This window comes from Pagrus pagrus (assembly GCF_965226575.1).
Source record: "Pagrus pagrus genome assembly, chromosome: 17".
NCBI lineage: Eukaryota > Metazoa > Chordata > Actinopteri > Spariformes > Sparidae > Pagrus > Pagrus pagrus.
In genome coordinates this window covers 22,409,030-22,553,208 of record NC_140201.1, presented here as the reverse complement: position 1 = coordinate 22,553,208, position 144,179 = coordinate 22,409,030, and the positions used below count along the sequence as shown (strand labels likewise).

The following is a 144,179-nucleotide window of genomic DNA, read 5'->3' as shown; positions in this document are numbered from 1 at the left end:
GTCTTATCCAGCACACAGAGCCTTGATGTGCGACCAGCCTGCTTATCTTTAAACAGCTCTCTGGTTTATAATAAAGCTGTCCCTGTATGGGATGAAGAGAGAGATGCTGCTCCTTCCACCTCGCAGGTGGGACTGCTGTGGACATTCAGACCCGCAGGCAATACAGATTGCACAAACTGTGGCTGTGCGGGGACTCAGGGGTCAATGCCATCTGCTGTCACAGTTGTCAGGTAGCAGTCAATGTCTGAATTGGAAAACATTGTTTCAAATGGAGTCCAACCGACACAGAAGTCGCTCCCAATTTACCTTTGAATACACACAATCACCAACCGAAATAAATACAATATTATAAGGTCCCATAGTGTAGAAAGTGATATTACCATATCTCTGTTTATTATAAAGCAGGTCTACAGTATATAAAGGCTGTGAAACGCTCACTCCGTAGAGAAATGCACACAGCCCGTATTCAAAATCTGTACTCTTGAAAGAGCTATGAGAACTTCCATAAAGTTGTAATGTCACAACTACATGGTCACCGCCCTCAGCAATGCTGTGGTTTCAACACTGGGATAGCCGATGTTAAAACATGATGGTAGTGTCTGCTCAGGCTTATGAAAGCTGACCAATCAGAGCACACTGGGCTTAGGAGGGCCAGTGTCCACCTACCGTTTTTTTCTGAGTGCCAGGATCTTGTTTTCAATTGTTCTCAATGAGGAGAGCGTCTGCAGCAGCAGGCGGCCGCCCAGAGATAAGGCGCAGCACCCAGCGTCTCTTTCCAAGCGCCCCGTCTTCAAAATCACTTTGTAGTGCTCTGTAGGTTTTTCACTAAAGGTGACACCTTTCACATTAGACTATATTGATAGGAACAGTTTTAAAAAAAAATCAAACACATCACAGTACACTGAAAATACTGAAAGGGAAGAACAAATATAGAAACTCTTCCCCACTCTGACTCTCCTCTCTTCCCCACAACTGACCCGCAACTAACAGCTATTTCCCCCTCTCTCTTATCACCCATCCCCCCGATGAATATTTTAGGAGCACACAGCCAGCACAAGGTATAAAACCACCTCGATGCTCGGGGCGCTCGAGGGAGGCCCCAAACGCAAAACTTACAAATGTCAAGACCTCTGTTCAATTTTGTCAGAGTGTCATGATTTATTCCTGTGATCATGTTACATTTTGAAATCTCAAGTTTAGAATTTACTTTAGGAGCACCATATTGATATTGTTTTAACAACTTAATTAACAAGTTAATTATTTTCTTTCTCTCAGAAAAATGTTTAAAATGGTTGTTGTGCATATTTATACATTGAAAAGATAATTGTATAACCTATCACTTGTTTTTAGCTCACCCTCATCAGAAAAATGGACATTTTGGTTGTCTGTGCAAGCAGCCATTATGATGTTTACTGTTAGACGGCGACCTCTAGTGGCTGACATAATTAAATAAGGAGCAAAGGAGGAGGTCAGGTGACGTAGAATGAAGAGTGACAAAGTCTGCATGGGGAGGAGGTTGGGATGGATAAATGGGTGAAACACAACCAGACTTAGTTTTGGTGCCTAAACAAAGAACCAAACAGTGACAAACAGTCCAAAAGTCATAACGTCATTATATGTGAACTGTTTTTGGGAAGTCTACATGGACGTTGCATGTGTATCATTGCTAACTTGACTGTGGATCACAATACCGATGTTACAGGGTCAGGTGGAGCGTCATAGTTTGAAGCTCAAAGCCACTGACAAAACTGTCGTATTTGACAAGTGAGAAAGTGTCTAGTAGTTTACCCCCTGAATTGTGGTTCTGATCTCCTGACTACCACTGGGTACTTCAATTATTCCTTAAATCAAATGAGACCAACATATGGCAACATCTCCTAATATCACCGATCTGTGCCACCTCATGGTGTCACCAACACCTTTTCACCTGCCAGTGATAAGCGCAGGACTCTTTTATAATCTATGTGTATTTGTGATGTCACGACTCCTGTCCATCACCAAGGTAGATTTCAGGGAACGTGTGGAGAAGCCTTCAATCTTTAGTAGAGGGACGTACAAAAAAAACAAGCTAAATTAACAATTAAAACAGTTTGCAGACATAAACTAAACCACACAAAGAGACTATTGATTTTGTCTGTGAGTAAACTCTACACCAGACATCTGGACAGCAGCGAGAATGTGGTGCGGAAAGCTTAAGCAGTGTTTTCGTTGGGCCTCAGCCTGTAAAGAAACATCTTACAAACCCTCGCAGACTCATAATGTAGCTGATGGGGTCCGGAGGGATGTGTTGTTTGTCAGAGATGATAAGAAACAGGTTGTGTTTCATCCTTAAATTGAATCTAAATAGAGTTTGATACAACACTTGGCATGTCTCGGTGCAGCAGTGGAGGTGCAAATGGATGTATTCACAGTAGCCAGCGTCGGTGCATTTGCACAACTTACTGCAAGTCATTTTACAGTCAGCCAATTACTGATGTGAAGCAGCTATCCTGTTGCTTTTATGTCATCTTGTTTCGGAGGGAGAAGTCGAAAATCTGTGCAGAATACACAGACTGCACACAGAACTCCAGCTACATTAATAGGCAATGGGTTTTTTTCTTTGCTGTCAGAGCTACATATGCAAATGTGACAGCAATGTACCAACTGGTCATGAAGAGCAGTGGGAGAGCTCTACGCATTAGTCATCCCCGCAGAATGAACCGCACTGACAGAACCACTAATTAATGGTTAAAAAAAGATTCAAGAGTGATTTCCATCCAGCTCTCCTCCACCTAATCAGTTTATAATAGCATTTTCGTCCTCCGGGATGATAATGTCTCCTCTCAGATGTCTGCTTGCTCTGTCATTAAGCCCTTGCAGGAGTTGAAGTGGATTTGTCTGGAGGTGTTTTGTAGAAATTTGTGCTTTTGCTGCGAGGGCCATAGTAAATAAGACAGAAAATAGAGGGTGTGATCAGGAAAAAGTTGAGATTAAATACTTAGTCAGCACACAAGGGTAACTTCTGTCTGACACTTATTTGGATACTGACTTTATGCCAAAACATTTGTTCACACTGGAATTAGACATGGATTTAATGTCTCCAGCTTTTGAGGCCACTTTCAGTAATTCAAGCTGTTATCCTGAGGAAACAAATTCACCTTATTTACACACAAGGCCAACAGTCAGTGGCAGTGCAGGAAGGAGGGTGCCCTACAGTATATGCAGCTGGAGAGTAGGGATGGGAATCAGGGAAGTAGATTGCAGTATAGGATGTCTGATTTTATGCAGAAGATCAGAGAGTGCAATTAAATGTTAACCAAGTATTGAATTGCTAATTTAGAGGTGTTCAGTGCATGTGTGAGCAAATCTTTAAACCCAGTCTTCAACATAAACCTACCATGCTGAACCTGGATAGTCGTAGACAAGTCTGAACATCATGCTGTATGAATTATGATGCATTCACTTACTGTGATGTACCGAGGTGCATTTGAACAGAAATGTGACCGCTTTGCTCAGAAAAAAAAAAAAAAAAAAACGTGCACAGAGATTTTGAGATGCTGTTGCTCTAACCTGAAAATCAATTACCCTAACCCTAGCTATGCTGCCAAAAGGCCAGCCAGCGAGATAGTTTGCTAAGTGCATGCAAAAGTGACTAGCTGCACACTGTTCAGAAGCTGTGAAGATTATTATTCATATGGTATCGCATAGCATATCAAAATCAGAGTATGCATGCACATCCAAACCAAAAAAGGGCAGGTGTTGAGTCAAAGGAGTGGCTCGCACACTGCAGGGGTCAGATACTCGCTTGTTTAATGCACCAAAGTAACACTGCTGTTCAACAGACATCAGTCTGATGCAGGACACATTTAGCTTGAAACATCAGTAGATATTGGAGCCCTGCAGTTTGGTCTCTTTGCTTATACCACAACTTCAAAAAGGCCCATACAGTACATGCTACAGTGACGCATGTCAGGGGGCCATTCCACACCTATAAAGATCGGATGATATGGCAATTTAATTTGGTCAAACCTGAGCAATTATGTACTACTCGTATTTATGCAGCTACAGCAGCAAAAACAAATCCTTGTTCTCCTCTTCCTCAGGAGCAGCGAAGGCAAAAAGGACAACTTCAGCCACACCTTGTTCATGTTGTTGCCAGTGACTTTGAATCTTTGAGCTGAACTGAATAATTTGATTCAGTAAAATGATTTGTAGTTTCAACACATTCTCACCTCCAGCTCGTCAAATACGGCAGCTTGGTCAGTAGCCTGGAGCTTCAAACTATGATGCTCTACTTACCCTTCCAGTGTCAGTTTTGCAGGTTTAGGGCTAGTAAAAATACGTAAATATATATAACATCTGGTTAGACTTTTTAAAATACAGCTTGCTGACAAGCTGTTCATATATTATGATGACTTCTAGACTGTTAATAACGTTGTCAAAAGGTTGCAGTTTGGTAAGGAGACCCAAATAGTGCTTGGTTAGGTTTAGGAAAATATCCTGCTTTGTGTCAATGTAACAGTCAGTCACATCACTCATATTACATAATGTAGGTAAGTTAACTTTAGAAACGTATCTAAAAAAAAAAAATCAATGCAGACACTTGGTCACACACTAGACACAAGCTTGGTCCCAGCCGATAGAGGGGAGCTTGTAACGGTTGCAGTATAGAACAGGGGGACCCAAAAGTTGACGCCAAACCAGTAGTGACTTTGAAAGGGGAATTTATTGATCACAAGAAGGTTTTGCTGGTAGGAAGAGATGGTGAGCTCGAGCGCAGGCTGGTGGCTCCCAGGGTGGTGCAGGTGGAGACTCACGGCTGCGCAGTAGGCAGGCTCAGGCAGTCAGGGTTGTGAGGGGTGGCAGAGGTGCAGGAGGCTGGGGGGCGAGTGGTAAGAGGGCTGGTCCACAGGAAACAAACAGGGAGTGATCTAGTACCACTGGAGATGGCGACAATAATCTGGCACTGTGCAGAGGGAAGAGCAGGCGCTGATTATACTCAATGTGCTGCAGGTGTGTGGACCGGCACCGCTCAGACCAGCAGCAAAGCCACGCCCGGCCTCACCAAGCACCTCTGAAACAAAAAGCACAGAAACAGACCACAAACAGGCCAACACAAAGTCTAATCATAACAGAGCTTTCACAAATCATGCTAGAGGGGTACCTATTGTGTCAAACTTAGAGGTGTAGCGCCACTGACCAAGCTGCTGTATGAATGGGCTGGAGATTAACACCACTATTGCCTAGCATTAACCTCCATCCTTATTTTCCCAGTCAAACAGGAGTCAGTTTCTTTAGCTTCTGTAATATGATGTATTTCTGTGAAATGCAATCAAATCAGATCCTTTATATTCATTCAGACCACTTAAAAGTTGATGTGTTTTATACATACAGAGGTCTGAGAGGTCTCTGTTGACCTCCACCCACACTCACCCTACCCTCACTGTTAAATCAGAAGGTGGAGGAAAAAAAAGTTGGCTTCAAGCTTACACACACTGCACAGACTAGAGAGCGCGAGTCATACAATATAGACGTTATCTGGCAACAGGTTCAATATTTCCTCTGTCTAGTCAGTACTTCAGAACATGGTTTTCATTTTGGGAATTCACAAAAGAAATGTAATAAAATAAGACTTTGTAAATGTATGCGACACAATCCCCAGAAATTGCATAAGTCAGTGATGCAATACATCTCTTCTGAAATCCAATAGTTGCTTTTCTCACAATCTTGAAATTGTATTATTACAGAATATGAATTAATAATGTTTGTGCAAAACGTGTCTATAAATTGTTAACACACTCTCAGTTTCTGACTGAGGCGGAATGAAAGAGCTGTTTTCGCTCCGTGTCTTCTCTTACAGGGGGAAAACGAGTCATGTCTCGCAGCTGATGAATGAAATGGAGAGTTGATAACGTCCCACAGCAAAATCTCTGTTTCCTGCTTTTTAGTTTTAATCCCTGATTTACTCTGGCCGAGCGTTAGTTTACCTAAAAAAAATAGCAAAGATTAAAGGCGTGTGCGTGACTTTTTTTCAAAGTTTAAAGAGTTTGCCCATAGGTCAGGAGAAGTGTTCGCCATAATTGGCAAATAAATGGGAAATATGTAAATTAGACGGGATTCAGAGCAGAGTGGATACCTTCTGAGGGCACAGTTTATTTTCTTTTTTATAGGATATCGGTGCACCAAGACTAATATAAGTGTCACGTTGAGATATTTATAATAGACTTACCAGATGAGAAATGCATATACAGTATAAGTAATTACAGTATACAGAACATACACCATCGGCTCTATAATTCCAGTGTTTAAGCTGATGTATTCTGTGCTCATGAAAAGAATGGATTGAGAAAGCAGCTGTCGTCGGGGTGATGCTGAGTTCATTCATACCTTTGCTATGGTAATGAAGTCACCGCAGCACTTGATATTTGTTTCCCCAGCCTCATTTTAAAAAAAGGTGTCTGAGCAGTAACTTGTTTATCACAATAGCAATTCAATTGAGAGTTTGTCATAGCCCGCTGCACTGACACTGTTTATTTGAATAAACAAAAATAAATCATCCCCCCTCTCTTGCAAGGCGTGAATGCAATAATCATGCACTGTAAGTGAAAGGCTTAGCTGACTCCACGGCGAAGCGTCGACTGTTAAGCATGACGATGAGCTAATTTGAGTCTGGCTGTGACGTCTTTTTCAGCCTTATGTCTTATTGATTGTTGGTTTTGGTGGATCCATGAGGTTCACAAAGACAAATGTTTCCCAGTGGCTGTCTGATCGTCCTCAACGGCAACAGATTTGTCTTTTTGAGAGGTGAACAGGATTATGATGTATGTCATCAATGGTCTATATTGATCCAGCGCACACATAATCTGTAAACCCAATAATCAATACAGCCACGGCCATTGGTCAAAACTGTCAGCGAGTCATGTTTGTACCTGGTATAAATAACTTTTAAATATTTAGTAATCAAAAACCCTCTATAAAGCTTTTATATAAATTAAATAAACAATAGATTAAATGATTCATAAAACACCATAATGTAGCTTTAAACAAGATGTAAGGACATTTCAAGTGTATCCTCTCATAGGAAGTATCCCTAACTGGTGTTCATGAATAACACAGTGTAACAGCTGTAAATATGTGTATTGACCTGCTGTATAATTACCGGCATGAACCAATCAATACAGTGTATTAAAAACCACGTACTGATTGTGTATACACATGTAAATCACTCATAGACTGGTTTAACACTGTTAATTAATATGTTCGAAACGAGTGAAGACGTGTTGAGCCCTAAGGTTTCAGTCTTGACCTTGGAATTAGAAGTTTTGTCCGTTGTTTCAGTTGTTTCAGTTGTTTCAGTTCATTCAGTTCAGTTCAGCCGTGTCTTTTGGTTTCGATGGAGTTTGTTCTGTCTTGCAGAGTGAAGAAAAATAATTCATGAATAATAAATACCTCATTCATAAATATACTTTGTATGTGTCATATTGAAATTGTGTTATATTGTAAATACTGTTATTAATTGAAAACTGACTTACTTACATATTATTTACAAGAAAACACTAAAGAATGCTCTTGTATGAGCTTCTTACTACAGTATAGTGTGTTACAAAGCTATGGGAGTTAAAATTAAGTTTTCCAGCCCGTTCAAGGTCATTTTGCAGCTCAAACTGTGTCAATATCACAGCTTATACGCCCGTAACCTCTAATTTGACACGACACAGCCTTGTAGTTTGTTGCTTTTGGCTTTACAGGGCCGGTCTCTGCTTTTGGTCATGTCACAGAGGTTTTCAGGGACTAAATCTTTGCCAGTTGGCTGTCCAAGACAAGTTCCGCCAAGTCTTGTCTTGTTGTTGCCACCATTTAACAAGATCAGCGGGAACAGGGGCGTAGCAGAAAATTCTGGATCCTGTACACAGGCATTCACCGTGGCCCCCCCTCTGTGAATCCACAGCTATTCAACCTAAATCAAATCAAATTAAATCAATTTTATTGATATATATTGATATAGAATCACATAGCCTCAGTGGGCTTCTACAGAGGATGTTGTTCACTGTACAGTCTGTACAGTGAATGACATCCTCTGTCCTTAGACTCTTTGGGCCCTCCTCACATGAGGGCTACATGGCCTCAGGCCCCCTTTTCCTCCCAGTCTCACACCCCTGAGTCGGAGTAAATGAGCCTGTCCTGTCAAGACATGTTACGCATCCTGTTGGATTTAAACAATGCAAAAGATGGGAAGTAAAACATGAAAAAAGTTGTGTTGAGGAACTACATCTTCAAAATAAAAACATACAGGAACAGGATGCTGACAAGTGTGTTCAAATAACAAATGTATCTGTGATGGGAGGCAGTGCAAGAAATGTTTGGCAGTCGAAATGGTAAATTAATACACACAATTCAATTTCATCCAGGGACAGCAGATGCAAATTAGCTGCTAGCTAGCTCCGGTGAAATTACTTTTAATGTGTGCTGTCCCTGTAAAAATGGACGATAATAAAAAACAAATACATTTAAAATACAGAAGGGGTTGTCATATTTTCATGTTGTCTCTAGCAGTCCAGCTTAGCCCCTATACTTTATGAAGGAAACAGAGTAGATAAAAGTATGTTTAAAGTGCAAAATGACCAAAGAAACCAGTGAGCATGACTGGGGTTTTAACAAATGTTGAAATGCTGTAGAGAGGAACCGAGCCCTGGCACATGAAGGTAGCAGCACAGTTTAATGCTGTGGCAGTTATCGGGTAATAGAATTAGCAGTTTGAACGGAGGTCTGGCTTCTACACTCCACAGTACAGTTGGCAAGTTAATTTCTGCTTTATGTGTTTTAATAGTGTTTTGCAGCCGCAGACTATGAGTCCTGTACGATAAGATAAAGCCAAGAGGAGCAGAGAGACAGTTATAATGTTTTTTCAGTGTCAGACCTTTGTTGGTTTAAAGCTCTGTCTAATTAGTGGTTATCGTGCCCTCTCAATCAAAAGAAATGGGACATGAAAAAAATTATTCAAATCTTCTGTGTATGTGACTAAAGTGCAGCGTATATTTTAGACGTGTTAGTTCAACAAGGACTGCATGAAAATCAAACAGTGTCTTTACCGAGATTTTCTGGCACGCAAACAAGAAGAATCTGTTTTGTTTTATATCAGGTAGAAACAATATTGGAGCAGTTATGGAGACGCACTGAGTCAACAATCATTACGGTGTGTATATATCAGAGAGGAAATTCCAATTTCATCATCTTTGCATTTTGCTTTAAGAGGCAGAGACTGACTGAGCAGCTGAGGGCATCAGTCAGAGTTCATGCAGACTGCAGGACAGCACTGCCTGATCCATCACAGCGGACTCTCCTCTGGCCCTGCATGCTGAGCAGCCACCAGGCAACCTCTGACCCCTGGCTAGTCACGGGGTTTTGATCCTACCGTCAGCCAGCGGCAGCACAGCTGTAGCGGCAGAGGGAGGCGTCCTCGGGCCCCAATTAGGCTCTCGAGTCCCAGCCGGCCCGCCGAGGCAGCCCTCCTCCAGGGAGCCGGGGCCTGACACTGATGTGGCTGTACAGCAGCTGAAGGGGAGGGCAGCGGGAGGTGCTACCTTTGAGGCAATGCCAATAAGTGGTTTAAAAATGTATGGCACCCCTGTCAAACTTTCTTCATTTCATGCTGCCATGGCAACCGACTTGCGCTTGTGGCGTGGTTGGCGGGAAGAAAAAGGAGGGTCACATTTGTTCTCCCTGTCTTGCTTTTACTCACACACACAGTTCACATTTCAGTGATTATTGGCAAGGGTGTTTCAGTGTGACGTTGTCTTAAACCTGGATCTGGAGCGAGGTGCGGTCCAAAAATTAAACAATGCTGTTGTGGAGGATCAAGTAAAAATATGTCAACATGTTTGCCTTTCATTTAGAGAAATTAAAGGCGGCTGATTGTTCTCATTCCCACTCAAACAGCGCAATACAATCACTAGAAGAGAACTCTAATGTCAATAACACTGTAATTATTAGAACAGACAAACCTACATACAGTGACTAAAAGTAAAGTGCAAAAATGTGTTCGTACTGACAAGGGGCAGCCTTTCACATTTGATTTAACAGTTCATGCTCATACTAAGTTGTGCTCACTCGACAGTATTTTAGGGTTTACACAGTTAAGTGGAGTGGACCGGCTGGGTGGTGGGTCACTTCTGGGTGACTGCAGCTTGTGCTCACTCACACAGGGCAGGCACAGCGGACAGAACATGACAGCGGCAGCTCAAGACCTGTCACGGACGCATTCAGGTAATGCTGTTGGTTCATAGCCACAATGTCGCTCTTTGTCTAGTGTAGCTTTAAGTTAGAGCGAAAGAGCAGAGGTTTCTCCTTTGTTCGCCATACGGCAAAACTAGCTAAATGAGCGTTAGCTACATCCAGAGCAGTGTCCGATTGATTTGAAGCATTTTTCAGAGAAGTTTGATGCTCAGGCTGCATTCAGGTCTGGTCCAATGTTCAAAATACACAGCGATCCAGTCATCAGAATAAATGTTGGCAGCTAATGGTTCTGTTAACCACAAATATGTTGAAACGTCACGTCTTTATGTTGCACCTTGACATGCTTTGGTTTCAATTTTCAATTTTATCTTGTGACAATGCATTGCTAATGGTCTGGTTAGGTTTACACAAAAAACATCATGTTTTGGCTTAAAATGGCTGTTTTTTTTCAACCACCATCACGGCCGGGGATGCCCCGAGGTCTACTTAAAAATATCACGTGATGTCACACGTACAAATGTTCAAACGCTCTCCTTGGAAAGCTACAACTACAGGACGCAGCAACTACATTGCACACTTTTAGAGATCTCCCAGCGACGATTAATAACCAACCTGTTAACTTGTTTTACTTTTCAAGATAGATGAACTGAGGACATGATGCATATACATGTAGCACTAAACGGAAAGTTGACAGAGGTTCCTCCAGGCACTAAGCTTGCCCAACTGTTATTGGACCACAGGATGATAATGGGTCAATTAGTAAATTATCAGGTGCTGGTGGATTGAATTGTGAACTTTGGACAGAGCTAAACCAGCAGTTTCACCATGCTTCTTGTGATGCTAAGCTAGGCTTATTACTTTATACTGTAGCTCTAGATCTGTACTTAGACTGGTGATAGTCTGGGAGTGGACAATGGACAGACATGAGGGTGGTATCAACCTTCTCACCTAACCCTCACCAGAGAAAAAGAACAAATGTACTAAAGTTTACAAAAATGCAAATTTAAATTTTTAATTTTATCTATACTATATTTATGTAAGATGTTACTTTGCAGGTAAATCTATCTATCTATCTATCTATCTATCTATCTATCTATCTATCTATCTAATGCGCACCGAATGTACGTCGATATCTTCATCTTATATAATGTGAAAGTGTTCACAGCAGAACACTTGGCTGGCAGCACCTTCCCAACTTATGTTAATGAGCATCTCCCATGTTGAATTGTGGCCAGCAGCCTGGCAGTGCGAGGGCGTGAGAATCTGTGCTGTCAATTATCCAATGTGAAAGTAGCCTGGTAGGGACAGCTTGTAGCCTCGCCGCTCATCGACCAAATATAGTCACCCTAATGCATGCTGCCTTTCCATCAGCCGCTTTCAAATTCTTGTTTAATGCGCATGAAATCCTTTAAACGACGCCTGAGCCGGGCATTATGAAAAAGCATTTGGTTCAAAGCAAAATTCGGCAACATGTAATGGTGTCCTGCTAACTCAAAAAATGGTCATAATGTGTCCACACGAGGTTTCTGATCAATACAAAATGACTCTGTAATTGTTTGGCCTGGAGCTAAGGTTTCTGGCTTCCCTTCTAACCCGAGTCCCCCGCTGCTCACACACAAACACACACCTCTTCCGCACCTACTGGCATTTTCAGCCACTCTGTGATGCAGCGCAGCGTTAAAAGCAGCCAAAATCACATATTTCAGCTCGGAAGGTTAAAAAGTGAAGCTGACGTGCTGACAAAGCCGCATTGTTATTCCAGCATTTATCACCGCAACTCCTTCCTCTTCAGCAGACGTTTCTGTTGGAGCCCTGCTCTAATTATCCAGCACGCTGTCCTACATTGTGGAAATGGGACTTGTTAAGGGGTGGGGAGGCCTGCGCCAAACACCTGGTGATGTTGTAAGAATCTTTCCCGCTGACAAACCTCAAAATAGATGACTTAATGTCCCTTTACTGGAAACATTTGCTTACCTTTGGCTCATTCCCTGGGTTTGACAGTAGGCGGAAATTAAATGTGATCTGCTCTACAGCCATTTTCCATACATGTGAAGAAGACAAAGCTTTCATTAAGGACTGAGAGTACGGTCATGGTAGCCATATCAAATTCCAGCAGACCAGCTGAAGCTATTCAGCGTGGATGCAAACCTCTCTGGAGGGGCTCTCCGAGGGTTCAACCCTTGCCAATCATTCCAGGGCTTTGTTCATGTGCAATTTTGCTCTTTTTGTCATATTAAATTACATTTGAGAGAAGTCAATTGTTTCTCTGGCATTAAAATAATTGCATTTTTCAGAGAATCCAAGTTTCGTGTTTGGAGCGGGTCACAAGACACAGGAGATCCTCCTCAGCTGGGCAAAACATGGGAGGAAAGATTGATGAATGGAAGCTGTGAGCCTCGTGCTAACAGGAGCTGTTTCTAGAGCTGAAGGTCATGTTTTCACATTTTCCCACTGAATTAACAGAGACAAAAGCCTTCCCATTTAATATACATCGGATGTGACCGAAAGACAGCCAGTCATTATCTTGTGAGATTGTTTCCTTTATCTTCGCTGTATGTATTTAATAACAAATGAGTCTAAATTCTGAATCTTAATTAGAAATGTATATAAACTTCATTATTTTATTCTTTTAACTGGCTTTGACGGCTTAAATTACTTTCAAGCATGTCTTTTCTCGTAAAAATTAATAAATAATAATCCTTTCATGACGGAAAGCCGTAAAAACATTCTGGTTCCATCCCTGATATCTCCACCTTAGTCATGTGTTGCAACAAATATCACTGGCAATCTTCATGAATTTAAAAAAATACTTGAAAATGTAATTAAAAACCAATGTGAGCACAAGGGACCAAACCAGTGTCACAGCAGCCGGACATCCTCCCCCAGCTCCGTCGCAGCACAGTTAATAAATGTAGTGTTTTCTTTCACTCAAAGAAACAGGGCACAGCCACAAAAGATTCATTTATCCACTCTCATGGTGAGGGTTTGATGACTCACTTGTCTTCCCATTAAGTATGAAGCTACGGAGTACAGTTAGCTTAACACGATCTCATGAAGTTGCTGTACCTGGTCAAGTCTGAGTGGAGTCTTGCACACAACCCCCTGTCACACCACCAATTGATTTGGGGTATTTTTCGTCACTTTTTTGGTGTGGATTAAACAAACAATATATAAGATGTTAAATAATGAGTTAAAGAGGTGGTGGTAGCCATTTTTTGTTACCTTTCTAGAGAGCCAGCTAGCTGTTTCCATCTATTTCCAGTCTTTATGCTAAGCTAGCTGTGTCCTAGCTTAATATTAATCATACAGACCAGAGAGTTGTACTAATCGTCATATCTAACTTTCGTCGAAGAACCAATAAGGAGATGCTAGTGTGCACACTCTATGGGCCGACCAACGTGGAAGCTATGCAGAAGAGAACCGGCCTGTATTCGAGTGTTTTCAGCTTCATGCACCACTGAGCAGCTTTCATAGGAATGAATGGGGCTCCGCCTCCAAAGCTGTGTCCAGTAGTAATAGGTCCATGATGCAGACTTGTAGTTCTTTAAACTACTTTGCGCAACTTCCTCCTTTCCTGCTGTAGTGATTACAACAGCCACTGGCAGTCGCCACCTTACAAGAATACAATGTAAACACAAATTGTATTAAGTTGCTTTCACAGTCGACCTACAGTATATGGTGATTTTTCTGATGAGGACGGGCTGCGGAAAATGTGGAGGGAGTGTTGGTTTGGCTGTCATTATCATTTATTTACTTCTCCCTTTGTTTGCCCCGACCCAAGTCAGGTCGAGTCAAATAATGTTTATTTATAAAGCATATTTCAAATGACATGCATAGACACAACGTGCTTCCAAACAAAAAGCAAATAAAAAAGCAAAGATTGTACACGATGAAAACATAAAGTGTAGGATAAGAATTCATAAGATAAAAAAAGGTCACGTGTAAGATAAACATTGAAGGAATGGTATTACAATCAAAAAGGAATGTGATAAAAAGGTGTTATTATTATAATTATTATTATTAATAAAAGTTTTACCTGTTACTCACTCTACTAACCCTAAAAGATAATCTGCTTTTTAAAGAAGACACTGTTGTAGCAGACCTGGTGCACAGTTGAGAGTAGGACCATAATGAGTTGAAACAATGGACAAGCCGAACATCTTATTTATAAAGAAAGAAGTGACCGGAACAGGATCGCCTTCAACACAACATGTTGAGGTGTTTGCTGCCTTTGTTTTCTTTGAGCATTGTGCTAATTGGCATTATTTTTATGTCTTGTCTTGTTGTATGAGATGTTATAGAGATTCCCATCATGACTTTTATGTAAGCATGACTCTGGGCTTATTCAGACACGAGGCCATCGTATAAATTTAGGTAACAGTGTGAATGTCTGGAAGCGGCTTGCTGTCTACTGATTTGACTGGATGGTTATTGACAGGACGAGGGTGGCCTACTAAAATAACCAGAGAATATGAGGTATTGTGTGAAAGGGTTTTTGGACAAAAAGAAAAAAAAAAACACCAGAAATCGGAGGAGCAGGAAGGAACAGTAAGATGATCTTCTCCATCTCATCTCCTGTGGTGTTCTTGAATCACAACATGAGATTCTTTGAAAGTGTGAAATTGTAGAACCTCCTACTCACGATGTGATGCCAGAATTCAAAATGTGGCTGTTGTTCTCCTCATTCACAGTGATGGATTACCTGCACTCATTGCATTTGAAGTCTCCAGTTGTTTCGCATGCTGTTAGAAACTGAATAGGAGCGACTAAACCCGAGACATTCAGTGAAAGTTAAGGTGTCTTTATTCCAAGAGCACGTAAAGGCTGTCACAGGGTCCAGCAAATGGCTGGGGAAGAAAAAAAAACAAGAAAAACTAAAATGAGGATCGAGCTGTCCCTTAACAAAGACAGTAAAAGCACAGCTTACCCTCGAGTATCATTAGGGGAAGTCATCTGAAGAAGCCCAGTTTGGTTCCCTGTAAAGAATTGCTTGGATAAAGACAAAAAAATGCTAATTCCACCGGCTCCTGTTCGAACGTGACCCTGCTGGAACTCCAGGGGAGGATTTCTTGTCTAAAGGCACCCCAGAGATGTGATATTTTTTCCCAAGTGATTTATTAAATGGGGCTGGTTGTAGAACAGTGGAGGGCCGTGATTGGGGAGGAGGCCCGTTATCATTTTCCCCAGGGATGTGTGTGCACACAGCTATGTGACAAATTAACATCAAAAAGTGCCGCTTGTTTCTGGAAGCGAGGAAGGAAACTTCCTCTTCGCTGATTTATGTCTTCGCACCACTCCCACAGACGGCAGCCGACCCGACCATTTAGGACGGCTCTCGCATTAAACGGAGCCATTTCATTAAATCTAAAACCAAATTGCCTCATTGTATTTGCCCTAAATATGACCCACCATAACATGCAATGATCTCTCAGGATGAGCGGCCACATGAGATTTCCTCATCCGCGGGGGTTTTTACAACTGTGAAGGTAAAGGAAACATAAAGCATAAAGCGGTAGAGTGATTATTTTAAATCCACACACTCTTCTTTTAATTGACAGATAATAAAGACATCAGTCTCCAAGGTTCATTTTTAATTAAAACATGAGTTAAATGTTTGCGCTCCACAAATCACATCCCTCACGAGATAAAACATGCAAACATGTATTTGTCTCCTACATATTCTGTGAAATCAATGTGTAAATTTCAGCTCCTTCTGCGACACTTCTTTTCCCAGCTATCATCTCTGCACGCAGGAGAAACATTTTTGCCTTTCATACAAAATCTTGTCTCGTCGGAGGCGACTGAAATAATCTTCAGAAATGTATGTTTGGCACAGGTAATAAAAAAAAAACACTTTCCTCCCAACACGGTTCAATCCTGCTTTTTATTCCAAATTGCCAGTGACCCACAATCAACGCTGTGCCTGAATGCATCTTTTCCCCTTTGACAGTGAAGCTGCTGCCACTCTGCTAACATGCTGCTTTGACTACACTAAAATAATTGGCTGTGTGTGTGGGTGGGAAGCCAGTGGGGGATCATATATTGAATTTCATACAACTTGAAGTAGACTTTTCAGAGTTTCCTGTACCTTGAGAAAACAAACTTCAATGACCTAAACCTAACCAAGTATTTGTTGTACGTCGACCTTACCGAGCTGCCGTTTCATGCTGACCACATGTTACATGTTACTCGGCTGTCCACTTACATCCGAAGGAGAAAAATCATTCCTGATTTTGCTTAATCCCTCGTCTTTTCATTACAACCCATTTGCCTTCGCAAAAGAATGTAACATTTCTAATATGTGATTTAAACCCATAGAAATGAACTGTGAGTGCACACACACTGTCAGTCTGTGAGAACCAGGTGCTACAGTTCCACTCCCATGAGGTCTAATCAACATAGTCAGGCTGACCTAGAGTAACAAAGAGAGAGAAAAATAAAAACGGAAGGGAGAAATTTGGACGAAAGAAGATGCCAGTCAGAAACAGAGGATGAAAGTGCATGAAATGATCCACAGCACTGTGGGAAGAAAGAGACACACAGACAGACAATCCCAGAGGTCAGGAGGTCCATCTCTGCACCTTTATTCTGAGGGCTGGGAGAGAAAGGAGCGCTGACAGTTTCATCATCTCATCCAGCGCTGATGTAACGCTAAAGCTGAGTTGTGTTCCCCCTGACTGCCGTGGGATCGCCCCAAAGCCTGGGACAAAATCACACCATCAGAAGGGACTGGCCACAGACAGACTGACAGCATGTCTTCAGTTCTGCTGGTGCCACTTCCTAATAAAGCAGCCTTTATAAAGGGTTTATCAATAGTAACGAATGGTTTTAATAATGGCTAATAAAAAATGTACTGACACTATATATTTATTTATAAGCCACAAAGAAGTAGAACTTTTAACTAAGTCATTAGTGAAGTTTTTCGGTTAAGTCCTTTAAGTCTGCAGATATAAATGTTAAGAAGCCCAGTATAAGCATGAACACCTCTCGGCTGAGCTACCACAGCATCAGCTCCAAAGGCTCTTCCCTGGACCCTGGTGGTGACAGATTACTGCCTGTCCTCTACAGGACATCTGGCTAATACAGTTCATCCAGTTTAGTCCTTCTTGATGCCCCCTAGATGCTCTTAACTTTACAGCTTGATTCAGTGACCATTCGGCTGCCATCGCATCCGACCCCTCAGCCCCTTCTTCACCTCTTCACTCTCCTACCGTCCGTCTTGTTACACTTTACTACATATTCTATATTTTCAATCTATTTGCACGCTCCAACATTCACACCCAGGGCAAAAGTCACTGATGTTTGAAGAGAGCTGGATACAGTGTCACCACTCAGCCTTGCTGACTATTTGTCCCAGTGGACAGTGTACTGCAATAACAAAATCCCCTGCGGCCTGAAAAGCACCTTCCCACATAGAACTCCACTCTAAAAGACCACTCTGTAGAAATGTTAACAGTACACGTCCAGCTGCAATCATGGGCAATTGTTTTTGATCTATGAAGGTTTAACATATGGAAACTTCCCAGAGACTAGAAAATGTAAAGTCCCAGTGTAATTGTGGACGCAAACACGGAAGCTAGAAAACCATTGGAGCGTATGAGCAAAAAGGGCAGTTTTCAGAGAAATGAACAGGCACCATCCTCGAGCATCAAGCTGGGAAGAGCCAGACACTCCCATTCTGTTTTTATTCGAAGCAGCAAATCCCTTGTGAGGTGCACAAGGGGATGCTTGGCTGTCCCCCAGAAGGGGTTGTAAATTGTGCCATGGTAACTACAGTAATCCCACCTGACATCCAACTTCTATTTATTGTTAATAAATGTATTTTTAAAGTTAACCGAGATCAATTACATATTTTTCTGCTATAGCTCTGACCCCATGATGTCTTGCACGGGTATGGGTGGAACCAGAACCAGCTTTTGGCACGAGTATCTAGGTTTGAGACTTTATCAAGTGAATACTACTATCATTATTATTGCTTAGCTCACTTAGCTAACGCTTCTAAATTCCTGAAAGTCCTCCGGGATGTCTGTTATCACGATACTTTGTTACTCATGATAGTTCTGCCATGCATCTGAAGTATCACCCATCATTTCTCTAATAACCTCCCCGGGAAACTCATGAATGTGCTTTGTAAATCATTTGTCCTTTCTTCTCCCTCATGAAAAACTCTGAAACCAAAGGGTAGACGGTTTCATGGAGGCTTTTCCTAGTTTTACATCAGTTCGACAGAATTTCAGAGAACTTTCAGCCCGCTGTACAATATAAGAGCCACAGACTTTGAACAACATCCAACATTAGCTCTCCTGCTGCAGTCTCCTTCAGATCTAACTTACACCTCAGCTTGCTGGCAGTTCCTGGAGGCCTTGCACTCTTCTGTGTATTTCTATCACTCACACTAACACTCACCTATATGTTCTGTATGGTGTCTGTTCTTTGCACCATCTTTTCGTGGAACATATAGAGACAAACCAAATATCCAAGGGGAATAAAATAAATAAATAATAATAAATTGTTTTTTTTCCCCAGAAGATCAGTTGTCATACACTTCATGGGAAACAGCAGGACAGCCCAGCATGGCCCGCTCTGTTGATGCCTGGCCTGTCCGCTCAGCCTGTCCCAGAGACACTCTGGCAGTGAAGAGCTTCTTTGAAAGGATGAGTGACCCCGAGAGGAGCAGCAGCAGCCTAGGAAAGAGGTCGAATAGGTTGGTGTGTTTACTGGGAAACTAAAAACGAAAAGTCTTGGTAAAAAAATAAAGCTAGCTGATAAACATTTCACATATTATGAGATATGACTAGTTGTTATTAACAATCAAAAACATCCTGCTTTGTGTTAAAATAATGTTCAGTCAGGTCACTTGTGGAACTTAAGTAGCTAATAGCAGGTTAACTTATGGAACATAACTCAAGGACAAATGAGCATTGACTCATGGTCACACACTGCTCATGAATCCTGGTCTACTTGAGCTAAGTCCTGTGTTTGACCTAGCCAACCACCTGACTTTTCTTTATACCACTACACTAGAGGGACGCCTCCTGAAATAAAGCCAGAGGGGTAGCTACTGTACTAGGGCTGTGCAATTAATCGAATTTTGATTGTGATTTCGATTTTTGGGTCAAACGATCTCCAAACTATTATAATGGAATTGAAACGATTTATTTGGCATTTTTCGTTGTACAGTAAGCTAGAGATTTTCTGAAAGAGACGCACATGCGCAATTCAGTCCCTCCCCGAAAGCATTCAACGCGGCCCTGCTGACTGGCACTCACTCAAGTTACGTTTTTCTCTAAATTACATAATTACATAATCGCCATCAGTCAACAGGATGCTGTCTGACTCTGTCACTCGCGGGGAGGGAGGCTGTTTTCTGGGGGAAAGTTCACTAAGTCTCGGTCGGAGGGCTGAACCACCAACACTTGGTGAGTTTAAGTTTTTTGCCGGGGACAGACGCTGTTTTTCGGGCAGAAATGTGACGAAGAGTCGGTCGGACAGACACTTCACGTATAACTGCGGTATCTTTTTCCTCATATAAGCCAAAGACACGACCAGTTACTACGTTACTGTTGTCTGGTCCTGTAACGTTGCTTTGTGGGACATTTCTCTATTTTGTTGAGATGGACCTGTTCAGTTATCAGACAGTGAACACCATCAGATCGACACACCCCCGCTCCGCGCTGCCGGCTTATCCGTTCTAACCGGTTCGGTTCGCCAATACTGCCCGTCAGACATCGATCTCAGACACACTGTATAATGTGACTCCTTATCCGTCAAATTCGGACAGGCACAAGAAAATAACAGCTGCCGTTGGATACTTTTTAGCTAAAGATATGCACCCTATCGTTTGTCTTATTTGATTTTCTAAGTATATTTATTGTATTCATTAAATGTTTTATAGAAATTGCAGAACAGTTGGATACATATTCGTACATTATCTTCGATTTGAACATTTTGTATTTTTCGATTTGAACATTTCATGTATTTTTTTGAGAGAAATGCTGAATAAATGCATCATGTTTCCAAACTCAAAAATAATTGTTTAAATAATCGTGATTTCAATATTGACCAAAATAATCGTGATTATGATTTTTTCCATAATCAAGCAGCCCTAGTAGCTACAGTGTTAAACTTGTAGTGTAGGGCCACTGACCAGGATGCTGTTTTTATAAGGAAGAGCTATTGTTCCATACCTTTGCTCTTAATGTCCCTCTGAGTCAACCCTTCCAAACACTGCCATGCAAGACGCTGGCCTGGCCAACAGGAGAAATATGAGGATCAAGGGCACTTCAACATTTGGACAGGAGGCGCTGCGGGTCGAACCACCAACTGATGAATGGATGACCTGCTCCAGCTCCTGGAGCCAAAAGCTCTAGTAATCCATCCTGCCATTAAAGTACTTCCTCTAATTATTTATCACCTTCATGATGAGGAACATAATCGTATGACTTTGCCAGTAACAGTGGGAGTTGCACTCAAATGGATTTTTACTGTACATTGACCTGTACAGTAAGTAGCCATTTAGCACATTTGTACTCCGCCATTACACTGATGTTGGTGCACCTCTTTAAGTGCAGGATGCCAATGCAGGAACACACAGTCTATTATTTCCTGATCATGATATTTCACCAAGGCTAATACACAGCTTTAATACAGACAGAGTTAATATACTACAATTAAAGCATCGTGACGTGTAATCAGACTTTTGATAGGCACTTTGATTCTTTCCTCCAGTATTTACTCTGTTCCTGGGCAGGGTTAAAGTGTAGGTAAGGACATTCGAAATGCCAAACACGCTCAGCTTAACAGGAGGCAAATGTCATTTAGAAGGTCAATGTTCCATAAGTAGAGATGGTGTGTTAAGGTAAACACTATAGGTGATGGGCTTTTAACTTTACTCATGATGGTGTCTCTGCAATATCCTCTTACCCTACCAGTCTATTCATATTGAGCCTGCAATGTGATAGCATAATTTCTGTGTTATTTCATTCGGAGAACTCTGTCTGCTTATATTGCTTATATCTCCACGTATGCACTCAAAGCATAAACAATTGTTTTAATCTCCGGGCTCTGCTGGCGCTGGTGGTTTACAGAGGGTGTTTTCGCAGAGGGCTCTCCCCTTGCTGCTGCTGCTGCTGCAGCTGGAATGAAAAGCGAACAATACAGTGGAGGAGGGACTGGATATCATCAGAATGCATCAGTTTATTAACCGGGCTGACCGGTGGAAAAGCCAACAAAACTGCTGCTGCCTCGGCCTCACACTGGGTTTTATTGGGGGGAATATAGTATGTTGCTTTTCTCACCTGAAAGGAAAATAAAAAAGGGAAGGAAACTTGTTTGCGATGCACAACAACACACAAGCCCAGACACACCTTTATGAGCCCCGGAGGACTGCACAGTCCCTGAAAAGATTCTGGCTTCAACAGGCCATTTTTCTGCGCTGATGAATAAATAAAAAATTAGATGAGAAATTCATTGTCTGCAATGGCCTGTGTCAGGTGTAATTGATCCAGTGAGGCTGAAAGCGCTCGCTCAACCGGCCCGTCACCGTTTCTGGCTCAGTCATACTACGGCTGCCTTTGACCCGTTAAAAACAACAACCACTTTTTGCCCGGTTTTTGTTTTTGTTTGTGTGTTTATGTGTATTTATTGATGGTGGCGGGGGGTGTTCGCATGAACAGATGGACTTTAATCTCAAATTTCACACAGCTGAGAAGCAGCATCAAAGTGGAACGGCCTGAAGGATGGAAGCAAGGGGGGAAAAAAACGGCTGAAAGAATAAAGAACAGCAGCGTTTACATGAGGAGAGAGATGTATCCAAGGCAGCGGCGGAGGGGAACATACAATATTTAAAAGGTTGGAGACTGAGACAGCCTTCGCAACACAAACTTATTTGATCTGCAACTATTATTTCAAGGACGTATCAAGGTAAATAATATCCCTGCAGTGTTGCGGTTTGAAGTTAGGAAAACATGCCAACTGCCAAAACTCATCACGAGCTCCCCACTCGGCGTTAATAGAACTATATTTAGTTCAGATTTCATTATAGAGTGTCAATCCTCAACAGTCGGGACAGTGGAAATGCCTTTATGATTTGTTTCCCAATGCGACACAGTGTGGTGAACATATACTGGCTTTGAAGTGAGCCATCAAAGGGAGCTGTGCAATCACAACACATTTGACAAAAGGAAGACTTATCAAGCTTTATTATCAACAAGAGGAAACCTTTATTGCCGGTAAGCGTATCTACAACTCCAACATGTATTTACTTATTGACAGCGAGTTTAATGCATAACAGCACGTGAGAATATATACAGAAACAGCATGTACAATATGCACAATTTATAGATAGCATATGGCCGACGAGTACAAACGTTGACTTTGCTTACGGGTCGACTAAAAAAGTTGTTCTTCAGTCTTGTTCCTGTTTGATATCTGCTTCTCCCTACGAAGCATTTGTACCTATTCATTGTTAATATTTACGCACCTGCTCTCACCCTGTGTTTTCCCTTTCTCTTTTTGTCTCCATCTTTTGTCTCCACCCGTGACTTGTTTTTCTTGTTTTAAAGCACCTCTGTTATTTTTTTTAGCATCTGCTCTTTTGCCCTGTAAGTGACTAAAATACTAATCACAAAAATAAAAGCGCAAACATAATTATATCCCCCCAGATAAAGAAAAAGTTTGATGGCTTTACTGTTGTTGAAAAGCTTTCCATTGGCGATCATAATGGCGGTAAATTCTCTGTATTATTGCTATTGTTCCGCCCCCGTTCACTCAAGGCCCCGTAATGATCGATCCTTCTCAATCTGAGTTTCCATTTAGCAGGCGACACACGCTGACCCATGGTCGCATTAGTGCTCCGTTCTAAAGGAGACAGAGGGACACTTCAACATTGATCAGGGTGTTTTAATCTTAGTAAGATAAAGAGCCCTCCAGTTAATTATGGAACAAAAGGCAGGAGGCGGCCACTCTAGATCCTCAACATGATTAAGAGGAAAACAAGTGGGAAAGCGTACTTCATAGAATCAAAAAATCCATTGCCTTTTAAATGTTCTTTCAAAGCCAAAAAAGGGAGGGATCTAATTTACCTTTACTTAGTTATAAGTAGGGCATGTGAAATTAATATATATATATATATTAATAAAACTTTCATGCCTTTTAAGAGGGGTAAAATTAAAGCCACTATTAATGGATTTTTTAAATGTCTGACTCTGGCGCCTCCAAGTGGCAACTAAAAAACACACTGCGAGCCACTGCTAACTGCTATGCTTAACACCATACATCTGATCCCGGGTCACTGAGAAATGAACGGGCTTCACCAGTTTTCTCATCTTTCAACGAATAAAACTGAAGCCATTATAATATTTTGAAGGTTACTATAATCACATTCTTATAATTAAGTTATAAAGCCACTGTGTAGCTGGACCAGCTTTGTTAGCTTATCTAAGCCTAGCTTAGCATGACGCTGGAAAACATTGGGAAACAGTTAGCCTGACTTGTTCTGTAGGTGAGGAAATCTGCCCAGCACCTCTAACCACAACAGTATAAAAACCATGGTTGGGTGATGGATGATGATATCATTGTCCGATGAGGGCTTAGGGCTTACTATGTGCATCTGAAATTCGAGGTAGTGAGTCCCGTCAGAGAGAGCTGTAGTCACCGCTGTCTTCCACTGTCGCTGTGACCCACTGAATTCAACCAGCCGTGAAAACTGTCTCCTGTCGCCAGCGAAGCGAGTGAGATCATCTCTCAAATCCCTGCCTGGTGAGTGTCCGACATGCATCCCCATGCTGGGTTTTAAAAATGTCTCCGTCTTTGCACAACATACTATCTGTAGCCTAGCTGTGTTCAGCCTCAGATGCTTGAAGCAATGCTGGCTTCCTAAAACATAGCTGGCTACTGTAATGAGGAGCTAAACTAGCTAAACTAAGAAAATGCAAATAAAAAGCACAAATAACGCTGGGATTGAGCAAAACACATACAAAGAAAAGAGACAGAGCTCCCACCAATGTAACTGGGCATGAGAAAATAAAAACGGGACATGGAGACGTAACTGTGCCCAACTATCAGTACTCTAGTGCTGAAATGAACTCGTCTCCCAGTGACAGATCACTACATCCTCCTTTGTATGCATTCTTAATCAAATAAGCTGCTCTTACTTTATTAACTTGGACAAGCTCACTTCAGATAAGCCTGTCGTTTTAAGCCACCTCGGAGGAGGAATCAGCCCCCCGGAGGTGATGAGAGTTGACTCCGGGAGCCGCAGATGCAAGCTTTAGGTCGCGGTGTTATTGTGTGAGGCTTGGCCCGCGGCTCCGCAGAGAATCACTTCCTCTAATGGAAAACTATTGTCTGCCACTGAGGACATACAACTGTGTGGAATACGGATCAGCCTATCTGGACTTATGCACAAGACAGAATGAAGCCCTCTATCCGACAGAAAGCTATTTTGGAATTGTAATATCCACTCAAGTCGATTCTGATTAAGCAATACATCTGGAATAGACTGAACTCTCGTGTGTGTGGCGGGGGAGGTGTGTGTCGCACTACAGTAATGATACAGAAAAAACAAAAAGCAGCATAAAAGAAGAAGAAATTGCTACCTTTTCTAGTTTACCGCCTCATATTTTAACTCTGGCACTGGAGCTAAACATCAAGAACTGTCAAAACAACGCAACAGTAAGGCACTTGGTGAATTATTTATTCACTGGAGTGGATTGGATATAGGTTAATGAGCACAACAATATGAGATTAGAGGTGTCTGCTAGAGATATGATGTCATTCCCCCAGCATATTGCATTATTTATTTACTCACCCTCCCTGGTAGGCGACAGTTGAAGTCTAATGTAAGTGGTAGACAACAGTCTAAATGAAGAAAGACGCAGCGCAGGTTCACAGTCAGTTCAGAGCACTCCTGTGTTTATGTAAAATGTATACAGAGCCGCTGACGCTCTGAAGGAAATACACTTCGACACATCGTCCCAGAGGATGAGGAACTCCATTTGCCTCACGGATTTCCTCTCTTCCTCCCTTTCTCCAGAGAATGACGATGTGTGATACATGTATTATCCCCCCCCCCCCCCCTTTTTTTTTCTGCATCTCAACAGGTCAGTCCATCTCGTCCTACGCCCCCCCCCCCAAGGATTCACCTCAGTCCAGACTGTGAAAATGTGAAAATCCAGCGTTCGGCCAAGGGCAGATTCTTTGTGAAGTTGGACGGCCTTTTCGGGATTTGGTTTGACTTTGGGCGGGGCTGAACGTCTGGAGGGAAGCTCATGTGTGGTTTGTCAAGTCTAACAAGAGAGGAGAGAAGAGAAAGACAAACAATATGAGCTCAAAAACTGAGAAAGCAGAGCAAAGAAGGGCATTTTCAGGACTGTCCTTTTATCACATTCTGGTTTCTGCACTTCGAGGCTTTTTTTTGGGCATTCAGGCATATCGTTTCTCTGCTGCAGCAACAGGGACCCCGTAGTGGTTCAGATGACAGAGTGCTCTTATACACTAATTGCATAGGTACAAAGTGAGGCAGAGTGTCCAGCAGGACAGGAATCCCCTTGAGGGGGATTGTGAAAGGGTATAACAGGAGAGCTGAGGGTCAAGCCTTCCAAACTAGGGGCAATTCTGAAGGATTTCACAAGCTCCGGAAATATATTTTCAACATTAAACATCCGTCAGGGGAACATCAAGTTGCCTCAAAGTCACATTAATATTTGATATGTCATGATAACACTGTGTCCTCTGTAGAATATTTCATTTTGTACCTCCTAAGTGTTTTTCAAATTGTCGCCAAAACAGGTAAGATTCAAGTATTTTACCTGGGAGGATTTCTGTGGTTGGACTGTTCCTAAACCTGACCACTCACCCTAACCTTAAAAAACTGCTGATACTGCAGGATTTAGATCAATACACATGATCACACATATTTTAAGAATCGAAAGAACCGTTAAATCACCCAGTCTCCGTTTTTTTCCAAAAGCTTTTCAAGATTTCAAGAGGGTCGCCTCATCCAGCCTTGAAGCTTAGATATCATATTTGAACCCATGGATTCAGAACATTATCGTGTTAACATGCACAAAACCATCGCAGACTCCAGGGACGTAACGTGCATCTTTTAATAGCTGAAATAACTGTGAAATGAAACTGTTTCCTATTTTTCAGAAGATTTCTTGGAACTCTTTTTCAAGAATCCTCATGGGTCACCGGATCCAACCTTTACACATTTAATATTTCTTTTTACATTCATCACTTTCAGTTTTATCATATTTGCTTGCACAAAAATCATCAGAGACATCCGTGTTTCACTACTTGTATATTTCATTGATTAGATTAATACAAATAAACAGTACATTAAGCTATTGCCCATCACATGCAGACTTCTTGGAACCTTTTCTGAATTCCCAAAGGTTGCCAGATCCAATCTTTAAGAACTGAATATTTAGACCTTTAAGCCATATTTTCAGGATATCATTTTATCACTTTATTTACTTGCACACTTTTTCAAGAATCCCCAAGGGGTCCCCTGATCCAACCTTTAAGAATTTAGTATTCTTGGCCTGTTACTTCAGTATATTATATTTACTTGCACAAAAATCATCATACAGCGTTATTTTAGTGACACACCCCAAAGTTTCTCTATAATACGCTATAATCATCACAGACGTCAGACACATAACACAAATCTTTTAACTGTAAATTTAAGTTATTGGCCATTTTTCTGCAGATTTCCTTGAACTTTTTCAAGAATTGCCATGTGTCAACAGATCCAGCCCTGAAGGATTTCATATTTTTGACTTTTATTTGATACCATAATTTCAGTATTTTATCATGTTTACTTGCATGAAAAAAATCTTCACAGAGAGACTATTTAAAAGCTTGTACTTCACTTAACCTTCACTGAACCTTCCAGTAATCCCAAGCCTTGAAGCTTTTTGACCATTATACGACCCCATTATATTACCATGCAAGAAATCCTTACTGACATAAACAACATCAACCATCTTTTAATAATTAAAAAAACATGAATTTGAGCTATTGACCACTTTTTCTGCAGAATTCTTGGAAGCTTCAAGAATCCCAGAGGTTCACCAGGTCCAACCTTGAAGCTTTCAATATGTTTCACCCTTATTTGACCCTGTACTTTCATATGGTTTCATATTTAAAACATCAAATCATAAACTTTTGATACATAATGCAACATACCTTTAGCACCAATGAGATAGTTGGACGGATGGCCTGGTGTAGCCGGGACGTGGACCTAGAAAGGAATATAAACAACACTATGACCAGGCGAGTTGATAACATATCTTACAACTATTATTGTGAAAACAAATGCCAAGACACATAATATTTTATGGTCCAATTATCGTAACAGAGGATATATTTTATCAAAGTCTTAGGATAAAGTTATTTCACTACACAGTTCGCTGAAATATTACTGCTATTTATCATACTTATTACAGTTTTTTGTTACATATATCTAATTATTCCCAGCTTTGGTTCTAGATTACGGACTTAACAGAGACAGGAAAACATATTACATTTAAGTTTAGAGAGGTTTTATGTTCAACTACGTTAGGGGAGAGGTTAAACTGGGTCAGGTTGTTTACCTTGTGGGACGGAGGTCTTTTTAAACAGCTACTGCCATCCTCTCTCTGCGGAGGTCAGCTGGGGGTCATTTAGAGTCTCTTTAATGGACGGGGCAAAGGCAGGCTCTTTAAATGACTGGGAGAGGGTCACATGACCGGAGGAGAACAGAAAGAGCAAAACAAGAAGAGAGAGCAATCCCACCCACCCCCACCCCCCCACCGGTACTGAACCGAACATGGCCTAGAGGTCAAGGTGGCTTTGATGCAGCGCTAAGAGCCGTTTCTGTCAGGGTAAACACTCAGAGAGTTAATGTGTGTTTACTGATGATGCTTGACGCGATCAGCGTTCGCCTCACATCGAATTATATGAACAAACAGAGAGGAGAGAGTTTCAAGAGCGGCGATGTCGTTATCGCTAAATCCTCCAAATCTCAGTCGGGAGAGATTTCCTACAAAATGCATCACATGGCGTCCAAATACAAATAGGAAACCATTCTTATCAGATTACTGAGGTCATTTACAAGATCACAAACAGCAATTTGCTGTTTGCACTCTTTCTAACTATTTTTGGAAATGCAACTGTTACCACTTTGGATTCTACTCTGAAACATATGTTGTTTAATGTTGTTTTTTTACTTAGTTATGACAAAATACATTGTGTTTTTTCTCTTTACAGGCTTCCATCAAGCAGATGGTCCAAACTTGTCAAGCTTTTTTTCATGTTGGTTTGTTAGTTTAAATTATGAGGCTTTTTATGAGTCCATAATTAGTCTCTCCAACACAAGTGTTTTCTTTCAAAACGTTTATTCAGCATCAACAAAGAAGAAAATATTAAAGGGCTTACATAAGCTCAAAATCAATAGAGTTGAACAAATCTCTAGATGGACATGATTACGAATTCAACAGCATGTGATTTAGCATCTTAAAAATGATTATTATGCCTACAAAGTCAGAAAAGTATCTCGTATTAAATCAAAGAATGACATCAAAATTACTTATTTAGAGCATCTAGAAAAAAAAATCACAGAAAATTAAAAAGCTCCTGGACTGTTTTGCAGCTCCAGTTGTTCGCTGTACAGGAAGTATGAGCGACTATTTATAGATGTATTAAAGTGGATGTTTTGGGGCCTGAATCATGAACACAACTACATAGGCTTTTCTTTTTTAGAATAAAACAGCTGACAATATCCACAGTTGCACACCATGCTTTTATAAGCCCTTTAACACTAAAGAACTATTATCTTACAAAAAGGAGGAAACAACAAAACAATGTGTATACAGTATGACTTTTCGCTTTTTTTTTCAGATTGTAAATGTTTCATTTACAAGGGACACAATTTCACCAATTACCCCTCAGAAAAAATATCTACAGTACTGCACTTTCCTAGGACTAAGCTACAACATTTTTAAGTGATCAACCACGCAGTTCAAGGTTTGAAGAATAGAGGGTGATAAATTAAGTTGCACTGGCAGCTGTGTAGGTACATTGTATCGACGGCTTATAGTGAGTCACTAATCGTTACCAAGTAAAATAGCTCGATACAATGTCGTTCTTCACAATCACATAGCTGAGAGAGAAACTTAATGTACTATGGAGTCTGTCTTAATCTTAACGTCCAGTCGATTTGTCCTGGGGGGAAAAATTTACCTCAATTGCTTTACACATTTTACCCAGCGGCAGTATGTTTTTATAATCAGGGGGGATGCCATTTTTGAAAACCAGTTTTTACTCGTACAGCTTCTCACTATCACCGTTTCATTTCTGTTATTTTGCGGTTTAGTTTTCAATTCTAAAAAGGTGGGAGCGTCCATAAAAAATCCATTACTTGGGTTGAAACAGCCATGAGGACTCAGGTGTGGGTTGTATAAACAGTTCAATATCTGGAGTATGGCTGATCTCTGTACACTCCCTTGGTTGTTCGTACTGACGGTGCCTTGCCGCGATTGTTTGCCCACTCTTCCAGACCTGAAGAAGAGAGGAGAAGAAGCAGATGAGGAGTGATTACAGAGGCGTTTTGCTACTCATTCATTTATAACAACCCGTGTAAAGTCTCTCCAGCTCTATGCAAGTGTTGTGAAAACATCCCTTCAATGAAAATAAAGCAGCACATACGTATGTCTGCTATCGATGCCGCTCATTTCATAACAAAAGCGCTGTTTCGAGCCGAGCATAGAAACAGAGACTCACACCAAGAAGCTTGACTTTCACCTGGAAGGATGCATCTCAGATAATTGAATGAGAGGATCAAATAGCTACTTGAAAAGGACCCGTTTAGTGGCTCCCAGCAAAAAGGTCACAATTACCATTAGCCCAAATCAGCCCCTGTTCACCCCCTGGTACTGTCAATGTGAAAGTGCCAGTATCGATGGCACCCTTTGTCTGATCTTCAGCCAGCGCTGAGACTTCCCTAGAGCTGAGGCTCACAAAGGGTTGTTTTTTTTCTGTGTACAGGCTCTCTGTTGGCAGCACATAGCCAATACCCCTTAATTAAACCTGTCACCCTTTCACTGACAGTCACTTTGAAGAAATAGACCAAGGTAACCTTGTGTTTTCGAGAACAAGGATGCACATCAACCCTGTTTATCTGTTTTGCTTTGAACTGTCGCCCTTTTGCTGTGTGACCCGTACGGCAGCGGTTCTTATTTTATGTGGAGGCACGAAGCACTCTAATGAGTTGAAGGTGCTTAGTTCTTCTACTTGTGTGGTCAGAAAAGTTGGGGAAGTTTTTTTATTAGCTTTGACTTTTTAAAAAACACACTCAAATCTCTAAAGCATGAAATGAACGAACATAGGTCTTCAGTATATTAAATCCTCCCGATTCAGAAGAAATAATATGCTTCATTTCGTCCTTGTTTTGCCAAACAAGTACCAAACAACTTCTCAAAACAAAATCTGTCACTGTCATTGTATTTGAAGTAGGCGCGTCATGATTTCGTTTCTGAATAAAAAACGATCCAAATGAGCTTCAAATGTTGATCACTGAAATCAAAAGTAAGATTGTTCATTAAGTTAAGATTTTTTCGAATGAGAAGCCGCCTTCAATAGGGAGCGGCCGCAAGCCTGCAACCAATCACATTCCACAAACAAAGAAATATCTACTGTCAATATGAAAGTAAACACAGCATTAAACTAGAGAAGCAAAAATGCTAAACACCCTAACAAACATGAAGGTGCACCAGATTCATACTAAATGGATGCTTAAAGATCTGGAGGCTACACAGCAAAACAGACAAGAACAATGAAAAACAGCAACAATAAATAAATACAAAACGTATTAATAAGTACAAGGACTCAGAAAAACATGCAGCATCAATGTTTACATTTAATAGACACAGTCAGCAGGTTGCATAGTAAAAAAAAACAACTGATAAACTATATGATCTACTTATTAAATATACTTACTATTAAAATATATTATTTTATAGTATAGTATAGTATAGTATAGTACGGAAGACCTAAAGGGCCATGCATTCATACAGTACATTTTATTTCCTCCGTTTTCCCATGATAACGAGTTAATTTCATTTGTTTTCTCGCGATCTCGAGTTATTATCTCGAAATAACCACTGCTGTTTTCCCGAGATAACGGGATAATTTTCTCGAGATCTCGAGATAACGAAACTTTGTTTTCCCGAGATAGTGATCTAATTATTTCGAGAGCTTGAGAAAACAAAACGATAGTGTAGTATATTAAATCATTGCAGGAAACATCATTCAGTGTAGCAATGTCAGAGGAGCAGGAGCATATCGATCACCGTGTCACATATCTTTTCAATCAAGGCCTGACACAGGCTGAAATAGCATTATGCCTTGCTATTACAGATAATATACACATTAGTGTGCGTAATCTGAAACGATGGTTAGCAAGGCTTCAGCTATATCGGTGGCGCAATCTAAGTGAGCCTGATGTCGTTGTTAACTACATAGCTGACCAGCTACCAGGTCCCGGGCGTCTCCATAATCTCAGGCCTATCATATCACAGTCATTATCTCGAGATCTCGAATTAATTATATCGTTATCTCGGGAAAACAAAGTTTCGTTATCTCGAGATCTCGAATTAATCATCCCGCTATCTCGGGAAAACGGCAGTTGTTATTTCGAGATAATAACTCGAGATCTCGAGAAAACACATGAAATTACCTCGTTATCACGGGAAACGTATGAAATGTATGAATGCATGGCCCTTTAGGGCTTCCGTAGTATAGTATAGTATTTAGGAGTAATTCAGTTCAGTTCAGTCTTCAGTGTTTATAGTTATGTGCTTGTATTTATTATGAAGTTTCATATTTATCTTTCATTGTTCTTGTCTGTAATTGCAGTTTAACCTTCAGGGACTTTTGTAATATATGGGATGTTTACTTTCACTGAGAGAATTAATGTTTGTTATTTATCTTTGTATATTTCATGTGCAGAATGTGATTGGTTGCAGGCTTTCGGCCACTCCCTGTTGTATTTTTTGCAAGTTAGACAGTGCGCGAGACTTTGCTTGAAGCTTTTGGTGTACTCGACCCTCTAAAGCACCTGGCTCATGAAACAGAAAAAAAAAAACACTGACAGAATTACCGATCGCAATGTTGAAATTCAAAGCTCATTTTCATATTTTTAAAATTCAAAATGGAAATTATGACACACCTACTTTAAGTTCTATGACAGTAACAGACTTTGTTAGGAGAAGTTGTTTAGTACTTTTTTGGCAAAACATGGAAAAAATTAATCATATTATTTTGTCTGCATCAGGTCGTATCTTTTAGATGAAGCTAATAAAAACCTTATCAACTTTTCTCACCACACAACTTGGAGAACTAAGCACCTTCAACTCATTAGGGTGCTTCGTGACTCCACATGATGCAAAGTGGATCCCATTTTTTGTTGCGCTCTAGAATCTTTATTTTTTGTGTATAAAATTTAACTTGCCCAACACTAACCTGCAAAAATCACCGGGAGAAAGTCAAACTGTTTTTAAAAGATTAATTTACAAATGTTAATGACAGTTGTCAGGGCATCTATTGATCGTTTCAAATCCAGATGTGATAGTCTAACAATGGCATACTGTGGCTATCAATGCTGAAAACAACCGAATCGTGACTTTAAAATCGAAAGTCAAAACAAATTGCTCAGATGACAATCATGACACTCCTACTTTGAACACATTGAAACATGCAACATAGACCTCTGTAGTAACTAATTATGTTGTCAGTTTGCAGTCAGTCTCTAACTTTAAAAAAAGATATGTTGACATACATAACACAACACATTTAAGCAATCTTGTCTGAGAGCTGGGTTCTATTTGGAGCTTGTAGCTGAGCTCAGCAGGCAAATACACAAACTAATCCATCTCACATCAAATCAGCACTGAGTTCTTACATTTGCACTTACATCAGAAGAACATATTTGGTTTTAAATAACGAAAGGGTAAAACACTACTTGTACTCAGTTCACACACATACAGTACAGGATTAGAGCTGGATCCACCTTCAGCTGCACAAGAGCACACTCAACTCTACCCTTCTGTATATCAGCTCCACTATCATATCAAGTGCACTCTGCAGCAAGTACTGTATGACCTTGGCCCACTTTTACTGTATCTTGTCAAAAGCCAGTGACACAGTATTGTTGAAGAGAATCTCAGTGGTGTTTTGTCTGAATGTTGTGGTAACTGGAGCAATCCAAGGCTGCTTTCAAACCAGAGACCAGTCACTGAAAGTGGCCGTAAACATCTTCTAGCTGTTAGCAGAGCCACTCGTCGCTGTGTGGCTGTGGCACAAACACACTCAGCAACATTAGCTTGAATTGAGAGTATCTGTTCAACTAAATATGTGAAATGGTGAGTTGTAAGTTTTGATGAAATAAGCCATCATACGTACAACAGCTTAGAGGTTTTGTGAACACATGTATTTGAGTGATAGACTCGATGAAGACTTTTCAGCAACACATACATTTACAGGTCCGTGGAAAGCAGGCGGTAATTACCAAGCAACGCATTTGAAATGTCTTTGTAGTTACTCCAAATTACCACATAATTACCTCAAAATGATATAATAATATGCTGTAATTTTCCAACAAGCAGTTAATAAAGAGCCAGTATTATCTTTAATATATTTCCAGGAGACTTCCAACTGGTTTCTGCTTAACTTCTGCTGCCATTTGTAACTTTCATCTAGTTTCTGTCTAACTTCTGCAGGTCAGTAAATTATAGGACACTTTATGTCTTGCTAATGTATTTTTGTCTCAAAATATAAAAATAGTTGAACTTATTTAACTTGAGAAGTGTGAATATATTATTATTAGGCATCAATAGGCAATTAAGGAATGCTGCTCATCTTTTTGGATTATGAAGTCATATTCACAAGTAATTAGTATTAATGGTGGCTAACTATGAAAAAAATAATAATTTAGGAAAATTGTTTGAAAGTTGGACTGATCTGCTGACATTATAACAGAACAACAAAAAATTCACTTCAATGTATTGACCTGCAGAAGTTAGACAGAAACTACAGTAGTTGGTAGTTTCCTGGAAATGTATTGAAGAAATGACCAGCTATTTATTACCTGCTCAGAAAAGGAGGATATAATTAATAAATCAAGTAAGGGGGTAATTTTACATTTTTAATTTTTACATTTAGTGGTAATTATTGTGATAATTGGTAACAAAAATTGTTACTTTGTAATTACCACCTTCTTACCATGGAATTTGTGGACCACTAAAATGAAGTTTTACCAAACAGAAACTAGCTGAAATTACTTAATTACTTCAATTAAGTGGCCTGCTGCGCGGAAGTTAGACGGAAACTAGTTGTTAACTAGTAGTTAAAATGGCATGATCAGCAACAGTTAAACAGTTGGATGTTTACTGGAAATGTATTAAATCAATGATCAGCTATTTATTAACTGCTTATTTGAGGTAATTGTTGTGGTAATTATGTCACATGGTAATTACCATCTACTTACCATCAAATGTGTCGACCTGTAAAATGAAGTGTTACTGACTTATCTTCATATAAACATCCTGGCATGTGTCATTATATTCTGCTGAGAAGAGTCAGGATTTTACCTATTATGTTACAATAATCTGTATTCACTCATATTTCACCAAGATTTTTATCAATTTGTTAAAAGACAGCACATGTGATCTCTGTATTCAGGGATGAACTTGTGCTGCAGGTAAGATCTGAGCGTCCTAACTAGCTGCTTAGGGTTGATTGAAGTGCGGTTTCTTTTTCATGTTCAGCACTTTTAGTGAAGTAAAAGAAAAGCAAAGTAGATCTTTAAGTGATTCTGCAGCTGCGTGATCAGCTTGTTAAAGTCTACGTGCTTTTGACACTCTCCTCTGAAGTGAGGGAATCATCAGTGCTTGGGGGCATCACTTTGGTTTTGCAGTCAAGAACCTAAATTCAAAGATCAGTGAAGACAAGGCTTCTTCAAACTCTTTAATACTTATACAACTTTCTTGTTTTTAGGGCATTTTTTTAAGGGCATGTTCTAGTATTTTATTGAACACAGTAACTCCACAAAAAAGACTTGTTTTTCAGTCGTTCTCGGCCTTTGGTGATGTTGTTTTCTTCAAATGAGCCAAATGATTGAAGGAATAAAAGCTCAGAATTGTGAATAAATCACTTTAGACATGGTTATTTTGAATGCGACATCATACAATTACCCAGATGCTATGGCAACTGAGATGAAGCCGGCGTTGCAGCGTCAGGAGCTAGAAATTGAGATTCTGATAATTGGCACAAGATATATTGAAGGAAAGAGAGGTTGACAACTCACCATAGGATTCATATGATTCCCCGCTGTGTCCGTATTCATAGTACTCATCTGAGCTGTAAACACAGAGAACAGCGAGAGGAATATTAGAAAGTATAAATAAATATGAGAAAATGAGAAATTGAGATTGCAGTTATCAGCAAATAAATAGACTTAATTTCTGTATTATTGAATAACATCAAAGTAATATTGATGACCACACAATCACATATAATGTATGCAGGGGAAATAAAGAATAACACACAGGAAGTGTTTTTCAGATATACTCTGCTGGATATAAAAGTGAAAAACAAACAAGAGGAGCTTTCAATTGCTCTGAAGTTCAGCCACATTTGTGCTTCTACAAGGCAATTTCCTCCACTGCATTTCTGCGCAAACTTCCAGTTCCATATCACTGCATATGGAGATCTATGAGAGGTGGCAACTTTAATGAAAAATAAAAAGATGGGGAAGCAAGTTGCATAGTGCTTCATTTCTCGGTTGTTTATTTATTTCTTTATTTGCGGTCGCCGGTGAGATGCTGACAGAACAATCCTGCGTCAGTATCATTCAGTAACAGCGCTATCATTCAAGAGAGGCAATTCATCATAAGGCTGCCACTGAGCCGACACCAGCCATCACAGCTGGGTCCTCTCCGCCTGCCTGTCAGTCAGTCTGTCAGCGACAGCAGCACCTCTCTGCTCTCCGGATTAGAGAGCTGAAGGCACCAACCCAAACCCCAACACGCCACATCAACACCGCCCGACGGCTGAGGGCAAAGAGGTGACAGCAATGACACGCCGCGGTGGAAGTAACAGATTACAATTTGACTCCAGTTACTGTAATGGAGTAGCTTTTTGCGGTGTGATCTTAAAAAGCCAAAGTGAGGTCTGAGAGGTTGAGACACTCCACTCATCTATCAAATTACACCACAGTTTGCAGCACTCCAGGAAATCAATTTCTACAAATTCTGTCTGCTATTAGGTCTGCTCTTCACTCAGCAGTGTCATCTCATAAAAAGAAACTGCACAATGATGAACATTTTCAGGTTGCTATTAATCTTCATTTTATTTTTTGTCCATTCTTCCTCTTTGTAAATTCCAATATATTCTACCCTGAGAAGTACTGGCATTAGTAGTAGTAATAGTACCACGATACAGGTTTATATGGAAAACCAGAATGTTGTCATAGATTTTTTATACAACACATATGTTTGCTGTGCTTATGAAAGGTGTCAGTTGTAAGAGTCTGCTACCATCATGCTGAAGGACTTGTACTGTAACTCCACGCTAAAGGCTACAGCTTAGCTATATAATAAAGCTAATTTGGTTAGATTACGTTAGCATATCTGTTGTCAAGCTAGTTTGCTGTCTTAGCTAGCATACCGGACAACTTGTAGCAAAATAATTAAAAATGTCGTGTAGTATATTTCTAAACTTTTGAGTGCACAGAAGAATAACTTCATTCAGTGTTTTTCATACATTCATTTATTTCTTGCTGCCCACCACAATGTCAATATTGTTCGCCACATATTGAATGAATTTTATTATTATTATTTTTTAATAGGGTAAAATCTTATTTCATTGATTTGTCCTCGATTTAATGGATTTGTTTAACCCGGACCCGGACCTGGTTCGGAATTGTTTTTGTGTCCATATTTGGGTCCGGTTTGGTCTCCTTAGTTGTCACTGAACTTTTCGTTTAGTTGAAAACAATGTAATGGGGCCAATTTGTCTTAAGTGCTGCAGATATAAACAGATATTGTGATTTTGGTATGAGTCACGATCAGTGGGAATGCTCATTTTTGCATCTGTATTTAATTTCCACTGAAAAAAATACTAAAATCATAATGATGTGACACTTGTCACAGTCTGTTCCACACAAACATGTTTTCTTACATCTGGAGAACGAGATTTGTAGGTCAGGACATCTCTGCAGCACTACTGTACTTCATTATAATGCTGTTTCTTCCACACATTTTACCTTCATCAAAAACTTTTCATCCTCTGCAATTGGAATATTGCACTTAGCTGAGATTGAAATTTCCATTATATTTTGATTCATTGTGCAGAATTTATTTTTTTAAAATCTAAGCTCTACTGGGTGATGACGATAAACAAAACTGTATTCACCTCGGTTGTATCGGGTTGGAGGCAGAAATCTCAAAAACACAAACATTAAAACCTGTGTAAACACAACGATTACATGTTCTGCACAGCTAAATACTAATACAGGAATGTAAAATAAAGCTGTCGTATATTTTGTGTGAAGTGATCCTTACTTTGGCAGCCTCCCCACAACTGCTCCTCAACAGCTACAACATGACAAACTGATTGGCTGTTATATTGTTTTCTGCAACAATTTCTCAGTGAGGATGAACAAGACGACATGACCAATTGAGGACAGTGGGAGGATTCGTTTTAAGAGCACTATAGAGGCTCAATGAGACATGAGACAGCTCCCTGAAGAGGCTTGTGCCTTAAGTCAGGCTTAGCATAAATTTTACACAGCTCATAATTCAACTACAAACAATGCCAAGCCGGCAGAAGCAAACAAGGCTTTTCCCGTGCTCTAATGTAGTCTCCCTCCAAGAAGCGAGGCCAGCTGCTGTTGCTCTGAGCGTGAGGTTTCCAGTCAGCCCTCGCGGCAGAGGTGCCACCATGCATCTGCCACAGATGTCAAGTCACTGCAATATCCTTGACACCACTCATTGGCCGGCAGAGACAGAGGGAGGGAGAGGAGAGGGAGTCAGAGAGACACGTAACAACTGAATGCATGTTTTGGCTCGTCATGTTGTGCACACCGAGACAGGACCTGACAGGTTACTAAATAATTAGATTTCACATTATGCTAAAATAGACAGGTGCATTCCACAGAGATTGCCTTTAAAATACACATACATTTTTTTATGAATGTCAGAAAATCAATTTTCCACAATTCACAGGTGCTTACAGGCATACAGTACAGGGACGTATGTGACATATTGGGTAATCATGGGCTTTCCTATGCAGCTCTGTGTCATATCCAACAATAAAAAATCATCCAAATAACACAAACCAGAATGCTGCACCGCAACGCTAACACTATTTAGGCTTGCTTACATGCTGTAGGCTGTCAGCATTTTTTCCCTTCATTTATTTTTCCCTGTTTATCTCACAAAAAAAAATCTGTTAAAAAACAAAAAGTCTGTAGCTGAAGGCAGAAGGGACCAATAATAGTAGTCTGGCGGGCTGAAAGCTGCTCTTTGCACAAAGGAGAAGAGTGCAACAAAAGCTGTTAGGCGCCTCTAATTCCTGAGGTGACATTTTATCAATATTGCTACACAACTTCTCTCCGTAGTTACTTTCTCTTCTCAATTACAGAGACCGGTGAGTCTGGAGATGCCTCCTGAAGGTCAAAGATTCCGGTAAAATTCTGCTTTGTGTCGTCGAAAGTTCCACAGCATCTGCTGCAGCACATTAACACCTATCAGCACTCTGCAGTGTAGAGGTCTGTAATTTAACCGTTGTAGCAGAAAATGACCTTTCTTTATTAATGCTACAGAGTAAAGATTTTCAGAGGAAAGTACAATACTAATACACATAAAAGACTGTCTTATTTGGCCATTTAAGAAGTGGATTTCAGATTTTAGTAGTTAGTAGCAATTTATGATATGATACAGAATCTATGATGCAATAAAAAATGTTTAACACAGGTCAAATATATTACATTATACTTTTTCATTTGTGTTGCCACAAGCTATCCTGTAACAAACTTGGCAGACAACAAATATGCTAACATAAAGTGGCCAATTAAATTTTAATCATTCAGGCGTTCAAACTCTAGAGTAGTTAAAAAGGTGACACGATACAAAAAGAGACCATTTTTGTTACGTTAATATGTAAACGAAGCCTTTTGAAGCACTTTCAGATTACAATACAACAAGAAAACAGCATCTTGTTTTGATGAATAAAATATGTTTTAAAAGAGGGAGGACACGTACAGTAATTCCCACTTGGAATTTCCTTTTACTGCGGACAGCATACAGTATATGCTGATACCAGTATATCCGTGAGAGGTCAATATCAGCCAATAAAAAAAAAACAACCCATATATCGGTCAGGCTCTAATCAAAATAGACTTAAAAGTACCAAAAGCAAGAAGTACTCATTATGCATAAAGGCCCATTTCAGAATAAATATTGTGTATTACATAATTGGATTATAATTACTGATGCATTGGTGTGTTCTTGGCTTTAATGTTGCAGCTGCTTATATCTGATATATTACTTTACAAACTGCTGGGTAGCTTGTGAATTTCCCAATACATTTCCCAGTTTATCAATACACAAGTAGCTAATATTGTCACATAAAGGTATGATCTATGTACATTTGACTCTGCGGTGCAGTGGAGTAGAAGTAGAAATGAACTGTGATTGTCGCCCAGAAACAAGACGACTGCAGGTATTTAGCTCAATGTTGGCATCAAACACTTCTTCAAATCTTTAATGGAGCTTGTGTTGTAATTCTTAATCACAATAACATTTAGCTTGATATCAGATGTATCTCCATAGAAAGCAGTATCGTCATGCAGATGAAACATTAAGTTCCGTCTCATTAGAAAATTTCAGGTTCCTTCGTGATGAAAAAAGAAATGCTGCCGAGTGGAATGAGATGAAAGAACTAAAACCTGAAGACCCTCTCCACTGCCTCGTTCAGTCTACATTTATCACCATTGATCCCATATCACAGCGCTGCCTTGTCGGAAGTACACAGCTGGCAGCATGAACACATAAGATGAGGTGCCTGGGGTGGTTAGCTCTCACTCGAGATATTGCCCTGTCATAGGTGTGAAAGTGTTTCGACTTTCTAAATAGGTCAGCTTTTGATTTGACATTCATTAGCAGAAGGCGTCCACTGGTTTGTGTCTCCCCAAACTTCCCTGGCCAAGAAAAAAAACACCCCCACATCTTTCAAAGGCGCAGGCGTGCACCACGAGAGGCAAACACAACACCTATTAGATAAGTGTGTCTCTTTCATCAGGCATCTGATTCCAGGCCTACTTTTCCACAGGTAAAGACCCTGCCTCTCGAGAGCATCTGTCATCTCCGTAAATGCTTTGTCTTAAGCACTGATGTTGCCGTTCCCGAGCACCCCGAAACAGATGGCGGTGTTAAATCTGAATGATGTAGTACACGTCCCTAGTGGACTTTGTTTTCTTACATCGTCATTACTCTTCCAACCCTCTGTGATAAATTTGAAGAAATCTAGTAGGACATTATGAGGGGCTGGAGAGGTAATGCAGCGCCCGTCTGATGAGGAGAGCGGCTGCTTTTCTTCTCTTAGCCTATTTTTTCATATTGCACACTTTAACTGATCAAGACTGTGAATCCTCCAAATACTTCCTTGATTCTTCTTGTGTAATAATGTTTTTCAGTCATTCTTGGAACATGGTTGAAAAGGTAAAACGCTGCAGAAAATGCCCCTCACTGAATTCTCTGATTACGCCGGCCCAGTGGTGACTTTCACAGTCGACAATACAAAGAAAATGGATGAAAAAAAAAATAGCACTACTTTTTTTTTTTTATACCATTTTAGTTTGAAATGAAGCTCAGATAATTTCAAATGGAAACCCTCCTTATGGATACACTGGTGATTGCTCAGTGTGGTGGCTGATTGCATAGCTATCTCCAATGCTGAACCCCTGCCGAAGAGCCACAAAGAGGGACAAAATGGCCTACGGCAAAGATTTGACTTTACAAATGAGTCTTCTTTCTGCTCGTGAACAGACCATTTATGTTACTCTCTTCCTTTTTTTTGGAAAGTACATGAAATCCTCCTTCAGAGAAAATACTGCCTCTACAAGTCAAGACGGTCTACAGTACTCCTTAAAAGCTGATCATTTGGAAACATTTTTGGGTCGTTACGTTGTGACTGTCTGGAATCTGACTTTGTTATGTCTTGTTGAAGGGACAATATGCAACTTTTTGTCTTGAGACAGAGTGAGTGGTGTAAATCCCGCCTTCCTTCCCCTCAGATGGTCTAATTCCCGACACAGCGGCTGTCATTCATCTTGACAAGCTGTCTACCTTGAAAACAGCATCTAGGTACACAGCATCTGCGAAGCACCGCAGGCATTTCAGAAGCAGACAGCTAACAAAGCCAATCTGTACTCAGAGTCAAAAAACACAATGCTGATATTCCCATTGTACTAAATGGGTATTGTCTGCCCCAGGGCCCTGATACAACTAGCAGACCTCAAAGAAGTAGCATCATCACTAATTTTACATGTCAATCTAGCTGATCTCACAACACTGCTGGTGATTGCTGTCCAACATATCATGAGTGGCGATCAAAGTCGGACTCGTTCCATTGTCTGACAACACAAAACAAAATAAAAACAAATAAATCTGATGCTGAATCACAGAGATTCAGATTCACACGGGACTGACATTATCACATGACCTCTGTGTTTGATGGACTATAGTGGGTATATTGCATTTTTAATACTTTAAATTATGGACATGGCAGATTTGAACAGGATTAAGATCACAGAAACCTCTTCAATTATTAAAAATCACTAGAGGTCCCGAGGTAACACCAGTCCAGTTTTGTTAAAATAATTCACAGTAATTTTAACGCAAAACCCAGTACACCTATTGTCTGCACCACACTACTCACTATTTGCAACACCATATACTGAAGATATGAAACAGAATGGTTTAATCATAAGTTTCCTCCTCCTATGTCTGCATTTACAGCCTTCTACTTTGCTAAGGGAACCCAGTCATTCACTGCATGACCAGCACATTTTACAGCAGATAGCTGGATGCTGTATGTTACGAGAATAAACAGGCTGCTAGAAGCATACTTGGTGAATGTAGTTTGGTATTAGCTAGTGTTTTCCGCCCTTAAATCCTCGCTTTGTGTTTTTTATTGAGTGCCCTTATCTGAATGTGCATGCAGAAAGACTCTACATTGATGAGACCATCAGGGACATTTCAACGGTTTGATAACTTACTCTTCAATGTTTGATACAGAGCTACCATCCCAATGAAATATTCATACATTCCACCCTTCTGGATATTACAGTCTTTTTGTGGTATCTGATAGTGTAGAAATGACTAAATTCAATGCCCATTGAATGCTTTCACTAGAGGATTGTGCGTGTGTTGGTGGTGAAACTTGTTTTTAGTAGTTTTGGGGCTCTTTCAAGCAATCGATTCTAACAGCTACACCATGAAACTTAGAAATCCAGCCCCTCTCCTTCTCTGTCCCTATTCATGCCCATCTCTTCTACTAAGATTTACAGTTGTTCCTCAGGGAGGCGTCTGCCCTTTAAAACACTGTCACATAGCTATCCTTGTGCCCCCTGGGCCTCCGGGATCTGGCCTACAATGAAGCGTACCAAAGCAAGATGCAAGGGAAGGTGCGAGGTGTCAGCAGCCCGCAGTCTCTGAGGTGTCAAGTATGAAATAATGCTTTGATCACACCAGGGCTGCTCGAGACGACCTCGCCGTGCCCCTCTCCAAGTGTCCAGCCAGGGCTGTGCCACAGCTGTCAACCCTCTCATTTCCCTACAGAGACGTCACCTTTTCTCTGCTAATAAAATTAAAAGACGCTCTCCACACAAGCAGCCCTCTCCAGCCTCCTTGACCTTAGCAGTAGATTGGTACCTAAGCGCCACAGCATCCGATAACTCTCCGGAGATGAAGCCCTCTGCTGCCTCTCCAAAAAAAGATGATAGCTCAGTGCTCTGTGTTGTATAAACACGGTAAGAGGAGGCTGTGATCTAGAAGCTGGCGGACCGACTGCCACGGCTGTCATGCTGAGGTAGCGTTCCACGAGGCCCCCCCAGGCGTCAGCTCTCTTCTGAAACATGTAAATGTCGCAAAATGTCTTCAGGGCATCTAAAAACAGCTTTTTAGCTTAAGCCTCATGTCTTAAGGTTGTGAGCGCTTTATTTGCCTTTCAAATTTAATTATGTCTAAATTACTCAATTTTGCTCTGTCCTGTGTGACAGAATGTGTATAGTATAGTCACACAGGTTGTCGTGTCTCATTTAGCAGTGGTTAGTATAACAAGTGAGTAGTATAGCATTTAGTGCCACTTAAACCCAGCAGAGAACATTAAGATTTTATGATCGCTATCACTGCCCGATAGTGGTAGTGACTGGGCAATTGTACTCCAGTGCTGCAAGAATGTAAAATGTTAATGCCAGTATGTATTGTAGTTACAGCAATTTCAAATGATATGTTTTTGTTTATTTAAAAGGGAGTTTTGTCTGTAAGTTGCATTTCTCGGTTTTTCAAAATGTTCTCATAAAGTAGTGGGAGCTCACTTGAGTACTGGTAGTCTGTGAAACCATTTTTCTTGGCTGTAATTGAGACGGATTAATTTTGTCTTTTGTACAAACAAAGACAAGTCTTCCACAATGTGTTACAGCGTGAAATTAATGATTTATTTAAATATATACTTTTTCTTTTTCATAGTTAAGTGGGTTTTGCTGGCAACAAAATGAAAACCTTTTTAACATTTTATTTGTATTGATGATTTTACTGATTTACTGATGACTGTATTGAGTTTTTGATTTAGTCACAATTTAAAAGTACCCTGTCGACTTTCTGACCACTAGCAGCGCTATGGTGCAAGATTTTTAAGAGTCTGTGTCTGTTTTGTTTGTATGTTGTGTATGTGCACGAGGGCGATACAGTACACTGAAAAAAATAAATGAAATAAAGAGTGCCTGTCATTGCTAATGTAACTGGCCAGACCTTACAAAAGCTGGTTTGTACAGTTGATTATTCCTATTTAATGTTTTCAATTTAGTAAACAGGACAACATTTAATACATAAAATTGCAGAAAAAAGTGAAACATTCTAGCAGTGCAGACTTCAATAACTTGTGTGTCAAACACCCAAAGATATTTAAGTTAGATTGATATTTAAAGTTCAGATTTGCTCTATAAGACACTTAAACAACTAATCAACCAGGATGGCACTCAGCAGAGTGCATACCTCTACCAAGGCCCGTTAGTACTCACTCATAGATACCAGCCACCTAAACACCCCTTATATTTTTCATCAAGATTCATGCATTATTCTCTGGAAATCAATGCAGTAGTTTTTCCAGCTGACCAACCAACCAACAAACACATGGACACAGGTGAATACATAACCTTCTTGGCGGAGGTAATTATCAAAATCATTTATCGTACCTTTCTGATGGCCGATTAACACATTCTGCACAAATATAGCATCCTTTTAATGTGTGATTCTGACTCTGGTCAGCTCTGTTTTTTTAGTTAAAATGGAAACACACCTATAATCATATTATCTAGGATAGTAAGAAAATATATTAATCATACAACTGAGAAGCTACTGACCACCTATACCTAAATGCATTCCATGCTAAATGCATGTATGAAATGCATTTCATATTTCCAGATAATGAAGGTAACAGTATCCACTGATGCAGCATTACAATCTTTTTAAAAGCAGGAGCCTTTTAAAACTCTCCTCTTTCTTTCCCTTCGTGTTCACAAATGGCAGGGCTGTTTCGAGCGTAAGCCATCGGGGTAATGCCATGACAGAGAGAGACTGTAAATTGTTCTGCTTGTTATCCTCCGGCAACTGAAATCCTGCCACGCAGTCAGAGCTCAGATTGGTGACTGGGAGCTCCTTAGGCTTCGAGAAACATTGTTAGGAGACTTCTCGTCCACATGCGCAAACACACACACTGGCACACACACACATGCACACAGTCTCCTCCAGGCCCTGCTGCAGCTGGGACCCGCTATGACTTTCCTCAGGCTTGGGGTGAAAATAATGCACCTTTGTCCATCACAGAGCTAAATAGGATTGTGACTGTGATGGGGAGTTATTGAAGGACAGCATTATGTTGCAGTATAAACTGCAATACAATAATTAAAAGTACTAAATGGACTACTGTGGGCCTGTAATGTAATATGTTTTACGGACCAGTGGCTTTATGATAGCATTACAATGTCTTATATTAGTAATTATGAATTTAATTCTTTATATACTGCCCGCAGGATCAGACGAAGGACAAATAACTAGAAAAAGACACATAAGATATCTTATACTTAAGGACAAATTGTCAAAATTCAATCAAACCATATCACAGAAACAGTTCATAAAGCCTAAATGTATACATGCACAATGTCAGCCTGCAGTAGCAGTCACTTTTTAGCCAAATCCAGGACACAGGACACACAAATAAGAGAAGAAGTAAGTGAATCAGCTGTCTCTGGAGGCTCCAGCTTCGATGTCTGTGCCCTATTAGTTGCTTTGTCTCCCGCCAGATAACAGACATGAAAATCTCTTTGAGTCGACCGAGCCTCCAGCCCCAACATGATGGACTCCATTTTTCATCTGCGCAAAGCCACCGACCCCACCCCCCACCCACCTTCACCAAAACACCCCCACCATTATTCACGAGGTTGCTTTTAAAACAAATAGCCGCAGATTCCCGAGGCGGACCTGTGCTTCCCCCATGGCCAGCATCTCTACACCTAACCAGCAACACTTCAAGATACATCCTCAGTGTGTGTGTGCTTGTGTGTGGATGTGTGATCTGGGGAAAAAAAAAAAAAGATAGCACAAAGATGGATGAAGTCTGGGTGACATACATTCTGACACTTCCACAAAAGAAAACATCGACCACCCCGCTCACAAAAGCCAAGGGACAGAATAATGTTCCTTTTTCTTCTCTGTCTGGTTTTCCCTTTTCTCTTTTTTCTTACCAGCAGCTGCCAATACAATCCAATTTTTGAAATGTGGCAACAATCATTCTGTCTTTGAAGTGGCACAGGCAGGCATACATAAACGTAGCACATTGTGCGCTGATGAAATACAGTGGGACACCAACAAACCAAAGCGAAAGCCTTTGACCTTGTGTGGCTTGGAGAGTCTGATAGCTCCCTGGATATAAGAAAATCGATATTCTGCATTTAGCCGTGCAGGACCCTCTGTTAAATGGAGCAATGTACCACTAAGACTGTTTATTTTGCATTGAGATGAGGATCACATTGAGCACCATTGGCCGGATATTTAAAATGGTGATAAAACAAAGATAATACATTTAAGGTAATGAGCTTCAATGAATTCCTTGGAGGAAAATGTGACATGTCACTGAGTCAGCTGAGACTGGTTTGTTTTAAAACCCTGGATTCAAAAACAGAACGCTGGGACTAGAGATGCTGCTGTTACCTGTGATCTTTTTCAAATCTACTAACTGTTTTTATAAGGTGGAATCCAATCCAATGTTATATCTAACTTTTATGAGTTAATCTTAAAGGACAACTTAAAGGTCAGTCCAAACATTTTACACTTCACAAAATACTTAATTAACAGCGAGTGTTCTTTGGAGTTTCAAACAGGGCAGAAAATGACTCCTAACAGCTCATGCACCATAATCCAGCTGTTCTGAGCCCAAAAGACTTCAAATAGTCACATTTACCTCATATTCTTACATTTACTCAGGACCAAATGGCCACACTGCAGCAGGCTTGCTGCCCTCAGATGCTGCTCATAAAGCTGAGACTTGGAGAGAGACATAAATACAACTCATCACATATTCAAGTGCTTTTTAATTCAGCATGCTTACTCAAGCTGTTTGGGGGGCTGTCATTGTCATGGTTTTGCCTGGTTTGAACTCTGAAGAGTATTAAAACACAATTATGCAGTTTATATTTTGGAGTTATTTATTCCTCATCAGTTTAGCCAGTTGCCAGTTTATTAGGTACACTTAGCTAAATGCATTTAAGTCTAGTAGAAGAGTCCTGTAATAAGCCCTTTATGAGAGATTTTGATTGAGCTTTATGATAATTTTGTATTTTAATATGTGGCCCTTGCATCATGCAGAGAGGGATCTCTGTTAATAAGCCTACCTTTACTGATAATAAGGAGGTGGCCGCAATAATAGAAACACCTGTAAACTGCATGGAAATGCCAATTCTATCATCACAAAGAATAATATTGGACATTTTTTTAATATTAGATTTCAGGATCACATTTTAATCTATCAATGCCAACATGCTTAATATGATTTATTTCTACAATACACAGTATTTGGCAGCTATAATAATAAGAAGGGCATTGTTAAAGTTAGGAGAACATTGTGGTGATTCTGGTTTCAAAATGCACATTGCAAACATTAAAACAGCATTATTTTATGTTTTGGTTTGCTTTTGGCCACCTGGGAGCAGCAACAACAAAATGTGTTTTGGTCTCTACCAACACCTGAGAAAGGTATCTGGTTCCTCAGCTGCTTTATGCTCCTCTATCTTCACCTGCTAGCCTTTGTTACTTTGTCTGTGTAGTGTTTTGTCCAGTGTTCTGTGTTGTATCAGAGCTGTGTTGCATTGGTTCAGAGAGCAGTGAGCCAAACAATAAAGTATAACCAAAACATTGAGCTGAAAGACACTAAAATACTCAGTGTAGCTGAGGTTAACTGCAAACTTGGGTGATTGTGCGCTTTACACCTCTCTACATACGGGACTGGAAGTGAATCCAACATAATTTCTAGGAATACTGAGCTGGTAAATGCCCATCAGTAGGGGCTTATTTGGAAAAATAGCAAAACTTACTTTTGTCCTTGATTACTGTAGTTGTTGTCGTATGATTCATATCCTTGGTCATCATAAGCTGTTCCGTAGCCGTCGTCATATTCCTGAGGAAATAGAGTGAAAATGCAACCAGTTAGATGAGGTGCAAATAAGAAAAACTTAAAGCAAACATTTTGACATTGATGAGATGTTGATATGACAACCTGTGCAGCATTATAAACCTGTTGAACTGTAGAGCGAAGAGGCTGAGAAGACAGATGTAGGATAAAAGCTCCTGTGTGCTGCATTGTTTGGTTTAATAGTGACTTAAACCACTTTCCAAAATTGGTTCATGACCGTTTCAGCATCCTTTTATGGTATCCACGGTATCCTACTGTGAAGAGATTTTACTTTTCATCAAATGCTTACAGAGTTGTTTTTCTAATAATACATTGCAATCCACAGAAGCCTTCAACTTCGCACAGATGTAGGTCAATTGTTCGATCTGCTCCTCTTGGTATAGCAGCCCATATGCAGCACCATTAGAGTGGCAAGTGAAGCCCTGCCCTTGTCTCTGTGTCAACTGACTGACAGTGGGATGTAAAGACTCTTGCTGTGGCGACGTTTCATCACCACCTCAAAGGATGAGCCTTGAACATCTGTTTGTGCTCCAGCAATCTGCCCCGTCCCCCACTCTGCACTCCACCCAGGCCCCCGCCAAGACGAACATCAAAGCGAACCAGTGCCGCACCCGTCCTAATTTGGGATAAATGGGACTTATGTTCCACAAAAGGCGTCGACCCCTAGCGACACATCTCTCATCCCCCACACACTTCTTGGCTAATTCCATCTGCCCCTGATTTGCATGCTTGAAATGAATGTCTGTAAGATTTAGCACCAGAAGAAAATGCTCATCACATCCATTTTATTATTAAGGCCCTAATTCCTGATTAGAAACATGCATTTGCCAAATGACAGCATTTGAATTGACTCTTTTATCTTTAATCCTCCAGAATTGAAGCACGTGTAAAGCAACTACTATGACTCTCCAGAAAGCTGAGAGACTCGGATGTAGGGATACTTCTCGTTTCTGGGTAAAACACCTCGCAGGTGCATTCAAGAAATCCTTTTTGTATGCACAAACCTCTCCTTGGTCATCCCACTGGGTGGCTTTCAAGACTTGTTTGTTATTCCTTTGTTGTTTTTATTTGAGTGGGAGGTGTGTTGGTTTTTGTGAAGGTCTTTATCAGTTCACTTTTATTTGTCTAGAGGGAGCTTGAAGGGAATTTAAGTCCCTCCTGGCATTTGTAATTCTGCAGCTACAAGAGCTTTTGCAAAGTCATCAATTCCCCAAGCTAATGCAAGGACTAAGTTTAGTTAACAACTGTACTTTTGACAACATATAACCCCTTGAACGCCTTCAAAAACAATCGGCGCAGCAGTTCTCAAAAAGCAGTGTGATTTGGTCAAAGAGGATATAATTAAAAGCAGTTTTCAACAGGCGGATGAAACTGTTGGCTTTGATTTGCAATTTCCCATCATAACCTTTATCTGCCAAATGAAACACAAAAGAGAAAAATAATTAGCCTTTAATTTCGGAATATTTTTTGCCAAAGATGATTATCACAACACTGACAATACTAAAAACTATTTTAATATTTATAAGTGAAGAAGACTGTGGACATGATTTCTACAGAAAACAGGGTGAAGAAGGCAATCCAAGAAACAACAAGTTTTGCAAAAAGGGAAAGGGAAAGTCAACATGAATGTTGAACCTGAGAAATATTTGTAGTTCTACTTTGATTCCAGGAAAACAAAGTCAGAAAAATATAGCATTTTAGTGCACAATTTGAAGTTAGCATGCTGACTAGCTATCCCTGGCCCCTCCTGTCCTAAAGCTACTCTGCTAGCAGTGTAAACACTAACTAACTCCCCCTGGTCCCCGAATTCCCAGTCTGAACCGCTAGCTGCACAGCTAACTGAGCTAACTAGCTAAGGGCAGCTAAAGTTGGCAGCAGTTAGAGGTAACGCTGGTGATATAACCCTCTATTTTGTTTTGAGTATGAATTTGACAGGTGGCCAATTCTTACATATTGCACCATTAATGGCACCAATTTTACGCACTGAGGTGCGTTTACAGGTCTTTGGAGGTACTACTGCACACAGAGAAGAATGCATGGAATAAGACGGTGATATCTCTGGTCCTGCTGTATCGAGTCCAACAGTGTTATAGGAGTGCAATGCTAGATCAGTGGGCTTATTTTCAAAACTGTGCCCACATTACCCAAATTGCAATTTAGCCACTGAGTGACATCACTGGAAGGCACTTATCAGATTACATGCAGCTTCCTCCCGAGCCACAAAAGTTTTCTCCCTAAAACTTGTAAACACACTTTAATGTGTAATGTGTAAATTGGTGTAGTTACCCTTTAATGGGGATTTTTAGCCTGTAATTCCTATAATATCGTGTTGCTTTATACTGGATTATACAGGTGCTGTAGTTGTTTTTCCCATCTAAAAAAACAGATACTGAAGGGATGGGTACCGAGGGCCAGTCCGGCAGGGGTTCCTGATTGGACAGAACCTTAACATCGATGAGATCCTGCAGCAGCTTTATTTGTTTAATATTCTTTATTTTCTGTACATAATACAAAATGTACTCTTTTACGTCCACCTTCCATTCATGATGATACATTCCTTAGTGATGCGTGACTACCCTGTTGGTGTGTTTACATCCTGTGGACTGTATTGCAGTCAGGTTGAAATGCTCTGAAGAGTGGGTTAACTGCAGCAAAGCCAAACAAAACACAGCTAGTGGCATGTGTGTGTGTATAGCAGTTGTTGTGGGTACCAGCTGTAACACTGGCCACCTATAGGGACAGCATTTCATATATTTGCAGTGATTTAGAAATAAATATTTAGAATCTGCTTGATGGATAATCAACAGCTTTATTTTGAGGACTGTTGTGACAGAAAAACCAGGCCACAATGATGAATATGTATGAGATTATGTGACTGAACTTTTTTGACTGAGACAACCAACCCTGTGTTCTCATCTTCTGTCTGAATATCTTGAAATTATGTTATGCAATATGGTTTAATCATGAAAGTAGCTCTTTGCAAGTAGTTTATTATGTTAAAGGTGAAATATTAAAAAGGTTTACATTACATTAAAATGCTGAGCTCTTTCCTTTAAAGCATGCAACATTTTCCCTCCCATATATGGGCATCAGATATTCTATTTATGAATTGTTAATACTTTATCTTTTAGTGGTAAAAACAACAACAACAAAACATCTGCAATGTACACTATTTGCTTAAAGCCACAACTAGAAGTCTTTGAAGCTGAAATAGCTTTAACCAACAGACACCTTCTGAAGTAAGTTTGTGCATCGTTCGTGTCATCGCATTGGAAATTGAAATAATGTGTCTGTTTTTGTCAGAAACACGTCTGGTGCTTGTCACAAAACTAAGTTCAATCTATTAAAAGTTGTCTCTATTATGCAGTGCAGGCTGGAATAAACAAGCGTGGTAATGAATATTGAATTATAGGAGTCTGCAGGAGGAGAAAAGGGGAAATCATGCAGCTGTGATTGCGAAGGCAGCCTCAGTTGTCAAATACTTAGACAAACTTGTTTTCTTCCACTTACATCATACTGACCACAGATTTATCTATATATACCTATACTTATACCTATACCTACCTATATATATATATATATATATATATATATGCTTACCATTTGCAAATAAATAAGGTAACAAAAGCAAAAGCGCATTCTGTTACCTTTATTAATTGAAGGTAATCCCAGAAAATTATGTAATAACACAATACTTCTATGAACCTTACAAGCATATGCTTATGATCCATGACTTCTAATACAGGAAATGCTTAATACTAACTCAAAAACTAAGCTTTTTAAATAATGTATACATCATGTTTTGCAATACAAATTTAAACTCTCTGTTCACTGTCTGAACATAAATCAGCACCCAGACACGAAGCTTCTGCCCTAGCAGGACAATAAATGGAAGGGGAAATTGTGAACATCCAAAATTAACTAGTCTGGGCTGCAGTTACATAATTTGATGTGGAAAACAGTCAGACATCAGATTGCCTTCAGGCCTCAGTATTCAGTAGTTAAAGACACTGAGCAGCAATGTCATGAAATGCTGCCAGGAACATACTGAAAAGGTGGGGCTAATTAAAAATAATGAGCTGCGTGGGCTGTACCAGTCATATTATCCACTGATATCATTAACTTTTATCACAGTTTAACACAACGTTATTTCAGATCAGTGGTAAACACTTTAGTTCAATACTGAGACCCAGCACATTAAAACAAGTCTCTCTTACACTTACAGAATGTTCACTTTTATTTGTTTCTAAATTAACTTAATGAATTCCAGTATTTCCTGCAACAGAATTAACAATTAAATGTGTTGTTCTTGAACATACATTACCATATGTCTACGTTCTGATGGCAGCAGCACATGTGTTCTGAATAGGTCTGAATTTGAAATGTAGTTTTCCTCAACATCAGTTACCTATAGTGTTGGTACTCTTCTGTATATTATGTAGTAAGTAGTAACCGTAAGTAGTAAGTAGTAACCATTCACTACTCATACAGTGATGCAAAGAAAAGTTCTTGTAACAAAATAAATAGATTTCACTTGATAACCTGGTCTGAGGCAAGTATCATACTGGGTGGAAATGTGATTAATACAAAGTACTGTCTTAGTTAAGCTTATCCTGTCAAACTCTTATTGTCATTATAAGGTCTATATAATCTCTGACTTTATAACATGTTATGCCTAATTTAATATCACCTACTTAACAGTAATACTATGCTGTTTGAGAGAGAGGGTTTGAGTTGGAAAAATGTTGGTAAGTGGACAGCATTTATTTCAGGATTTTATCCAAAGAACTTGAAAGATCCTTTATTATGCTCAATTTCAGGTTCACACATTTTTGTCTGGGTGTACTAAAAAACTTGACATGCTTGAATCTTCAAGATTTTATTTTATTTTTTACTGTAATGTCCATTGCCACAGCACCTCTATTTATCCTCTCTCTGAACGTTCAGGTTTAGTGCCTGTCTCATTAGCCGAAAAGCCCAATCTGCACTGATTTGTCAGCTCTCACAGGCCTGAGGAGTTCGCTTCATACAAACTTCATACAATATTATACATCTTTAACCATCAGGACCATCTGGTGCAACTGGGGTTCATTAGATTATATCACAGCAAAAAAACATGTGAAATAACGTTATTTTTGCCATTGCCTGCTCTGTATTCAAAAGGGAGCCCTCGAGGTGGCACTTAAGCCTCATTACATGTCACAGTACTATAGTGTTGGACAAAATAACCAACAACATGATGGTGTTGCCAGGAGGACCCCCATGGTGTCATTAAAGATTTCCATCCTCTCAATCGGCCACAGAAATTACAGTAAATCCTGCATGAAAACTTGAAAGTTTGGCCTGAGGGAGGTGCTACTGTACGACACAGATCATCGGGTGAACAAAATGCAAAAGATTCATCCTCTGGGGAACATGAATGTGCACTGTAATTTTTATGATGTTCTGATATTTCTGGTGTTTGTGGTTTGTGTGGTTGGTAAAATATTGAAGTTTATCCTCTGGGGACCATAAATATCCACCTTTAAATTTGACATAAATCCTTCCATTAGATTTCTAGGTAGCAAGCAAATGTGAAGAGATGCACCAAAGAAAAAACACGCTCTTGGTACACGTATAACCAATCTCATTTTCAGTAACTGTTGAAATATCTGGACTGAAGTGTCGGCTGACATCACCATTGTTTTAGGCCCACGAGCAAGGCAAAAATAAAACAATGCACAAATCATTCAAGACATAACAAATATGTGTTAAACACACTGGAAGCCATGTCTGAACTAAACCATTCTGCTTCAACTCTTCACTAAACTATAACCACAACCTATTGTTTCTTGTCGCACACAGCGCCAGACCATCCTCCCTGGTAGCAGAACAGGTACTAGGCCTCCTGATTAGTTTTCAGCACAAGCCGTGTGCCATAATTGTGAACTCCACTCCACTCGTCTCGATGGCAACTCTATCTAGGCGCTGTCCACTCACATTGGACAACATTGCCTGGTATTAAGGACCACATTAAACTTTAACAATGGCATGTTATTGCCATTTATTAGAGCAGCTACTCCGTAATTGAGTTACAAGCGAGCTGAGAGGAGAAACATGCTTGGCTTATAAATCACAGTGGCACATTTAAAATTATTCTTTTCTTTGGTGTCTGACACATTGAAAAACAACTTTAAAACTGAAAGCTGACTGTGATGATGGTGCGATTGAAGACAATATATTACAGTTTCTGATGTGTCTGTATTGATATACCATTTGGTCAAAATATCTTGGAGAGCACAATAGCGCGACGATACTGCAACAGCACTGTGTTTCCAACACTAAACAGGATTAGTGTGACAGTGAGAGGATGGAGGGGGGAGTAGAGACAGACAGAGGAGAGAGAGAGCAGCCCCTAAGTGAGTCTTTCATTTGTATGCCAGTGGATGGCTGAGAGGCGTGTTGTTAAAAGATAAGGACTGGCCTCTGAGGCCACTGAAGACTAACAGAGGGCCTGGCACTGCATGTTACAACAGCAGTATCACAGCCGCTCCACTGTGCTCTACAATACCACTGTAACAGATAGGATGCTACTGACACCCAGAGCAGGCTTCTCAGGCGCTGGATTTGTCCCCTGCACACAGTGCTAAATCCAAATGAGCTCAACAACACACCGTCTTCACATTCTGAACTTTGTTGAGAACTGCACATGCTGCATGGCCTGTGCTAAAACTGGAAAGGTGTCACAAATACAAACATCAAAGGGAGAAAATTAAGCAAATCAGAAGAAGAAGAAAAGCTTGTTCCTCCCAGACGACTTTAGTACGAGACCATCTGCTCAAAGATAAATGTCGCGCCTCCACACAGCTGTGTCACACACTGCTCTTAACTCCTTAACAATAAGAGAAAAATAACACCTCATGATATTGCTAAAAGAAAACAAATAATCCAGTATTTGTACCCCTTGGTCATCTGTCTTGGTCTCGAAATTTGTCGAAGCTGTGTGTCATTTATTCGGCTCTTCCTGCCAGCATATTTCAGAAAGCTGAACAGGCTGGAATTTGCTGAAAGTTTTTCCGCTGCAGGGGTAGAAATGCTACTCAAGCTATCAGATTGAGGATGCCAAAAAGTTGGCTCATGTATCAAGTTGAAACATCACTACCCTGTGCTGCGCTTGACAAATGTCTTAGCTTTCCATACTGTTATTTTACTACCTTTTGGTTTTGATCCAACTTTCAAATAAAGCTACACATCTGCCAAGTTTTATCAGGGGAATTCATGTCATTAATAAATTAGCCCTGCAGAAACACATCTGCACTGGAAAATTAAATTCTGCATCACTACTGCAACTAGCTGTACTCGACTGTACTTGCTCATCCTGTGCAGAGTCATAGGGGGGCTGGAACCCATCCAAGTTGTACTTGATCAAGAGGCAGGGTACATCCTGGACAGATTGTCTATCACATAACACACAGTATATAACAATATTATATCGTTATCATGATGTGGGACTACATATTGTCTAGACAATCTTGGATATTGTTATAATGTGATCTGGCATTTTGTTTTTTCTTGGTTTTAAAGGATGCATTATGGTAAAGTGATGTCATTTTCTGAACTTACCAGACTGTTTTTAATACTTGCCTTTACCCATTTAGTCATTATAGCCACATTACTGATGATTATTATAAGAAAATCTAACTTTTTGTTAAAGTATCAATAGTCAGCCCTACAAAATCGAAATCATGGTATTTGGTCAAAAATGTTGTGATATTGCTTCCGGCTATATTGCCTAATCAGTATGCCCAACCTGTAGGTCTTTGGACCACGGGTTATGTTGTGAGGCAGCTGTAAAAGGAATTACCATATATGGGATTTCAAAATCTTGTTACTACTAATATTCATCGTTCAATGATGTCTACCATGTTTAAGACCCTTGTAAGATAAAATGAAACAAACAAACTGGTAGTCTACAGCCATGCTAGTGGCTCTGTGAGCTAAATGCTAACGTCACTAAAGTGATCTGGATTCATCCTCTGGACACCATGACACAAACAGACGCTTCTCTCGATTACTCACACCTAAACCGAGCTGCCAGTAGTTCCTCATATGACACTGATCAATCTGAACCACAGTGGGTTCGGTCACAAGAGCAAAGCTTGAAGCCTGGCAAGATGGATTTGAGAGATCACATGACCATGAGCACCAACAATGCCGTCTCTAAAGCCACGCCGCAAGAAAATAGAAGAAGAAAAAAAAATTGTGCTACAAAAGGCAAATTACAGCATTGATATATTAATAGGGACTGACTGATATGTCTAACTCGTAGTGTAAATTACAGATGATGCGCATTTGCAAGACATAAAAATAAATTAATTTTCTCTGCAATTATTACAAATCACAGGTTTTGTCTCATATGAATAGTTTTCAATCTTGTCTTCATGACTGGTCTCGCCTGCCACACCAGTTGGATGCAGCTTCTTTATTACTGAATTTGAAATATTTTCCTAACCATTACACCCAATTTAGATAAAAACGGCTACAAGGACAGCGCAGCAGAGAACACGATTCAATTAACAATGCTTGGCTCTCAACAGGGCTGGACAGGCAGAGAAGAGCCTGAGGGGGATGAGTATTTTTAATGCCACAACAGTCAGCGAGGACCCACAGTGCTCCGAATGGATTACTGTATCTGGAGCATTTAACATAAACAATACCAGCCCACGTGCATTGCACATTTGTCTTCTCACCCAAAAGACTAAAGTTTGTGTGTAAACAGAAACAAAGACAGCTATACTTGCATATAGCTCTTGATTTAGTGTGCAAGTGAAGGTCTGTTACTTTGATTAGCACCCTGGGATTTCATATTGGCAATGGTGAAGCTACGCAAAAAAGATCACATGCAGCCTCTTTTCTGAGACGAGAATTACATCACGTTTAATTCTTCTCCAATTGGATTAGCAGCAGGTAAGACAGAGATATCAAAGCACCTAATGAATTACATGAAATGAGATTTGGCTGCAATCCTAGTAACCATTCAAGACTGATGGTGCTGCCAAGACTGGATCACGGGATAATAACATTTATGTGATTTTGTTTTCTAACAATTGGATTCAGAATAATTTAATACTGATACAAATAGAAGCTTTAACAGGCACAGATTATGTAAACCAAAACCATGCAAACAAAGATGCTATATAGCCATGTGTCATCATGACAAAATCACCACGAGATAACCAAGGTCTGGTGCTGTTTATCTAAACAAGAGAGGGGAAGAAAACGCCTCCAGCTGAACAAATGTTTTGGCCCGTGGCAATGCGGCACAGCAAAAAGGGAATGAATGCTAAGCAGTGATAAATGAAGGCAACAAACGTGAACAAGAAGCATCTCTTTGTCATTTCATTGATGAATACAAGAGCCTATTTGTCAGCGCCTCGATGGAGAACACTTGTCCTGGGATGGTGATCTATTCAGATAATACAGAGTCAAACTCATTCAGCCTCTAATTTGCAGCGATGTGGTTAGATTTATCATCTGGCAGATGTTGGGGGTCTTTTTTTCTCCACCCAGAAACACAGGTGCAGGTGTTGGGGGATGCAGTTTACAACTGTGACAATGATGGGAAACAGCTGGTCCAAGAGTCATTCTCTACGACCTCCACACATTTGAATCGCAACCTCTGAATAAACCTGTCAGATGTGGTTAGGTATGGGCTGCTGGGGCAATTTTCCAACGTGGGCCACCTCCTCTCTCCTTCTATCTGCTAAATATGCAATGTTGATGCCCGAGTCTCTGGGGAACTTGCCTTGACAGTGTAGCAGGAGACTCTCTTGGCAAACGCACAAAGGCTCTGACTCTAAGCCTAATATATTCATCTCTGCTAGCTGTTGATATTACAGCCAGGTTCCCATAAGACTAGAGCGCAGGTAAGCTACAAGACCAAATCACAATAATGGCTACAATAATAAATTCCCTTGCTTTATGCTGACACTTCATGTAGCAAGACAAAAAATGGAACATGGTGGACTGGTCAGGGCTGCCCGCCTGTTCGAATTCAAGTCATTACTCACTGTAAGCAGCTACACATACTTTGTGCTGAAACCTTTAAAGGGCCAGTTCAGTGAAGTTATAAAACAACATATTTACTCATACACAATGGTGCATAGTCATTTAAAAAGTTATGTCTGTTATTTTACAAGACTTTCTTCCAAGTAGATAGTTTTAATTCTCCAGTGCAAGAAGACTTTTCGGTCAGACACCATGAAACATGGGAACATTTTTTTTAATATTAATTAATATTACTTTAATTTGGGGGATCATCATGCTCAAAGTTACCAATATTTGATAACAATTTATCAAATTGGTGCTATTCAAAGTGTGCCAATTTATCTATGTGTTGTTCCTGTTTGCAATATACCGATTTATAAACAGAACACTGTTACTGGATTACTTTGATACAGAGGAAACTTAAAAAGGTGGTGATTCTCAAGCAAGGTATACAGTTATAAGAAGCATCTTTTTACTATGATTTCTAAGGAAGTTGATTCACAATGGGCATCCAATTAATAACAACATCGTCCAAAAATGTAAGTCGCATATGTGTTTGATGTCTGCGTTTTCAAACTGTATTAAAGGAACTTGGGGCAGGATCAAGAAAAAAGACTCAATAGTGACACGACAGACGTTGCGGCCGTTAGGGTAACTGCAGCCATCAGCCGGGCTGGTGCGGGGGCGCGCATGAACTCTTCACAGCAGTGCAGCTGACGTCTTATCCCCTACACACACAAGAAGCTGGGAAGCCGGCTCGCTGTGTGTAGCGACACACAAGCGCAGCGATTTACCGTTACGATTGATGCAGTCTGAAAGGCACAGGCGAAAGCAAAGACGGCATATTGGGGGACAAAAATATTGTCTCTGATACGGGATTGCTGTGTGTAAGCGGCTAATGTTACTACACAGACACAAACAAACCGTTAGCCTGTGGCTACATCCAGCTGCTAACGTCACCTCCTGGATAACAGGTTGGGCTTTCAGTCCCATATATAAAGGGACATATTTCTAACTATTCGGTTTCAGACTAAAGGACCGTGGAAAATGCGCAGTCTGTAACTATTCAGTGTTACACAGCGGTGGACTAAGTTACATGTTTGCACGTTAGGTCACTCCGAGTCCTCTGTGATTTCATATGATTTTCAAATCAAGCTCTAAACATGACCTGTAATGTTTTCTTACCTGGTAACTAGGAAATGAGCCATGTCAGCATCTGTTTTCAGTCCCAATTCAAGTTGCAGCTGCCTCCATGAGCCGAACGCATACCTGATGTGTATTCGGGTGCCAGCCCGGCTTTGGACGTAATGTCATTTCGACTCACGACATGCCGCTGATAAAACCTTCGTTTTCTTCTTAGTATGACTTTTTAGTGGACTTTGTGTGGTGGTGGGTCGTTTGCTGGCCGTAGCAGAATTCATCACTACCCTAAACACTAGTTTGGGTCCACCGTGCTTGTCTTCTTTCCGTATCCAAGGACGCGCATTCAGCGTCATCTGACGTCACGCAAGACCGTGCCGGAAATTCGGACCATGAATTACAGTACATTATGCAGCACACAGCCTGTTCAAGGCAATGGAGAGATACGTGGGTGGGCTCATTCTTTTTGGTTTTGAACGCTTCATCACCCATCAGCATTAAAAAACTTAAAATGCATGTTTATTTGTTCACAAATCCTGCCCCAAGTTCCTTTAAGTTATGACTCCAAGAAGAAGAATGATGTTTGACAAATTGCAGCAATAAGGCACGAATGATTTTAAAGTATCTTTCGTGCCTCCCTGAGCTGTGTGTTACAGCCACTGCTGCTTCAACAGGATACCAGAATGCACCTGTCCCTTTCAGCTTCTTTATTGTAAGTAATCGTCCTCAAATGTCTTGATGCTATGATGATATATGTATATCAGCTTTCTCTACACAACACGTACTACTCAGTCAGCGAGAGCAAATGTATAATGTCTTCTGTGGCTCTAAAGTCTGAGCATATAACCCTGATGATGTCATCAGTCTTCAAGAGAAAATAATTTGCTACTGCCTGTGTTGCAAAGTGGAGGTGTGTCGTTTCACCAGGCAGGGAGAGTCTAACGACTCCATTCAGATGCAGATTGTGTGAACTTAATCCGTATTAGAGACTAAGTAAGGATGTGTCAGCTTACACTTCCATTTTGACCATACCTCGTTTTCTTTTATTACTTTATGGAAATGGCATAGTGAATTACTGGTCTACAAGTATGGTGACATTTGGGATACTCCTAAACTCTTATCTTTAAATGAAGAGGGACAATGGGGCTGTAATCAACGGTTACTTCCATCACTCATCAATCTGCTGAATATTTTTTAAATTCATCTGAAGATCGCTTAGTCGATAAGAATGCCAGCAAATAGTGAAAAATGTCTGGTCCATGGCCCAAAACATGCTGATTCGCTTGTTTTAGTCCTGACTCCAAATATGCAATTCACAGTGATGTAAAACTGAGAATTTAATTCACTATATCACCAGTAGTGTTTGTGACAACGATACAAGTATTTCATCATGTGGTCTCTCATGTGGAGTTTTAATATACTCACATATTCGCCATATGTGTCCTGAACTATGGGAGGAGCCTGCCGGTATCCGGGGGTTGGAGGGGCGCCTCTGGCTCTCTGAACCCCCCTCCCTCTGGAGGATGGAGCCCGGCTGGGTGGGGCTCCTCTGGGTGCTGCTCCTCGGGGCACCGCTGCATGCAGGGGAGGAACTCCACCTCGAGTCCTGACACAAGACACAAGCATCCACCCATGTTCAGATGAAAGAAACTCATTTTTTTATACATATATTTATATAAATAAATATATATACACACATATCTAAATACACACACACACACACACACACACACATTTATATTCTTCAGATGAACTTAAGCATTAAAATAGATACTACTACAAGCGTAGTATTATCTATCATCAGTATGAGATGTCCACTGCATTCCAGATCTTCATGACGAGATGCTGTCATTTATTATGTTTGGAGTCGAGCTGCCTCGTCTACTTCCACTCCAGTTAATGATTTCCTACATCGGCCAGAATCACTTGGTACAACCGGAGCGATGAATTCGATGTATTCAGCGGCAGGCTATATGTGTAGGTGGAGACAGAGGAACAGCGAGGGTGGAGGGCAAGTTCCTCCAGTCGAGAAAAAGTGAGTCATGTCCATTACTCAAAACACAGCATGTCTTGTGGCTGAATTGCTTTCCTTTCTATTAAGGAAGACGCAGATGAAATAAAAAAAAAAAACATGATATTTCTGCTTGGTCTGTGATGAATGCTTGTTTGTGCATTTGACAATTTTAAACGGTCAGTGTTGGAAAAAAAAGCTTTGGACTCTGAGGAGGAAATAAAATTATTTTTACCGTATAAGTTTTAGATATTACACAGTGCAAGTTTTGGGGTTTGAGTTTAACTTTTATATTTAGGTGCATGGTCCCGACTGCCATGAAGCTCTGTTGCGAAAATAGCTACTGTGAGATACTGATCTATAGAGTCAACAGGATGAATTAGCACAGAACCAAGAGTGTAACCGGTACAGTAATCAAGATGGAAGAAAAGTCAAGCTGCTCTGTTGGATTTCAAAGGCGGCCTGACCTTGTGGTTTGGTAATATGTTGTTTGAGCTTTTTGCACCGACTGAACCTTCTTTCAAAAGCAGTTAACTGATTTGAAGCAGCAGCAGAAAAACCACCAAGGTTGCTCTCCGGGTCATTTTCTTTCAATGCATTCATTTCAGCTGTGCAGCACACTGGTGAAACATCTCAGATCTAGGGCAGAGGGAAGAAAAAGAGAAATCTCTCTAATTTCCTGACTAACGGGGACAGCAGAGGATGTTTACTTGATAGAAATTAGACCGCCCTCAAGCGGAGAAAGAAGCAGTTCAGTACAGAGAGTCGATTCCCTTTTAAGAGCACGCAGCAGCTCCAGTCGAAGTCAAAGCGAAGAGGAATGTTTGACGGCTACGAAGTCTGCATCCAGAGCACTGGTATGGATCAAAAGTAACACATGACGTGAGTGTGAACACGTAGAAAATCGCATGCGACTTCCTGTCAAGAGGCCTCCGGGACTTCTGTTATCATTCTCACATTGGGCACGGTAAACTCTAATCACAGTGTGTTTTAAAACACAGCCAATTATATTCTGACTCAGAGCAATACATACACCTCTTCTCTGTGACCTTGTTTATCTCAAAAATCTGATGAAAGAAGTGTGTTTTCTTTTATAAACACAAAGAAGAACAAACACCACTCTTTGCGTTTTGTTGTTTTCATTTCCCCATGCGTCGACGCAGGGAGTGTTAAAGTCGTCTAATGGCCATGAGTATTTTTATTTGTAGTCTTGTGAGGTCTCAGAGGAGCTGGAATTAGCGTGGGTTCACAGGGATAGTAGAGAGGAAAGCATCTACTGGAAATCATTTGCATATAAAGGCTTTTATGCAAATGTGGCTTTGCTTTGCTAATGTTTATGGACACTAGACGTTGCATCACTGTGTACTACTTCACAGTATTTACTATCAGTTCTGTTTTTCTATTAAAGTTTCTCGCTCAAATAATGGCCAGTCTGACCTATGTTGGGTAAAATATGGCAGCATAACATGGAACAAACACATTTACCAAATGTACACACGATCACAAAGTGTGGCTGAGAGGAACAGAGGAGAGACTCAGCTCGCCCCAGATGATCCATATTTTTCCAAATGAAATTATGTCTCCTGAAAGCAATTTCATCAGAAGGCACTGGTTTAACAGCATCAAGTGCTGATGTTAAGATGTAGAAAGGAATTTTTTTGAAACAAGCTGGCTGGATGTCATTCCCATGGCAGGGATCTCTGAAAAATGTTGCCAAGCTGATGCAAAAATGACTACAGATGACCAGCTAAGTGTTCAGTGTCAATAAAATCCAAGTCAAAATCCTTACCATTTACATGAAATGAAATAGCTTGTGACACTACTTATCTTTGGCCAGCATTTTTACCAGCTGCAACAGCGTGGCTGCTGTTGTTTTCACCTTGTGAGTCTGTGTGTAGAGTGCAGCTCAGGTCGCACCTTTCTGTCTGAACGTGACCGAATCCGAGAGAGGAGTAACCGAGCCCGACCCGAACTCAACAGGCATTTTGTTTTTTACATCCGAACCTGACTGGAGCCTGACGCACTTAATGTAAGCTGTAGTTTGTGTTACCATGTCACGCAGTTGTTACCACGGTTACAGCTTGCCTGTTTCCCCTGATTACAGACATGTACAGTGTAGATGGCAGTGAAAAGGCATTGTTCATTTATCACGTCAACTGATGTGACTGAACGCCACTCGTATCCGGTTACATTTCTCCATTTTTGTCTGAACCCGGCCTTATGGATTCAGGTCGGGTATCCCTTCTATAGTGGAAAAGTACTTGAGTTGTGTACAGCCTGAAATCAGACAGCGGTTGCTTATGGCATGATGAAAAAGACCGAATATCGACATGTTTGTTATATATGATTATATGATAGGTATACTTACTGAAACAATGCATTTGTTTGGCTGCTCTGTAAACAGATACACAATTTGCACTCGGGCTTTAAGATGGGGATTTCGCCAGACAAGCTCTATGGAGCTTTTTGACTGGAGGTTTGTTCTTTTTCTTCTTTTATTTTTTAAAAGTCCTCATGTACGTTTTGAAAAGCAAGTTTGTGGACTTTGAAACTTCACTTGACTTTCCATCTGCATGAATAGATGATGACTGAATTTTCATTTTTGGGTGAACCTATCCTTTAAGCTATGTCTAACAGCAAGTTCACTGTAGCACATCTGACACTGGATTGTCTGAATCTAAAAGAAAGGTTGACCAAGAGGACAGAGAGCTTTAAGAAAGATATACAATCAATTAAGTTTAAAGTGAATGCTTCTGGCTTTGTCATCTACAAAGAGAGCTACTGTTTTTCAGGAATACAACGTTAAAAAAGATTACTAAACACATCAGGCAGTATGACAGTGGGGACGAGAGAAAGATGAGGTGCTCAAAGATCTTGGTTAAAATTTACTGAGAGAGGAACCTGGCCAGTGGCTCCTAGATATTTTAAGTTTGGGACCCATGGTCTACATGGTTTCATATGTTAACAAAGACTTGAAACCATAGCCTGCATAATGTACTTTGAAACCACATTTCAATTTGTCTTTCAGGGGATGGTTGCCAATTCTGTTTTGGATTTCAGTGATTGAATGTAAAAGTTAATTTAGATGGATTTTCAATTTAATTGAAATCGTGACAGCCCTAGGCTATATGTAATAGGGTAATAGGCAAGGAGTAAAATATATGAATGGACAGAAGCCAAGAGGTGTGCTGGGAAGAAGTGATCAATGAAAGAAGAGGGGAGAAAGAGTGAAATTGTCCCTCTGATTGAACCTTCTTTAAGCTTTATTGACAGCTCCGTCCAGAGAAAGCTGGACTCACCAGCATTAGATGTGTTGCCTCTGTTGTCCAGTTGGTTTTCTTTGGTGCACAGAAAACCGCCGGGCCAGTTTAGTAAACAAGCAGCCATGTGCAAAGTTGCACAGTGCAACTTTGAAAAGATAACAGCACTGCTTTGGTTTTGTAGTTTTATGCCAGTCATCTACGGTCTGTGCCTCTTCTTTGTAGCTCCTGCTGAGGTCTGCACACAGTCAGCATAGTTAGAAGTATCCCGGCTCATTTTTCTGCCTTCAGAAGGAGCTTTTTGCTGTCATTCATTCTTTGAGAATATGAGAAACAACTTCCACTGAGACAGATAACCCATCACATTTAACAGGAAGCCTTTGTTTGGCTTGTTCTTAGTTTAATTTCAGCCTGTCCTACTGGAATAATATTATATCAGCGTGTGCCCGTACATTATGACGCACTGCGCTTCCCGTCAGTCAGCTAACAGGAACATGTCTTAAATGACAAAATAGATTGTTTGTCGAGGCCTTCCAAAATGAACTACTGCATATGGCTGTTTTGTGGTCAGCAGCTTAGGGTACTGTCAAGTTTAGACAGACATTAATTGGTTAGGTTAAGGGTAAGATTGTGGACATGGTTAAATGAAACCAGCATTATCTGCTGACAGGTGAGGGGACGCACTGCAGTCTACGTTGTCAACGTCAGACACTTTGTACATCCAAACATGCAACCTCCTATCAAAGAGGTTCTGCCGTGCTATAACGTCACTCCACTGTCACCTTTACCTCAGCGAGAAGACAGGCATTACTTGCATGAACACAAAAACTCAGGCAAATGCGATCATTAAAGGCTAATGCCACCAATTTTACACAATAAAGTATTTGTATAGGTCTTGGGTGTTCGCAAAAGCCAGCCTACTCCTCTCCAGTTAGTTAGAGCTGAAGAAGCCTCTTGGATGAGAAGTAAAACGTCTTAAAGAAACTGAAACAAGGCCAGTTGCCTACGATACAGCACCCAGATTTACCATGACCTGGATGACTGAGAACCTTCATCAACATACTTTACTGTGTGAAATTGGTAGAATTACCCTTTAAGGACCCGATTTATAGAGTTTTTAGACCTATAGATTTGACTCATTGTGCGCCCCAAAACATTGGGGGGCACTTATTAACCAGGTGCACAATGTTGGAGCTGCTGTTTGTGTCTGATTTCAAACCAGGGGTTGAAAATAGCAAAGATAAGATTTGGGGGAGCCACATATTTGACTATATTTGATAGAAAGCCGTCAGATAAATACAAGTATCCAGCGAACTGCACTGTTAGCCAGTTATCTAAAAACAAACTAATAATTCTTAAAGCAAAAATGTCAAATATATGCTGGTTCCAGCTTCTTAAATGTTTTTGATAGTAAATGAAGTGTAGAAAAAGGAAATAATGCTCTTGGAAAATGGGAATTTGGGATCTTCAAAAACCACAGGTAATCCAGGCACTCCAAAAAGATAAGAAAATGTCTCATTCAATGACATTTTCTAATATTCAGTGTACCCTGGATTGGTGAAGAGTTTAGAGTCTTTGGGTTTTGGACTGTTGTTTGTACTAAAGAAGCAATTTGAAGACGTCTCTTTGGGCTCTGGTAAATTGTAGTCAGTATTTTTCACCATTGTTTGACATTTTGGAAGCTGAACGATTGATCATTAAATCATGAAAATAATCTGCAAGTTAAAGTCATAGTATGTAATTTCAGTTTCAAATGACTCAGGCAGAAAAGTTTATTTATGAAGTAACGTTTTAAAGTTTTATTCATGTTTCTTTTGTACACAAACTACCTTCCTCACTCTCTGACATATCATCTGATGTTTCCCCGGAGGTTTTAGTGACAGGCGAGCACATAAAAGGCACAGTTACCTATTGTTGGAAACATTTGGGATAAGTACACAACTCAATGTAGTCTAACACCCTAATGTGACCATGAAATGTCATAAAATCACCCCGACTTCATCGACACCACCTCCCCCTCCACCTGCTGCTCTCTGAGCTGATGGACCTGCTGCTCTGACCAGCCCACCACTGCTTGCTCTGACTTATGTACATTTTGTGTGTATAATTAATTAATCTTCTCCATGAAGCTTGTTTGTCTCCTGTGGCATCAATAGTATAAGAAGTCATACAGACTGCAATATAATAATATACATTTTTTCTCTGACATAGAATTTAACTACTGTCAAAGTAAACGTTGCAGAGTCAAGATTACTGTTAACTTTTTTTTGTTTTTCTAAACTGAGACATCCCAGCAGTGATATGATCAGATGAGCTTTTCTTCAATCCCCAGCACAATTCACAGCTCTCATCAGGAGGGCAGCCCCAGGATCAGTCCAGGAGCTGTCGGTGTAATGAGCCGCTGAGTAAATCAAGAGCTTATACAGGCACGTCGCAACGGCAGCCAAAATGGACACGTTCAGTAGAAGTACTAAATTACTCTGGACCAAATTGTTTAAGCAATTGAACATGTATGAAAGAGTCTCGCTGGCACATACAGTGAAAAAATGGAAGTCTGCATCAGGAAATAAAGCCTAAAACAGTTTAGAATGTATCACAAATTGATTGTGACATCCATGTCTAGTTTTGGAAAAACAACACAATAACACTGAATATTTCTGGTATTGTTGTGCCAGACAGTCGTAAATGTGCTGTAACTCTAAATGACACCATTAACTCTGAAAATGCAAAAGGATACTGCACACATCCATTTACCAAAAAAAAATGCCTTCCCAGTAGCTCCTTAACTGTAAATAATACCTAGTCCCCAGCTGAACTGAAGTGCACGTATACACAACAACTCTCTCACACACACACACACACACACACAGATTTACACATACACACACATGCTTGGATGCAGGTTACCTGGGAGGACCTGGAACAGGTGTCCCTCTTCCACGGACGGCTGACTTGCCCCTCACCGATGGCACCTTGGCATCCTCCGAGCCGCCGTTCAGGTATGTGAGCTCCTGCAGCTGGGCCTGTCTGATCTCATCATTGTAATCCTGCACACAGAGAGGCAGCATGTTCACACAAGCGCACACACAGAGACACAGACAGCAATAGACTCGCTTTCAATTACACTGTATTAAATTTCGTCCTTTATCTCCAGGGCTACAGCCCCGGGAATATCTAATTAATGTACTTTACAGTACTGCCGTGACCGCTGTTCCTCAGGCAGCAAAACATTCCAGATCTCTCTCAGATAAATCCTCGGGACCCCATTTGCCTTTATCTTCTCACCCAGTTGTTTTTAACAGCTAAATTAAAATACATAATTAAGATGGAATTAGGTCTTTAATCACAAAACGATTGATATGATTGTCATGTGTCCTCTCTATCAATAAATATGTTTCATGGCAACACTTGGAAGAGGTAACAGGGAGGTGGGGGAGGGGCCTGCGAATAATTAATGTTGAGATGTAAATCATCATAGCTCTGAGCATCGGAGAGATCATCCATAATGAATGGAGGAAGAGTAAATAAGCTCCATGCTGCATGCTGCTGCCAAGGAGGGTTTGGCCCGTGCAGAGATTCCCGCCTGCGCTCTTTTATTCCTGTTTTACCCACGACTTCCCACCAAGGATCACACACACTGAATCAGACGCAGTTCTACACACACATTCTGGCGAACCTGACAGAATTACAGCGCAAGTAACAGACAAAGAGTGTAAGTGAAAGAGCGGGTTGTCTCTGCTGTAACTCACTGGCTTCACTGTGGACAGGCTGAAAATGAGCTGGTCGGGGCCAAAGAGCAGCTGGGAAGGAATTCAGAAGGAGAAAAAGGAGAGCCAGAGTGTGTGTGTGTGTGTGTGTGTGTGTGTGTGTGTGTTTAGACGAAAAGGGAACATACTGGTATAAGAAACTTCTTGATCTCCTCCAGAGCGTGACCCATCCTGGCGTAGGCCTCAGCCGGCGGGGCAAACACCTCGATGAGGACGTGGAGGTCTTCGTTCAGGTGGTGATATTTGGCCTCGCCGCTCTGTCGTAGCTCTTCTTCCTGATGGTACAAAAATAAAAAACAGTTCAGTATCATATATCCTCTGTCTAGGGAACGAGCGCGGGTTAGCTGTCACAGTCAGGAACATTTATCTTATTTTTTCAGTATTTCGGCGAGGATTTACTGCGGGGAGTTTTTCCATAACCGTTACATAATGAGTTTTGATGCCTCGCTGCTGCAGAGTTACAACAAAAAAACGACAGAAAATATTTATGTGGGTTCTTGTAAACTTGTATGTCTGCGAACAGGAAAAACTTACAATCCTCAACTGCGGCTGTCACATTTTACCGATTGCTTTTGTCCTCACACAGCTGCCTGTCAGCATAACAAATGTACAGATAAAGTATGCGCTCTCATACACTTCATCATAATATCTGCTCCTCTTGCCGCATTTTATCTCGTCAATGTGATCACTGTAGCTTTATTAAAATACATTCAGCAACTCTGGGAGGCAAGAGCATAGTATTTGATGAGGTCCAATACAGGTTTTTCTTTTTTTTTTAAACAATGTATTGCTTTATGTCCAAAAGAAAATGTGATCTTTTGAAAAAGTGTTGAATATGGATAAAGAGTGCTTGTCAAGTAAATGCGTGAGTGTCAAAAGTAGTTCAGTAAAACAGTGAAGGACCTTGACAAGGGTTAGCTACATAATAACTACATAATTATCTCATACATAATTATGTAGTTATTAAATCTACATAATTTGGTGGTCCATTATCTGCTGCTTAGTTTTGGTGTACTGTGACAATGTATTTTTAATGTCAGCAAAATGAGACCAGTTCTGCAACGAGTGAAGATGGGTCATTTTTGCAACAAATGACAAAATTATCTTCGACAAGAAAAGATTTTTTTTTTAAATAGTCATCTTCATAAACAGAAAGTCTAACAAAAAGACAGCAAAGCAGTGAGCACACTGCGCCAGAGACACAAATTAAAAGGATTATTACTCTCTAAATAGGAAATAGTTTAAGATGGTATCCATTAACTCCGTCTCAACAAAACATGTTTTTATATTACTTTGCTTTGTCAAGTATATATTTGAGGAGAAAAACTTTTTTAGCCACTCTAGCAGCATCGCTCCAGGGCAATGTCCATCTGTCTGTCAGTTGAAATCTCTATATCTCAGATATCTATGGTGCCAAGAGGATTAATCCCTTGGACTTGTGATCTCCTGACCTTTCCTTTTGCACTTATTTCCAGCCGATGGACTGATGAAACTGCTGGATGGATTTGGCACTTTGGTGTGGATATTTGTTGGTGATCCCATTACTTTTTTTCTACCACCGGGCGAAATTTGTCCAATGCTTTAGTTTATCTCACATTTTGAGTGTGACTGTAGATGCAGGGTTTTCCCTATCATTAAAGGCTTAGGCCCAGCACTCAAGCCATTTTAGGCACCATAAGCCACATGAATGTAGAGAGCATCAAAACTAAATGAATGGCTTTTCCCCCACACTAATAGTTGTAGTTAGTCCCTGGTGGAATTCTTTGGCAACTTTTATCATTAAGCCTTTCGGGTGCCTTTTATTTATTACCTGCTCCAGCTTGTCTAACACAGATATGGTTATATTTATGTCCAAAATAATTTGGAATTCCATTTTTTTTGAAAGAGGAGGTTAAGGTGGATGTATGTCCAAGCTAAGCACAGCCTTTAACACCAGATAGTGTGGTTTTACGCCCAACCCATCCAGTAGTTGCTAAGTTACTTCACTCTGGACCAAAGTGGTGAACAGACATTGCCATCCAAGCAGCCAAGCTGCCAATGTAGCTAAAAATCCTTTTGGTTTCCTACATCATGTAGGCTTTTATAATTGCGACATCAAATAAGCTATAAACTGTGTGAACATAGTTTTTACAGCTGATCCATGGTGTCCATAGTTTAAAATACTGACTTTTATACATTGAATAACCCATCAGTTATCAAGGACTCTAACTGTAAAAATCAAAATTAAATAAATAGCCTAAATAAATGGCTCAATACATATATTAAAGGTGCACTATTACTTTACAATATTAATAAGATGTTGATGAAGGTTCTCAGTCATCCAGGTCATGGTAATTCTAAGTGCTGTATTGTAGGCAACTGGATTTGTTTCAGTTCCTTGAAGACGTTCCCCCTCTCATCCAAGAGGCTTCTTCAGTTCTAACTAACTGGAGGGGAGTTGCAGGTTTTTATACTCTGTGTGGGAGTGTCCTTACAGAGTCATTAAGGACACGTGTGAACTCTGAGCTTCAAAGTCATTAGGGCCACTTGTGGGTCGTTGACGCAACCAGCATCATGTGGGTCATTAGGGCTAGGTGAGCCCAGGTGTGAATGGTTGTTAAGCTGTCAGGGGATAGAACTCAGTACAGCATTGTAGGTGGGTGATAAGTAATGTCTGAGGCCACCTCCTCTGTTCAAAGACGGTGGTTCCAGTTTGACATAGATGGATTCCTTTACTCTTCTTTCAAACCACCTGTCTTCTCTGTTTACATTGTTGTCCTCAAAGGAATGATTTTTCTCCTTCAGATGTAAGTGGACAGCAGAGTCTTGACCTGAGGAGTTGGCCCTCCTGTGTTGTGCCATTCGTTTATGGAGAGGTTGTTTTGTCTCCCAAATGTACAAATCTGTGAAACGTCTTCAAGAAACTGAAACAAGTCCAGTTGTCTGCAATACAGCACTTAGAATATTAATGAGGTAATAATACCAACTCAGAAATATTTATCTTTTCTAAAACTGAATAAACAAGCTGTTCTCAGGGGAGAAATAAGGTTCCCAGAACATTGTTTGAAGCTAGAAAGGTGGCGGGGTAAAACAGTATGAAATAGTGTTGTCCTTTAAGGTCAGCTTGTTTATTCAGTTTATTCAGTCATGAAAACAAAGAGAGTTTGTTTATTTAGTTTGTTTAGGCAGAAAATAATCAGTCGATGAAGATCTGATTATTATGTATTGCCCAAAACTACATTTTGCCAACCCAAAATGACCCAAAATAATATTAAAACAAACACCTTAATTTCTAAGGTACAATGTACGGATCTTGATGAAGAAAATCATGTATTGAGGTGGCTGTTATCTATGACTGCGTGAAATTTGATTCTGATCATTTCTGCATCGTAATCCAAATGAGGCGTCATTCAAAGCCAATCACAGCACAGTAGGGCGGGACGAGGCAGAAGAGTCTTGGACCATCAGAGGCAGTTCTTATGCTTACCATGTTGATTAACAATGCCACGGACCAGGACTGTGATCTGGATCACATTTTATGGACAAATGTTTGCTTCACAATCAGTCTGGTGGAGTTTGACAAAACATGTAATGCTGATTGCAAGATGTCGATCAGCTTGTCAGGTCAGACATGTGGTGGCTGATACGGCCAATAAAGTCTGTTCAAAACAGCTGCTGCACCAGACTTACATTCCACAGGACATCTTTAATTTCATGAACAAACAAAACTATTAGTTGTAGCATTGGTAGTAACAGGTAGCAGGCTTTCACAGCAACTCTGCAATCTTTGCTGGAGTTCCAACATTAGTCACCTGTTGCCACGACAGAGGTTACAGATTTGAGCTTTAAACAGGTGCAGGTTTATGTGCAGGCCTAAATAAAGATGTATTTGTTGTTTACTGTGCACTCAACCCTGAAAGTGGAGCAGATGTAACTCTCTCCTTTCCACTTCTGCCTGAACAAGTGCAGTTCATTTAGACTGCAACAGAAAAATACACCATGTAAACAGTGAGGGGCTGCACGGGCCATTCAGGCCCGACAGAAGCAGGCCAGTGTCATGTTATTGATGGTGAGAAATAGGACAGCAAAAACCCCAAATGTCTCCCACCACATTGCACAAAGGAAACAACAGGTTTGGCGTCCCAGTTTCTTCTTTTCAACAAAAAAAGAAAAACTCTTCTCCGGGGCCTTTCCAGTGGCGGCAACTTCCTCTTCCCCTTCTCCCTTTTCAGCACCATGCAAGTCAGTGTCTCTGATGTCACCTAATTATAAATAACCTTCTTTTAAGAGTGCCTGTGGTATGTTAATGATATGTTAATTTCTCCCATAAATCTGTGCTTTACGAGCAGAGAGCTCCTTTGCGCCTAGCACCAACGCTGACGGAGCTGCCGGTGTCGAGTAGGGAGTGGAAGCAGGGTGTTAGAAAGAGACGACTGCTTCCAGATCTGTCTCTTGTCTTCCCTTTCATGTGTTCCCTGGTATATTTGCATGAAAAAAAGATAAGAAAAACAATCATTATGGCGTGCTTTAACTATCATCAGCCAAAAAAACGGAAGATCTAATGTTTGCATGCGTCATCTGAGGACTTCCTCTCCTTTAAAAAGTATCTGTCCATCTATATGGTCTATTTTACATATGAACAGTTTCAAAGTGATATTTATGTGAGATCCCATTTGGTATGAAACCAATCTCTATGTGTGACCACATCATTTGCATATGATATTGTAGATATAATAGCAGCTTTCATACATGTGGCCCCCTCTCCCAGCGCTGATAAGAAGCATCCGGCAAAGGGTCCAGCTAAGCAGCCTACGGTGGGAGATTACAGCTGTCTGTTTTTCATATCTATTGGCAGCATCTTCTTTCTGTTTACATTTTTTTTCCTCTGTAAATCTGTTTATGAAAAGCCGTTCACCCTGGAAACAGAAGGCCACAAGGCTCTGAACACAGGAGCTCCTGCAGATGGAGCTTAGAGGTAAAGAATAATGTCAAGCTTCAAATGTTTGCATGCAAGTGAAATTAAGTACAGAAGATGGAAATGGGAAAAATCCTATCATTCTGTCTGAATGACAACTGACACATCACGTTGTACCTATGTGTCTATCAGCCTTGTGGATCTACACTTGTGACATTAAAGGTGGCTTATAAGACTGAAACACATTTCCTCTTCAACATGGCAATGCAAACATAATCTCATACATATAGAAAAGAAATGTATCGACCAGTTTGCAGCAATTTTGCAGCAGCAAGAGTCCTCACCAGTACCTAGAGAGGACAAACTTTATCTGACCTTTACTAGCCTCCATTCACTGGTTACCAAACATATACAAAATTGATTTAAAGATTGTTTTATTTATCTTTAAAGCACTGGGAGGACAGTCTCCTCAGCTCCTGTTCCACCTCTACACTCCTCAGATCTATTGACCAATCTCTGGACTCTGGACTTTATTCAACGCTCAATTGAATTCCAAAGGTGATCGATCCGCTGACACCTTGTCCACCATGATTAGATCTGCACCATACATATTGTGGTTCAACTCTGATAACATAATAACCGCTTTATTACAAACATGATATTTTTCTTGAAAGTTCCATGAAAATAACAGAACCATCAAAGAATCGTCTACAAAACAAAACAAACTGTAATTTTGTTTTTTTAAACTTGTATTTTAAATACTTTTCCTGTATTGACTGCGTATTCAGATGTCTAATGTAAAATGGAAATTAAATGTAACTGCGAATAACTATAAAAATACAATTTAAGAAAGCTTAATTTTTTTCAACCAAAAATACAACTTTATCATAATCTAAACATATTTATTTTTCATTGAGTAGATGAGACTGTGACATTCAAATTTAATACTGAAATCACATTTGTAAAATTAAATAACATAAGTGACAGTTAACAGTAAATTAAGTTTTGGTTCTGTAGTTTTAAATAGATTTGTTTGTTAACTGACAGATTACTTGTATAGTTATGAAAGGGTTTCACAACCGAAACATCGAATAAATGTTTGTTTGATATTTCAAACTTTACAGCTGTGTATTTAACAAACAAGAAACTTTATGGTAAAGACACCTCTTGACTCCGCTACAGACAGTGCTGAGAGTATTGGATTCAAAGATCACCTTTCCCATAATGCATTGTGAGTTGTCGAGTTCAGTACGTTTGATGTTTTATGTTCTAAAATACAAATGTTACCTTTTGTTGGTGGTTTTAATGTATGTGAACAAAAAATCTTATCTTACATTGGTAATAACCATTGTTATGCTGGTTTGTGGTTTTTACCACCAGTGAAGCTCCTTGACTCCAGCTGTAGGGTTAGGGTAACAGTTTCTTGTCCGTGCAATTAAATTCTGTTGATGGGTTGATATAGCTGAAATAGACACTAACAACAGAAATGGATTCTATCGGACTACACTGGTACTGATGTGTCTGTGATAGCTGAACACTAGTATTAGTGCAGTCTTGTATTGATAAACCTCACTTGCATTTACAAAAGTATTTTGACATTATTTGAAAAGTAAATCAAAGGTTTTAGTGAAGATTTTATTATATTAAATAAATAAAATTTATTTTTGTTAGTTTTTTGTACAGTTTTTGTTTTACAGTTTATGGTTTATCTTAACCCTCTGAGCCACAGAGTTCCATTGCTGTCTGAAAACTATTACAGACACATACCAGCTCACCATATATATATGTCATATATGTTATATATTCATTGTCGTTATGTCATTATGTTACAATCAATGTATACAATACAATGCCTTATTCATCTGAATGATCTAAACTATTTTTAATCACTGTATAGACTGGATATATCTGCTATCTTCACAGATGCTCCAGATCTGACCAAGCTTTGTTTACAGTTTATTGGTGAAAAGTTTTGTGTCAGTTGATGTTGACTGAGTTTGAGTTCATATCCAGTCAGAGTTTTTACCATCTGGAGAGCTTGTTTGTGTTCATTTTGCCAAATTCATGCTCCAGTTTATTTCCGTTTTTCATTAAGAACCTCGTTTTTGATGTTCCAGTTTGCTGTCCTGAGACCAGCCCAGTCTTTGAACCTAACAGCTTTATGTCTCTCTTTCAAGCTATGTTTTATTTGAACAGTGATCTAGGGTTTGGAGTTGGGAGATATTTTTATTGTTTTGACTACTACAGTGGCATTAATGCAGAAATTGCTATAGTCCATAGTGACAGTGACCCTGTTATTCAAGCCTCTCTCGAAGATGTCCTACTTAGTGCTTACCAGGGAGCCGTGGAGTTGTGTGACGGTATCCTCCAACCATTGTAGGGTGCTGTGGGATTGTGGTTTGTGATGTTTTAGTTCCCATTTGTACAGTGGAAGTGGCAAATTATATTGAATTCTGTCAGTCCGACAATGGGTATGTCCACATACTGTTGAAATGGCAGAACATCATCCAACCTACAACTGTTATAATCCTCCAAAATAAACTTTGTGGGTTGTATTCAGTATGACTGTATGTGACCAGCAAAGATTCTTCTTAAAAACCATATGTATATAGATATATATTGTTCATGTTATGTTGTAGCAGCAGCCCTCATTTGCCATCACACCTAATGTTGGACCGGCATTAGTTGGCATAGTTTGCTAAGTTTGTGTTTCTTGTGAATTAGTGAAACAGTCATTAATTGGTGGCGGCCCGCAACAATATCAATATTAACAGCTACATTTATGATCTTTTTGTTTCAATGGGCTACGTCATTAACAACAAGTCTTCTTCACACGTAGCTCACCTGCTGTTGTGAAAACAGCATTTCAGGTGAAAAACAGTTTTAGTGTTAGTTTAGTTTAGTTTTGTGTTTTTTGGGTGAATTTCTAAAAATATACTGCTGATAAAGAAAGCCAACAGAGCCGACACATACAATAAGAGAGAACCCAAGCAAGGCAAGGCGGGGCAAGCCATTGTGCGTCTGAGACCAGAGGGGTAGAAAGAGAACTGAAGGTAAAAGCAAGGTGAGCCGATTAAAGGAGAATGTGAGTACAGTAAACAAATTATTATAGTAAACAATAAAATAAGGTGGAGAACCTACGAGAAATGGGGTAATCCCCCACCATCCTGTCAGTCCATGGGAAACACTGGTTTTATGTTCCAAATGCAAATGTTACTTTTTGTTGATGTTTTTCATGTTTCTCTTCGGATCATGGTGGTTTATGTTGGTATTAAAGCCTGATTGATACTGGATTTTTAGGGCAGATACAATACCAATACAATACAAGAGAGTAAAAAAATTCTGATATTGACTTTGAACATTACGTTTACATAACATATAGAAAAAAGCGTTTTGACATAAACCTTTAATTGTAAGGTAATGGAAGCAGGATATTTTACAGTTTAATAAAATTTCTAAATGACATCAGGGCACTGAAACAGTTAATAGTAAAAAAGCATCTTTTTCTGCATTAAAACAGATGTTAAACATATACTTCCATACAGTTATATCTGATAGGCAAATATCAGCTGATAATATCGGGCAACCAGTAAATCGGTTGGGCTGTGGTTGGTATTAGTCATTTTTGTGACATTTGGTTTATAGTTTTAACCATTAGTGAGGTGGCTGTAAACAATTCTTAACCCCAGCTGTATTTTGCTCATGTGCTTTTGGGTTCGTGTCCCCTCCCACCTAACCCCCACTGTCTAGACTTAAGAGAACTGAAGTTGAATTCAATAGATCGGCCTGATTGTCACAATACCTCATGAAGCTATTTGAGTCACTTTGAACCGATATCAGTAGAGGATCTGTGCAAGCCTAATCGCAAACTGTTTTCCAAAAAAGAGCCAATGAGATCGCAAACATAAGTCACAAAATTCTACACAACCTCTAAGACTGAGGCAAATCTACCCAACACCATCAATACCTTCAGGGAAGACAAGAGGTATGCGCAAGGTGAGGAAAAAAGCAATGAAAGGGATTAAGACATTGATGATGACAGTAGAATAAAACAATGACAGAAAAAAAAACAGCCAGCAGGTTCAGATTATACAGCTGCTGTCCAATTAGCATTGATTCATACAGTATGACAATGTCAATTGACTTAGTAAGCCTGTAAGCTGGAGACGACAATGAAATATGTAATTTGTTGCCAAACACTGTCAGCCTGAACTTTATCTCTCATAATTCATACGCTTATTACAGTGATTTAAATTATACCATCCCTAGATCATCACAAGATAATGGACTTACAATTTATTTGCAGGCACACACAGCTAGGTTAAAATTTTGATGTCGGACAGTTCTCACATATACAGACCAAATCCTTGCACACAATGAAGGTATTTCTCCGCAGCAGCACGCAATTAAACCCGACACAGGACTTACCAAAAGTGAAACAAAGACAATGTGATTGTTTTGACTATCAGGAAAATTAAAGAGGGAGTACAAGTCCCAGGGAGGAAAATGGATGAGTTAATCACAGCGCTAACGAGAAGGGGGCGCGGAACACGGATGCCTTTACATCATCCTGCTCTGACAGCGGCAGGACAACCGCGGTGCCATAACCAGGCGGGGAGACTCTGACTCCGACAGCTCGGTGCCTTTCAACCTCTCTGCACTCACATTCTTGTCAACACAAGATCAAGGTCCCGCAGCAGCAACTATCTGAGCAATTATCCCAGCTCTTCGCACTGTCTCTGCCATATGTAAGAGCTTAAAAGGGAATGTTCTGAGCATTGTACAGTTTTATCCTCCAACACATCTATTATACTGTATTTTCTGAGTACCAAGACTACAATTACACTTCCATCTTCTGTCTTCTGCAGAGTGAAAACTATATATTATCTTCCTGTCAGTCAGGCAGACATACAGTACAGTATGTATTTTATATAAATATTCTAATATATATAGAAATGTTCCCTTAAAGGAGACACTGCCTCTCTTGAAGTCTGAAACAGCTAGACAGCTTTGTTTTTTACTTGACTTGAATAAAGCCTTGAAAGTAGACCCCTCTTTTTGCTCTGCAGTGGTGCAGCTCCCTGACCTACACAAGGAATTTCAAGTGCTCGAAACTATGATGCACATGCTGTGCAGCTGAAAACGGAAAGTCAGCATCCAGCTGAAGATAAAGAAGCAGTTTTGTAGTGAGGGCGTATCCCTCTTCCCTCCTTAAAAAAAGAGGAAGCCGTGCGACAGAAAGCTGTCAGTCATAAATCCTGTGTTGAGTCTGTTGAGACAGGTAAGGGCTGCCGAGGTCAGCACATCTCCATGACAGATCTTTTCTCCAGGTAGTCGAGAGGAGTCGACCATCAAACACTATTGATCACGGTAATCAAAAAGAATGTGCTGTATGATGGTGAGGATCATCGCCGCCAACAAATCAGCCCTGACAAACAGAGGGAGCGGAGAGACGCAGACGAGCCAAGTGAAGTCGATTTATTCTCTGTTAACCAGTCCAGCGTGCAATCAATTCTGCTGCTAAAGAGCCGCCGTTAGAGCCATTTATATCCTCCCTGTATGTACCCACATGATCATGGATTATAGGAGTCGTTAAGCGAGATCCTTGTGTTTGAAATTCAAAGTTTGAGCCTTTTTCATAAGATTCATCCTTTTTTACCACTAAGGTTCCATTATAAAGAGCATTTTTCTCGCTGCGGCAGGGAAAACAAAATCATACATCCAGATAGAGCGTTGTCTTGTGTACAGCCTGCACTTGATTCGACTGTGTGTGTTTTGTTTATGAGAGAACAGGCTTTGAAAGATGTCAGGAGTGTTTGGTGATCCCCAAGATCATTCACATTTCCATAAACTTTTGAAATTTGTTTTCAAGATGAAGCTGTTTTTCAGAACTGTAAGCAGTCCATGAGACTCGGGAGCTGTCAGTCAAATGTAGTCTGCTCACATCTGATTTAAAATGAGACAAACATGTAAACATAGAGATAAAGTTACAAAGAAAACAACTTGATTCGAGATGATGACATCTGCTCTGTGATCACGCTTTTAAGAGTAAGTTACAGCTTTAGTTTTTCAATTTAAAGGTTTGATTTTTTTATTAGTTGAACAACATTACAAACATTCTGTTGCTGGACACAAATTACAATAATGATGTTAGATTGCAAGATTAGCTTATTTATTTTTTGTACTGAAAACATACATGAAAAAATGTTTGATTGATTAAGTAGTAGACTAGCAGAAAATTATTAATCATTGAAGAAAAACTAGTAATAATTCAGATTTGAGCTTCTGAAATGTTTATATATTCAAATATACATAATGTATTACAGTGACATCTTTTTTAAATAAATATCTTTGGGTTTTAAACTTTTTAAGATATTTCAAGATGTCACCTTGTGCTCAAGAAGTTATGGTGGGTATTTTTTTCAGTATTTGCTGATTTTAAAAAACAAACAATTAACAGTTTTTTGGAGAAAGAAATGATCTAATTAATTAATCCCCATTTTGGAACAGTGAGGAAAACTGGAACAAGCGCATGGATTATCTGACAAACAATTCAGACCGCCTCCATTAAAATGTCTCTTTCCTAACTTTAAACAAACTGGAGTTCCAGCCCACCCTTACTTCAAACAATGTGAAAGCAGCAGAGATAAAATAATGTGAAGATAAAATAGTATAAGGAGCAGGTAAAACAGGAAGAAAAGTGAAATAACAGAGTGGGTTGTTACCTTTTCTTTGTCTCTCATGGATCCTTTTCCGAGAATTGACATCTTTGTGAGAGTGTCCTCCTGTAGTCTCTTTAACGAGTTCCCGCGTGGCCCGAGGAGTTTGCCGACAAAGTTAAACTGCAACAGAGAGCGAGAGCGCAGATCAATCACAATCTGTGTGTTTGAGATAAAGAGTAAAGACATTTGTGATGTCAATCACATGTGGCTCAACCAGCAACTGAAGCTAATGAAAACTTATCAGCAATTTTTCCTGTTGGCGTTCTGATAAGATCAGTGTGGGAGCATTTCTGAGACGTCTTGCTCAGGTTTAATGTGTCACTTTTAATGGGCTATGGTTTTATATTGCGTGAAGATGCTCTGCCATTGACTCCCTGTCAGAAAGCCTTAGCAGAACTGTATGTACAGTAGCAAAGGTGTAAGTCTGGATTCAGGAGTTGGGGGGACAAAATGGAGTCAAATGTTCTTTAACAAAAATAAAGTGTACAATGTCATGACCTGCATGTATATCAATTTATCAAACAACCACTTTTACTGAAACTGGACAATTAAAACTAAAAAACTAACAAAAACATTGGGTAATACATAAAATGTGACATTTTTGATGAAGTAACCTTATACTGTAATCACCAAAAGTGACCTTAATGGAGACGTGGCACTTATGTATCAGGCTATTTATCATCTACATGATTAATTATGCTGTTTTTCATTTTTCCAACAAAGAGTCGTGTCCTTTAGGTTCTGCTGCAGTATAGAATGCAATAAGACAGGGAAACTCTCAGCAATTCAGGTTCAGGCAAGCTTCAGCAATCAATGAAAATGTATAGTTAAGAGAATAAGATTACAATAAAAAACAGAATTAGAACAAAAGTCATAATTAAAATGGGATACAAATAAACATCTTGTCATCTTGACTTTACAATACAGACTGTAAAAGTAGGGTTGCAACGGTATGAGATTTTTACTGTATTACACGGTATTATGGTATATGGCATTAAAATATAATTTTTACAGACCCTTTATCATAATTTCACTAAATATTAAGTAGTATACCGCTGCAACCCTAACTGTAAATGAAAACAAAAATGACATTTTGGGTGTTGGATGCTTTTATTTGACTCATGACAGCAGAGACATGATGGGAAACAAATGTGGAGCAACATGGGACAAAGGTTCCACAAGCCAGAGACAGTTCACAGACTGCTCCTTTAAGTCAAGGCCACCAACCCCAACCAAGCTTTATTCACTGATATAACACGCGTTCAATCATTTGAGACAATCCAAAAGTAATGAAGGGACACAGACAAAAAATGGTCCAAATCAATGCAGCATGGTATTTTCCATTTAACTCTGAAGTCCGAGCTGAGAGTGACTTCATACCCAAGTTGGCCACGTTCAAATGTAACAAGACAGGAAAACAGTTCTACTCAGGTTCGGCATTGTTACCAATACCTGTTGATAGCACCGCTTTCCTCTGTAGTTTGCGCATAAAAACACCAAAGCAACATGTCCACAGATAGAAGTTGAACAGTACTGTGTGTAAACTGATTTAATCAGACACAAATAAGACAACAGAAGTGCTAACTAACTAACAGTGTTTTCTACAGCTTTCACAGCTGATAAATTGAAGTCGGTGGGTAAGGTGCATCTGACTTTCTGAGTCCAAAATCCAACTTCAGGGGGCAATCCAGTTGAAACTATCGACTTGGAACATGGAAATTTCGACTTCCCAGTTCAAATGGAACGTGACTGTAACCCTGAGTCCCTAGGTTAAGTTTCTTCGCAACGGTAACCTGTGATGCCACTTGGGTAATTCTCTCAGACTCAACTCTCACCAGACATGATTATAAGACCCTTTTCACAGGAAGTTTACTACTCCCAATGTCTAGTAGATCGTCTTTGAAATGTAAAATTGGAACGATCCTACATCAATAACATCTAACACTATACATGTTCAACTAATTAGCCTCAAAGTGCAGTCGAGAAGCCTTGAATCTTAAACTGTCAGAGTGCTAATTGATTAATGCAAACAAATCAAAAATGAGTCAACATGAAGAGGAAAGTATAATTAATTAATAAAAAACACAACACCACCATTGTATTTATCATTATGATGGCAAATGTGACTATGAAAAAAATACATTATTTAGGTCATGTTGCACATGTGCTTCTGCCTGTATCCTTTTGTTGAATCAGAACTTTACTGATATCAGCTCAAGACATTTCCTGAATCCTGTTGAACCGCATATTTATGAATGTTTTAACATAAATTTCCAGTATGCAACATTATCATAATGTGCTGTTTTGAGCTAACATTGAACTTGACCACCTCTGGCATGTCGCCATCTATCAAAGGCTTAGATGACTTCACAAGGTCACCGCTTTTCAGCCATAAAAACCCAAATGTTATGCATTCCTATGAGCTAAGCTGTGTGCAGACACCCATCTAAATCGTACAACCTTTACACGGGCTGAACACAACTCCACCAGCAGCTGTAGATGGTCAGGCAGACAAAAGGAGAGCGATGCTTTTCTCGCCCTCTCCATGTTTTCCTTTAACGGTGAGTTATACAGCTGTCTCCCTCAACTATCTAGGTCATCAATTAGCTAGCAGGAGGTAAAAAAAACAAGAGCCAGTTTGGTTATACACCTCACCTATATTTCTCCTGCCTTTTTGTTCAAATGCGAGTGCTTATTAGGAGGCTTCTGCCAATTCCTGGGTGAGGGATTTGAGAGGCAAGCTTTAGTGATTCGCTCTAATGCAGTAACTGACTGTTGGGTTTCTATCCTGGCTGGGCTGAATTGAGCACGTCTCAGCCACCATAAGTTCCTTCAACTTTTATAATTACTCCAAGACCTGTGACTGGGAGTGATCATACAGGAGTCCATTCAGCCCATGCTTCAACCCAGATACCATTCCCCCACTGTGTTAATTCAAACCCTGTGCTAGCAAATGGGAATAAGTGGCCTCCTGCAAAGTTATGACCTTGGAGTGATGAATATGTAAGACATGTCCACCTTCACATTACAGCGTGTGCACTCCACTACATCACCTGAAACATTTCAATACTACTAGTGAAATTTGCACACTAATTAACTCCAAATACACTGAGTAAGACACGAACTGTTGGGTCAGGAAAATACGATTTAAAGCTATCTAAGCAAACAAGATAGGTCCCTCCTCTAATGTATTCAAGTTTACAAAAGAATCATCAAAGGAGACAGCGGGGCGAACAGAGGGTGTCAGGAAATGCTTTAAATGTGCTGAGTTTAACCGATGTCCTGCGCATCCATCATTTCCACCTGGATGGAGCCTTGATCACTGAGCTGTGCCGTCTCCTGAACAATGATTTGCAGAGCCAGATCACACAGCCGACTTCTCTCTGTGTTACTACAGCTTTTGTGTGCCCATTCCACCTTTCTGACAGGTTGTGTATCGGACACAGCGTCTGGGATGTTTGTATGGATATCTCAGTACACGTTCTACGCTTGAACAAAAAGCAGTTTCCTAATCAAGAACAAAGGGTGACTGTGTTTCTTTTGCTATAGCCGTGTAGGGGCCATAACAACTGTGTATACATGGGCATCAGGCAGAGAGTATAATAGAGCAAATTTACAGGAATGGAAAAAATACACTGGCTGGGAAAGAGAAATTGAAACATGACAAACAAATATGAATTTACTCTGCAGCTTGTTTGAGACTCTGTGAAACCAGGGACACATTTAGACACTGAGCCGAGGGAAGAGCAAATGGCCAGTTTCATTTAGAAGATACAATGTTGTCGAAAGGTGGAAATTTAAAAAGACCCAGAGTATTGGATGAATGAAAAAAATGGTGACAATTTTCTTGGTCTGAATTCAAATTCAAATCCAGTACACCACATCATTCCTCTGTGCTAACCAACTGATCGAACAGAACACCTGAGGAAACTCTTCCTCTGACATCCTCCTCAAACATACATTTAATTAAAGATTACTTTATTCATTTCAGTATGTTTATGACTGAGTGTCAGATATGTAAACAATGTGTATCACTTAAATTAATGTCCTGTGGGCGAGTTTCTAATTTAATCGTTCTGTCATTCAAAACAAAAATTAATTAAACAGAAGGGATGTCACGTTTATTGGCAAAGTATATCTTTTCGTTTTTGTTTTTTAACTAATCCATGTTTTTAAATTGTTTCTTTTAATTATAATTTTGGGTGGGGGTCCACAATATAAAACCATTTGTACAATGGCAAAATAATAAAAAAAAAAATTTGTGCTGCACACATTGAAAAGGTCAAGCTTGACAGTCCCCCACGTAGCTTCGGGGGTTACTGCATCCCCAGTGTGAGTCTGGTTGGGGACCTTTATTACATCTTGTCTCTCTCACTTAATGCTTTCTCTCCAATGTCTGTAATAAAATGCCCCAAAAACAAGTTTACAGGAAGAACTGGTCTAGTTTGATCAAAGTCTGGATTACTGGCTGAACAAAGCAGGGAACTGCTCCAGCCCTCAGACTCCCAGAGAGCCCAACAGGCCCCAACTGGTTAACGACGATTTGATTTACAGTGATTTTGTCTGAGAGTGTGGTAAAAGTCACCATAACACAAAAACATAATAATGAAAAAATCTGTGTGCAATTACCTGACATGTATATACTGCTAATTTGACTTGCCAATTACCTTTTGATGGGAAACATCAATGCTACCTGGACTGTGTCTTTTCCAGTCAAATTTGTGCTTATATATTTCTGTACACAAGTTGTGGGGAGGTGGTTGGGATGGGGGTACGAACACAGTTACACACGCACCCAAAAATCTGTCAATTGCAACTAAATTATATATTTTCATTGGGCCTAAGAAGTAATTTTTTTAAATAATTGAAATAATTGCAATTTCTTGTTGCATTTGATTTAAATGAATAATTACATGTGTTTGAACCTTTATTCATGTTTACAATCATTCACGTAATGTGTTAAGAAATTACATTAAAAGGTATTATCAGGTGCACCTAAATAATATGCTAGTGCACCTGAATGAAAAAGTTAGGCTCACCAGTTCAACCAGTGTGAAAAATGAGTCTGGGTTAGCTCCCTGACTACTGACTGTGGTGAGGTTTGGGTGGCTTCATACCTGTCATTCATCCATGGTAGTTCTGGTCCTGTTTACAAACAACCCAAAGGGGGTATACATGAGGTTATACAGACTGACAGGTAACTCATTGATTGGAAAGTTTAGGCAATTGTCATTCTGCATTATCTTGACCCATATGGGGAAATCAAACTCCACAGCAATTTATGCAGCTTCTAATGTGTATTTATGTTCTTTGGTCTCACAAAGAGCTCACAAAGAAATAACTGATTATACGCATATTATCAGACTGCAAATCTGCCGTATGTTTTTAATAATGACTAACAACTGAGCGGTGCAAAAAGCAATAATGACTTATGGATCACAGTCAGAGACTACGTGTCACCTATGCAAATGCATGACCACTAATAAGTGCTCTAATACTTCCTGAACAGTTTGCGATCAACAGATGGATTTATCAGTAATTTAGGTTTTTAAAATTGTGCTCAAATCAAAAACACATAATCAAAAATCCTGTGGTTGGTCCACTTGTTTTCACACCTCAAATGAACCGCACCACAGCCCCATGGAAGCGAACCATGACCTAACTTTCCAAGTGGTTTTGCTCCAGTTGGTGGTCCGCCAAGGTTTGATTGACAGCGTCTCACCAGCGCAAAGAACTGCACCAGTGTCAGTTTTAACCAAACCAAACAGGTTAGGTGTGAAACGACTGTACTTTCCAGCAAGCATTGTATGCAAGAGTGATTATTGAAGGGAAAACAAATGCATGACTATTTTGTGACTTTGCATATATCTTCATTAAACGTGTTTTCTCATTACGTTAACAAAACCACATTTCAGTTGCTGTTAATGTATGTATCTCAAAATGAGTTTGCTGTTGCAAGTAAGTAGTGTTTAAATGCCATTTCTACGAGAAAGGCCTTGGATCGTAATGCCCTGTCTGGTTTAGACCTTCATTATTAAAGCTTTACTTAGATGGTTATTTGGAATTAAATAATTTAATCAAATAACCAAACAGTAAAACTGTGGCTGTGTGACATTTCAGCATAAGAATCATGTTCACAGTAGACCCAGATAGAGAAACAGAGGGTTAATAGGGTAGAATGTATTAGAACACTAGGCTTTCACTGTCTTGAGCCACTTCAGACAGCATCATAGGTAACGTATTGACATAATGTAATGATATTTGTTTAGCATTATTTTAAGTTCCTGACTATTTAAAAAGAGATCATGCAGATCTGCTTTATATTTGTTTGACTAATGCCAGCAAATGTCAGAGTCTTAATCTGGACATTTTAACACATCAGCAGCCAGTCGATGTTTGCAGAGGCGCACACATCTCCTCGTATGGACAATCCTCAGACTATATGAGTCTTACGGAGCATATAACTGTAATCCCCACTGTTTATCAGAAATCAAAAATCCGTCTGACTCCTACTGTGATTGATGCTTTGGGGTTTCGCTAATGCTGTAGTTATCACAGGGGATTATGTGATTTACAAAAACCTGCCTGGGCTCCTGTACTGCTTTATGTCATTAGGCTGTGTGAGAGGATTGTGCTGCTGCTGCTGTCTGTAATCACTAGAAGAAAAGCTGATGTGTTTAATCACAGGTTGTCTCCTGCTGCTCTGTTGTGGTGTCAGTTGCGCAACAAAAATAAAATAAATAAATACAAAGAAAATACAAAGAAAAAGAAGCATTGAGTGAAAACATACAAAAACAAAATTTGGATGGATGCACCAAAAAGCATAATGTGGATGATTAGAAGGACAGCAGACACACATAGATAAAGGATGTATGATTAATCACACTTAACTTGAAGGGGGTACAGGGGGGAGGGTGGCACATCTGAGATCTTTTTAGCATTTGCTGAATGTAATACCGCGAGCTTGGCAAAGGTGTGCTTACAGAGTGATTTTGCTGAGGACAGCAGGACAGCAGCGACAGCAGAAGGATAAATCACTGCTCCCAGCGCAGAGAAAAGCCACAGTCTGAACTGGAAATAAACCAGTGGGACTCCTTACGCCTCGCTAATGGCCTGCGGTGCTTTCTGCCAAAAGATGCTCTCTGAGAGAGGGCCCACAGATCCGGCAAATGTACAGATGAGCGCTGATAGTGCATCCTTGTTCAAAAGGTGGGATATTTTTAGTGCCTGAGTAGGAGTGACATTATGTGTCATACTGCTTAAATCATGATCTAAAATCTTAGACTCTCTCTATTTCTGTAGACAAGGTTTCAATTAAAGGAAAAAGCATTTGTAAGACATTGTTTGCTGCAGAGCTTTCTCTACAGTATTCAAGTGTCCATCACTCTTTTCAATACCTCAGAACGTCCAAAAATGTGTCATTGTTCGGTATTAAAAATCATCGCTGAGGAAAAGCTTCATTTTATCACAGGGAATCAGCACCGTGGAACTTGCTGCGTGGTGTCCTTGCCCGCCTCATTTTGATAAAAAGCGATGTTTGCGGAGGATGGATTTAACCTCTCTCCACGTGCTCCTAAATGGCTATTTGGAAAATGTCTGTGCCACCTCAATGCCAGAAGCCAAAAGGTGATGCTCGCAGCTCAGGAGAAAACCCATTCAAGTCAAACCGATCACTCTTGCCATTGCTAGCTGTCAGATGGAACAAATTGAATTTGTCTTCCTTCGGTGGCTTGTTGGAGCTCTAAACAGCGTATTAGCAGCTCTACTTATCAAAGCTGTCAAAGCAAATCTGTTTAGCTGTGAACCTAGGAGACTCAAATCAGCCTCCACAAGACACTACATACGTACCTACACAGCCCTCAGTGATCAGTGAAAATGTATTGCAGCTCTTCATCAGATGATGACTCTCTTTCTCAGAGTTAAAGTCACCCAGCAAGCATCGATTTGGTCATTTTGAGGTCCAAAGACATTTAGACGTCTGTGTTGAAACTAGGCTAAGAAATCACATATACAAATATTCATATATCTGTTGTTACATCAAGCTTTCGAGGTCTACATTTCAGCTGTGAAGCAGGTCTTAACCAAACACCGAAATATAGTCACTGAAATGCAGCTTGAACAATGGCTGCAAAAGCAATTTTGTGCAAAAATAACCTATATGCTACGATTTAATGTAAAATAATGAGTAGATAATAAAAAAGGGCGTGTGGCATCCAATAATCTTCATCTGCCAAATGATTATTACAAATCATATTAATGTTTGTTGTAAGGTGACTTCTAGCAACCATACTAATTATTACGGCAGCAAAGGAGGAAGTCAGCTGAAGTAGTATAAAGAGAAAAAGGTCATATCTTTTGTCATTCTTTTAACTTACTAACGTAGTTATGTGGCTTCATAAGTTATACTTACATTTGTAACTGAATGTATATTTGTATTGTAATTATTTAAACCCAAACCACAATGTTTTCCTGACCCTAACCAAGTAGTTTTAGTGACTATATCCAAGTAGTCTCCTTGCCTAAACCTAACCAAAATGCTGGTGTGCTCCATTGGCCATGCTTTTTTGGGAACGCCGATGTATGTTATTTTAAGATTCACTGGCAATTGACCTAATCAGTCATTTAGGTATGATGATGCACTTTGTAATAGACCCTTAAAAATCTCTCATCCAGAGTCACTATGAGAATCTGACAATTGGAGATAGTAATTTCGTTAGAATCCAGTTGGCCCATCTACAAAAGTTTTCTCTCGACACTTTTTAGCAATGTTGGTTACTCTGTCAACCACATTGGTCCAGACTGAAATTTCTTTAACTTTTGAATGGTTTGCGATATTTTTTTATTTTATCATTTTTTTTACTTTTTACAAATTCAAGTCTCCTCTGTATTAGTTTCAATAACTTTGATGATCCCTCGATTTTGGATCTAATGCCATAATCATAGTATAGTTTTTATTTGTCAAATACTTTGTGTATTCTTTATTACACAATGTTAGCATGCACTTGACTAAAATTGTGAACAGCATGCTGACACAAGTATGACATGATTAAACGAATAGTTTAATCATGTCATACTTGTGACATCACTAACTTGTGACTATGCATTAAATAGTTTTAATGCATTTGCATAAATCTTCGACTTTATAATACTGGTAATTAATTCAGCCAACTGCTTCCTCTTATCACGCTGAGAAAAACTCCCAGTGCTCAGTAGTTTTCATATTTGAAAGACAATTATTTTATATTAAAAAGTGTTGAGAATGGGGTTTGTCACAGAGCTAACACGGCTTCATGTTGGGTCTACCATCAAGAGCTAAATTAAAATCTGGGTGTGGACTAATATAAAACCTGGTATATAGCTGAATTTTACACTGCATTTTTAACTGTATGTCATTAAATACTAATGATATTGAGCAGAAAAGCATGTTTTGGGTTAATTATACCTAAGTGCATCTCTAAAGCTTTGCTGGCTCACTCATGAGCTGTCCTCCTCCATCCACATACTGCAGGTTACCACTGTCCTTCCCCCTGGAGGCCTGATGTGAAAACTTGAGTGATGTCCCCGTCTAAGTGCGTCCCGTCTCACTTTTACACCAGCCTCCCCATCGTGCTCCCAGCAGGAAATCCCTGTCATGCACAGAGCATGTGTCTCCAATAAATGCTGCTGCCGGTGAAGGCGGGTGAGGCTGGAGTGCTCTCAAAGGTGACAGCAGTGTTATCGCTCAAAACGGCTTCATGTGGAGGTCATTGTGAAGCTGACTGTCCTTAACTCTATACGTGTGACTTATGTGCAGCTTTGCAACCGTACTCTCCCATTACAAGCTATTTTTGCAAGAAAAACAAAAGACAGAACTTGAAAAATAAGCGCATATATAGCAAGTATCATAAGAAATTCACTGCACACTCAAGAAAATGAAATCCACTGTGAGATAATTCCTTTGAATCATATATTCATAAATATTCATTGACAAATTAATATACCGAGACATCAAAGCGTCATTGACCAAGGTCAGTGTAATAGAGAAGGTGTGTGTGTGTGTACACGTGTGTGTGTGTGTGTGTGCGTGTGTGTGTGTGCGATAGTGTGAGAGTGAGAATTACGGTTGTAACATCTCAAAAGCTTAAACAATTCTTCAGACGGAAGGCAACATCCCCGATATAGTCCTACCCCAGTTCTGTCAGCAGAACTCTGCCTGTACTTCCAGATATGTTACATCTAATAACATAAAGCATCAACAAAAAGTGTCAAGTGGCTGTTGTAACAAATTTAAATCAAAACCAGAGCTACTGTAGTTGGCTTCATTATCTATAAATAACACAATCTAAAATTCTCTATCTGAGCACATCACATTCTTGGAGAAGTCTCTGGTGGTGGTAGTATAGCACTTACTTTAGGAAACTGCTTGACTGGTATTAAAACTTTCTGGCCCAGTTTCATGTTCTTGTTGATGACGACGTCAATGAACTTCTCCTCTTCTTTCCCCTCATCTTTCTGAATTTTTTCGATCTCTAGAAAGACAGAAGAAGAAAAGCAATCAGTCAGTGTTGACAGGCAGCAAATATACAAGATTAAGGAAATTGAAAGAAAGTGAGAAAGTTTTCTTAAAAAAAAAACAAAGAGAGAGATAAAAGGATCATAACGCTCCTATGTCTGCGATATGTACAGAGCCAGACATGATTAGCCTAATGATTTCCATGTTGTTTTTGAATATAAAGCAGGTCTACATGCTATATAAATACAGTGAAGATATCAAAACACTCCACTGAGAAATGCACACAGCTTGTATTCAGAAACTGTGCCTTCAAAAGAGACACCAGAACTTCTTTAATGTTGTGATGTCACAACTATAAAGTCATCACCCTCAACCACGCCACCAGCATGGCCGTGGTTGCAAAAACACTGTCAGAACTGAAGTGGAAATACAGTGGCTGGTGCCTGCTCTGGTCTGTGAGAGCTGACCAATCAGAGCATACTGGGCTTTTCAGGAGGGGGCCTTAAGAGACAGACATTAAAACGGAGGGAAAATAGAGGTGCTGCAGCAATGGACAGTATGAAAAATTTTCACATTAAAGCATGTAACATTTTCTCGTAGAAACCCAATATAAAAGTATGAAACTGATAATAAGCACAATATGGTACCTTTTAGTAGTCAGTGTGGGTTCAAGAGTTTAAAAATAAAGTGTTATTTGCTGCAACCATTTCTTGACAAACACCAGTTTTTCCATCCAATTAGCACTCTCTTGTAGTGTCATTGGCTACTACGCTAGTTGCCAGAAACAGTTGGTGCCCCAGGTTTTGGCATTAGCTTTTGTACAGGTACAACAGTACCAACCATGGCGAACTCACTGTGACTACAAGCTGTGCGTAGACAAACCATGAAGGTATCAGTCACCAAGAAATAGCTTGTTTTTGTTTGTTCTCACACAGGTTCAAATAAAATGCAGTATGCTTTTAATTCAGGCCCTTAAGGTGCATTCATACAGTATTTGTAAACGTTGGACAAAAAGAGGTTAGCAGCTTCTCCAGTCCTTATGCTAACCTAGGCTAGCCATGTGCCATCACAAGGACCATACTTAACTAGAGCTGAAGCAACTGGTCAATTGTTTGATTAGTTGATTCAACTGATAATAGTTTCAGACATTTTTCATGTGAAACGTTAAACATTTTTGGATCGAACTTCTCACATGTGAGATAGTCTCTCTTAGATATCTTTGTAAATTAAAACTCTTTGGCATTTGGACTGTTGGTTGGACAACACAAGCATATTAAAGACATCGCCATGGGCTCAGTTGAGGTTGGTATATTTTTTATAACACAGAACTGAAACTGAAAAATCATCTGATTCAGTGAAAAAAGAATTGGCAGATGAAGTATCAGTTGCAGCCCTATACTTAATGCACAGATATGAGATTGCAATCAGTCTCCTCATCTCAGAACAAAGAAGGAAGAAGAAAGAAGAAACTTCATCCTTAAGCTGATTGATCTGCTGCTGTCCGTCTATAAAATGTCAGGGAAAGAAGAAGGCTAAAACAATTTTCCCCAGGTGATGTCTTCAAAGCTCTTATTTTGTCCAACCAAGGGGCCGAAAGATATCCAATTCGCAATGATATAAATTACATAATCACATTCTATAAGGTGGAAATATGGAATGCATTTTTGCCTGAGAAATAATGAAGCAGTTATCAAAGTTGTTGTTGATTTATTTTCTCTCAATTCACCTTTCTTTCTTGTCAGTAGTTGCAGATTTGCTCAACCCTTCCAGGCCTTTTAAACAAACTCTGTCAATGCAGTTTGTAATGACAAAGAATGCACGCTCCCTATAGCATCAGTCATCTCACCTGCTAGCTGAGTCTCCATCACCATAATACTTTGTAATTTCAGCAGAGACACCAATTTACTTGCACAGAAATAAAAATGATGGGGAGGACACTGGAGCTTGCACCTCCAGGCTACCAAAAATACTGGCTGTCACACTTCCTCTTATGGGAGAGGTAGACTTTGATGTATTCGGAGATGTAACCTTGAACGTTTAATCAGATGGATAACATCTGTGTTTCAGTGCCAGGAAAATGGTTTTGCAGAGAGGGCAGCTGAGAGGAGCGGGGAGGCTACGACAAAGACTCCAGGCTAAAAGCCCGGCAGGGGAAAGGGTGAGGCAGAGGGCGAACTCCATCACAGATTTATTTCTCCTGTTGAAAATGATTTTTCAATGGAAATAAAATAAGATCAGAACGGAGCAGACGTGAGGCTTTAGCTTTACAGTTTAAATCTTAACATAGACTATTGAAGACTGGTTTGGAGTCAGATGTTGCAGCACACAGATTCAGGAAAAATAAGCTCTGTTTCAATCTGAAAACATGATAAATGCACACATGGTCAAACACATCACCATTTTTCAATTACACCAGGTCAGAAATGAGCTGAGCATATCAGCCCTGCAAACCAGAAACCAAAAGGGCAATTGTGATTTCTCAACAAAGCCGAGCAGCATTATATCAGCAGAATGTAATTAAAACCCTTGATATGAGTTTTAACGAGGATAAAAGAAGTATCAGTGAGATGGAGATATCTTTAAGCTTCAGTTTATCCCAAGGGGGGCAGAGAGTGCACACATTCTGAGAAAAGACAACATTAATATTAATGCATCGCCTAGCAACATGCCAAGACAGAGTTTGCTCCTTCCACAAGGCGTTGTCCTCAAAACATTCAGGCTCTGATGTGTTGGGAGATGGTGACTGAGATTGTGTTTCAACTGCGTCTAATTTCTGTCCCTTTGTATAAAGCTTACAGCGTTTTTTTTTCCCCGACGTGCCCTCAAAGAAAATTTCGCATTTCAAGTCTAAATAAACCCCAACAGGGTACGGCAATCAATCAGCAGGTGTAATAAGCAGCCGAACTGCAGCTTCAAATGAGCTCACCCTCCGAACACAGAGTCAGCTAGTGTGAATTAACTCACCACACTTCTTACAAAAGATCTTGTTTGTGAGAGAAAATACAGTGATGTGAACCGAGGACTACGTCCACCTCCTAGTCATTGCCATGTTCGAAAAGAAAGCTATTTAAACATGCATTACTGACACAAGCACAAACTACCGGTTGTTTTCCATTTCCCCTTCCAGTTTGATGTGACCAGTCTCTCTGGCTGCGAATGGGTGGTGAAAAGAATAATATTCTCATTTGGCCGTTTGAGAGAGACAACACAAATCTTTAGTGAATCAGTGCTTTTGAATCCTGGAACTCATTGAAAAATATCACTGCAAGTTTCTTTCTCGATTGTTATGCTTGCTGTCCTTCATGTGAATAGTCATCTTCTGTTCTGCTACAGTGTTGACTTTATGTGAAGAATGAGAGAAATTCAAAGGCTTGATGGAGCTTTTAAAGCCAATGTGTTCAGAGACCCAAATGGAATGACTGAATGCAAACTTCAAGTTGAAAGATTTCCTTCAGGTATCTTATGTTCGACGGCATGTTCTCTGGAGTAGCCACTTAGCCTATGTATTGTTGTATATGTATGTACATCCTTTTTCCCCTGATGAGGGCTGCTATTGTTGAAACACGTTGGTTTTTCTTGAGAGCGCCTCAGTTTCTTTCATTCTTTTGCTTCCATTTGAATCTTGGAGGAGTTGTGCACTTGCAATATATCCTAGATACAATGTAATCCTTTCGATTTTTGATGCTTTAAAATAGGTTGGGTGTTATTTCATTGGGTGTCATAATTTCCCAGGGCTCAAGGGTTGGGAAGAGGGCTCAAGACCTCAAGTGACATCTAATTGCTCCTTTTGGTGAACCAATAGTGAAATTGTTGGAAAGGTATCGTCCTTTGATCAACTTATCGATAAATTGGGTTATAATTACAGCTCTACTATACTACATTACCTAATTCATTTTAATCTGAGGGAAAACCAAAAGTTAACATGCCTTCAAACGTCAGTAACAATTCCTAATTGCACAGGAAAACTGTGTGCAAAACCATGGAGGTATTATAATGCTGTGTTCCTGGACACTCAGGAAGCCTCCCACTAGAAAAACTACAATAGAAAGCCACTTCAAGTCGGAATTCATACATGTATACGCGACTTCATGAGGGAGCAATTGTCTGACGACACACAACAATGACAGGAGGTAGGATGTATTTGTAGACTACAGAATTTATAATAGTCTAGTGAAGTCTAGTCTTACCTTGGTGTCATTTCTTGTCCTCTATTTCATTTGTATACAGTATATGCAAGAAGGCTACAGTGCTTAGGGAGCAATTGTGTGTACACTACAAAGTAACATAATTTTGTCACTGTCAGACAAGTTTTGCTTTTGGTATCCTGCACCTGGAACACTTGGAGGTCAGAAGTTGGAATTGTCTGGAACACAGCATAAGAGCTTGATACTGGACTCAAAGATGGCACCTGATCACCTGATTGAAAATGTCTCGCTGTACACAAAAGCAAAGAAACTTTTCTAGATGGTAGGTTTACTTACTTTAAATATGCACAATAGTGTTTCTCCATCATATCCAGGTCTCTTTACACATCATGGCCCAAACAATGAAAAGATCAATGGACAGTTTGGGTAATAAATGTATGCTCACCATTGTTTTCTCCTCTGTTAAGTGTGACGAAACTGCAGGTCTCTGAAAAACTATTTTTCTTGTGCAGTTTTTAGTACTTAAGTTCCCAAATCTTAAAACTTCCTTTTTTGAGAACCAATGTTATTATTACTAATACGAACGTCCCCCACACTTTTACAATCTTACAGCTGCGTCCAACCCTTTTTGAACTTTCTGAAACAGACAGCCAGACAATTCAGCCAAGTGAGAAAGTACACTTTCTTTGAGCTTCTCTCTCAAGTTCTCTTTTTTAACGTAACTTTTTTTTGGTGTACGACCACTTACAACACCATGATTACCTTTGAGGAGAGACAGTTGAAAAATGTGTGCCGTAATTGCCCCTTTCTATGACAACAGGTTGTTCACCTGGACTTGAAATGCGGTCATTAGTAAGAACACTTTTGCATTGAGACATGGTCGAATGACACTTTGTACGAACTACTTTCTTTCAAGCATGTAACAACCTTCAGGGCCAGTACGATGAAGAGAAGATCTATGTGATAAACCGGAATTAACCTTTGTTCTTCGTTACACCAAACCATTATGGAAAAGAAAATCAGAAAATCTATAGGATAAAATATTGTACTGTACATGTTGAACATTTGGCTGGTAATCCCAGATCAGAACAATTGTCTTGGTGACTGCACTACACTACCATCACTGTTGATGTAATAAACCAGAGTAATACTTCAAACAGAGAGCACTACAGCGCCCCCCTTTTTCCAACCTGGTTTCCAGGGCTCGTCTTGGTTGAGTTTTTTTCAGGGTTCGTCCTGCATAAAAAATGTCATCTTTACAACCTTTGCACGCATTAAAAATATATTTACAATCTATAAAATGTGTTCGCCTGGGCAACGGCACGCGACAACGGGACACCATCCCAGCTGTCTGCTTTTCTATTAGAAATGGATTCACTTAAAAGCAGCTCTGTGATTTAGGCCTCCCCATTTAAAATTCATAAGCTGGGTAGATTTTGTGGGATTATGCATGACTTCAGCTGCGGGCTGGAGAGTCGAGTTGATAACAGAGGCAATTGGGTCATTAAGTCTCACAGTTTCATGTTGAGGGGTGAGATACATCGTAAATACAGTATCCGCACACCGGGTGTATCCCTTGTGACTGGACAAGAAGGAAGGGAGGTTCAGAACTACTAATGAAATCTTGGGTGACTTTGTTGTATGTGTAGTGAATGTGTTGTTCTGTTTGTAATGCAAACATAATAAACTCTTTCAATTATTTTTGCAGTGTATTGGGTTGTTGTTTTTCTCCAAATGTATTTAAAATGCACATAATTATTATTTAGCTTTTTTGTGTGTTTTATTTTTATATTAAAATAGATCTCATCTGCCTTAAACACAAGGTCCCCAGAGTTATTTATTGTAATTAGATAGTTAAACATAAACTGTATGGCATTGTGAGAAAGAATTAATTAAGACTCAAGCAGTATGAAGCCTTTATACTATGCTTTGCAAATTAATTGTGTCATATTTAATGATTGTCTTGAATAACTTTGTACTGAAGCTCAGCACCAGTCAGTGAAAAAGGATAACAGTGGCAAAACAGGTTGATTCTAAATTACACCAATTACTGACACTCAACTCATTTCTATGTCTATACTGAATCGCCAACAAATGCCAGTTAACCTAGCTTAGCACAAAATGTGGACACTGAAGGAAACAGCATGGCTCTCTTCACAGTAGGCTTGCTGCGGTAGTCTGTGTTACCTGTGTTACAGTGTTTGTACATACACAGATGAATTAACCTGCCCACCACCCCCACTGTCATTTTATTTTTTTTTTAATCAATACTGTGAGGATTTGATTACAAAGCGAAAGCTAAATCGCCTATTTTGCTTAAACCCAATGCTAATAGAGAACCTGATAACGATAATGAGGGAAAAGGAGTTGGTTACTTCACTGAGAAGTTGGAGGTGTGCAGCCTATCGCCTGCAACTCTTCTAAAGATAACAGCTGGTCCTTGTTCCATTACTCCCACTGTATATAAGTACTCCCTAACATATTTCAAACTGATCCGGTGTCAACAAATGTTGAAAATAATGACGTTGATGTATTTTTGATGAATGAAAGTGGGAAGTGCTAAGTTCACTGAACATATTTCAGTGCCTCTGAGAATCCTAAAAGTCAACTTGTCTGCTTTTAATGTGAAACTTTAACATCAGAACATTTTGGGGTGCATTAGCAGTAAATGAATACAGTGCTCTACAGGTAGCAAGCGTCTTGTGTTAAAATAACAGTGGAAACAAGTTAGAAGTGTATTAGCTGTTGGGAAATGTTTGTTAAAGTGGCATCCTTACTTTACAGTTTGAAAATATGCATTACACTGCAATCTAAAGGAAATGTTTACATTGAATTATCCTGGTTTCATTTCCCATAACTGATTACCATTAATGTCAAAGTGGTAAGGGCCAGTGTTGCTTTAACTTAAATGAGAAAAATAGCGTTGGGTCAGCAATTCTCTAATAAGGCAGTGTGGGTGCCCTTAGTGGTGCCACTTTGGTAAACAATATGTGTGAAGTAAAGTTCACAGCTAACAAATATAATGAGAAGTACATTCTCCCTGGTGTATGCAATGATTCAAACACTAATTATCCAAGACCTCGTGGTGGCTTTGGATGTTCAAGGGCATTCTGACACCACTTTGTGACTCAAACTTTGGATTAACAGAGAGTTTAAGTTACAGATCTTGTGACACCATTTTATGCTGCGAGTGAAATCTGTGGATGGTAACATGGAAATGAATGAAAACCCAGCCGGTGTTTTCTTTTGCAGAGTGACTGGAGCCATATAACCCAATATCTCGGCTCAATTTAGTGGAACTGACTGGTACTTCGGAATTAATTGTACATAAAATGTGTTTCAAGCCACAATTTTTTATGTTGGTGGCTTGACCTACAGGTATTTATCTAACTGTGGTATTTATCTAACTCTGGTGCCCACGGGCAGTGTGCGCTTCTCACACAAACCTTTTAGCTGCAGGAAATAATGACTGTCAGGATGTTATACTGCCATTATGTACTATTCATACACAGTCTTTTGGTCTAAAGTAATAGGAGAACTATTTGACATTTCAATTAAACAGCATGGTATGGTATCTTTTATTGTGTCTGATGTAAAATGTTATGTGTTGAGTTATTTTTGTTATCGCAAGGCGATGCTGCTTGCATTCCTAATCATGAAATAACAGCACAACTGACAATTTTTCTGTATTCATTTGTATTTTTATGAATGTTATTAGTGTTTGCACCACTCTTCATTTCACCACAGCAGAGACAGGATGCACCTGCATAGGAAAGCTAAGATCTCTGTGTGCTTCCTTGCGTAAATAACTGAATTGAAAATTGGAAGACAGTGAGTTTCTCTTCTGCTCCAGCAAGCGTCTGAAGCAATAAAAATAAATCTTGTCTAAATAGCACTATGGTAGTTTATCGGCAGCTTTCCGCCACTTCCTTTACACAACTGATGCTGCATGCTGCTGACTGCCGCAGACAGACTCATTATTTTGTTGTTTTGCAATTACGGGTCAAATGAATGAAATGCTCAAATAGGAATGCTGCATCATTATTCTCATTTTCCAGTTTCTATCCACCATAACATGCTCATATAAACCCAATCAAAGGACACTGAGGTCACTCAGACAGTTGAAATATCAAAAGTAAAATGTACGAAAATTCAAGATGGAAGCTTGTTAACAAAGTAAAACGTCCAGTATACATCTACAGGGCCACGGCTCAGTCGGAAAAAGATGGTGAGATTCTAGTGTTGCGGGTTATACCGGTTTCAAGATATACTGTGGTATGGAAATTGACTGCTATATACTTGCCCATCTACGGCATTGAACTCTGTATAATGTAGTATATGCTTTGATAACCTGAAGCTGTTTCTCTTATACAATATATATTTTCTCAATCTCATACTGTTGCAAACATAACAATATTTGAATCTGTTTTTTTTCTTTAGTTTTCACTTTGCTTATTTAATCATAAATATTTAATAGAAGACAAATTCAGTTTTGTTGAACTGTGGCTACTAGTGGCAGTTATTGTATAATAGTAGATCCTAAAAAAAGAGAGTAACATTAGCACAATAAGAATAGACCCATAAACTTCTACAAACTAACTTCTAAAGTTTGCAAATATTGAGTGACATTATCCGTGATAAGCAACCAGTCAACTTTAGGCTTTATATTAACTTCACACTCATTAACTGAGTTGACAAAATTGATTAATAAAAAACGCTTCTCTAGTGCAGCAAGAGGCCTATGAAAAGTTGGATGTGAATGGGATACATGGCTAACATACAAGCTCCCTGAATGTATCACATGTAACACAGTCCGTTGACAGAATCAGGTAGCTGTTTACAAATCTTTTGTTGAGAAGGGAGTCCAGGGGAAACCATTTTTTTGTCCTTTTTGGGGACTGGACTGACAGTAAACAGGACAGCTATCTGACATGATAATGTAAATCAGGCTAAAAGTGAAAGCACAAAAAATTAAGCTGTGATGCAGCGGTGGCAGCGGGTTGGGGCGAGGACTCCCAAAATTAAAAAGTTTTAATTTTATTTATTTTTTTCATGTTTAACAGAAATTTGAGAATTACAACCAGGTTTTCAGTGGGTTTAATTACATCTCAAATTCACTGCAGATTCATGTTAAGTAATTGTACTGTGGCTAAATAACAATCTGTATTTTAGCACTGCAGCGTTTCCATGCCACTGCTCACATTTTTAATTAAAGGACATTAATGACCTCCTTACTGTTGTAGCCTTCAAATTCTTCTGTCTTTTTAAGTATAACTAAGGCCAACCAGGTTCATGTCTTGATACTGACATCCATGCTGTCTTGACATGTGAGTCCAAAATTGAGAATTTCCAGTCGCAATAAATTAGGACAAACGACGCTGCTTTAGACATTTTTTATGTTGTTGCTTCATCCCATAAAGACTGCAGCAGACTGACTGACTGCCGAGGGGTTTCAGGCAGTATGGTCAGTGCCAGAAACAGTTTGCCCCACACACATTTCATGTGTGCTACCAGTGTGACCACACACATTTAGCGTGAATCATGGTGTCAAGGCTGTGACCCTTGAAAGAGAAACGCTCAAGAAAAAAAAAAAGAAAAAACGCCTCGACTCGCTCCTGTCCTGAAATCTCAATTTCACTCTGGCTCCTCCATTGCCTTGACAAGGTCAGGCTGGCAGCAGGAATTCGTCTCGCCCCCTAATCTGGAGATTACATTCTCGGCGGCCGGGCAAGGCCCTCCCTCCTTCCCCTTCCCTTTCTGCCTCTCTCCCTGCAACCCTGCCAGCCTGGCTCTCTACTGCGAGGTAACGAGCCAAGACCCGCTTACAGTGTAGAGATAATGTCCACGGATTAAGACAGAGAGCCCCTCGAGTGGTGCCTCTTTCATTTCAGTATCCGGCCTGTGAAGCATCATAAATATATCCAGCCAGTCAGGGACTCCATTCTGTGGATCACTGTGGAAGTCAAACTCATATGATCTTAATCCGCCGAACTCAGTGGTAATGGCGAGAGCATTAGACAAATACAAAGGAACATTTTCACTGCAAAAATCATGAGATCTTTAGGAATGCTCTCGTCACCCTCAGGGTGAGTCATACATTTTAAATGGTTTTATAAGAACATTAAAGTTCCCTAAAGAACCCCTTCGGGTTGCGGGGTTGTTCAAAGTGCGTAAGGCTTTTTTTTTTTCATTTTTTATAAGGGTTCAACTCACCTCAGAGATGCCAGATATGCTGCAGGCTTCTACCCTGTGCGACAGCATTCCATACTTTAGGCCTGTGTTGTTTGCTTATCATTAGGATGGTTGCAGGGTGCATTTATCTTGGCACCTGTTCATTTAAAGATGTGCGCGCAAGAAGATTATCAAAGTGTTCTCAACCTTTCAGAGGATTTTGCTTTACAAATCTGCCCTCATCCGTGAAATCACGAGCAGCTGCATTAAATAGCAAAGTGTAAGAGATAGAGGCTTTATGGGATAAGACACTGACAGTGAGCGTGTTACAAAGTTTCCAGAGTTGAACTTGTTGTTTGAAGCACTTACTTGAATTCATGTGGCTTAAAATACAATTAAATTAGCTATTGATTAGCACTGAACTAAAAAGAAAATTAGCAAGTCAACAATACATTCAATTCATTAAATATTATTTGGTGCTTTTAAAAGGTTCCCTCCGAATGAGTTTGCAGGATTCCCCGGCCTGCACGATAAAAGGAAGTGAGCGGTCCATGGAGGCAGGTGCAGTGAGGTTCAGAAGAATCCAGGAGACATAAAAGGAAGTGTGTGTGTTTGTGTGGGCATTTCTTTTTAGCAGTAACCAGACTGAGCTGAACACCCACCTCCTGCTCCTCAGATGATAAAGATGTCCGCTGTACAACGCAAATATTGGACACAAATCAATGATACAGGAAAGTTTTTGTATCTTGATTCAAGTCGCACTTCTAAGTGTTGTAAAGTAACTATACACTTTATCATACTTCATGTTAATATAGTGTTTTTGCTGAGCTGACAGTTTACTATTAATGCAGATCCACCAGAGAAAACAAAACTACTGATCATAAAATATCAAACTTTGAGCTTGTAATTGAGCTGTCTCCATGACCTTGGCATCCCATCACTTCACCACAGAAGTGCTAAGTGTATTTATGGATATTATAATAAAACACATTGTATAACCTGCTGACTGTGCTACGTTCCTAAGCAAATCTATACTACATTTAGAACTGTAGTCTAAAACATGCTGAATACGGAATGAGTTTGATCCTCAAACATCCTATATAGGTTAATAATATTCTCCCATACATAATTCAAACTATTTCTTGTCATAAAATATTCAGTTTTAACACAATACATTAGAAAACATCAAGCTGCTCGCAAGTTTCCTGAAAGCAGCAGTGAGAGTTTGCAGATCGATCAGAGAGGGGAAAGATAAACGACGCATGATTAATTAGATTCAATTAAGGATGGAGTGCGACTGAAAACATACAGCAGCTGCCCCTGATCCAAACGAGACTAATTTTTTGCTTCATTGTCAAGTCCACAGAAACTCATGTTCTTGTTCTTTAGCTGCTCTTGTGCAGATATCTGGGAAGTTTTAAATTAAATACTATGAGGTTGTCACTGTTACAGAAGGGAAACTGGTCAATTCAGGCTCATGTTGTGAATGAGCTTAAAAATACTGTGAAAACTTGACTTCAGCTACAAAAAAAAATTCCTCTTAGACCGAATATTATGACAGATAGGCTCTCATGCCAGAATTGGCTCAACTTAATTCAAATTGTCAAGACTAAAAAACTCAACTGTGGCTCTGCTAACACTGGAAGCAAAGACATCAGCTGCAATCTATGCCAGCTAGTCCACAACCTTAGCTTTGCTAAAAACCCAGCCGTATTTCTATAGATCACTTCATTTAAGCACATGAATGGGTCTGAGGACACACATGCACACACAATGCCTTTTACTGAATGTAAAGTTTACAAAGGAAACTCAACAAAGTTCCCATAAAGTCAAAATTGATCTTGGAGCATTTTATCACATATGCCTCGTTCTATATCTCACTTTTATGCCGGTTATCAGGCCAATTGTGTAGGTATTTCAGAGTTTGTGTCTTCCTGGAAAACTATAAAAAAAGAAAATGTTGATGACTCATCTTGCACTCTGGGACCAATACTAATTTTGTGTTCAATAAATGATCTCTTACTGTAATCTTTATGATGCTGCCATGAATGAATAAAAGGAATGACACCGCCGGAATGGAGTGTTTCAGGAGACTCAGCCTCACAGATTACTGAGCAGAACGTGGGGGAAGTTTCATAGTGCACAAAACATTTCTGGACACAGCAAAACAATGATGCAGAATTCTCCTAAAAAACTGAAGTAGGAATAAAAAAATTAAAAAAATATAAAATAGCCTCATACAGCTTGTAATCCAAGTCTCTGGCAACCCAAAGATCCAAAATTGATTTGAAAAGACATTATTTATACCCTTTTTAAGCGTTAGCACGCATCCCTCCCATCTGAAGTGGTGCACAAGCTTGACCTTGGTCTGGGGTGTAATTAAAGTATTTTCAAACAAATTGGAGATCTCAGGGTTTTGGGGGGACTTGGATTACGCCAGATGAGCTCCATGGAGCTGTGTTATGGTTATTTTTAGTTGTTTTTTTAGGTTTTAAAACAAGTCCTCCTCTGCTTCTCTTGTTAAGGAGAATGCTACAGCCCTGTTTTGCTGTGAAGGTCCAAAAATATATAAATCACATATCACCCAACTTTTCATCGGCATGAGGGTGAGTAAATAATGACTGAATTTTCATTTTTGTGAGAACTTGCCCTTTAATCAAATATCCAAGAAATAGGCAGAAGAAAATGTGAATTTATGCACATTTCCATCCACTAATGTTGGAGTTGGTTCATCAAGATAAAAAGCTGGTGGCGCTTATTTTCGAGTCACATGCTATCAAACTATTGCTGAAGAAGAGAGACATAATTAAAAGAGCTCCTGCTAAACCTCAAACAAAAGAAACGATGTGGAAACATGATATTAATATGATTATTTTGTTTGTTTTTGTTTGTTTGTTCCATGTATTCATTTGATGAGGTTAGAGTCGTCTCTAAGAGTCTGCTGCTATTTTTTGTCTCTTCGATGTAGCTGAAGCTTCACTGGAATTTAACTCAAGTTAAGTCTGTTTCCAGTCAGCGCCCTTGACCAAGGCACCGGCTAAGATCTGGAGATGGTCCCCGGATGCTGTCATTGGCTGCTCACTGCTGCTCCAGGAAGGTTAAATCTAGAGAAAGTGTTTCACGTGTTGTATATTGTATGATATGTGATAAAAATAAAGATTCCTCTGCTTTTTTTTCTTTGCATTTTGTTGGGTTTTTTTTTTTACCTCAGCCAAAATAGAAAATGCACATAAAAACAGGTGAATGGAAACACATTCCTGCCTTTTTTTTCAAACAGCAAATACATCGGAATAGAAATATATTTTTGGTATTTGCTAAGAAGGATTTGACCCTGATCTGCCGTATTTTTATAATGCTCCAGGTACACAGAAAGTACACAGGCAGGTGTGTGAATGATTCACTCCCAATCAAGTGGAGGATATTCCACTTCACTGCTGGGGGGACAATAAATAGAAAAAAGGTGCCGCCAAAAGTACTGTTATATAAAATAGAGGAGAAACTGATGACAAGGCCTACAATTAAACTTTACTGTGTAATTAAAGATAAGTAACTTGAGGGTTTGTCCCAGTGTATTAAAAGTAACAATATTTTGTCTTGGATTCAACTGTGAGGTAACAAACAGAACAAAATGCAGTCATAGCTGTAACTGTGTTTTAGTTATTAAGACAGAGGTAAATAATAATGTCAGACATATCTTTTAGTTCAGTTACCAGAATAAAATTTTAGCGAGGTACATTTTCTGCACATCATAGGGCACACAACATTTGTAAACGTAACACCCCTGAATATTTTTAAGGACAACACGGGACACGTTCTAGTCGTGTTTGTGGCAAACCAATCCAGGAGTCTTTACTGAGACCTCAGGACATCTACAGCGGTGTTTGTGGTGACGGAAACAGGGAGCTATCTCAAGCAAAACACTGTTTTTGTGCTAAGACCTAACCCTTTGTGACAAGAGAAAAATAGCAGCTTTCTTGGAAGTCAACTTTTGCAAAATATGTACTTACTATGTCTTGTCAGTATCACCAGCACCACACTCAGAGACGCTCCATAGAGACAGGTGTGTGAGGTGCAGGTTGATTGGCAGTGGCCCAAACCACTGTGAGACACATGTAATCTCTAGAATCTTTAGAAACGTAACAACACATTGTTTTGCATCTTTTATTAGCACAAATTTTTCATTGCATATTATTATATACTTTTAAATGATATGTTTTCACTGATAAAGGTTATTGAGGGGGACAAATCTCTCTTTTCCCTAGCAAGGGGGGTCTGGACCTCCCTGTACCCCCGTGATTGCTCCCAATCATAAGTCTAATGCAGGGTGACCCACTACACCTAGAGAGGAGAGTGCACTTACAAAAACTAATGGGCATTAAGTGAATAAATAACACATGTAATAGAAAGTTATTGCAGGTTCTTTTAATGTATCTATGGTCCAGAAAGAGCCTCCATTATACCAGAAGTGGTGGAGACCTGATACTCAACAAAAGGCTTGTATGATCCCAATATGTTGGTCTTACACTAGAAGACACCCATTTACAGTTCTGTTCTCAGATTACACTTGAGATGAATCACCGTCTTTGTTTAGCAGTCCACAGCTCGAGTACACTGCAGCCTATAATGCTTTCTCTTCATTAGGTTATCTGCAGGCCACTGTGTACAACAAAACACCAAGCCCCAGAGGATGTATGTGCGAACGAATAGGGAGGACAGAAAAGGATGGAGCCGCAAAAATAAATCATGTATTCATTAACGATTAATCATCTATCTGGTCACACCACAACCTCAACGTTTTGTTTTTTCTGTGGACCTCAACATGAATGGACCACAGCAAGGCCACTTTATCCAACAATTAACACAGGCTGATGTTTATCAGTTTCGACATCCCTTTGCCTAATGAAGTTTCCCATAAAACTGTCATTAGGCTGTGAAAGGGTGGAGGGGCCAGGGAGGGGGGGTTGAGGATAAAAATGAAAACTGTGCAGCTTAATGTACATCATTATCTGGGACGCATCTCGGGCTGCATAATCAAAATACACTGAATCATCATAACTGATAATGACCAGACCACCTTCATTTTTTATTTCAATTACTCATCGTGTGTCAATTAAAACCGCAGACAAATGTGAAATGTTGAAAGCATGTAAGTGTCTCCTAAAAGCATTCGTCGTCGGTTTTGGATCTACACACACACACACACACACACACACAAACACACGCACTCTCCCTCAGATTCTGGTGAATAGACAAATTCATTTCCACACTAAGTCAGCCAGCATTAGGGGAGCATTAAAGGCTACACGAGCCGCTATGATATGATCACATGCATGTTATTTTCTAACATTTTCCAACAAGCAAATACGCTGCCTCTCAGCATCGTTTGTCCTCTGATCGCAACAAGCTCAGTCAACCCCTGTTCCTAACTGAGCCAAATCAATTAGATTGCAGTTTGTCATCTTTTCATGGGAGTGAGCATCAAACAATTCAAGCAGGAAAAAAAGATCAATATTGCAAATGAAATAAGGCACTTGATGTTCTCCAGCAGAGGTACACTCATTTCTACACTGAGACAGAGACGGTGTTTGGCATCGACTGCGAGGGGCTGGCAAACAGTCTGGATCGGCTCTACAAATACATCCTCTGTTGTTTTATTACCACAGATTATCTGACACTTTTGTATTGGGATTAATAGGCACAGCGGCTCAGTACATGATCAAACAGAGGATGTGCGCGCCTGAATCTGTCCATCAATCCAATTCATTTAAATCTATTACGAGTGGTTCAATGGATTTCCTTACAAAACATGAATTTGGATCTATGTTAGCTCCTCAAAGAGGCGCGTATGATTCATAGCAGATGCACTCACAGAAATATTCAGCGCTAAAAAAAAAGAAGTTGCAACATTTCAGCTCAGTTTCAATGTGCAGAGTCAAAGATCCAGTGTTTCAAGTTGAGAGACATAACTGAATTGTAAAGTAAAGGGGCACTCAGCTGCTTTAACAAGTGAAGTTTGGCATATTGTCATTAGAGTGCCCCTCTCTTCTGGGAGCTTTGGTCTGAGTAAAAACTTCATCAGAGTGATCTCAACTCGGCTTTGAGACTTTGAGGTTTTTTACAAAAAGTCTGGGTAACAAGCCAGAGTGCTGAGATTAAAAAACGTGGACATTTAGCAGGTAGAGAGAGTCTAATTAGGCACACTATTGAGTTGCTTTATGGTAAGTGTAGGATCCAGCATTTTTCAAACTTGAATCATATCATACAAAAGTCAGTATATATATATATATGTGTATATATATGTGTTTATATACTGACTTTTATATGATATGATTCAAGCCTTTTGATATGCAGTGGTAAACAGCTGGAATCCCCATTTCCACATAGCGTTAAAAGCACAAAATAGACAAGAAACTTTCAGTGTCCAGCCGATCCTCTCTCACAATGGTCGTTTCTATCTTTGTTATGATTCAGTTAAACAGTCTATCCACAGCTTTATGTCTGTCCAACATAAAGCTCCGGATAGACGGACACCGCCAGAACAAGCTTCCCCCTATATTTTCTTGGTAACCAGGGCGACAAGTTCTGCCCAATCTAAACTATAATTGGTTTCCTGTAAAAGAGAGACTTTTCAGAGTCTCTGAAAAGTTGAGACATTTTTAACTGGAAGTGTTTGAAGCAGCTCCACTCAGCACTGTGAAAAAAGAGACTGGGTGCAGCGCTTTTTACCAGGCGGCTTTTCAGACAACTTTCAAATTTAAGTTGTATTTAATATATATTAATAGTTAGTATTAGCAATATTCGCTTATCAACAAACAGATAAGTGAGAAAGGTAATTAAGATCCCACAAAGAAGCATTATTCCATAAAAAAAGTCAGTTCTTTAAGGCGAATGATAAAATAAAAGCTGCAGTACATCACCTCCTGCTCTTGAGATGTTACAGTCAAGATCTCTCAGCCTCTGCAGCAGCAGAAACAGCATCTGTCAGTGAGCTTTAGATGGTGCACACATATTGTATCATGTGCTGAATTTCATCATGGCCTGGCATTATGCCAAAAATGAAAACTCACTCGTTTTTCTAAACCAGCAGCGTCTACAGCTGACCGTGCAGGTGGGCTCAGTCGATGCCAATAGATTTAACAAAGTTGTTTGAATTCATTTCCTGATTGATATTTCATGTAGCCTGTGGCTGGCAGGCTGTAATGAGCTGATATTGAGATGGTAAAAAAGTTCAAGTCAGAGCAAATGGTTAGGGGAGTTGTATCAGAAGAAACCGTTGTGCTCATCAGAATAGAGGTTAATGTGATATAACATGCTATTACACTGAAGATGGAGGCTCAGTGTTACTGACCAAACTAAGAGTTTTACTGTGTTTTTTATGGTATCATATATATATATATATATATATATATATATATACATATATTAGCCTACTAGCCTCTTTACTCCCTATAGGTAATGGAATTGGCCCCAACAATCAAGTATTGCTTGGGTTCTTACTGTACATCAATGCAAAAATGTTTACCATGTTCACCATCACTTTAAATGTCTGCCTGGATTGTCACGACACTTATGATGACTGCTACAGATTATCTTAGGCCACTGTTATTTCTGTCTGCTTGATGTGTTTTTAAATGTGCACTACATGAAAAGTCACAGTTACGTAATTACAATGATTGCCATGTAATTTTGTACACTTGTCTGTAATGTAAATGTCTGTACAGAATTGTATGGCAATCCATTGAATAAGTATGATGATACTGACATTTCAGTCTGACCAATTGACCAACAGACTGCAATCACTGGAGCTACTCTGCTAGCATGGCTAAAAGACCTGATTAGAATAGAGTTCTAATTATCCAACAGCTCAGAGAAAATAAGGGAAAAAATAGATTCAGTTTTTTTTTTCAAATTATAAAATGATTTCCTGCATAAATCTTTGACTGTAAAGCTGAGAGTTAAACCGCTGGAAAGAAGCCAAGCCAGATAATACATCTTGTTGTACTATTATAGTTGAGGCATTGCGTTTAAAAATGTATGTATTATCATTGTGAAATCACTCTCCCATTTCAAACTTTTTACGTGAATGAATCTGACGTGACTTGACTGGCCTCAATTTTTTACCTCTTATTTTCAAATACAGTAAAATTGTGCAAATGTTAAAAAAAGAGAATATCTAATGTGAAACAGCGTGCTCATTGTGATGGTAATAAATGCAGATGACTTCATAAAGCAGAGGTTTTGTAAAGAATGTTAGAAAAGTCAGAAATTGCTCATAAACTAAGTCTTAAAATAATGGCCACTTACTCCCAGTTGTGACACTAGCTGTGACCACCATGGTTAACTTTAATTTGCCTGTTTACATTCCCAGTACATCTTGCAACATTAACATACGAGTCCCATTAAAGATAAGAGCATCTTCTATGTAATGGCTTGTAAAGAATTCATAATTACTCCAGACAAATACTACTTAGCCCTACTTGTGTATTCGACTTTGACCTGCTTAAATACAGAGAATAACTGCTGAGGATTAAGAAAAATGTAAGCAAAGTGGAACAAGACATACGATCTAAAAGGAAACATCTTTATTAAGCAGGGGTCAGACATTTTGAAGCATAACCAGATGCCAAAATAGGATTCCAGTCTTACTGCTCAGGGAGCAGAGCATGACGAGTCTTACAGTTACGAGGGAGGTCCTAATGAGTCTCAGAAGGCTCTGAAGAGAGCCGAGTGACTCTATATTGCCTCGACAGAGTTGCTTAGGCCAGCTGCATGGATGATATGCCTCCTATGAGGGGAAAAATCCCTTCTTTCCCTCCTTAGCTCTTATTTTATTGACTTCCCTCACTTTGCACTTACATGATTCCTCTACGGTCACATGAATATTTCAAGGCCACTAAGGTTCCAAAACCTTTGCGTTCCTTATTTTGGATTGCTCGTGATCTGGGGAGCTGAAGCTTATTCTAGTGTTGCACTCAGAGTCAAGTCACTCAGGATGAAGGCATCGGCTGAAAATGTGAAATGTCATAACTGCTACAGTATGTGGAGGATGTCATGATCTGAGCTTCTGGATACACAGCGGGACAAATCTCAGGCGTGGTGTTTATAGTTGTTCACTGAGAGAAAAGTTTTTGACCATGAACTCAACTCGGCAGGGGAGGGAAAACTAACAGCTCTATTTTGTGTTTAGTGAATACACTCCATTACTTTTCCTGTTGCCCTGTGACAGGTTGTACCTTCACAGGAGCAGGAAAAACAGATCATTTACCTGGTTTTTATTCGTCTATCATCTTCTCCTTCTTGTTATTAATTAACAGATGAGTAATTATTATTAATATGTACCTAACATAATTATTCATGTTTGACAAATAAAGGACAGAAACCTGAATATTTTTACTTTCTTCTCCCATCTTGTCATTCTCGTGTATCAGATTTATAGGCAATGTGTAGGAAAAAAAATTCTCTAATGAGTTTGGGAACTAATTAAATAGTTATGTGATATTTTCCACATTTCTTTTGCAGAACCCCCATTACATGACTGTCAAAAGTTTAATTACAAAAGGAGATTAAAATGATTTCACAATGATCAAATATTAATACAGCTAGTGTGATCATTTCTCTTGGCCCTCATATTTCTTGATAATAACTTGACTTGTGTGGGATATTTTTTTACTCGCCGTATCATTAGTGTGCGGCAGATTTGACCTCAATGAAAAAGCAGCCATTAATTACTCAAGAGGAGGCTTCTGTCTGAAGTTCGTAGTTAACTGTGTGTGTGATCAACTCTCAACTGATAATCAGATTTTTCTCTCTACAGGATCCTATTTTATGAAGAACATTACATTCTTCTTAGTATGTACTCCTCACAGCTTTGGACACAATTTGGACAGCAGAGAAAAGTACTTCAGCGCCCACGCAGCGTCCCATGACGGCATCTAGAGTTACAGTAAGTGATATCCTTGAATGGACGAGACACTGATACGCACCGCTCTCTTGTTTCCAGGCAAAACACACTGAAAGCATTGTTCACTTTTACTTTTCTGCGCGCCTTTCACTTTGAAACCGAGGCTGTACTAAGAATGTCACACAGGTGCTAAATCTAGCAGAAAAAGGGGAGTTGGTAGGCTATCACCAGGACAGGAAACCAAAGAGATTACAACCAAGGCGTGGGGAACGTGGGTTTAATCTGCAGCAGCAAATTAGGAAGCCAAACATTCGCCCATGAATCATTAATTCCAGAGTGGAATTACATTCATGCTAATTACTGTTGTTCAGTAGCTTCATTTATTTGACTTTAGCTTGTTTTGTTGGCAAAGGAGAACTAACTTCCGTTTCTACTTAGGTTTTCCTCAAAAGCTAGAGAGGCTTTAAATATTTGTCTGTATTTACAGTATTCTAACTTTTAGCCAACACTATTTAGCCTGGTTGTTGTGCAGCCAGCTAGCTTTTGTAGCTAATGGCAAAAGAAACAATGTAACATTTCTAAATGTTCAAACAAAGAAATAATGGCCGATATTGAACACAGTTCAGTACAGATTATTTTCACCTATCTTAACCACATACTCCACAGCTTGCAAATTCAGCTCTCAAATTTTTTCCATCTTTTCCAGTCTTATTGTAAGCTAAGCTAATAGTCAGCTGGCTTCACCTTCACCTTTAGCATATAGACATGACAGTGGTATTGATCCTCTAACCAAACCTCCCAGCAATTAAGTGTAAACCCCCAAAAGTCCACCTGTTTCTCTATGTTAAAGCTGGCAATGTTTTCAGTCAATCCCAAAGACTGCCTCTGTGCCATAAAATGTGTATTAATCCACCGTTGAAAATATTCCACAACAAATGCACTAATTATTTGTAGTTTTTAATTTAATTTGTAGCATTTTCTCAAAATGAGAATACATATTTGCGAGCCATTTTTAAACATCTTCACTTGGAAACAAATGGGCTTAGAGCAGAGTGCTACAGACAAGGTAGGGAAGCCACAGTGTATTGAAAGACAAACTAGAGCTTTGTTGGTTTTCGTCTTTATGTGAGTTTTTTGCCAATCAGAAAAATAGAAGTTTTTCTATTTAAGCATACTCATGATAGCACAGTCTTGTTGCTCAATTTAGACAGCCTGTTTGAGGCAGGAATGGTGCGCCGTTATTCTGCGTTACCGTTTTGTATAAAACATACAAACACAGAATGGGAGTTCATTGTTGTTCAGCCTTTAAGTCGGCAGTGGAGGTAGTACGGGAGCTGAATTGATGTCTCGGTAAAAAGGTTGAGCTGGCAGGACGGGACACATGTTGTTACAGGTCACACCTGACGCCGTTAGCCAGCATGCCATCTAAAATCACACACAGGGGCGGTATTATGCTGGTATTGTTTGGTTCAATGTAAAAAAGCAATGACAATACAATGATGGGATCTCTGTTTAAAAAAGGGGCTCATGTAGGTTTGCTGCAAGCAAGCTTGTGGTATATAATGCATCACTTAACATTAAATATTTGTATGGTTTCTCTTTCCGCTATTGTTAGTGGTCAGGTCAGCTGCAGATGATCAGGTATGATAAATTATAAAATCCTAGGAAGCTTTCAGTGTACAGTATTGCTCCACAGCGAGTGCAGAGAGGCAGAGAATGACAAAAAGAGAGATGTTGATAGAGAGGGGGAAGGAGGGAAGTCAGAGCGTGAGGCGGAGGGGTGGTTAGCAGGAGGCAGCTGGGGCCGGCTGTGCTGAACGGGCAGCAGCCAGGCTGATGGATTACACCGGCTCTCTCCTGGGTAAACGGACACCGCCACCCCTCCCCTTTTAACAATGTCTCAGCCTGTATCGTCATTGAAATGTCTCCAAAGATGGAGGTGAACATGCAGCTGAGCCACTTAATCTGAGAGGCTACATTTCTACCACAAGCAGTGGATTTGAGAGACCCCTGCAAAAGATCTTTTCTAAACAAATCTGATATCATTTTCGCAGAAATGACTTGTCCACTAATACGAATATTATCTGCGAGCCAAGAGCAATGCTGAAAAACAAGACAATCCAGCCGCTCATCGATTCAGTCAAGACTAATTGCCGGGAAAGAAGCCCATATTGTTTTCATACATATATCCTATCTCATTGTCATTTGCAGTGCAGCTACGAGTGGAGTGACTCCTCAGCCCCGGCTTGGCATGTGGTCTTACAGGTTATGACACCAGGGATCATCATTGCCTCTTCTAGTATGAATGAAGCATTTTAGGGCCTGCTGATAGCTACACAAGCCGCTTCAAGCAGGTCTGTGCTAAAAGGGCACGCTGCTTAAGAGTGTACTCTGACTAAATAAGTAATGAGAAACGGGAATGTGTAAGAGCAAAGCAGAGCAAATTAACCCCCGTGCCAAACACACACATGCACTTTCACATTTCCTCTCATAGTGTCTATGTCGAGGGGCTGTCCTTGTGTTTCACAGCTACAAACTGAGTCCTCAGTAAAGCCCTTGACATTTTCTAAACTACTTCATCAAGCTCTGAAGCAGGAAATCCCACAGCCGTGCCCTTCGTCTGAATGCTTTCCTGTGCCGGATTGCACAGTAACAAATTACAGTAGCAGTAATTCAATCGTAGGAACTGTAATCCTTTTAACAGTTAAACACTTACATTATAGCATGAGATTTGCTCAGGAAATAACTGAAACCAGATATTGTAGTCTAAAACAGAGTTGAAAACACAGCCTCTAATTGTTCTGAAATTATGTCTTCAGGCAAAAGAGCTGCAGAATCATCTATGGAACAATTATGGCTGTAAATAATTGTAACATCATTCCCATAACAGCTGGGTAATTGTAATAAACCATTTCCGTGAAAAATACCCTAAATGGCTGGCAAGTGTCCATTAACTCTGTATACTGGGACATCACAACAATAGTCAACAGTTTAATTACCAGTGCTAATTGTAAATCATTTCTCAGGCTAGACTCTAAGTAACCATATGTTACACTAATGATTAAACCAACCAGTGGTGAAAATGGTTAAACCAAATATATACAGCTATATAAATACAGCTGCAGCACTGTTTGTCGAGTCATTCAAAACTGTAAAAAAATAAATAATACTAATCATCGTTCCAGACATTATTCATATGATTATGGTTAAAGTTTCGTCAGGTTTAGGCCAAGTGTATACATGGGTGACGCAAACATGGTTTGTGGACTAACGTTTTGAAACCTCAAGTTTGGCCTTGGGGCTGTCATCAATTCGGGTTTTTTGAGCCACAAGTGACCATATTCGGACGAGAGGGCAGAGCTGGGGGAATATCCTGATCTGACTGAGAACATGAGGACACGCCTAAAGCACACAGTACCCTGCTTTCTCATCTAATTTACTCTGAATTGGACCATAATCTACTAAATTAATATCTTGTTGTATTGAAGAAGACCTCAAATTAGAGATTGAGACCCTAAACTCATCAAGAAAGTGTTTACTGAGGTGATAAATCAAGTGAGAAGCAAGGTAATTTTCTTATAGGCTTACATATACTGTAGTCTCACTTCTATTTGCAACCAGTGGAGTCGGCCTCTGTTAGGTATTAAAAAGAAGGCAGGTTTAAGATACTTACGAATTGGCTTTTCAGTACAGTACAGTAAATGGTTTGAGAACCGACTTTGACTGTTGGCAAAAAAATGGGAAATTAAAAAAATCTTCTATTTAAAAGTCAGCTTTTCAGACCCATCCATCCACCCAACCTTCCTCCTTATGCAGACTGAAGCTCTGAACATTGTGTTTGATACAAATCAATCATAGTCAATTAGCCGCTTTAACAATACATCAAGTTCAAATTGTTGAGTAATTTTCTTTCAGTCAGCTAATACATTAATCAACTAATAATTTCAGTCTGTTGGTGCAAAAAATAACAAAGATCACTTGCTTAGTATCTTAGTGTTTTTTTTTTTCATCAGATTAATATCTCTCTGAGTTATATACACCTCCATACATTTCCACCTGCATTGCTCACCTTCTCTATACTTTTGACATGAATTTTCAAGCAAAAAGGGTAAGTTACTGTGTTGAGGCGACCCAGCTGATGGCATTATTGATTGATTAATCTGCAGTCCTTTCTGAAAATAACCCTTGCTACTTTGATAGCACAGTCTCCAGCAGGTCGCCATATCTGATTAACCTTTTGTACGTGGCCGAGCTTTTAAAAGCAGGGGGGAGACATGAACAGAGCCTCCCTATATTCTGCTCCTATTCTAAGTGATTAAATCAATTGTGAGTGCTTAGCCTCGCTTCAGGCCCTTGCTGTGGGAGCGATAGTGTCGGCCTGCTGAATCCGTGTTCGCTGAGTCACCCGGCGTGCACTGCCAAGCACTTACCAGATCCCCTGTAAGCACATCAAACCTGGGATTTTATGAAAGAGGATACTGCAGGGAACCACGATGGGGAGCCGGCTTGGTGACAAGATGAAGGCGAAGAAAATGGGAAAAAAACGATGAAAGAATACACGCCTTTGTGAGGCCCATTGTGCTTGGTCAAAGCCTGAAGCGGACGGAGAGCTTGTCCTGAAGCCACTTATACCTCTATGGTCTGGTAGCCTGAGGTCACAAGTTGCTCGCGGGCTTGAAGGAAGTCTGCAATTAATCATCCTACATGGGGCTTAACAAGGAGATTTGTTCACCATCTTTATTAAAGATATTGAATTACGGAGCGTTTTTCATTTGCGAAGCGGATTTTTCTTCTCCTTCTTTATCCTGCCCCATAGGAGGCGATATATGTGATCAAGTAGCAGGCAAACTGATGGAAAATAATGACTCAGTGTTACTGGACTGGCCTGTGGGCAGAGATTAAGGAAATGAAAAAGAGTTCACGGAGTTATTCATCCCGCTCTCCCAGTCTCATTATCGACCACACACCAGAGGGGATGACACTTTGGCTCTCAGCACCTGTGTCCTCACAACCGCACTAACTTTGCCGTGACTCCGAACAATATCACGATGGAGGAAATTAAAGCTGTAACTGAACGAGGCAGGGGAGTAGTGGCAGGAGGGGGGAGCTATAACGGCAGTGCTCGGTTGAACTCTACTGACTGACAGCTTGAATGCTGAGAGGAAAACCAACAGTGGATGTGAGTGGATGTAGGCTGTGTACCTCTCACTGTACCTTTTCTCATTGTGTTCACAACTGCACAAAACTAAGAAAGCAATATTTATGGTTGGAGATGCGTTATGGAAAAGATAATTAACACATTTTCATGAGAGGTCTCTCGGAGAGGAAAGCAAATTATTAGCAAACGCAGTGGAGTGTACTGTCACTGTTGGTTCACACGCTGCACAAAAGAGTGAATATATGGCGCTCGACTGTGCACATTCTTTCCTTTTCACAGTCGCACTTAGTCATTTTGGCAAACAGACACATTTCAATGTATCTCTAACTTGAGTGGGTGGTTAGCTTTGTATAGGCCACCACGGTTTAAGATTGAGCTGCTGCACCAACTCCTCCACACCTCTGAAAAGCTTTCTCCCCAAGCATCTGCAGCAAACTGCACATAAATACTCCAGGTATAGCTGCTGTTATGGGGTAGCATTCATTCTGCAGATTGGAGTTTTTGTTCGACAAACATTTTTCAGAGGCAGATGGTTTAGTTGGCTCCCAATGTGGCAGAGCTGAGAAAAATAACAATGCTTTCTGAGAGGTATATGAGCAGCGGAGTTAAATGGCAGTGACAAAGCTTTGGTCAGAAAACAAATACAAATTTCATAACTTGTTTTTGAATTTACACATGAAATGTATTCAATGCTGCAAGAACTGTGTACTAACTTTCTTTTCGGTGTGCACTGATCATATTCATTCCTCCCCAAATGCCACTAATGTGTTTAGAACGACCCGTCATTCATAAAGAAAAACGCCATTAAGTTTTAATAACTCATTCATTTTTGATCCGTTAAGGTGCTTCCTGTCTGCATGTGAGTGAACTGTTTTCTTTTATGCCTGTGCAAATATTGTGTTTAATGTTGAGCTGCACTACAAAAAGCAGCACTAATCAATATCCGTTTATTTAATCATGGATCTAATAATGTCTCACAATTAAGGTTTTTAAACATTTAAAGAGACTAAAGGAGAAACTGAGGAGTGAGAGAGGTTATAGCTGCACAGTAATCACTATCTTTATACTACCAATAGATTAAATCATGCAAAGCAAAAAGTATCGCTCATACTGACCAACCCACAGAGAATAATCTCCAACTCTAACAGAAGGGCTGTTACTATGTGTCTGATGGATGTATAAATAAGAAACGGTTTGCTGACATGTTACTGTAGCCAGAGACTTCAGGTTATACTATGTCAGTGTCGTTTTCATCTTGTTTTTGCCATCAAGTGTTTAGAAAAATGTATTAACTTTCAATTTGATTGCTTCGAATTGGATCCACCAATCAGATTGTTTGGCAGGCAGGACATCACAAAGTGTTTAAAATTCTGAGAACCTAAGGAAACCCATAACACCCCTCTCTTCTTATCTGCATAGATCCTCGTATCTTTTAAGAGGTATAATTCTGGATTAATCAATAAATTAATCATAAATCAAAGAGTTTTTAACTGCATTTCACTGTCTTCATGAGTTGATCGAGTTTGCTCAAACTGACTCAAGACTAGAGCTGCAACAATTTCATTACTTGATTAGTTGTCAACTGTTAAATGAAGTGCCACCTATTTTGATTATCAGTTAATAGCTTTGGGTAATTTTTTTCAGCAAACAAAGTCAAACTTGACTGATTCCAGCTACTTAAATGTGGATATGACCTGGTTTACTTGCTCCTTTCTGACAGCAAACTGAGTATCTTTTTTCACTGTGGACAAAACAAGACATTTTAGGAAGACATTTTGGACTTTGGTAAACCAAGATCATAATTTTTTACCATTTTCTGTCACTTTATAAACCAAACAACTAATCAGTAAATTGAGAAAATAATAGAGAGATTGATCAACAATCAAAATGATGGTGAGTTGCAGTCCAGCTCAAGACTGGTGAAAACCTTGTGATAAATTTGAAGGTTCTGAAAAAAAAGCCAGCAAATGGACCCTGAGGTTAAGATTGTTTTGCCAATCCAAAACAGTGAATCAGCCATTGATTCAACTCAGAAATGATTAACAATTTATTTAATTATCGTCCAAATATTGAATCACACATTGAGTGTTTAAAAACAGCAGCTTATGACCACAGGAGTTATACAATTTCTGTTATTCAGTGGACACACTTGTGAGTGTGTGTGTAAGTGTAGATTTGTGTAGCAACTTCCTTAGCTACCATTACACCACTGCATATCTGATGTTGCCTAGATACTGTAGCTGCAGGCTGGTATGGATAATTTGAACTTGAGGGTTAACTAGCTGTCTTGGACAGCTCAGTACATACAGATGGTAGATATATGGTGACCAAAGCTGGCCCTTTCCTCCCTTTAATGAATCTGTTGTTCTGAAAAAGCAACAAAAAAGGTGTTAGTCCTGTATGAATGATATAGTGGTCTGTGCTTCAGCATCTGGGCCAATCCTGCCAGCAGAAATGCGGCAGAATGTGCAGGCTGACACAGACCTCCATCTCCCATGGTTGCAGCCGCAGCCAGGCTGTCAGGAAGATGAAAATATGCCTGGCTTCATTTAGTGCTGTGGGGATCCTGTGGAGAAAAGGGGCAGGTAGAGCTAATGGACTACTCTAGGACACAGTGGGGCTGTCGACTCAGCAACGCCGCCGGCTGTCTCTTCAGGACGCACCATTTTTATGACAATCTCTCCCAGGCCACAGCAGGCGTACAGGAGGGCCCCGGAGCCGTCACCTCTGTGCCCAGATTGTGCAGGATTTACTGTAAACAAAATCCATTTTCAGGGAATTTCAGATTATTTTAGAACCAGCCGTGTTGATATAAATCATGAGGGCTGCTCTTTTGTACACTGCAAAAAGTAACATTTAGTACAGGCATCAAATTCACTCACAATACACTAAAGGGTTTTCTGATTCAAGTCTTGGTACCAATGTAGCTATTTGTATGAAAAGGTAAATAGCACACCCATTGCAGCAAGCTACTATATTAGGTGCGGGCCTGAATATCGGGAGCAGATTTGGTGTTCAGTCTTGCTCAAGGACACTGCGAAATGTGCTCTACCTCCTGAGCCACAAGAAGGGCTGCAACTAAAGATTATTTTTCAGATTAATCCATCAATTATTCTCTCCCAAAGCACAAAACGATGTCATCAAATGTCTTGTTTTATCCATAACTCAAAAAATATTCCAATACTGTCATAGAAGAAGACGAAATCAGAAAATATTCACATTGTAGAAGCGCGAATCATCATTTTGATTTTGCCTTTTTTCTTAAAAAAAAATTACTCAAACTGATAAAGCTATTAATTTAAAAGTTGACACCAAATCAGTTCAACGACTGATTGTTGCAGCTCGCCACATCAGGAGCCTTTTTCTAGCGATAGATTTGTCTATAAAAAGGTGTGTTTCCTGCTCATTTTACGACTCATCCATAACCGAAATAACTTGTTAAGATGAAGTTTTTTTGCAGTGTGAGTGAGAGCATACACAGCATGAGCAGCTATATGTAGGTCTCACTCATATATATGCATGTATTTGCATGCTCGTCTGTGTAATCACATATTTCCGCCACTAACCGAGAACTAGATCTATCACGAGCTGTCAGTCTGGCAGAGCAATAAGAAAGATACAGCAGCTGCACTGATTGACAGAGAGGAAATTGAAGTGTCACATGAAACATGTTAACCATATTTTGCTGCATGTTGTCACCCACTGGCACGTCGCTTCACTCAGGCAACCAGAGCAGCGAAACAACAACAGGGGGAAAGATTCGAGGGGAGGAAGAGCTGAAATAACAGGGATTGTTTCCCCAATTATCGAGCATCTTAACAGAGAGGTAAGGCATGCTGTTTAAGGCCAGCACCTTACATCTGGTTCTACTTTCTGACAGTAATCTTCAACAGAGTTTTCAATGTCAGAGCTGCGACCTGAGACGTATGAGCAAATAAGGCTGTGAAAATTAGAAAAAAAATGGACTGTGAAGGGTATGCATAATCTTCAGGATGACAGTTCACAGATGAAGACGTGTCTTTATGTCAGCTGAAAGACAGAATCCGTTCTCACACCGTGGCAGAGGCATGTGTAATGGCTCAGTGCATCACCACCCACGGCACATCATTAGCAGTCGGAATATATAGGAGACAGCTGACCACTGCTGACGCCAAGTTCACACATCGGGTCTGAGTTGTTGCTTAGAGCCGGTCAGAATTAAATAGCGACTTACAGGGTTAATGGGTTATCTTAATCTGCAACAAAAACATCTGGACTCAGGGTGCCTGGTAGCTCACCTGGTAGAGTGTGTACCATGTGTTTGACCTCAGTAATATGGCCTTAAAATAATATATTATTTTTAGGCTGTATTGCGTTACACAATATATATCTTGATAAATGGTATGCAACAACTGACCAAATACCTCTATATCAATATTGCGACAATATTATAGGAATGGCCCTTTGTACTTTTCTGATATTGAAAATCAGGAAAAGACAGCCATGGCAATACAAAGATAACCAAAATCTAGTACAATATGTAGTCGCATATCCCGATAACTATATGATTTCTATATACAGCCCCTAGTGTTGGATACCATTCACATTCAAACAGATACCAGTATCTTGAATTCAGCAAAAGAACCTAACGGTAACCATTTTTTAAGACGTTACTCTCTTTGTAATAACAAAAATATCATTTCACTAGAAAAAAGAAAAAAAGTCACCAAACACAACTGGTATTGCTTCAGAGGAGGAAGCTGTTCGAAGAACTGTCAAAAGGAGCATCAATAACAAACAGTACGGGGCATGAACGAGCGCAGCTCTGGCTGCAGGCATGCTAACGTCAGCTGCTTTGATAGGGTCTTTCCTCAGGTTAGATGTGTTGTCCTGGTCAGCTTTGTATTTTGCATTACAAATATTTCAGTGTCGCCCTGACACACTGTGACTTGTTGCTGGGGTGATGTCCCTCATTTATTCTCTCTAGAGTGTTACTCTAAGGAACAGCAATTTGGCACCGATTGATTGAATGTGAATCTGTACTTAGTAGTCGATTACCTAGCCCTTACTGCCCAGCCCTACCACGTATTAAGGCTGAGTCCTAACTACAGCGACCTTACCCGAGCCCTTTGCTGCATGGCATCCCTTTTTTCTCTCCCCTGGCTTCCATGTCTCTCTCCAGCTGTCACTATCTAAATAAAGCAGAAATGCCCCCCCCCCCAAAAAAAAAGAAAAAGGAACCTAAAAAAACTAAAAACATCTGGACTCTTGTGCTGTGACAATGGCTGATAATAGAAAGTGTGTTTGCATGAGACTTGGCAGTGAAAACTCTCCATTAAATGATGGCTGTGAAAGTCTGGGTGCAAAACACGCCTTTGAAGCACATACATGCCAACTGTGGGCAAGTGATAATGGGATGGAATCTCAGCAGCTAAAGGTCATACACGTGTTATGTGTTGTTAACAGAGCTTCTGGTGGAGAATGTCTTCCAATCTTGTCCATTTTACATTGTGAGAAATAAAAATGTGTCAATAAATCCTTTAAAAACACACAAGTGACTCCTGGAGACATTTTCCAAAATAGTCTAAAGATGAATTCCCTATGTAACATTTAAATCCTCTGAGTCATCCAAAAAATAATAACTCATCTTAACAGCAGAAGTGTGAAAACTAGTTTAAGGTTACCTCTGAGTAGATGAAAAAGTTATTTTCAAGTCTCTGCATCGGTTTCTCTAATTTAAAGATGTTTTGTCAAGTGGTAAAAGTGAAACAGTGTTGATCAAGAGCCAGAAAACTGCTTCTTAATACAACGGTGTTGTTATGCAGTGCCAAAGCTGTCATTACACATTGTTATTGCAAAAACCTATCGTATCCTGTTTTATGATGATTTTAGTGTTGCCACAGGGATTTATTTATCGTGCTGAAGAGGCTTTATTGTAACTGTTTTTTTCCACCCTGCTCCTCCAGAGCTCTCACTGAATAAACTACACGAGCAAAACAACTGTAACTCTGTGATACAGTGTCAGGCAGCCCATACTGACAAAAAAAAAAAAAATGTTTTCAAACCACGTATTTGACTGTTGGTGCTCTCCTACTTCACCTTTTAGCAGCGCAGCTGGCTTTAAATTCAGGAAATACGATGCCAAGTCTCACCACTTTCATTCCTGGCTCTGAATATCTGAGACGAATTTGGACAAAATTCAACTTTCATTCGGACCTGTGGCTGCAAATCATTGAACGTGTGGTGAGAAAAGATTCAGAAGCCGAATGCTGAATGACTCACATACAGAATACTTGAAGATGAAACAACAGACAGGAAAATGTTCTTCAGGCACATGAGAAGTGATATATAAAAAGCTTGAAATAAAGTGTCAGCTGTCAACTTCTTCTTATCTCTGTCTTCATCAGGGCAGATAATAAATAATAAAAACAGACTGATTCAAACTTATACTCTCTGTAGACAATACATTGTAAGTAAACCATCAGAACTACCATCTAGATTATCCTATGCTGAACATGTTGCACGCGAGAAACTCTTTCGTAGGAGGAAAGAACAGAAATGTGTTGGTGCTTCAATCAGTAGCACTGTGTTTATACATTTGATGTCTTTGATGGCATTTTGAGGGACGTCTGTCTGCAGTGTGGCCTGATTGGGCCATGCGAGTCCACAACCCCACTTAGGATAGCCTCCTCCATTGTCTTGTAAGATAACCTGATGAAGGTCTAAGTACCAAAACGTTGTTCCCAAATTTGATGTCTTCACATATCATGGTCCACATTTTCATTATCAATCAATCTGACAATTATTTTCACCATTAATCTTTTATAGCAAAAATGTCTTGCACCATTGCAAATGAAGACTTTTAGTTTATTATCTATTAAACTAAGAAAACCAGCTGGAACCAGTGAATTTATGGCACTTAAGCTTAAGAAAATACTATGGATACGTTCATTGTTGCTGTCTCATTTTCAGCTATTATTGCCAGCTACCTGACGAATCAATAAATTATCTCATCTCTAAAGTTGACAAACTCTTTGTATAAACAACATTTTTTAATTGTACTTGTACTGATGGGAACGCTTGATACTCGTTGATATGATCATTTTGTTCTATTTAATGATACTTATGTCTTCATAACAATGTGATAATTGTCTCGTATTTATATTTGTTTGTCATTTCATTTTGTGATGGATTAATATTTACTTCCAGTGTATTGTTTGTCAATATAAAATACAAGGTGTTTTTATTATTTCCATCAAAATGAGGACCCTGTGATGTCAACTTAAAAATTATAAGTAAATATTTTCTTGCTCTGCCTGGGAGTGCCTAAAGAACAGTATGTTCTCTGATTCCACTTTATATGCAGAAAACCTGAGGAGCACTGATTTAAACATTCAGACCTATATAAACTATGTTATAGAAAGTTAGAGTCAACCAAGTCCACGTAAATGCAGTCAGTATGTTTCCTCATGTTTGTAGACAGAAAAAAAAAATGAAATTGCTTTTTGTCTTGGTTCTATTGTTGCTGCACCTCTACAACTGCAGTAAGTCTCCATGCCGCTTCTCTTCCTGCTGCTCTTAGCTCCTATACTTAGTCCCAGCAGACGTCTTACAGTGCTCAGCTCAGAGGAGAGAGAACCAGACATGCACATCTCATTAATTATGTCTCAGTTGAAATATCAGTCCAGAGCTCCTAGCCATTTGACTAAGGCAGAGGTAATGAAACCCTGTGCATTGAAGCTAAACGAGACAGCGCAAGGACAAAGGGCAGGGCAAGGGTTGCCAGGTTGGAAAGGAGCTAAATCTGAAGCTAAAGCCGAAGCCGAGGTTAAATCAATCTGAGTTTGGAGCTGCAGGGCCGAATGCACGTTTTTTTAAAGCAAAACACCATGGCTTTGTTAACCAAATTCCTACAAGACACTCCTAAAAGAAAGTCATCACCTCAACTCAAGTAGAGCACGGCAGAATGGACATCATGCGCTTGAATTCAGCTGAACAGTCCGACAGAACAAACTAGTTATCTGCTCCCAGCATGCACACAACCATATCATATCAGCATGTGCAGTATTTAAAGCACCAGAGAGCAACCTTTATCAATAAACCTTCCTAAATGTAAAGCACTGAGAAGGTCACAGTCAATTAGATGGATAAAGTAACAGCGATGACATTCACGTTGTCACAAAAGGAGAGGGTTCCACCCTCTGGGACCGACGGGACAGAGACCCACTGCCGCAGGAAGTCAATGACTGATGCCAGAGGAGACAACAATGTTTTTGCTTTTGTGCAAATTGAAGAAACATAACCATAAATTTACAAGCGGGAGATCAATACAGCCCAGACTTGGCCAAGTCCTGAGAAACGTATCCAAGGGAAACCATTCGATAACTCCGATCAGAGATGGACCGGTAGCCTGCTATTAATCTTCCATTACCAGCCACAGGACAGTGGACATTGTGAACGGGCTCGAGACGTTTAGTGACAGATTCGGCCATTAAAGCTTGCACTGATGTGTATACCCGGCAATCGGACAGATTTCTCCTTGTGTTATTGGTGCAATCATGACCATTCATCAGATGTGGTCCATTAGAGTGGTCACGTTACAAAGGGCGGCACCGCAGCCCTTTCCTTTCACCAGCATGACTCTATATAGTATATCACTAGCCAGCGGGCAAACATATTCAGTATTTCATCTCGTATTGCTTACATGACAGATCATTGATCGCATGAGTTGGATTTCCAACATTTCCTCCATTGAAAGATCAAGGGCTCCATTTTTACATCTGCAGTTTTTGAATATATCTGTAATAATGCTGTTTTTGTAATCTAAAACAATGCTTAGTTAGGAACATAAGTTTTTCTCTTTTCATTTTAATGACAAGGACAGGACTGTGATGATGCTTAATAGTAATGTTCCCATTATGCACAGCAGCATCTCCGGAGACTACCCTTAAATATGGGACTACTCAATCATGACGAGAGGAACCCATGTTGGAATGAAATGGGTCATACGATACTTTAAATAAATATGATAATGAGGCAGACACTACCGATTGCCAGGGGGGTTATTTGTGTTATGTGCTGAGAACAGTAGGTAGACTGGAAGTGAATAATACTGCTCCAGTGGAGAGGGAGTAGGAGTGGGAAGTGGTCTACAGCAGCACATGGGAATAGAGATGGGATGAGCATGTTCTGTTAGCATGCAAATGCTTCTATGTGTTCACATGATGCGAGATGTGAAAACGAAAAATGCTAAATATCATAAATTATCTGCTGTTTTGTTGAGATGTGAATTTTCTGCATACGAAATGTCTGATTAGCAACTCGCTATGACTGATATGACACAATAGTGATAATTTACTGCTTAAAAAACTGATTATATGTCAGCTTAGAGTGTCCTTTACATGTACTTGTGCTCTGAGAAGAAAAAAAAAAAGATAATTTCAAAGCGAGCTCATGTAATTTTTCACTCAAGCAGCCACAAGTATATGATGAGGATGATGGTAATTGCTAAAACGCAGTGTTACAGTAGCCTGAGCAGAAATGAGTCACAAATTCAGCAACATTGACTCAGTAATGTCTGTTTATATTTGCAAATATTAGCGACTATAAGCTACTGGTCACACCAGACCAGGTAAGGTTATTTCATAAACTCATCTCTGTGTATTGAATTGAGCAAGGGAGCATTTTATTGCCTATGAATACAAATATCTGTTAGACGAAGAATGTTTTTTCTCGCTTCAAAAACTTTGTGTTGTCATAGGTGTATGTTTTTTCTGTTTGTGTTTGAGCCCGTAACCTTAAGACAATTTTCAATCACTGTGAAAAGCAGTAATGTGTGTTGAATCTGAAATCCACATACAAAAATGAAAGGCTAAGAATAAACAGCTTTTAGTAAATACAGACCTCATAAATTCTAAAAAAAACAACAAAAAAAAACAAGTCTATCTGCACACTCGTCTGACGCAGGTAATTCACTGCTGTCCATGAATCCAAAAATAACTACAGTCGTCTTGTGTATTAGGCATACACTTGGAATAAAAAGAACAGAGTTCCAATGGAAATTTTGCACTGTGTTTTTGACAATAAAGCAAATGTGCTTTGTTGCATAGACAGAATTCTGATGGAGTCAAATTTGGTGAGACAAAGATTATGTAAAAAAAAATAAAAAATCAACCATATTTTACCATTGAAAATGCTTAAATTTAATATCAATGGAAGTCTTATACCTGATAATCTAATTGAGATCTAATAGATGGTGGAGTGAAAAAAAGTCTGTAAATGTATTGCTGTTTTGAACAAATCAAAGGACAGTCTTCATATTTGGTACTGTTCATTTAGGTGTGGCCCCGACACGTTTATGACTAATATTAAACCTTTGACTATGTTACAGAAAAGAGCAATATGACTTAAAAACAAGGTGGATGTGAGAGAACATATCAACAGACTGATTATCAGCTACATGTTGAAATTAAAAGATTTAGTCAATTTGAAAACAGTTTTAGTCATGTGTAAAGCCAGAAATAAACAAATTACCTGAAAATTTACAGAGGCTGTTTATATTAAGATCAAATCATGCGGATCATTGTTTAAAGTCTATATGTATGAACAAGATTAAAGCAGACCAAGCAGCAACCACATGTAATAGAATTTATACAGAAATAATAATGCAACATTATAAACTTATTGAGTATGTTAAGATGACTGCTATTGATTGTATCTGATTATGTATTGCAGATTTTTTTCATGATTTGTTAAAAAAAAAAAAAAAAAAGAGCTGGCCATTGGTAGCTGCAGCACTTTTTGGTTATTATTGGGGCAGGGTTATATAAGTTCTCCTCTTCCTGCTCCTGTTTTCTTCATGAAACATGTCAAGTATGGTGGGTAAAAGTGTATTATTTGTTCTTTGTTTTTGCAAATTATACAATGAAATTAGCAAAAATAAACCAAATATGAATGAATGAATGAATGAATGAATGAATGAATGAATGAACGAACGAACGAACGAACGAACGAACGAACGAACGAACGAACAACTGAATGAACAATTTAGATTCTTCTGTGAATCCCAGACTTGAATTTCTGCATACTGCAAACCTGTGGATAAAACAGAGTTGGAATTCTGCCGAGGGCCCTCGCTCCTCTCTGTAACTACCTCTACAAAAATGGAGAGGATATAAGAAAAACATCACAGGAGTGAGCCCAGGATTACCACTTTAACTGTGAAGGAAGAGGCTTTAAATGAGTGCCTTGTGATGAACAGAAGATGCCTCCTGTAAGTTGGGCTCTTCCCTCTCAGCGGGGGTCACAATTATCTCTCACTGGGCGACCTGAGGAGCTCAGTGGGGGTAATGTACTTCTGACAGAGAGATCTATGACACATATAGTACAATTTACAGCGCTATAGATTCCTGGAGGCTTTGTGTAAGGGAGTAAAGGGAGCAATAAGTCAAGTGTTTGCACTGATGTCACTTTACACAAAGGGTTAGATACGTGTATTAGTGGACCCCGATATTTGGCTTTTGTTACACATCATATATTGATCGGTGATGTGATCCTGCTCTGATACATGGAGGCTCCTCCCTGGCCACAGCGCAAAAAAGTCTGCAGATACATTTACTTTTTTTTTAGCTTATAGATTTTTAATCATAATTCTTCAGTAAGTTAAATATTCTGTTAGCAACCTCGTGTGTCTTGAGAGTTGTGTGTCTTGATGTTTCAAAGACAAAAAGAATAAAACTGAATCCCGAATATGTGTCATTTTTTGGCATTCAAAGATAAAATTATTACAGAGAAAGATGTAACAATGGCAAAACATTTCAACTGTCAGCACTTACATTATTGAGATCAGCCTTATTGGCTATAGTTTATAATTCATTATAAGTTAAATTGTCACAAGTGACTATAGTCTATATTAAAAATGATTCAGTAATCTCTTGCAGTGCTCACATTCTTCTCCAGTTAAAATTGTTCAATCAACGAATGCCGAATTAAGTGCAACAATTTGAAAAGCTAACGACAGCAGTTCACAAATAAATACAAAAGTAGGGAGCTGACATTAATACTCCTTTGTTTCAGTCTAAATGTGTGTGAGCAGATGTTCCAGTAAATAAAGCAGCGCTCACACAGTGACCTAACACAATGCGTGCAGCAAGGTCCCCTGTGTTTGTGTTTTGTTTTGTAAATCAATGCACTTTCCCTCATTGATTTTGAATACGATGCTCCTCGTGCATGCAGCTGCTTCATTTATGTTACAAGGTTACAGGCTCTTTGCTCATGCATGCCACCTGCTCTGGCATTCTCACCGTCGGTTTTGGACTTTTAGTAATACTGTTAGATTTCAACACTTCTGTGCCCTCAGACACTGGATTTGACACAGGACCTCCAAGGCTCACTCGACCCCAGAAACACTGCTCTGATTCCTGGCCCTGAAATAGAATCCACTCCTCTGGGTGTCTCCCTGGATCTTGTGTTCTTATCAGCTCCTCCAGGATGAGAAGTTGTCAATACAACAACCACAGAGAAAGAAAACCATTCCTTCCCTCTACTTCTCGTATCAACGCAGCCCATCTTCACACAGAACCAGCCTTGGTCAGACAGCAATTAAAACCTCGGCCCTCCGGTGGAGAGGTGGGCGCGCACGAACCACAGATCTATAAACTTGATTTCTATCCATTCACCTCTTGCAGCCTCCCATCGACACGCCAGCTCAGGAGGCGTCGACTATGTGGACTGCATGCCTGCTGTAATTACAATCATATTTGCCAGAGATGCATTACACATGACAGCAAAGGATTGAGTGGTGATACTTGTGATCCTGTCACTAATGAATGAGCTGCCTAATAAAGAGCTGCAGCTATAGTGTTTGGAGTTTAAGTTTAATAAATATCTCTGTTTCAGAGCCGCTGTGCACTCAAAAAATACATGTTGTTTCTCCCATTAAGTCAGAAAATCTGAGAATATGTAGTAATTTATTTAAGATGCTTAAAGCAATGTTCTATTTTATTTTTTGACAACAAATCTCATCCCATCATCAAAGAACTGATCCACTTAATATGTTTGGTCTGATACAGGGTTGGCCGATATGGCCTTAAAATAATATTACAATATTTTTAGGCTATAGCTATTGCCACAATATTTATCTCGATATTTTGAAATCATCTCAAAAGCATTTCAAAATGCTAGAACTGGGCTACAAAATCAAATATCTTGATATTTCAACCAAATACCTCCTTATAGATATTGCCTCAATATTGTAGGGGTGAATATTGGTACTTTTACAAATGATCACAGTGTGATTTGTGATCAATAATCATCAGTAATGTGATAAAAAAAGTGGGTAAAGGCAAGTATTATAACAAGCAGAACAGTCTGGTAAGTTCAGAATGACATCACTTTAGTGTAATACAGCCTTTAAAACCAGGAAAAGACAACACCAATGGCAATCATATTATAACGATCCAATATCTATAGTCTATAGTAGACGATTTATAGTCTCACATCATAAAATAATATATATTTATAATGCTGTTATCTGATATATTATCTGTGCCATAAAGCTCCATTGTTGTCCAAGACCTGTTAAAAACATATCAGTGAGCCCCACTGTAGTGTATTTTAAGTCAGCTCCACCTACACCATCCTGCATCCAAATGTGTTTAATCCACAGCTGTTTTCTAAAAACTACCACCAGCTGTTTTAGTAAATTATAAAGCCCTATGTAAAGATGAAACTATGTATTTGTGAGTGCCACAGCTGAGGAAGTCAAAAAATGTTGAGAGAGAGATTTAGATATGGATTCTTTTCTCCTTTAGTAGGATTTACTGAGGAAAGAAAAGGAAGGAAAGTATGGAATAACACCAGCCTTATCATTCAACCATACATCCTCACACCTTAACAACTGCATAGATCTGTTGCCAGTGACTCTAAAAAAAGACATAGTAATGTTTGCTAAGGTATAGGCACTAAGAATACTTGGTTAGGTTTAGAAAAACATTGTGTAACTTCAGTTACAAACATTCACATGTTACATAGGTAACTGTAGTTATGTATGTGATGTTGCTTTACTGTGTTAGTAAGGTAAAAGAACTTAGCGTTGAATTTTGCTTCACGCTGGACATGAAAAGCTGTCTCCTGGTTCCTGTTTAACCCAACCGTCCACCCCAACCTCCTCCTTTCGCCTACTTTGCCGTTTTTCATACTATTTCAGCTGACTTCCTCCGTTTCTGCCATAATAATAATTACTATGACCACTAGAGATCGCTGCCAAACAAGAAATGTGAATATGACTCACGATTACCTGCTTGCACAATAGGGGTGTAAATCACCAGTTTCATTGATATAATATTTACTAATGCCACAAAGTCTGCCTGATATGATTTCAAATTGATTCAGAATTGAATCAATTTGAAATCATATCAGGCAGACTACGATCAATGGGACAATATCACATCCCGTTTAACACATTCAGAAGCTGCCTCCTCTTTCTTTTCTGCTTTTGGCCATAAAAGAAAATAACAACCAATAAATAATTTTAAGAATTGTAAGCGGTTTAAGTGTAGTACACTGTACTTTAAACTGACACCATTTACACACAAAATGTGGCTCAACAACGAGAACATTTAACAAAAGTAAAATTCAGCATGATTTTATATCGATCCGGATCAATCGATAGTTACACCCCTATTGCACGGGTTGACGTCGTTGTTCTAATGAGTACGCACTGCATTCAACCTTTCTGCTGCGGTTTGTCAATGGTTCCATCACTTGTATTTGTCCAAAACATAAATCACTTTAAAATGAACATTTGAGTTTACAACAAATACAGTTTAACACTATTTCACCATTCAGGAAGTCATGGTTTTTAGAAGTTTCCTAGAACTGAGTACCATTTAATGGATTCAAAAGAAGCAGCTGCCTCATCCAGTCTTGTTGAATACTGACATTATTTCTACACAAAGACCTGGACTGACAGCTCACATAATAATTTTAGGAATAATTATTTTTCCTCAAGTATTGTTAATTTTTAAATACTTTTTTTTTTCTTCAGTTTTTAACAACATACAAATAACAGCATATACCTCTATGGCTCTGCCTAGATCAGTTCAGCTTGGAGAACATCTGTCCCTTTTAAATAAAGGTTTGTATAATTAAAACTCCAATCTGTTGCTTTTGTGAGAGCCATGCACTCCTCACAGTTTGCCGCAAGGCCTTTGTTTTGTCGAGGACATACCAAAAAACAATTTCCACAGAGGCTCCAAACATTTTCTGCAGACTAATGATGGCCGCAGAGAGAGAGAGGCAGAGCTTTAACAAGCAGGAAGACAGACAGAGATCCACTTCCAGGTCAAACTTTAACAAGGCTCTTATTGGGCAAATCCTAGGTCAAACTTTAACAAGAAGAGCTGCCAAATGGCACGGCCAAGGAGCACATACAGGCCGTCAGCTGGAGTGTCAAACAGACAGCAGCAACAGGATGATTTTATTAGTGTGGAGAGAGTGGATAACGTGCTTGTTATGAGGGTCGTATATCCTGCTTTGACCCCCTGTTTATGGTTTGCCTATAAGACTTAATGAATGTTTTACAGCCAATTGCAACAGTGGTGACATGTTAACAGGCTGACAAAAAACAATACGCATGCTACATCTGCTCACTGCGCCATATTAACTGAAATGAGGCGATGAGATCATCTACTCTAAACACATACAAATTTGCACACTGTGCTTTGCATCATGATATATTTTTAGAGGTCCCGTTGGCATGCTATATATGATGAAAAAAGGGCACAAGAAACAGAGGGAGATGTCCCGAAAAACTCCGAACACAATTAGGCTTTAATATCAGGCTCTTAAAATAGAGACGGGGGACACAGCGAAGCAAGCAGCCCAGCAGGACACGAAGAAAGGTCTCCTGGCACTGGTGGTAAATGAGCATCCATCTCTCCTCCTCTCTCAGTACAACACAGGAGAACTTTTACTGCTCCAAAAACCCAGAAAGTACACTTTACTTTCATTTTACTGACATCCCACCACCCTCGCTCATTAAACATTCATGCCTGTTCTTCTTTTTCTGTTTGCAAAAAGGTGAGCAGGACACTTAATACTTTGGGTCTAGCGGAAATTAAATTGCATGATTCTTGCCAGCTACAACCTGTGGTGGAATTTAATTACTATTGTAAGATACTTGTATTTTACTTGAGTATTTCCATTGTAGCTTTCAATTCGATTTCACTACAGCTCAGAGGCATGTTTTGTACTTTTTACTCCAACTTACCGACAACTTTAGTTAGGCTACTAGTCACTTTGCATATTCAGATTAACACAAAATATAAATAACACCACACTGTGGTATTGCTACTTTTACTGAGGTAAAAGATATCAGTACTTCTTTCACTGCTGGCTACAACATACATATCTACTCTGTACATTTCTTGTCTAGTGTTCTCCCCTGAGATCAAAAACCAAACTGCAGAAATTTCTATTATATATTCTGGTTTCATGGTGCCGCCCTCTAGCATTACTTAGACAGAATGCTGTTCTGCTATCTGTCTATGTAGATGATAACATATTTTGATACAGCCAATCAAAGGGACACCCTTGTAGCTCAGTTGGTAGAGCATGCGCCCCATGTTCAGAGGCTGTGTCCTCGCCGGATCGCCCCAGGGTTCAAATCTGACCCGTAGCCCTTTGCTGTATGTCATCCCCTCTCTCCTTCCTACCTTTCCTGTCAAATAAAGACAAAAGAATGAAATTAAAAAAAAGATGCAGCCAAACGAGCAGTAACTTCTGCATTTTATCATGGACAGATGCTCAAACTTACAGCCAGACAGCAGCCTGCTACACAACACAAGAACCACAGGCTGTGAACAACAACCCACGTGAATTGTTTCCTGCTCAAATCTCCTTCTTAGATCCAACTGACAAACAGGAACACACATCTTGTCCGACACCTTCGCTCGATGTGGTGACTGTGCTGTGGTCCTTACTCTTCAACAACACTAAAAATACAACACTGTCTGCCCATGACTTTGTCTCGTTTTCTAGTGTAACAGCGGGACTCTGGCAGCCTGCCAGCTGCTGTCAATCAAACACAGAAAGGGACACGCCCATCCAGCCAGCTGAAAGCAAAAGCAGCGTTTCTGACATTTCCATGAAGATCTTTTTTTATTCCATTTAATAATAATAACTATTAAGGATACATTTAAAACATTGGCATGTTGACATTATTTTTGACAACAAAAGAGATGACTAAATGCAATTTCTGTTGGACATTAAAGCATCAAAAAAGGATCCCTGCCGGTAATGGTTACTTATGAAAGAATGATGATGTTTCGTTATGTTTTTTCAGTGTCATCAAAGTGACATTTATCGTTTATTTATAATCACTGAACAAGGTATTCTGGTTGTTATTTTTTTGGTTTCCTTTTGTAAGTCTTTTGTAAAAGAGTGCCGTATATACATACAGCATTACTCCTCAATAATAAGAAAATCATACAAAACAGACTTTCTTGACAATGGTACAAGTCTAAAACAATAGATCAGACCCAGGGTTATAAACCAGAGTTCATATGGAGGCGGTGCAGATGACAGAGGTGCACTGAGGACAGAAAACAGAGCAGGGTCTCTTTTTTCCTTTTATCCTTGTTGGGCTGTAACATCTGCTGCTCGGTGCAGTCGACTACGCTGACTCTAAAAGTATCTGAGACTGGATTGGAGGCAATTTCTCGCCCATATAGAAATTCTGAGATCAGTACCTGAAGGGCATTAAATACATTTAACCTGCAACAAAATTGCTACTATCAGGAGAAGAAAAATGTCAGATTTTCAACATGGCCAACCTATCTGTGAGCCCTTGAACTGTGCCCACTGACTAGATGGTGCTTGAAAAACATTTTTTTGGCTGTATAATATCAAATGCAAAGGAAGAAGACTCCATACATAGTGGGCAAATTAATTCTCCCAGTGTCAGACAGGGTGAGGGATGGAGAACCTGCTAAACTGTACAAATTCCCATAACAGCATAACAAAAAAAAACGAGGTTATCATCTTCAACCTTGGCTATTTTTTCCATGTCATAGTGATGTTTGAGGGGAGCTCTGAATCATAATATTGTACCTTACACAGTATTTACCGAGAGTGTAGGTGACTTACACCATCTGTTTATAAAGCAACAGGCTCAGGCAGACACTCTGCCAGCAAAAAGGCACAAGGTCCCTGGGCTTATCTTGGTGGAGGTGTGCTGCTGCTCCTCTGCACCAGCGAGGTGGAACGATAAACATAATTAAATTGAGTTGGATTACACAAAATGGATCGGATCAGTTGGAAAGGCGGAGAAGCTAATCCAGTGCAATCCACTCTATTGAGGTGCCAACCGCACAAAATGACATAAATAAGGAGGAGGGGAAGGGATGCGGTGGCTGTCGCGGGGAGATCAAGGCGGGGGCACAGGAAGGACCCCTGCAAGTAAAAACAAGCTGCAAAGTCAAATATACTCGAAATGTTCGGTTTAAAGTAAAGACAATAAAGAGCTGGGCTGAAAATACCTCTCATTCGTAACTGAATCTGAAACTAAAATTAAACTCTCTCATCATAAAAGGATGTTCCTGTACATGTGCGAAGCTTCGAATGTGTTTGGAATGCTTCCAAAGTGTCAAAAATGAATAAGCAATGAATTTACACCACTCCCGTCCTTTGAGGCAGAAGTGGGAAATCACACTTGTCTTTCATCACAGCGGCAGTGATTGAGTCATGCATGAGACACACCACTCCTTTGGGTTTTTCACCTGCAAGTACAGTAAGTACACTGAAAATGTGTTTTACTTACAGAAGCAGAGATTGAGGCATATGGAGTGAAAGCAGGGGTCAAGAGTAGCCTGGGAGTTTCTATATTTTCTTTCAAGGCTGAACTTTTTTATTTATCACTAACACATCTACGACAGGACTCCCATAACCTCTTTTTTTCTCTTCCATTTCAACTCCCATTCCATTTCGTTCCTCCATTTTTTGTCCTCCCCCCTCAGATTGCATTTTCCCTTTTGTAACAGACTTTGGTACAATCCCCTTACAAATAACCTTTCCCCGGGGAAAGAGACTCTTACTTTCTCTACAGCCCTGCCAGCCCACTCCTACCCTCTCTTTCTTTTCCATCCCCATCTCTTTTGTCTCTCAGCCTCAGGCACAGTAAACAGATTGATACAGTCTGGGGGTTTCTCCTGCTTTTCAAACTAATCCAGTGTAATCCTGGTCTGTCTGCGTCCTGTCCGGCAGCTCTGTGGAGCACATTATCATCCAATAAAATGATTATTGATGAATCTGTAAGTGACGCAGAGGAGATGACAAGGGCTCCTCTCAATATCCATCCTTGCAGGTAGAGATCTAAACCGCCTGTTGAAATGGAAAGGTTTCTTTTTGTTTTTTTACCAAATTAAATGTGTCTAAAGCACCAAGCATAAAAAATGGAAAGCAATGGACTGGTATGGACAACTGGTATTTAGCACAGATTTGGAGTCTTCTTCTTCTTCATGTGAATTCATATTTTAACCCTCAGCTTGACCTGTACTGTACATTAACACAAATGACTTGTGACTTTACAAGGACTTTAGCCTTTTGACCTATAAATACTTGATACCTATTTTTTAAAAAGTGTGCCGGAAAATCTGTTTGTTTCCCTTCATTTCCGGAACCAACTAACAATTATAGCAATCCTAGTTTTTTTCCGTACCACAAGCTGTTTTGGCCATTGTACAACTATGATCTGTTTAAAAAGACATGAGTGTTGCAGGTTCCCTTGCCGACTTGTACTTTGAATGTTAATCCGAAAGAAGACAAATAAGCTTCCAAACTAGATGGCCTTGAGCTTCAATCTGCTTATGTTACAGCAGGGGAACCACAAGGTAACACAACGTTAACTAGAGCCCATCATATCAGACATCAGATTGTCAGTGCACTGAAACAGTAATGTTCACTGGAATTTTATCATTGGAAATTCACCCAAGAATCTTTTTTCTGCATTATGATCTCTAAAACAAAAAAAAGTTTTTTGCCGATATTCTAGCGAGCTCTAACATTCATGTTACCTACCTTGTGTAAATGTAACAAACTATTACTATTTTGCTAAAATGGTACTATGTTTACATTATGAAAAAATGCATTAAAAAAACCTTACCCAGCCATACCAAAGACCCAGCAACACACACTTCTGAATGAGACGTGTAATATCAGCTTTCAGCAGACTCTGGCCTAAACAAGTGCAGTTTGCATTATTTAAGCCGCCTTGGCCAGCCGCTTTAATTGAGAGTCTCCGCTTGGATAGTCATCCACGCAGACAGCTCAAGGCAAGCCCTCGGCAACGTATGTATGCAGGTAGAGGAGGAAAATGCACATCTTTGTGGCATTTGAAATATGAATGCAGCATTTATACCAGGACAGCATGTTCAACATTAAAATTTGACAGTCTCAACATTAAATCAACAAGCTGTGCCCGAGGCCAGCTTTGTACCAGGTGGAGACTATACCCCGCGCAATATGGTGGATGGGATTGCATGGACGATGATGGAATCGCTGTCGAGATGCAAGCAAAAGACCAACGAACCAACAGCTGGAGAGGAGAAAATGCAACTAATGAGCTCTGTTTTGTGGCAGGACTCTTCAACGGGGGTTTAAATAGAAAACAGAACCCGGAGAAAGTCATACAGGGACAGTCACATGTTATTGAATATTGTTCGAAACAGACTCACTTTTTCAATTCCTCAGTGTTCCCTTTGCTTTTCGTTTAACAAAGTGTGCTAAACCTCTTAGTCTATCTGTATTTGATATGGCAGCCATACAACAATATACCTGTGACATTAGCAGTTTCCTTATTTTCTGATAAGGTCAGGAAAAAAAGATCAAAAGTCAGAAATGAAGAGTTCTTTCCAGGCTTTTGAGTCCAGCTTTTCCTGGCAATTTTCAATACTTGATGCTACTCACACATTTTAAACTCTATTCAAAAAGTTTTGAGGTTTTCCTAATTAAACTATTTAAAAGTTTTTTTGGCTCCTTGAGGGCAGAACTCAACAACAAGCCAAATATCATACACATTTGACATATTATGGCTTAATAAAGCTGACTAAGCTTCAGCTACTTTTTTTTCTTTCTGGCTACGTTCCAGTTGTTAGACAGGGTCAATTATGCTCATCCAGGTGGAGCTAGAAATGACTGCACATGGCTGTGTTCCAGCACTGATATATTTGATGTCTTCTCATTGATAACTACAGTGTCTGTTTGTTTACATGCAGATGAACACAGAGCCCTCATATTAATATTTCAGGTTTGACATTTAACTGCATTAAAGCCTATCAAGTGCTGTATCTGAGTCAGGAAAGTGCTAAATCACAGCATTATTGGCTCATTACAGCTCCCATAACGAGTGAGAACATGCATCCTGCATTAGCAGTGAAATCAATGCAACTACGTGACTCGTTGTGTCGTGTAAATGAGATGCTGTTAGGTTATATAGCTGGGGTCTGCCTGTCTTTGTCCTGGCCTACATCGATTCCAGCGAGAGCTGTAACAAAGCTGAGACAGAGCTCTGCAAACACCTCCACTGTCAGCAGCCTTCCACAGCTCGTCTGAATGCAAAGCGGGTAGCTGGAGCTCCCCCGTCTGCCCTCTTCCAGTTCACTTGCGAGTTCACTACATCCGTGGGTCAAATCACCAGTCAGCTCTCGGCCTCGGGCAGGTCCGGGGCTGCGGCTGAGCCTCCACCTCACTGTGTGGCTCAGCTTGTCGGCCAGCCGCAGATCTACAGATCATTATCGCTATCAAGCACTGTTTCCCCAACAAAACGATATCTCTGCCTTTGATCCTTTGCCAAAGCTTATTTTTGTTCACTTCTGGGCATTCTAACCCAGGAACTGCTCTCACTCGGGGCAAAACTCAAGCACGACTAAAAATACCCCTCTGTTCTGTTGATGAGATGGAAATGTATGAATTAACGGCGGGGCATCATAGGATAAGGATACTTTCCCACACCTGCTCAGTCTGTGCAGACGATGTAGGTCTTTGGGGTTGTTTTTTTTCTTGTTATTGTTTTTCTTTGTGGGGAAGCTCTCCGAGGCTGTTAATGTAATGCAAACATTGTGCCGGGCTCCTGCTGTGGAATATCCAATTAAAAAGCACTAGATATGGAGCTTATGTGCAGCACTGAGGTTAGGACGTCCAAACTGGGCCAGAGGTCCTGAAACATTCAGAGTGGTCTGCACGCTGCTCCACATCCACACACTGAACAAACAGAATACATCTGCTGCAGCCACTGACTTGTTATTGTTTACACAGCCTTTCTCAGAAAATCACACAAAGATAATATTTATATACTGCTGAGCCATGTGAATGATAACAGCTTTGATAATCACAATAATCATAATGATAATAATGATGCTCTCTATATAATATTTGAATGTTTTCTTTTGTGTAACTTTAAAATTATATATTTGTTTATATATATTTCATGTATTATTGTCTGTGGCAGCGCTCTTTAAAACAGACATATTTTTGACACAGTTTTCAATGTGCTCTTGTTAAATATGTAAATTATTTTTGAGACTGAGATGGATTATGTATAACCCTGGGCAGATTGGAAGGTTAAATATTTGACCTGATAACGAGCGAACTGCGTTCAAACTATTGTCCATTTAAATACATTTGTGTTTTGGAGTCAGTGTGCAGGCATTACTCTAAGAAAAACTAATACTGTCAATGATTCTGACAATCACGTCATCACTTAAATATCTTATTAAGTATACTCTTCTTTGTTTTATATACATGTGAATCAAATAGTACAGCATTTTGGTCTATTTTGCAGATAAAACAAGCTTTTACAACCTGTCTCCCTGGGCTCTCAGAATAGTAACAGGCCGTCTTTTGATATTTCAACCCAATCCCCAGAATATGTGTCATCAGTAAACGTTTCTGCAAACCGAGGATATTTTCAAAGAAACTTGACATTTCTCTGTGATGCATCTTGACTTTGTTTTTCGATTCAGTACTCAATTTCATATTGTGACAACGCTGTTCTTACAATCTGGAACGGTTTAGGCACAAAAACTACTTAGTTAGGCTAAGGAAAAGATCACGTTTAAGCTTAAAATACCACCTGAGGTCACCACAAACACAGCTGGAAATTGTCACAATGTCTTATAACATCCAGTGGTTTCACACGCAGTCTCGAGAAAACAAACAGCTATCGGTAAGTAGCCAATGACATGTACAAAAGTGAACATATCAGTGGCTACAGAAACATTACCTGCCAACATTTTCTTCCTGACGACAAGACTGGATGTTTCATAACATTCATTTTTACTAAGCGAAACAATTGTTAGAGAGGAAACTAGATTTCAACATTTTCTGAAGATTTAAACCACATCTCATAACCATCAGTGATGACCAGATAAGCTAGTAAGTAGACTAGTGCTGTCACTTTTTAAATGAATAAAAAAAAATAAAAATTAATAGCCTCATGTTATTTAGTTGACTAGTGGTGACTGCTGCTTTGAGTGACAAGCTAACATTATGGTAAGGCAGTTGTAATCTAAAAAGCCTTACCTTTATCAACACTTCTCAGATGCTTTCGTGTCCTGACTTGTTAGGAAGGCTTGTGAGTTCTCTTTATTTTTGCATTAGCAAAGACAACAGCAAATCATAGTTTACTGAGGGCAATGGGTCAGATTGAATATTTAATTTTCTCCCATGTTAGACCAGTAATTAGAATTTCAAATAATTAAGTGACTAAAGTTAATTTGTTTTTCTGTCAAACTGTTTCCAAGGTCAAGGATGCACCTTCACATACAAAATGATAACTGATAAACAAACATTGTAAGTAAGTGCTGCTTGCACCCCTTGTGCCTCCATATACTGTAGAGCAGCACAGATTTAATGTAAGTAACAGATGAACTTCATGTCACCTGAGGTGTTTTCTAAATCTACAAGCCTGTCATTAGTATGCTGCTGAGGATTTTTCACTCCATGTAGGCTGCTGGTCCTGCTTGTCTCTTATTTTGGCTTAAGATATTTCTCCAGCTCCAAGTGTCTGCAGCTGACTGTATGAGGGTTGTCACAGGGGCAGAGATATGGTCCTTTTGGGAAAGGAGCTCTGCGAATGCCCAAACTTATCAAAGCAGCCCGCCCCATCCCCAAGCTCCCAACACAATGCTCCCCTAATTTCTCCTGAATGGAAGTCTCCCCAGACCTGGAGTAATCTCATATTCGCCACTTGCACGCAGTAACTCTAGTTACTCTAGCTCTGTTCCCTGCTTCCTCCCCTGCCAATTGCATAATCAAGTCCAGAACTCATCAGCAAGATGGCAGAAGAAGTGCTCTATTAAGCTGCATCGTGTTCCATCTGTTGTGTAAGAGAGAGATAACAGTATTTACAGTTCTGGAGTTTGTGGCAGACTGTTTCGGCCAAATTTTGTGCACCGCAGAGTTCTGCTTACTTCATAAAATGTCACGGATTAATTCTGCCGCTTGCAATGGTGTCCAACTGCAATCTTTGCCCTCGACAGAAATATCACAAACTAACTTTACTGGAAGAACACTTTATATGAAGAACTTGTCTTAGGTAAAACCATTTGAATGTTTGAAAAAACACAGGGGAAACATTCACTGTAATTCTTTTATGGCTTGTTCTGACTCATCTTATAAGTATTCTATCATTTTTATTTGATTTTGGGAATGGGCCAATATTGCTTTAGCTCTAGACCTGCAGTACGGATATAAGACTTTAAGAGAGACTCTGTCAAGGAAGTGGTTGCTAAGTGTCTTTCAACTGGCATCAAGTATTCAGCGCTCCGGTCTTGGTGAGCAGGATGTGTTCTTTAAAAATGACTAACCCAGATTTGAGTAAGGAGAGCAGCTGATAAAAAAGTGCTGAGTACAACGCAGCCTTATCTTCCTCACAGACTGGAATGAATTTACCTTAACATGAATCAGCTTCCTGAAAGATGCATTAAGTGCGTTCTTTCAAACAAGACTCATATCTGTGTCGATATTGTCGAGCCATTGCATCCATTACTCCGACATACACTGAATGAATAGAAGACAGCGGTTCTACAAGTACAGAGGTATTTCATTTTACACATCACCGTATTAAGAGGTTATAATAAACTGTGTGAGGGCTAAAATTGGAATCACTGGGTCTTCCATTTTCTACACTACGGTGAGGTGTGTGCCACACTTTTCTTACACCGGCACATTACAATTAATGCATTATTAGCGAGCTATCTGAGGACAGAGCAGGAGCGCCAAACTCTTTCATGTCAGGAACAATTCCAAAACGTAATTCATTTCACCACAAGACCCAAATTAAAATGAATAAATCAGATTTTTATCAGAGAGGAAGATTTTTGCAGTTGTGATAATTTGAGAAAGAAACTTCGAGAAAAAAATGATTCAGTTAATTTGATTCAGTCGTGAGTCGACTAATCGATGAGTTGCTGAACAGGAAATTAATCAAGCAACTATTTTCATAACTGATTAATGTATACATTTCTCTTTCTTGCGTTATTGTAAACTAAGTATCTCTGGATTGTCGGTCGGACCAAGCAAGCAACTTGAAGACATCACATTGGGCATGAGGACGCAGTGAGAGACATTATTTTCCAGATAGATTTCCCAGTTAATTAATTGAGAAAATAAACAGCATTTTAATCGCATTATTTGCAGCCTTGTATTCATACTGTAGTTTTAGAAAGTGACAGCATACCCAGGAAAGTAATTCTGTTATTTTGTCACTTTGGTAAACTCCAGCAAGTAAAGAACATTAAAATTAAATCATGCCTCACTTTGCCCGGGCCCCTCTGGAACACTTTTAAGGACCCCTTGACGTCCCACGTTTGGAAAGCAGGAACTAGAAGGGACATGTCTGTCTGGATAAAAACAGCTTGGTGCAGGAGCTGCATTTGGGGCTTCAATTGAATTAGTTACAGTGCAGCAGGAGGACTGTTAACACACTAGTGCTCCTCGTCTGTCACCTTTAAAGGCAACAACAGTGCACTAGACTCGAGACAAAGCCCATGAGTGGTACTTGAAGGATGCCACTTGGATGCTGTAACAGTGCACTTCCCACATGAGGAGCTCCACGGGGCTGCGTCTGAAGAAGCGTTTGCAAAAAATTCCGACAGCTTCAAAGCAGAAGGCTGTGCAACGGATTAATTAAAGCGTCTGCGAGCGGTGCCGCCACCACTGCTGCTTCTGCTGCTGCTCCATCCGTTCAAAATTCCATTTCAGTCACGTCCACTTCTTCAAAGGAGGAAACACATGTACATTTGAATAAGAGTGTGATTATTCCACTACTTGCACCGCAGCTTACACATGTCTGCATGGGATTGAGATGACTGCAGCCTGCAAATTGGGCTGTCAAGTGGTTTCAGTGTTCCACCACTGCTTCCATCCATGAGCTGCTGGCTGTGGGTTTTATGTTATCCCAACTGAAATAGGTGCATTTTCTGTGCATACATTCACTTTTTACCTTCATTTACATTTTTTTGTTCCCTGCTTGACAGCAAAACCAGCAACATCAACTCATTTAGGGTACGAATTTCATCATGTGTGGTCTTGTGGATCAGTGCCTTGCTCAATACAAATGAAAAGTTTGTTAGCCTGGGTGCTGAATTCACTCAGACCTGCCCCTGCTTGCTGAGCTCCACACTACACGAGGCTGGCTGTGGGCACCTTTTGCTGCATAACAACTTGGCAAAAAACCGCCACGACGCTGAAAGGACCTCGCTTATTTTAGTGTGACCGAAACAGGAAATTGTAAGTAGTCCCACAAACCCTCTTATTTATAACTTGAAGTAGGCGGGCTGGTGGAGTCATGTAGCCTGCAGCCCAGCACCGAGCGTTAAACCTGAGCACTGTCGGTGCACACTCAGACCCGCGGCTTCAAGTGTTCACTTCAGGATTCAAGCACGGACACTTACCTTGGTCCAGTAGCCGGAGGGAGTGCTGAAAAGACGGGTCCAGCGTGTCCTTCTCTGCCATAAGCTCCGGCAAGTACTTTTCGTTCTCCATCTCTCTCTTCCTGGTGTCTGGGCTCCGAGTGAGCGACTCAAATGTAATTCAAGTTAATAAAAAAAAACACAAAAACTTGCTCAACGTCCGAGCTCCAAGTTAGCTCCAAATGTTTCTGTGAGGCAAGAGGCACGCGGGCGATAATGTTTTGTCGCGCTACAAGAGCATTTCTCTCTCAAGTCCTCACACACAAACACACACACACACACAAACACACACACACACGGTAAGCGGTTAAATATGACCGGGAGGTTTTATCCCATCCGAGTGTCGTTGAGCCAACAGAGCCCCGCTACGCATCACAGCCGGACTGCAGCTTCCCTCTCCTCTCTGGGCGGACAGGCTCTCTGAGGCTCAGTCACTCTGTTGTATCCAGTGCTCGACTGAGGCGGCGGCGGCGATTGGTCACCGCGAGCAGGGGGCGGAGCAACGCGCCGGAGCTGTCCGCGGTGCTGAGTCCCGCCACAACCACCTTATTATCATAAAGCCAGCGCGAGCACAGGAGGCTGTGGCACAGGGGCTGCACCTGACTGACACCTGCCATTTTTATTTTTATCCAATCACAGAGCAAATCAATTAATTTCAAAATGTGCCTCTTTGCCTCTAATGCAGCATGCGATCCGAAAAGTAACTAGTAACTAAAGTAATCAAATGAAGTAGAAAGTACAATATTTGCTTCCAAACTGTAGTGTAGTGGAAGTGTAAAGTAGTAAAAAAGGAAATACTCAAGCAAAGTACAAGTACCTCAAAATTACACTGAAGTTCAGTACTTGAGTAGATGTACTTTCATCTTAGTGTTTCACTTGATTGTTTGAACTATTTTTGAGTAGTGTATATGACTTTGGTAAAAATGTAAGTCACTCATCGGGAAAGTATTTGGGTCTTAAAGTATCTGCTACTGAATGTACTTAAATTTATATGATTACATGAATGCATATACTGTGTACAAACGGCCCGGCCGGTTATCAGATCCGATATTCAGCATGTTTCTGATTATTGAAGACAGTGATTTTTTAAACCGTGTACCTGTGGTTTTTGAGGCCCCCAGATGCCTGTGGCCCCAGGGCAGTTTCAGAGTTCTAGCTTATAATTTTTTTATCTTTAAAGGCATCATTCATCATTCATTTTGATGTTACATTTAAGCCCCCATATTTTCAAAGAAAAAAAGCTGCTTGTTTTTGGTCTGGCATGCAAAAACAAACATACACAATTTAGTATAAATCGAATTATAAGATATTAGATATTGCAC

The 144,179-nt window shown here is 39.8% G+C and overlaps 1 protein-coding gene across 2 annotated transcripts; it reads right to left on the bottom strand.

Annotated features, from left to right (window-relative positions):
- Nucleotides 1-25,368: 25,368 nt before the first annotated feature.
- On the bottom strand, nt 25,369-143,276 carry khdrbs3 (KH domain containing, RNA binding, signal transduction associated 3). 2 transcript variants are annotated; one of them, XR_014624574.1, is made up of 11 exons: nt 142,840-143,276; nt 90,432-90,550; nt 80,046-80,162; nt 68,555-68,701; nt 67,567-67,706; nt 60,814-60,994; nt 48,125-48,207; nt 35,561-35,613; nt 29,618-29,757; nt 27,406-27,460; nt 25,369-25,499 (listed from the first exon to the last, which is right to left on the bottom strand). XR_014624574.1 is itself a non-coding variant. In XM_084379042.1 (9 exons), the coding sequence occupies exons 1-9, from the start codon at nt 142,928-142,930 to the stop codon at nt 29,666-29,668; spliced, it is 1,023 nt and encodes a 340-aa protein (XP_084235168.1). In that variant the 5' UTR covers nt 142,931-143,276; the 3' UTR covers nt 28,981-29,665. The 2 variants fall into 2 exon arrangements, 1 of the variants encoding a protein (XP_084235168.1); XM_084379042.1 differs by lacking the exons at nt 25,369-25,499; nt 27,406-27,460 and having other exon boundaries at nt 28,981-29,757.
- Nucleotides 143,277-144,179: the final 903 nt, after the last annotated feature.

What these genes read in the sequence shown, in the direction of transcription:
- khdrbs3 (XM_084379042.1), bottom strand. Translation starts at nt 142,930, where the DNA reads ATGGAGAACGAAAAGTACTTGCCGGAGCTTATGGCAGAGAAGGACACG. An exon ending in CCTCCGGCTACTGGACCAAG is followed by an intron (nt 90,551 to 142,839) that starts GTAAGTGTCCGT and finishes CTGTCTTTCTAG; the next exon opens with AGATCGAAAAAATTCAGAAA. An exon ending in CCATGAGAGACAAAGAAAAG is followed by an intron (nt 68,702 to 80,045) that starts GTAACAACCCAC and finishes TTGTACCATCAG; the next exon opens with GAAGAAGAGCTACGACAGAG.